Source organism: Oryx dammah, unplaced genomic scaffold (genome assembly GCF_014754425.2).
Source record: "Oryx dammah isolate SB20612 unplaced genomic scaffold, SCBI_Odam_1.1 HiC_scaffold_25, whole genome shotgun sequence".
Lineage (NCBI taxonomy): Eukaryota > Metazoa > Chordata > Mammalia > Artiodactyla > Bovidae > Oryx > Oryx dammah.
Window position 1 is genome coordinate 73317267 of NW_024070209.1, and position 144179 is coordinate 73461445.

The following is a 144179-nucleotide window of genomic DNA, read 5'->3' on the forward strand; positions in this document are numbered from 1 at the left end:
CCACATCTGCTCCAAGTCCTATTGATTCTGACCCCCCTCCCCCTCAGAGGCCATTGGTTGCTTGCTCTCTGGTTCTCGATCCCTAAAAGCTGTCTTTTCAAGAAATTGTACTGGACCCTGTCATTCTGTTGCTTAAAACCCAGCAATCGTTGCCCTCTGTGCTTGGCATAAAATCTAAGTTGTCATCTGACAACCTTCACAGCCTCCAAGGCCTGGCCCCTTGTGTCCCTCATTCCAAGGATTGCCTCCCTTCCCTGCTTCATCTCCAGCAGCACCAGGAACCCCTTCTCTTCTCTGCCCCAGGGCCTTTGCACACTCTTCCTTCTGCTAAGAAGCCTTTCCCCTCCCCTTCTTTCATAGTCTTTATCATTGTTGTTGTTTAGTTATTAAGTCATGTCCACTCTTTTGTGACCCCATGGACTGTAGCCTGCCAGGCTTCTTTGTCTAGGGGTTTCCAGACAAGAATATGTATTTATTACAACTTGAAATTATTTGTGGACTACTTCATTATTGACTTCCCTTTAGAACTGAAGTCCTCTTGGGAGCATAGACGGGATCTCTGCTGGTACCCGGAGAGGTCCATAAACATTCCTCAAATGAATGAGGCCCCCAGCTCGGCTCTCTGAGCCGCACTTTCCCCACCTCCCAGGAAGCCCTGTGTGAGCGCCCACTGGGGGCCTGGCACTGGGCAGATGGCATGTTGAACAGCAGCTGCTTCACAGTCATGGTGTCTTAGCCATTCCCCACCCGACCCCACCCCCTTTCTGGTCCTCCTGGTCCACTCCCCCAGCGCCATGCCTAAATCCTGCTGACTTCCTCCTCTCATCCTCTCTGCCCAGCATCCAGTCAGACCCAAGGCCCGGCCTTGGCCCTTTTCTGACCCTTCCTCCCTGGCGCCCTTCAGCTTGTCTCTTCCTCTCCGGGCTCTCTCCGCACTGTGCCCTCCCTTCCCTCCTCCACAGCTGGAGGGCAGAGAGCCCCTGCCCGAAGCCTGCTCACCTTCCCACCCTACTGTGTGCTTCCCATGGGCCCTCCTCTCTGCAGGGCCAGGGTGGGCCGGATCCTGTTTCCTGCCCCCATTCATCAGCCCTCCCACCCCCGTTTCCCTCACTGAGGATCCACCTCTGCTTTGCTCTCTCACCAGGAGGCCCCCCTCCCTGGCACCCATAACACACTTGTGTCCTCTCTTCTTAGCTCTGAAAGAGGAGTCATGGGGCGCCAGAGTTACTCCAAAGCGGTCCGTGCGCCCTGAGCTGCTTGCTATAGCCAGGGAGGGTTGAGCTTCTTTCTGCTGTCCCCACCAGACATGTTCATGAAGGGGCAGGTGCTGGGCTATTTCTAATCCAGTCACATTGTGAGGAGGGAGACCACCTCTCAGGTTCAGGTTTGCGTAGCCTACAGAAGAGGTCTGGAGAGTGTTTTAGAGGATTGTGAGCTTCTGCACTTAGGCTTCAGAGGGGCTCCCTTCCTCAGGCACTGCCTCCAGCCTTCTCTCTGCAAATAACTCTTGAGTACCAGTTCTGACCAGGCACACTTCTCATACACTGGTTTGGGAACTGTCCCCTTGCAGGCCAGGGGCACCAGCTGAGTGGGCCTGAGGCCTCCCTACCCACCCCGTGACCCAGACCATAGCAGGAATGAAGTGCTCCCTCTGGCAGAGACCCCACAAGGGCTCAAGGAGCCCTGAGAAGGCACGGTGGTTCTGACTCGAGATGGGACTGGCAGCCTCCTTGGCTTGCCCACTGTGACTTGGAGCATAGACTTGGAGTGAAAGTGAAGAAGGGTGGCCAGGATGGAGGTGGGAGTCACTCTGACCCTCCAGGCTTGAGTCGATGCTTGTCCCAGAGTTTTCAAAATGCAAGCCTTGTCCCAGAGTCTTCTTTTCCCCAGTGAAATGGTCCCTATTGCCTGGCCCCAGGGGCCTGGAGGCTGGGGGGCCAGGCCACCCTCCTTGTGCCCCCTCCCGTGACGGGCTCTTGTCCACCCTGTGCTTGCTGCCTTCCGCCCAGCCCTTCCTCTCCCCGCGGAGGCTGCCTCCACACCTGTCTCTGTTACGCACTCACACCCTGGTGACATTGCTTTTCCAATTAAACCCTCAGAGGTGAGAAGCTGGGGTGACGAGAGGAGCCCTGGCCCTATGCCCACAGCCAGGTGTAGACGCATCACCCTGCCCCAGGAATCCTCACCGCAAGCCCTCCGAACAACACATCTGCTCCCCGCCAAAGACTCATGTCGGCTCCAGTCTCCTTCCATCTTTCGCTCCTTCCCCTCTTCCTTCCCTCTTCCCCTCTCTCCCTCCCTCCCGCCTCCTCCCTCTTTCCTTCCACCCAGGCAGTTTCTCTTATCACCAGCACTTCCATGATAATAAGCATAAGGGCTAACTCATGCCAGGCCCTGCTCTACCATCTTTACTGTATCACTTCTTTTCAGCCACATGACAGCCACATGGGCAGGAGCAGTCATTTCTCTTTTTGCAGATAGGACACCTAATACAGAGAAGCTGGGAATTTGCTCCAAGTCACCCACAGCTAGGCAGTGGGTGAGCAGAATTAGGACCAGTTGTTCTGGCTTCAGAGCTGTGCTCTTTTTTTTTTTTTTTGGCACCACACACACACACACACACACAAATCTATATTTTTATATTGGATGGGGGAGTAGAAAAGAAAGTAGCCCCTATACTGGGCCCTATTCAGTGGCAGCTTCTTGTTCCATAGGGTTAAGGAAGACTTTCAGGAAATAAAAGTTGTTTGGAAAAATCCAAGTGGAGTTGCTCTGTATGTTGTGATGGGTTGAAGGGATGAAGTGAAGTGTGAAGGCCTCTCGCACCCTCCATCTTGCCTCAGACTATGTCCTGGAACCCTGGGGGCAGAGAAAGCACCACTCTCATTCCTGCTTCTGGGGATTGTTGACGGCCACGTGGTGATAGAGAGCGACAAGCAAGAAGAGCAACATGCCCAGCATGTTGGCGAAGATGGAGAGCTACTCGTCCGTGATCATGCTGATCATCTGGGCTTGGCTCCCCAGAGCTGTGTTCTCAACCCTGACACCACATTGTGTCATCCACGTGACCTCAGATGGGGAGAGTGTCCGTGACTTCTTCCCTGACGCTGATGCCACCTCTTAAGTATTTCATGAAGATGCCTCTGTCTGTTCTCCTGCCCCACTTCTCCCACCGCTAGCTGGACTGGTCCCCAGGCCCTGGAGCAGAGCACTGGACCCTGGATCACCCCTTGCTGGCTCCAGGCTCCCACGCCTCTGATCAGCCTCCTCACTGCCACAGAAAGCTGGTCCTGTGGCTCCTTTGACCCAATCGCTGAATGGTCCCCAGCTCCTTGCCTCTGGTCTCTGACTGTTTCCAGTCTTTTCCCTCTCTCCCTCTACCACCTGTACCAGCATTCTGTGAACACAAGGCTTTTCCTGCCTTGAGGCCTTTGCACATGCTATTCCTTCTGCCTGGAATGACTTTCCTCTCTTCATCCCGGTATCAAGACTCAACCCACCTCAGCATTCCTTTCTTGGGGAAGCCCTTGCTGACTCCCTCTAGCCAGCAGAGCAAGTCACTTCTGATGCATGTTTAGGAGGCTTGAGGCTCTGTGGAAACAGTCTAGCTTCCCTAAAGCATGCTGAAGAGGTCACATGGCCAGACTGCATGGAGACAGAAATGTCTGAGGATCCCCAGCTCTCCTTGCCCCCAGCTGAGTCTTCCCAGTCAGGAACCAGCTACGTGAGTGAGCGGCTTCAGATGACTTGTAGAAGCCAGGCTTTGAGCTGCCCAAGCTGATGCCAAGTCGAGCAGGGATGTGTTGGCCCTGCCAAACCTTGGCCATACTGCAGATTTGTGAGCGAAATAGATGTTGTTTAAAGCCATCACATTGGACTTCCTTGGAGGTTCAGTGATTAAGACTCTGCACTTCCAGTGCAGGGCATGTGGGTTCAATCCCTTGTTAGGGAAGGTCCCACATGCCATGTGGCCAAAATGTTAAAACCAAATAAATAAAATTGGGTCTTAGCAAAAAAAAAAAAAAAAACCATCAAGTTTTGGGGGTAGGTTGTGATCTAGTATTAAATAACCAGAACAACTATTATTAATACTCTGGTATCTTTTCACTTTTTCTCTATTTCTATTTCTCTGTATTTATAGTCATTCCCTCCATTTCTGTGGACAATTGGTTCTAGAACCCCCTCAGATACCAAAATCCACAGATGTTCACGTTCCACAGTCAGCTTCCCCTATCTGCAGTCCCACCGCCATTGTCTAACCATGATCACGTAGGACAGTCGCACATATTTACTTAAAAAAAATAGGAGTATAAGTGGACCCATGCAGCACAAGGGTCAACTGTACATTCATGTTTTATCATGTTTCCTCCCCTCAACATACAGTGGTTATTTTTTATGTCTAAACATCTACTTTATTTTGAGTAACTGCAAAATACTCCATTGCATAGCTTTACCATAATTTTTATAAGTATACTCTACTGTTTTTATAATTACACCCTAGATGTTTGGTGTATTTCATTGCTACTATGAACAATCTTGTGTGAATAGTCTTAGACAGCGTTTAGGATAACTGTCAGATATTTCCTCAGGAGATTTTGGGTTAAAAGGTAAAGGCTTTGGTACAGAATCACTCATCTTCCCATGTCTTTTCTTACAAGTCTCCTGTGTCTATATCTCCTTCTTTTTTGGAAGAGGAAAGCATTCCACTGTTGGGAAGCCAGGTTCTTTCTCTGAACCTCACTCTACTTAAGACTTGGATCAGCTGGTTTTTCTGACTCTCTGCAGCATCAGTTTCCCTTCTCTACTGTATTATTCCCATCAGCATGCAACCATGTTCTAGTAACTCTCTGCCATCTTTATCCTAGGTCCTATATTACCCTCCACCACTGCTCCATATTCACCATTAGATTTCTAGAAAGAGTTTTTTTTTAAGCCAGGATCAAAAGTAGAAGTAGTTAAATTCACAAGATTAATGGGGAGACTTAAGATGATAAATAATCAGAAAGAATATAGGTATAGAAAGGATATAGAATATTTGAGCAATCATATAATACATATTCTTTTGAAGTTTACATAAAGCATTGATCAAAATGGACCATATGTTCATCCATTAAGCAGCTCCTCAAATTTCAAGGGACTAGAAGCAAAGTACGTTCTTTGACCACAGAGGAATTATGCTAAAATGTAGTTTCAAAACAGATCTAAAAGACCCCCAGTGTTTGAAAGTTAAACAGAGCACTTCTCAATAACCTACAGGTCAATTAAGATATCTCAATGAAAACAAAATATTGTAAACCAAATGGTAATAAAAATATGATATATCAAAACTTGTGAGATGCAACTGGAGCTCTACTTAGAAATTTATAGCCATAAATACACAGGTCAAAAAGAATAAAAGTTGAATATCAATGATCTAAGTAAAAGCATTTATTTATAATATCCAACTCAAGAGAATAGAAAGAGTAATTAATTAGAAATTAGAAGATAAGAAATTACAATAAAAGTAGAAATTTTAAAAATAAAAAAGTAAATGTAACAGAATAGCATCACCATTGAAATTCATTCTTTAAAAATACTAATAAAATTGTAAGCCCCTAATAAAATAAATAAAAAAGAGAGAGGACATATTAATAAATTACCAGTATCAGAGATAAAAGAGGACCATAGAGATTCCATAGATACTAAGATGATAAGAAGATATAATAAAAATTTCAAGCCAAAATATTTTTAAAATTTAAGTGAAATGGACAAATACCTAGAAGTACTAAACTTACACAAAGAGAAATAGACAATTGGAATAGTGTTGTTTAAGTGATTGAATCTGTAGTTTAAAACCATTCAACAAACAAGCAACCTTAAAGACCTAGATGGGACCACTAACAAAACAAATGTTTCGGAAAACATTCAAGGACGAGATAAACACCATTATATACAAACTCTTCTATTAAATTAGAAAAAATGGGAGTCAGTGGAGGGATTTCCAACTTGTTTTAGAAAGACAGCATAATTTTGACACCAAAACCTAACAGGAATCTTACAAGAAAGGAAAATTATTGGTTGAGCTCATAAACATAGATGCAAAAATATTCGTAAACTGAACCCAGTGCTACATAATGGTAGCACATCATAATCAAATTGGGCTCATAGAACAGGAATGCATGGTAGGTGCAACACTAAAAATCAACAGTGTAATTTACCACATTATCGGGGAAGAGAGGGGTAAATCATATTATCATCTCAGACAATCAGAAGCACCTGCTCCAGGCTTTCAAAGAGGAGCTAGTGATACAGCGAAGCAAGGGCGGTGACATCCTTTCTGCGACATCAGTCAAAATGGGAATAGCAAGCTCCCAACCTGGACTTAGAAGTGTCATCTGGGTCCAATGCCTCACTTGTGGCCTCTTGTTCCCAGTAGTGGTCTGTTTTTCTTTCTCATTGGATCCGACCAGTGGCCATGATTCCAGACACTGTTTTTCTCTGCCCATTTTTGGATCCTGGTTGCTCAGCCTTCCCAGTGATTCTAAATGTGATTCAATAGTCTGTCAGTTTACATCCCCTAAAGTTGGTTCTGCTGCATGTAATTAAGAACCCAACTGACAGAGCAGGACAGAAGCTGGGTCAATCTGAACTTTTCCCGGTCTGGCTCTTTTGCTACCATCAGCTGCCTCTTAAAGTTATAAAAATAGTACAGAGAAAAATGAGAATCTCTGATTGAGAGGGCTCATAAGCCTGGCATTGGCAGGGGTGGGGCAGGAGTGGCTGGAAGAGGAAAGATGGAAAACAGAGTGAATTTGTTCCAGCTGTGCAAGCTACATATACAGATAAGATGAGTGTGGGCTTCTCTGGAAAAGAGATGATCATGTTTCATGCGTTGGAAGGACAACTGACCAAGGAGATTTTCAGGGAATTGGTGATGATGGATAAGCTAACTCTTAATGCAATAGTCTAATTTTCCCAGGTGGTTGGAAGGAGAAAGGGTGTTTTAGGAAGGAATAGCATAGACAAAGAGATGAGGCCTTGAGAAAATAGTGTTTATGGGAATGTGAATGCTGTGAATGGTCGAAGTGCCAGGAAACACGATGGAGAGGGAAGAGATGACCCTGGAAAGAGGCCAAGGCCAGGTAATAATACCTTATTTAACTATTAAGGAGCGTGAATCTCTCTTGTGACCCCAAAGGAAAGGATTGCTGAGTATAAAGCCAATGTTGCCAACCAGAAATTCTCAAGGGTGTCCTGAAGTCCAAAAGAGCCTCTGGGAATAAAGAAATTTCCTGCAAAAGACACATTAAGCAAGACCCTTTCTGAAGTCCAGTTTAGTTCCAGCACTCCTGTTCACCCCCACTGCTTCCCCCAATTTGCTTTTGCTTCTTTACTCCAGGTTAAGGTAGAGACTCCTCCATTGCAGGTTTGAGTGCCATTCTTTCCTCCTTGGCTTGACATTAGGGCCCTCCAATTTGTAAGAGAGGGATTGTAACGACTCCTGACATTTTCTCATCACAGTTTCCAAACGTTGGGGAAATCAGAGGCATCACAGACGCACTCCCTGGGTGGTGATATTTACCTCCAGATGAGAAAGAGGCAGATGCCAGCCCAAGCAGGCACACAGGTAACTTTGCCCTCTCGTTAATGATCTCAGCCGGCCGGCCAGGCCAGCCCCACACCGGGGTGCTAAGCCTCCCGCTCACCGTAACTGGAGACCCAAAACCATCCTTAATTAAGTTCTTTCCTGACGGCTGCCAGGTGTGCCCTTCAGCAAGAGAGTGTTAATTCCAGCCTCCGGGGGACAGAGATCCAGACCCCTTTCCAGGCACGTCTGCTCTCCAGCTCAGCCCCTACGTGGAAACCCCCTCCCGCGCCCCCACGCCCCCGCCCCTTCCTATGGACGGGGGAGTTGCCTGTTACGTTACAGCTGCCGGGAAGTCCACTCAACGTCTAGCGCCCATCCGGGCGGGCCCCGCAAGTATATAAAGACCGCGGAGAGAGAGTGGAACAAGACGGCGCGACGGAAGAGAACGAAGGGAAGAAAAGTGACCGAGAGGCCGCTGAACATCCTCGCCCCGGCGCAGCGGGAGCCACCCGAGGCAGCTTCCCCGTGACAGGTAAGGGCGCAGCGGCGGGGAACTTCAATCTTATCCCCGGATCCCCTGCTCCGGGGACCTCGGGATGCTGTCGCCCAGCTCCGATCTCAGAGGCATCTTTTGTCTCGGCGCCGTCCTGAATTCTTTGAAAACTTTCTGTGCTGAGCGCGGCGTGGGAACCGCTGGTAGCGGAGCGGCGAGGACCGGCCTCTCTGGACGGGCGGAGAGCCGCAGCGACGCTGAAAGTGGTGCCTTTCAGCAGCTGGCGGCCGCGTCTGTCCTGGGCAGAGGAACTCCTGAGGAGTCCTATCCGTATTCTGGGGAGATTCCAGGAGACCCAGTCTTTTGGGACTTCTGATTTGCCGGGTAGGTGTCACTTCTTAAAAGATACCATATACTCTAGCGTAAACTGATGTTGGAAACGGGGCAAAAGAGAAGAGGCTAAAAGTAACAACAAACTCCCTGCGTTCCAGACTTCTTTGAATTCAGACTTCTGAAACTTCGTTTCCCTGCCCACCGTAGCGCCCCCGACGTGGCTGCGCTTAGAGAATGACACCGGCTGCTCTACATGAGCTGCTGGTGTTAAAAAGAGGTGGCCCGGATGGGAACTGTCCACGGTCCTGAACCACCCCGTCTCTGCTCTCAATAGGACCGCAGAACGGACCTCCAATCCCGCAGACCTTAGAGCGCAGGGCAGCAGCAGCAGCCGTAGGAGGCGATGGAAGCTCAGGCAAGAGGCAGGCTCAGGCAAGGTGGGTTCCCAGTGAGGGAGGGAGAGTCTGCAGAGCATTTGGATCCCCCAAATTCTTCGTGTATAAATGGGGAGCTGGTGGTTCTCACAGAAGTGCTGGAAGAAGCACTTGTCTTGTTTGTGTTAAGATCTATAGATCATGGCTTATTTAATGATGTAATATTCCTTTGACATTGTTTTAGGACTTGATAGGTATGTATCATGGTATCAGGACAAAAGTGCATCTCTGTTCCTCTAATCTTTACAGACTGGCATGGCCAGTGTGCAATTTTAGAGGGCCAATTTTAGAGGGGGGTGGGGGACAGAAGGACTGGGAGTGTGGGATTAGCAGAGGCAAACTATTATATATAGGATGGATTAAACAACAAGGTCCTGCTGTATTCAATATCATGTGATAAACCATAATGAAAAAGAATACTAAAAATGAAATTAAATAAAACAAAATATGTTTTCTTTAGCTCATAGAGAATTCACCAACACATATGAATTCCTAATTAGTGTAGTTCTATTATAAAGTTAATGTCAAGATTAGCAAATTACAAGTTTATATTCATTTTTCCAAGCTTTCAATTATTCGACACTCCTTACTTACAAAAAGCACATTTGACATCTACCTATTATTTTATTGCTTTAAAAACATGCAATGTAATATTTGTTTATTGTAGAAAAATACAAAATATACATGAGCAGAAAGAAGATAAGTTGCTTTCAGGAAGCTACCTAGTTTTTTAGCAGGAGATTGCAGCTCTGAGAGGTAGTGAGTGGGGATGTTATCATGTTGTATTATATAGCCCATGGGGCAAGAGAGGAAACACTGTCTGAGACTTTTCAGGAAGGTCTGATAGCATGAGGTAGGTTTTTAGAAAACGGAAGTCATCTCAGAATGGCCATCTTTGAGAAGAATTGAAATATAGTTGAGGGGATTGTCATACCTGTATGACTTCACTTTCTTCTCTACTAAGATGCTATTTTACACTTGTCCATAGTATATAAGGCTTCCTAGGTGGCACTAGTGGTTAAACAAACAAACAAACAAAAAACCCCAATTGCCAGTGCGGGAGATGCAGGAGAGTTGGGTTGGACCCCTGGATTGGGAAGATTCCCTGGAGGAGGGCATAGCAACCCACTCCAGTTATTCTTTCCTGGAGAATTCTATAGACAGAGGAGCCTGAGGGGCTACAGTCCATGAATTTGCAAAAGAGTTGGACACAACTTAGTGACTAAACAATAACAATAACAACAACATAGTAACATAAAACTACCACTTTTCTGCTTCTCTTTTAAACTTGGGCATTTTTTTCTGACCAGAATGTGCTGTGTGGTCCCAGAGATTTAACATAAATTACCTTGTCCATCAAATTCAGGCTTTGTACTTGAACTGGAGCACCAAAGTCTACAACAGGAGCATCCTGTCCTCGGTCACAACTGGACACCAGGTTGACCAATGTTCTAGTTACCCTGTGATGCAGATAGGCCAGCTCACTGGCTACCAGCACCATCTAATGGCTGCTCTGAAAACACTCGGGCTGTGCTTGGCAACCATTCAGAAGGGAGCCCTTTCGGCTCAGCTTTTGGGAAAAGGAGTGGGGTGGGACAGAGAGAAGGAAGTGGCTTCCTGAAGCAGACAATGAGAGGCAGGGGAAATTTCACTTCCAAAGCTGTCTCTATAAAAAAGATCTGGCCCATGCCTTCACAGATAGGAGATTCCTTTGGGCAAATATTTTTAAATCAGAAGAGACAATTAGTCATCTACACCTTAATATAAATTTCTTTTCTTATCTAATTAGATTTCTTCCATAATGGCTGGGTTGAAAAGATCCAAAATCTAGAACGACTGTGGAGTGCATGGTAACAGAGCTTAGGGTCATTTTGGAGGGGAGGCCTCTGTGAAGGATGGCGGGGCAGTATGAAAGCTAGAGGGATGGGGAAAATGTTGGGCACAGTGGGCAAAAGGCAGCATTGATTCTCCCTTTTACTGCATCTGGATCTCTTTAATTAAGCATCTGCCCAGTGGTGCTTCCTGATTTCTCTGAGAAAGTGTCTTTGGCAGGAGTTCATGATGTGATGTAGTTCCCTTCTGCTCTGTGTGATCATGTCCTTCCTTTCCACACCAACAGCAGCTTCAGGTCCAGCTATTTCAGACTACATTTGAGAGACTCAGAGAACAAGAGGAAGTCTGATGTATATTGCACTCAGGAGATGAACTAGTTTTAAATGGGGATCTACTTTAAAAATAAATCTCCAAAGTCACAGGGGTCTGGGAAATAGTGATTCCCTGAGTGATTTATGTACAGGACATCAAACTGGGTTGGCTGAGGTTTTGGCTTGGTTGGACAGAGGTTTCATCTGCCATTATGCAAACCTACTATTCATAGGAAGTGGAGTTTCTGAGGAATGATAGAATCCTGGTGGAGAGGAGTAGACTACCTTGAGTAGGAGTTTCACAGTCCTTTGTCTTTCCCAAGTTACTCCTTGAATATGGAGTGTTAGAACTTTAGTTTCCTGAAGATGGGGAAATAGAAAAGCTCAGTGATGGAAACAAGAGAACTTGGCCATACCTCATTGTGAAAAACCCAAGTCATTTGTCTCACTCTGTCTCAGTTTCCTCATCTCTCAAATAAGGGGCCATGCCAAATGACCCCTAAAATAGCTTCCAGCCCTAACATCCTTTGGGGTCTGATTTTTAATAGGAGATAAAGGGAAAATTGTGCAGTTTACCCAGGTCCCACTGCCCTCCTCTCTATTACAACTCACACGACCACCCTGCACACCAACCTGCTCCTTGAGCTGCTCTTGTCCTCAAAAAGCCTTGAGCTCCACAAATGAGAGTATTGTTAATGTTGGCTCATGGTCCTTCCTGATGAGTGGCCAACATTGTTCTGCTCCTTGCAGGGGTCCCACTCATCTTGTTTGCCTCTGCAGAGCCTCAGCCTGCCTGGAAGATGCCGAGATTGTGCAGCAGTCGTTCGGGCGCCCTGCTGCTGGCCTTGCTGCTTCAGGCCTCCATGGAAGTGCGTGGTTGGTGCCTGGAGAGCAGCCAGTGTCAGGACCTCACCACGGAAAGCAACCTGCTGGTACGTGGGCCGTGGCCGCCATCTTGATTTGGGTATCAGATGGTACTGGGGTGGGGACAGCACAAAGAAAGGAGCATGCAAAAGGGGAGATTCACTTCCAGAGATATGGCTACCTCAGTCAAGGGCAGGAATAGACCTCTAGGGCGAAGTAAGAATTGGGCCAAGGAAGGGAGGAAGCAGCTTCAGGGAGATGGGTCTGGTCCATAATGTCTTCTTGATTTTCTTTACTTCCTGCCCTGTCTTCTTGTATAGAGATCCACTCCTTTTAAACTATTTAGAGATAGTGCTATTAAAATAAAAAATACTAATGATAGTAATAACCATAATTGCTCCCTCGACTGACCCTGCCTATTCTTTCCATCCTTTAGCCTTCGAATTATTCCTTTTTAGATAACCTCATATCACTTTCCATTTCCATTCCATTTTTCTTTCCTTATATCTGCTACCAGTTACAAAGTCAGGAAGATAATACCACAAACCAGCTCTAGAAGGAAAAACTCAGGTGCCATTTTCCACTAACTGGTGCCAAATGCCTCCTGCTTCTCGAGGACTGACCTTCTGCAGCCTTTCCATAGCATCTAAAAGCCCTTTGTGCCAGGCTGGAACTCCCTGTAGGTCACCATAGCTTGCATGTGTATCTGTTATTATTTATTTGTAATGAGGAACAATACCAGCTCAAGGCTACAAGAAACACTTCTGGTGGCCATGACTGAGTCCCAGCCCACTGCCTGTACCTGCCTAGTGAGGGTGGAATGCACATCATTACATTCTGTGTTTTGTCAGTAGAGAAGCTGAGTTAAGGTGACTTTCTCAAAAACAGAGCAGGTTGCACGTAGAATATAAAATAGAAGTAAAGAGTCCAGGAATCCCGTGAGCTCTGTTTCCGAGAGACCCAAAACACTGTTGATTAGAGACACCCACTGCACAGTCTTTCCTGTTGAGAGCTCACCAGGGAAGAAGCACTGGCGGTGGTCAGAGTCTGTGGGTTCTAGCCCCAGTCCCAGTTCTGTCAATGGGCTGTGGAACCTTACCAAGTTCCTTTCTCCTCTCTGAGAAATTGTGTATCATTATGTGTCCAGGGGAGAGAAGTATGAGATAATTTGTTTCCCACTGTTACTATTCTGCAATGTCATAATTCTAAATTCCTGGAGTATGAAGTTCCCAACTGAACAGAGTGGGTGGGATCCTTCTTTTTCCTCCTTTGTTGTCCCGAGTATCTGAAAACTCAAGGCTACAGCCTCAAGGTCGTTTTCCTAAGCAAATATGTGCCACAGTTGTCTAGTCACAGAAAGCAGACAGGGCTCCACGTACAGGACTCCATGACCCCTGCGATGGAAATAATCCTGACTTCCTATCCTTCCATCCGGTTAGAAAGGCACAAAAGTGAGTCGCCCCCTCCCTAAGCTCACTGATTGAGGAAAAGACAGGATCAGCTCGGAAGACCTGAAAGAACCAGAGAAAGTGCCAGATGGGTGTGGGCAAGTTTGGAGGGAGATGGCTAGGGGAGGGCATGAGGTATGTTTCCAGACCACTGGGGTATGGCTGATGCATTATCAAAACTACAGACCCTGGAAGCCAGACTTCTCCCAAATTTCAACCCAATGCCCTTCCCAGACTCGAACTGAACCATATTTATTTACTCACTATTCATTAAGTGCTGACAACTCCCACCCACCTGCCATTTATTGACGAATTCCTATATATCTGGCTTATAAAGTTTAGGACGTTTACCCTACCCACAAAGTGAAGTTGCTCAGTCGTGTCCGACTCTTTCGACCCCATGAACTGTGGCCTACCAGGCTCCTCCGTCCATGGGATTTTCCAGGCAAGAGTACTGGAGTGGGTTGCCATTTCCTTCTCCAGGGGATCTTCCCGACCCAGGGGTCGGGCCCGGGTCTCCCGCGTTGTAGGCAGACGCTTTACCGTCTGAGCCATGTCACTCCAAAGCAGAGATCGGGACTTCCCTGGTGGTCCAGTGGTTAAGAATCCGCCTGCCAATGCAGGGAAGAGGGGCTCCATCCCTGGTCTGGGAAGATCCCACATGCGGACAAGCGACTGAGCACATGAACCACGACTACTGATAGACTACCCACAAAGCTACAACGCAAGTACACCAGCAAGTGGGACGGGATTTTGTTGTAGCTGCCGGGCAGGGGTGCCAGGAGCCCAAGGGATACAAAAGGCGCTGTCCGAGCTGAGTCTCAGACGTCTGAGGATGCTCAGAGGTGGGAGTGGGTAGATATCCTCCGCAGTTAGCCCAGTGGGCGACCCCGCACGTGCGGAGGGAGCGGAGGGAGCGGAGGGAGCGGAGGGCCCAGGCGGCTGGCGTGAGGGGCGGGGGGACGCCGCGGCCTGGAGTGGGCGGGGCCTGACGCGCTCGCCGCTCTCCCGCAGGCGTGCATCCGGGCCTGCAAGCCCGACCTCTCGGCCGAGACGCCGGTGTTCCCCGGCAACGGCGATGAGCAGCCGCTGACTGAGAACCCCCGGAAGTACGTCATGGGCCATTTCCGCTGGGACCGCTTCGGCCGTCGGAATGGTAGCAGCAGCAGCGGAGCTGGGGGCGCGGCCCAGAAGCGCGAGGAGGAAGTGGCGGTGGGCGAAGGCCCCGGGCCCCGCGGCGATGGCGCCGAAACGGGTCCGCGCGAGGACAAGCGTTCTTACTCCATGGAACACTTCCGCTGGGGCAAGCCGGTGGGCAAGAAGCGGCGCCCGGTGAAGGTGTACCCCAACGGCGCCGAGGACGAGTCGGCCCAGGCCTTTCCCCTCGAATTCAAGAGGGAGCTGACCGGGGAGAGGCTCGAGCAGGCGCGCGGCCCCGAGGCCCAGGCTGAGAGCGCGGCTGCCCGGGCTGAGCTGGAGTATGGCCTGGTGGCGGAGGCTGAGGCGGACAAGAAGGACTCGGGGCTCTATAAGATGGAACACTTCCGCTGGGGCCGCCCGCCCAAGGACAAGCGCTACGGCGGGTTCATGACCTCCGAGAAGAGCCAGAAGCCCCTTGTCACGCTGTTCAAAAACGCCATCATCAAGAACGCCCACAAGAAGGGCCAGTGAGGGCGCAGCGGTCAGGGGCCTCTCTCCGCGGAAAGTTGACCCCAAAGGCCTCTCTTCTGTCCTCCTGCTGCCTCGCAGCCCGGGTGAGGACTCGCCCAGGCAGTGATGGCGCCAGGTATCCCGACTCTTAAAGCTGTCTGTAGTTAAGAAATAAAACCTTTCAAGTTTCACGAATATTGACTGGGTGAATTAAAAACGCATTATCATCAAGTAAAGTGCAGCACATATTGGAGGGGCGATAGTGGTTTCCATGTGACTACGTGTTAGTATGTTTAACAGGATATACTGAGAATCAAAGGAAAGTGTACTTCCTCCCCGCCCCTAGCAAATGGGTCTACTAGGGGTCAAATAAGGTGATGGCTCAGTGTGCTGCGTTTCCCACTCTCCATTGAGTGAGAAAAGACTGATCAGCCAGCTGATGATTCCTCCAAAAGACAGGATTTCTCCTATTACCCTGGTTCCCACCCAAGTCCAAGAGCCAGTGGGACACAGATGAGCCCCCAGTGGAACTAGGAGGTCTCTGGGCTCCCAGGTGGGACGCTGTGGTTAATGCCTATGTGGATCTAGCAGTCTGTGAGAACTTAAGGCAAGTCTTTGAACGTCTCCAAAGTTTAGTTCTCTCATTCCTTCCTATTATGAGTGCTATGTGATGGTTAATGAGAAACTGGAGAGGTCATCTTTTCCTCACTGAGAGGCTAAGTGTGAGACCTGAGGGTTGCTATGGTTCAGATTTGACTGCTCTCCCAGGCTACCCTCAGATACTCTCAAAAACAGGGTCTCACCTACATAGACAAATACAGGATGCACAGATGCTTCTTCCAGCCTCTGGGCCTCAAGATTGAAGTCTGTCTTGACCTGCTCTTGTCATGCCCAAGTTCTTTCCTCCCCACGTTGCCCAGCGTCAGCCTTCTCTTCATGCTCAGTGCTCTCGCTCAGGCCTCAACTAGCCTAATAGCTTCCTAACCAACTGGTATCCTGGCCTCCAGTTGCTTTTTCCCCAATCCATTGCACAAATTCTTCATATTAATGTATATATACAAAATCTTGCTTTTGCTACATTAGTTGGCTCAAGATACAATCACCCCACACCGACTCTTCCATCAGTTCCAAACAACTGGGCGTGACACATACAAGGGCCCTTCTCTGTCAGTTTCACTCTCCTTACCAAACTCCACTTCCCTGGTTTTATCACTTCTTCCATCCTCCTCCATCCTCTGCCTGGAATTCACCATTCCCCTCTATTTTGAATGTTATACTGTTTTCAACGTGAATCCAGGTTCAAGTCCACTTCTGCTGGGAAAGATGGGATGTTTTGCAGCCAAGCCTGCTCATTTTCAGGGTTTCTGCAGTCAGCTCCTCTGCACTGAAGAGCAAGCATGCTGTCCAGCTTGGATGACAAGTTTCTTACTGCACACACATATTGTGCTCTTTTCTTTCAAGGAAACTAAGCTCTACAAGGGCAGAGGCCAGGGGTTGTGTTTCTTATGTCCCCAAGATGTTTTCACAAAGTTGGGGCCACTGGTTTGTAGTCACACGTTCACAGAGTGCACACACACAGATGCATGTCGCCATGTCAACTGCATCAGTGGATGAGACAGATCAAAACCGGCTGGGGAATATTTCTGTATGGCACTTCCATATTTATATTTTGATATGGATGTTCACAATTAAAACTGGAATGCAGCTGGGAAGTCCTGATATAAAGGGAACAAGAAAGACAGACTCAAGATAAAGTCTCCCTCAATGTGGGTTCTATGAAATGGGGTTGTATCCTAGTCGCTGTAATGAAGCAATGTCCCAGGCCTTCCCATCTGAGAATGCTCCCACGCTGGGAATCCTGGGCCTCCTGTTTACATCTTGGTAGCATCCTTTCACTTACTCCCCTTCCGTTCAAGGCAAGTAAAGTAATGGTGGGTGGGGGTGGCTAAATGTCAGTGGTTAATGCTGGTGGTATTTTCAGATCCTGTTTGCATCTCAAAACACCATTTACTTTAAAGAAATCAAATACACAACTGTGCGGTGACAACATTAACATTTATTTGAAAAGGGCACTGGGAATTCACAACTAATAGTCCTAAAGAATAATCTTGCTGAGTCCTTCTTCCTACATACCGAACGTCACCCCTCCGCCCCCCGCCCCAATCCTTCTTCCTCTTCCTTCAAATTTGATTCAATGAGTTCAAAATACAGAAAACTTCCACAGGCACTAATTCTGCACTCACATATAAATACATCAGCAATTATATCCAAACATTGTCAACTATGAACTACATTATACACACATGCACACGCATGGGCACACACACACTCAACCAGGTCATGAAGGTCTTAAGTGGACACAGACATGTTATAATGTATGAGTAACGCTGCAGCATTTGTGGGTTTACAGCTCTGCACTCCATAGGCCAGAATCAACAGCCATGGAGGAAGAGCTCGAAAGGGGACGGTGATGGGCTGGGGCCCCAAGGTCCCCTGAAGGAGAAAAGACTTGGTCAACCTGGTTGGTGATAAAAGACAGAATGGAAAACAGACCACAGAGCCCTCTCACAGGTCTGTGTCCCCTCCCTGCTCCCCCAGCTGGCAGGCCGTGCCACCACCGTTCTTTTGCAGACTTCAGTCCTAGGCCAGATTTGGGATAAAGGGCATTTTAACTAGAAGATTTCTAGGGTCATGAGATGAAGAAATAACACGCTGCCCTAAGCCTTCTCCCCAGACATAAGGCAGATATCTTGTTTCACCACAAGCTGCCTTCCAGGGTCTGTGGGTCCAGAGAATTGGGTGTGGCCTGCCTTGAGGAGCCTCCCTCCTTCTCTACCATCAAACTTAATATTCAGCCTAACAGCTCAGGTCTAGTTTTTTCCCATAAGCCCCAACTGGCCAGCTGCCATTTCATGGTCATGAAAAGGAATTGGGAGAAATAGCCTCACTTCTCAATGAGACAGTTTCTACCCAGGGACAATGGAATAGTATCTGGAAGGTTTCCTGACCCAGGGGCCCCAAGTGAAGCCAAGAGGTCTGGCCTTTTAGGCATCAAAGCAACTGCAAGGCTGTTCTGATCCTTAAGCCAGTTGAAACATACCTTTGGGACTGAGAACACCAGGGCAAAGGGCAGCACCTCCATGACCCCTGCAGTTCAGGCTCTGTAGATGGTCCCAGCCCTGCCTTTTCACTGCTCATTCCTCTATACTGATGCTTGAGGTGGAGGGCTGGACAGAGGAGAATGTCTGAGGACTTGTCTATTCTTCTGATCCACCCAGGCTCCTTCTCTGGGGAGGAGGTGTTCAGAAGTCAAGAAATCACTTATTTCTACTTTTCAGAAAGAGGAAAATGGGAACAGGCACAGGCCATGGTGGATCCCTTTGCAAGGAAAACCAGAAGGAGCCTCCAGGGTCACACTGGGGCTCTCCTCTCAGCTGCTCCTGACACACTCACGTGACTCAGCCAAGTTCAGTGAACTTCCAAATCCCAGTACATCCGTGCTACTGGGTTCTGTCAGTATTCGAGCCAATGGGCCCTACTCCTTGCCCATGAAGTCTTTAGTGGTTTGGGGGAGCAACTGGTTTGGATGGCTTTGTTAACCCAAAATCATAACACAGAAGGGTAGCAAAGAGGGCTGGTCACTTGACACAGTGTCATTAGACCCCATAGGGTTTGCAAGGCAGGAAGAGTGATGCTAGGCTGAAGGCCTGGGTACCCACCATCCTCTGCTTGGCTTCTCTCCCAGGGCTTGGGAGGGCTGGGGTCGGGGTCGGGGGTGGTGAAGGAGACTGCTTAATTTATCATTGAATTGTTTGAATTAATGTTCATCTTAAACATTCTGATTCCAAGGCATCTTTGGCCAGAAACCAGATTCTACAGCATGTCAGCAGGCAAGACAGTATTTCACTGAGTATGACTTTAAATTGAAACTGAGAAGAGGGCCACTCAAGATGCAGTTAGGTCTCCAAAAGCAGCACATTTTGGCTAGGCAGCGATGGCATAAAGAGAAAGCTGTTTCAGACAGAGGAAACAGCAATGGAGTGTATGAAGACGGACATCCTGCACCTTTTCCTTCACTCTATTCCCAGGGTGGGGATGAGGGAGAGACAGTAGATGGACCTGGAGGTCTCTGGTTCTGGGGCTGGCACTAGAAGGAGGCTCTAGGGGATGACTCCCAAGTCCCAGAGCCAGGACCTCCAGGCAGAGCTCAGAGTACAGATGGCATGGGGTGGACCCCACAGTCAGAGAAGCATGAGAGAGAAACAGGGCCTCATGTCAAAGCTGAGCAGGGGAAGAGCCAGTGAAGACATGATTGTGGTTCAAGATTTAGATTTTCTCCAACATGTCTTCCAAAGGTTACTTGTCTTCAAGTTTGTTTCTAGTTATTTTAATCTTGGTTTCTTAATAAAGGGATATTAAAGTAAAGAGAGATCTCAGTCCATGCTTGTAAAGTTGGGTTGAGCATTAGCCAAAAGCCATAGTGCAGAGTCAAAGGCCATGGTGGGAGCAGGGGCCAGCCCCCCTTGGCCCCAGAGTCGTGTAGACCCTCTGGAAGTTGCAGGCTTGCAGCACAGAGGCAGCGATCAAGGCAGGAAACTATAGGAGTGAGGGTCAGACAGCCCCCCTATCCAACAAGTTTACTGCACATGCAGTAAGAAAGTACCTAGGTTCAGAGTCTCCTGGTTTGGGCAGATACACCTCTCTGTTCTGATAACCAGGCTCTCACAGTGCACCTGTGCTGGGCCACGCACAGGGGTGTGATCCGAGGGGGTCTCGAGAAGACTGCCCTCTCCTTAACAGAAATGACCTGCTTCTGACCCCACCCCATGCTGTCTAAAGCTGTACCCTCAAAAGGGGTTCCTTTGGGTCAAGAAATCTACTCACTCTCCCTCTTTTCAAAAGCAGTTTCTCCAGGGAGGAATCATTTGACCATTCTCCCCTTCCTGTGAGTCATATCAGCTCAAAAGTTATAGGAGGTTAGACTGGAAAAGAAGCAAAGGGCTCCCCTGGGCCAGAGGTTGCTTCCCCAGGAAGAGGCCCAGGGGAGGTTCTGCCAGAGGTGGCTCACATTGGGATCTTCAGGAAGAAAGGCATCAAAGAGAGAGAATCAACTCGGGAGAACATCCCTCTGGATAAAGGAGGGGAGACGCTACAAAGGGGGACAGACTTGCCCACTTCTGCCTGCTGCTCCCCTACAGGAGGCCAGCAGTGGGGAGCAGGAGCCCCCTCTATCAGCGGCTTCATCCTCTGCTGTCCCCCACTCCCACCATGGGGTGTCTACCCCAGCTCCTGTTATAAGGGCTCAATATTAACCAACATTAGAAAGAACCAAGGAGAGGAGCAGGGTGAGCCAGGGAGTGGAAGAGACATCAAAGAATTTGGAGGCCTTTGGTCCCTCAAATGGGGAGGAGGAGGGGATGCTCTGGAGGAGATCAGCGCCCTGTTTTCCAGCTCCCACACGCCACTGCTTTGCAGGAGGAGCCGGCCTCGCTTCCTCCTTATGTCTTCAGCTTCCTGTGTCTCCATCTAGTTCCCTCCTGGGGGAATGGGAACTGTGTCGCTCCCTGCCCAGGACCACCCCCCACCCCCCCAACAACCTCGTGAAAGCCATCACTCACTACATTAAGCACAGCTTCCTGGGACCTCAGCCTCTCTCTGGAGAACCTCCCCTCCACCTCCGCCCCCTCACTTTTGGCCCCAGGCTGACACAGAGGAGACAAAGGGCACAGGTGGTATGCTTATTGGCCCCAGGGGGGCAGGTGGCCGGATCTCCCTCAGGGAAGACAAGGAGGAAGCAGGGAAGGGAGGAGCCCATAGGAGGTGAGGGGTCCTGGGGCTCCACCTTGCTTCACTGGGGAGGTGCTGCTGTCCAAGGTGCTTATTCTCTGAGCTCCCAGTTAGATTTCCATATCATAGGGATGGGCTTGAAGGCCAGCTCCTCCCTTAGACCCTGCCCTTCTGAGAAGCTGTGTCTTGAATTCAGTATACGCAGAGATCAGGAAACTTCATCTCATAGACAGGGATCGAGTGGTTTTGAGGCTGGCCATAGGCTGCAGTGATGGTTCCTGATGGGCTTGGAGGGGGCCTGGGGCAGAAACACAAGGAAGAGAAAGACATGAGGGTCCAAGGGTCCCACCTTGTGCAACAGAGCACCTGATTGATTTCTCTTTGACTAGGGACCAGAGATTTTGTCACTCCGTGGGTTCCAAGGTTTCAAGCTGTTCTAGAATCTTCAGCTTGAAGTGAAGCTTCATTGCTGGTTCTATAGTGACTGTTGCTTTAGAAAGTAAAAGTACTAGCTTGGGACACTAAAGCCCCTGGCTCTTTTCCAGGGTTCACTGAGCTGTTTCTTTCTCCCTTCAGTCTCTGTTTCCTTACCTGAGGAGAGCTGGTGGCCGAGCCCTGGAGACAGGCTGGGGGCAGGGAGGGCTAAAGACAGATGTGAAAGGAGGACTTGGGGGGAAGGGTACCTACAACTGGGCCACAGAGGTGGGGATCCCCTGCCCAGGGCTGCCACTTACCGGATAGTGATTTCAAAGATCTGATTGAGTTTGCTCTGCAGCAGTGATGCCTAGAGACAAACAGAGGAGAAAGTGAACTGGGGGCTCCCCACACCTTGACTCCCAAGCATGCAATGGAGGTACAGGGCAGCTGCAATCTTAGGAAAGAAACTGCTGTGAGCTTGTTTCCAGTGCTTATCAGTGGACCCTAACAGTGAGTTCACATCAGACAGAGGGGCCCAGCAAAGGCCTGCCGGGGACAGCACAGAGGCCAGGCAACCCCAGAAAGGACTTCAGCAGCAGTTCTGGCAGGGCCCTTAGCTCCTCCAGGTGAGGCAACAGGGCTGTTGGGAAGAGTCTGGAGGTTTGGAGCTGGTTCCAGCTCTTTCCTTAACTCCCAAGGAGCAGCTATGCAAAGCTGGTGTGTTAGGGAAGACACTCTCTCTGGTCCCCTCTGGCTCCAACTAAGCCCATGGACACAAAGAGTGAGACTGCCCTCAACTCTGAACTCACAAAATAGGGACCTCTCAAGACAGGACAAGAACTTAGTATAATATAGACCCAGAAAAATCTGTATTATATTTACTTATATACCACAATGCATATTACTATAATTATTAAAACATATGAGAGGTTTGAATATATGTATATATATTAGAAATCCATATATTAGAAAGTTACATGTATTTTTATGGGGAGGAAAATGTACAATAAAGTGTGTTATCTGTAGACTTCAGATATTTACAATTATGTTTCATTGTTACTAAGATGGACCCTGGGTCTAACAAACCCTGGTCTATCATTTTCAAGAAATGTTTGCACTCCTCCCTTACCCAGAGACATCAGACTGTCTTTCTACTTTTCTGGTGCCCTCTCATTTAAATTTCTTTTCCAAGGCCAGGCTGTTCCACTCTACCCACCAGTGTCCCCCAGTTGGAAGCGGCCCAGTGGCTAATGCTGGCCATCTTTCCTGTGCCACAGCCCCTCCTGTCATCTCTCCACAATGTGACAGTCCTGACGGCAACCTCACAGAGTGATGAGGAGGAGATAAGCTGATAAATGGAAGATGCTCCGGTGAAGAGTGAGCGCTAGTTATGTTATTCCTCTGACGATTATTATTCTTATAATCTGTTCAGCACAAGAGGCGCTGAGGTCAGGATTTCTCCCGTATATGAAAATTGTGACGTCTGAAGGGGTGTATGACTAATAGGATTTTGGTTCGTGGGGAATCAATGCAGTGTTGGGCTCTAAGCCCTAGTGTCTGGTGACAATGGTACCAAGATCTCCTAGAAACGCAGTTCTGCCCTGGACACACATCCTGTGTCCAGTTGGTCCTGGGATGGGCCCCGTTCCACCTCACTTACCCGGGCCCCGCAGTGCGCTGCAATCTCCTCGAAGGGCGCCTTCTGGAACTTCTCCACCACCTGTCTCCGCCGTTCCCTCTCCTGCTCCTCAACGGCCACGCTGTCCACTGTGGTGGAGAGCTGGGTCAGCACGCGGGTCCTGCCCGCTGCTGCGGCCCCAGATGGCCACCAGATTTCCCCTCTGCCAACGAGGGGCAGGGTGGCATGGAGGGTGTGGTGCCTGCGTGCCTCCATCACTTGGCGCCGGGAGGGCTGGACCCTTTCCTGATTCTGCCTGAGGGCTCAGCCCCCTTCCCTAAGAGTCCGAAAACTAGTTAAGTAGACCCTTAATCGGGGCTAAAGCTCCATGTAGCTGCACTTGCTACTGGGACTTTCTCTGTCTCTCTCTCTTTTTTTTTTGGTTTGTCCTATTCAGAATTTTTCAAAATGATGATTCACTTCCCCACTCACATAAACGTATTGTACATTCCCACTCCTTTGAGACTTTAAATAAAATGCTTCCATCTTAATCAACAGTTAACTGACATATATAACATGGTATAATTTTCAAGCACCAGATGTTATGATTTGATACAGATATGTATTGTGAAATTATTACTACAATAACATTAACTAGCATATCTGCCACTGGGACTCTTAAACTAAGCTTCTGGAGCAGGAAGTACTGTGGGGGTAACATGAGAAGGGACATCAACAATGGAAAAGCCAGTGAAAAATCCCTGTGGCAGAGAAGTCTGAGGCCATTTAGTATAAGGCTTCTACATACTCCTCGTGGCCCCAAAAATGAAAAAAAAAAAAAAGAGAGAGAGAGAGAGAGAAAGGTATGAAATATGTTCATCATGCTTAAAAAGACAGAGCAGTGAAACATTCAGAAAGAGTACCATGAATGACGACAAAAGTAAACATTTGTTATCAGCAGAAAAATTCTCTAATTCAGGATACTTCGCAATCCAATAATTCAGATGAGGTAATAATACTGCATTTTAAAATCCACTGCCATTATTAAATATTAATAGGATTTGGTCTTAATAGCTTTCATTGATCAACTTGCTCTTTTGTATCATATGCCACAAAAAAAATTGTCAAAGAATTTATGCAAATTAAAATTCCTTTTTCACCTATCTGATTGGCCATAACCCTCAACCAGCTACTTTTAATGGCAACCGTCAGTAGAAAAAGGGTTCCTGGCATAGGACACTGACCCCTGTTAAGAGAGGGGGACTATTAATTGCAGCTTTGGTAGTTGTGAAGAATTTAGAGGAAAGTGCCAGCCTCTTCCCTGACATCTGTGTGAACCACGCTTGGGAGGGCAGCAGACAAGTCGCAAGCACACCCACACACACCCCAGGACCCAGCCCCACCTGCCTCTCCCCGGGGGCCTCCCACTCACCAATGGCCTTCTTCAGCGTCTCGTAGGTGATCTCCTCGGCAGGCACTCGCTGGGGGAGAAGGGACAGAAGTGCACAGAATGCTCAGGAAGGTGGAGAGGGGGAGGGAGGAGGCGGCAGCCTCGGCTTCCTCTGTTACCTGGTAGCCCCTTCACTTCTCAGAAGACTGTCCCAGTGGGCAGAAACTCCCTCAGGATACCTGCATTCTTACCAGGGTCTCTGGAAGCTCTGTGCCTCTGAGCAGGCACAGACCCGCCAGCTGAAGGGGAGCAGTGAGCGATGGAGGCTAGTTCCTCGAGAGCCACAAGTCTCACCTGAAAGAACTCACCTTGCCTTCCCTCTCCCCTCCCTCCTCCCAGAGGGTCCGCTTAAGTCCCCTGGGAGGAAAACACTGTAATTCAAACAAGTCTTCAGAAAAACGTCACAGAAAATATTCCAAACAAGAGAAGGCGGTTAGCAAATATAATCTCATATGAAAATTTCAAAAACTGACTAACATTTTTGTTCCCTTGTGGCTCAGCTGGTAAAGAATCATCTGCAATGCAGGAGACCTGGGTTCAATCCCTGGATTGGGAAGATGCCCTGGAGAAGGGAAAGGCGACCCACTCCAGTATTCTGGCCTGGAGAATCCCATGGACTGTATAGTCCATGGGGTTGCAAAGTCGGACACAACTGAGTGACTTTCACAACACCATATGTGTAGGATTCTTGGTGAGTCACTCAATTGCAACTGCAAAATATGTTATCATAGAGAGCAATTGTTTTACTCTGAAGACTCATTCACTGAAGGTTTATTCTTTGTATGTACATTCATCCATCCATTCACCCATCCATCCACTGTCAGTGCTGACCAACATCAGGTGGTAACAGGGATCCATGTGGTAGTGAGAGAGTTAAAGGAAGACAGATCACAGGGTAAGGGCAGGGAGAGCGAAGCTGATGGAGGAGGTGGGCCATAAGCTGGGCACAGAAGAAAGGGAGATTCATGAACGTGGAGGTGTAGAGGAAGGGTGATTGCAACATGGGATTCCACACTAGCAAAGACACGGAGATGAATGAGATAGCATGGGGGAGACTGAATACAGACCAGCCAGATGGGAGGGGAGACGAAATGGCCAGGCACTCCTGACTCCAAATGGCTCTGAATGCCAGGCACTGGGTTGGGAATTTGACCAAACCAGCATTTGTTGATCAGCTGCTATGAGCCTGATATTTGAGGGTTACAGGAAGTCACTGAGGGACTCTGGAGGTATGGGGGAAGGCGAATGGTGGGCTGGCTTGTAGACCTGGCTTGTGGCCCACCTCCTCCATCAGCTTCTCTCTACCTGTCCTTACCCAGTGATCTGTCTTCCTTTACTCTCTCACTACCGCGTGGTTCCCTATCACCTTACCTGTGAATATCTGATGTTCGTCAGTACTGACAGCGGATGGATGGGTGGATGGATGGATAAAGAATAAACCTTCAGAGTGAATGAGTCTTCAAAGTGGAAAGGAAGTGGAAAAGCATGGCAGAGGGTGGAGGCCCCCACACTCCTGCTCTAGCTACTCAGCCATCCCTGGGCTGAGCTGACTCTCAAAGAGGAGGAGGAACCCATGTTAGTGACAGGGAGGCCAGCAGGGAGCAGGTGGCTGTGTACCCAGAGGAGCATTTCTCTTCCTTCTGCTGATTTACTTTATTTATCCATTTCTAAGGGTCTCTCAACTCTCAGGAAGGAAGAATCATAACTACGGAGGGGACAGCAGCCAACTACACTGTGGTCCTAACATGTGTAAGGCTTCCAGCCCTGCAGAACCGGAAGGGCCTTGGAGGACACCTGGCTCAACCTCATTCCACTTCTTCAATTAGCCTGAGTCAGAGCTTGCTTCCTTCCGGGGGAAGCTTCCAGACAAGCCTTGAAAAGCCCAGCCCTGGAACTCTGCCCTGCTAACTGAGGAGTTGAAGGAATGGCCGAGGGCATGGTTGGGGGAGGCTTGATCTTGACCCTGTTGATTTGTCTTTGCCCCAAGCCCACTGGGGAGAGGCTAGGTGTCCAAGCTGCACTCCATGGCTATGCCAGGCTGTTCGTGCTGAAGGACCCTGCACATCTTCTTGTCCCAATTCCACCCAGATGTGTGTCCTCCTCACTTCTTGCTAAGTTCCCTCATCTCTATTAATTCCCTTAATTGGCAGTGAAGTGTGAGAGCCACTCAGTTCTGTCCATCTCTTTGCCACCCCATGACTATACAGTCCATGGAATTTTCCAGGCCAGAATACTGGAGTGGGTACCCTTTCCCTTCTCCAGGGGATCTTCCCAACCCAGAGATTGAACCCAGGTCTCCCACATTGCAGGCAGATTCTTTACCAGCTGAGCCACAAGGGAAGCCCTTAATGGACAGAGTTGCCATTAAAAGCATCTGTACTGTGGGGAGGGGATAAAGTGGGAGATTGGAACCGACATATACACACTGCTATATATGAAATAGAAAATAGTATAGCATGGGAACTATACTCAAGTCTCTGTAAAGGCCTGCATGGGAAAAGAATCTAAAAAAGAGTGAATATATGCATATGTACAACTGGTTAACTTTGCTGTACAGCAGGAAGAAATACAACATTGTAAATCAACTACACTCCAACAAAAAAAGCTGTAAGAAAAACAAGTGCACTGTGTCCTGAAGCCTCTGCTCCCTCGAGAGGCCTTTCTCCCTCCTCTCTGCCCTGCCCCCATTTCTTTCTCATTTGAGGCAATAAATTTGGTATTTCCACTATGACTCCTTATTCTCTCTTACTGTGGGTACATCTGCTTTATTTTATGAGGCAGAATCATGGAAGAAGAGATACCACGTGTTAACTTAAACAGAAATTAGATATTCACAGTCCTTAAGAGATGATAGAAGAAAGAGCAATCTTTAAGCTACATCTTTCTCTTTAAAAAGCACCTTTCTTGACATATCTGGAAGAGACACTCTGAAAGCCATTTTCACCTTCATCCTCTCCATGGGGCCTTCCAATTTCCAACACAGATCAGGTTCACCTCCACTGTGAATGGGGGATGACAACCAGCAAACCTTTCAAGACTGGTTTTTAGAACATCCTCATGGGAGGGTATGGAGGTTCAATTACTTTTTCCAGATCGATGGAAATGTCTAGGATATATATGACGAGAATCAGAAAGAAAACAGGGCTTACTTGAGAAATTTACCTTCCATGCATCCTTAAATGCATCGTGCAGTTAAGGGGGCCTGGATCCAGAAGTGTCTGACCACCTGCCAAAGAGGCAGAACCAGTCCCCTCCCCCAGGGATGCTGAGCTTCTCCAGGACAGCAGATCAAGAAGGGGACACTCACCTCCTCCTTCTCTGGGCTGTTCCTCGATTCCACCTCCACCTGCAGGGAAATGGTCTCTCCAATGCTCTTCCTCTTGGATAAGCGATCCTCATCTGGGAAAAGAGAAGCCCGGAAGCTAGAGTCCCCCAGCCCTGGAGAGGGAGCCAGAAGCATGCCTCTAGCACCATCTCCCATCTTCCCACCTTCCTCCAACCCCTCCAGGCTTGGCTGGGTCCTCAGAGGGCTCAAAGGGATTATTTATACCCTGGGGTCTAGAGCTGGAGTTTATAGAGGGCTTCGAGACTTCTCTGCCCCTCTTAGGCTGGTGAGTTTTGCTCTTTAGGGCTAAGATTTTGCAATCATTGATGAGCACAAAGAAGCTGCTTATGACTAGAAAGCATGGGCGTCGCCTGCTAATAGCTCCAGCAGCTGTCATTTGCATAGCATTTGCTCCTATGGACATTATCCTCTTCCTTCTAAGGCAGGTATTGTTAACATTCCTATTTTACAGCCAAGGCAACTGAGACTCAGAGATGCCAAGGGACTCAGCTAAGAATTTTCAGGAGGGAAGTTGCAGAGAAATGGGTCTCTGACTCCGTAGTCCATGGGTGCTCTTTACAGCACAATGGGGGCGTCTCCCACACACAAGCCAGGCTATCTCATGGGCCAGTTATTCCCAAGGACCTGCACTGAGGGGAAGAGGTGGGGAGGCTGAGGATCTCACCACAGATTTCCAGTGTGACATTCAAGTTGCCGTGGAAGGTGACAGAAGGGCTCACAGGTCCCTTCCATACTGGCCCTTACCTGGCCAAGAAAAGCCAGAGACAGGCTTGGAAGTGCTCGAGCAGAGCTCCTACCTGTCAGCTGAGGGATGTACGGCACACAGAGCCTGTCGGCATTGTAACCGCTGCCGCCCAGGACTTCACTGATCTTGCTCTGGCGGAAGAGCAGCTCAATCACCACTCCGTCAAGGTTGTGAGTCAGCCTGGGAGACAGAGAGCAGGGAGAGGCACGTGAGAGCCCTGGGTGACCAGGCTGACTTCCGGATGCCCTTCCTTATTATAAACGCAACGCTCAAGGGAGTGCCCTCGTGGCCCAGTGGCTGGGATTCCAGGCTTTCACTGCCGTGGCCTGGGTTCAATCCCTGGTCGGGGAACTGAGATCCTGCAAGCTGTAGCAAGGTAACACTTATTATACAAAATAACAGAGGAGAGAAAGGAAAAAAAAAAAAACACCTGCGGTCCCACTTCCCAGAGAGAACCATATGCACATTCTGTGTAGGTTCCCGCCGTCACACACATTTATGCACATATGCAAACATTCCCCAGCCCTCCACAGTCCTGTTCCAGGACCTATTTTATTCACCTATTATGCAGTGACTATTTCACACGAACTCCTCTTCCAAAACATTGTGGGTGGGCTACCAGTTGTCTAATGGTACGGACAGGCCATAATTTATAAACCATCCTCTATTATGGGATATTTTGTTTTTTCAGAATATCTTTTCCTTGAGTTCCCCTGATGTTGAAGTGACGCTGGCCGCTTGGATTGGTGGAGCGGCTTCTCCAGGATATGTTCCCCTGGGCTTGGCCAAAGTACCCAGAGGCTCTATCCCATACTCTATCATACAGCACGCTGAGATAGCACAAGGTGGGGATCACAGTCACATGAGGGGGATTAAACTTGACCCAGGACTTCTGCGTCACAGGCAGGGTCCACTTTCTGTCTGTGAGCTCACAGAAGCCCGAGTCCCTGGCCTCAGATCACCCACTTTCTTGCTCAGATGCCCTGAGTGTTTCCTTGACCATGTCCCCGCTGTGATGCTCACCTGGGCCTCTCCACAAACACGTCCTCCGGAAGCATGTATGGGGCCTCTTTCTTCCTGGTCTCTATCACCTGAGGTTTGGGAGGAATCAAGAGAAGAGCTAAGTTCAGCAGGGAGAGGGAGATGCAAATGGGCCAAGGAAAGAGCTCCCACCCCAACAGAGCACTTCCTTCCTCCCACCCAGTCCCTGGCAGAGCACCTAGAGCGGAGGGAGAAACTCAGACCAACCAGGACCTCGGGGCAGCTCAGGAAGCCCAGGAGGACTGCTCAAGCTGTCTCCAGTGACATACGCGCACTAAACGTCCACCATAGGCAGGGGACTTTGCTCCCAGGAGAGTCAGTGTCTTGCTCCCATTTCTGTTTTGTTTATACACGAGAGAGGAAGCACAGATCGCACTGTTCCCCAAACCCAGAGGCACCGCAAAGCATCCTGATGCAAAGTGACACAGTGAGTTTCCCTCATCATCCTTTGCAAATTTTTGACAAGAAAAGTGACAGCTATTAAGATGGTGAGAAGTGGGAGGACAGTTGGCATCAAAGTACGTGCAGGAGGTGAGGAAGCCTCGAGGCGATTATTTATAGTGAAGAGGATGTCAGCATTGCTTTTCCTGTCCTCCTGGACCAGCCCACAGCTGGCAAGGTCCTGCTTCGTTCAGGCTGGTCTTTGGCACAGCAAAGGTGCTGTAGCACCTTCCTCCATGCCCCCCAGCCGGTCAGGTTAGCCGAGACCTAGGCTTTCTTGTTTACTTTTGTTTTGCTGGTGTAAAGTTAATCCTACATATGATATCATTCTACCTATAGATAGTTCAGTATGTTTTAAAATGTCTTTTTGCAATAACTGAGACCATTGGATTGTAGACTGGCTGTAAGATAATACCAAGGCATAATCAGTCATTTAATTAATACTTTCATTATGTAAATAGCATAGCAATTGAGCAGGAAGTTGTCCATATCTTTTTAGATATGAATACTGATGTATTTAGAGGTGAAATGACGTGATAACCAAGGTTTGTTTAAGCATATTTCAGCAAAGGAAAAAGAGACAGATGAAGCAAATGTGGAAAAACCTTCATAAGTGTTTAATCTGTGTGATAGCTGTGTGGATGTTCACTACCCTACTCACACTGCTTTTGTGATGTAACAAAAACACTTATTAAACGTAGTTTCAGTCCCAGATGACCTGAGAGGTGTGTACATGTGTGCTTCTGGGAGTGAGGGGGGGATAGAGGGGCAGGAAGTACACGGGGGGCAGGTAGCAGGCTGGGAAGAGGTACAGGATACTGACTATGTCTGATCCCACCCTGCTATGTCATGTCCTGCAGCAGGAGATGCTCTGCTGGGAATTTCTCATCATTAGTTCTCATGCCTGGACTAAGCACGGAGCTCATACAATTCAGCAAAAGGTTTTTTGGGGAAACCCCAAGTCAAGGGCCTCCTGAGCTCTTGGGGTCATGAGGACACCAACCTCATGGATGTGCTGGCAGAAGGCAGGCACCGTCGTGAGTTGGCTGATAAGGTTCAGGTAGGCGGCACCCAGTGCGTAGAGGGCACAGCGGTTGTAAACAGGCAGGTTCTCTTCATTGACCTGGGCCACATCCTAGGACAAGACAGAGGGAACAACCCATATGGGTGCCCACTCTCCACCAACCTCTCCCAACCTCCCTTAGAGTCATCTATTCTAGACGAAGTTTCTAGATGAAGTTTCTCCCCGCATTTGTCCCATAACCTTCTGGGGGACAGAAGTCACTGAAGCAAACAGTCCCTAGAACAATCCATGAGCTGGATGCCCATAAATACTTGAGTGGAGATGCGATAACCTCAATGCCCACTTTGCAGTTCCAGCTGTAGCAACCTTGATTGTCCAAACCCTCATGAATCCCCACTTCAAGGATGATGTTCCCTTCACTACAGACCTCGGATAATTCTTGGAGGACTGGATTGGTTTGCTATGCTGGATTCACAGGTTAAATTGACAAAGCTATGAGAGTCACTAGGGGCTGGGACACAGAGGAATCTCATACTCTAGAATGAAGACTATCATAGCATCTGGGTTGGTCTTGCAGGATTTAGCACCATCAAGCAGGTAGCTAAAGAGTCTCCCTGACAGAATTCCCAGGTTCACCACCATTCAGAATATGATGCCCACTTAGCTTCAGGACTCTACAGACCCTGGCCTTTGAGGTCTTAAGAATCTGCTCCAATTCTTAGCATTCTGGGGAGTGTACTTTCACCCGGGCAGACCTTGGAAGTCTAAACCCTATTTAGTGCCACACTGGCTGCCTGGGAGTCATGATGGGGGCTTGTTGAATCTCTAGGTCCCCGAGCTTGGGTACAGTATGGGGATTATATATTTTTAATAAGTGTTTAAGGCAATTCTGAAAGCACAGCCAGTTTTGGGAACCAGGTGATGTTTAGATAAACAAGTTTGTTTGGGGATCACTGCTTCCCTGGGAGCTCAGCTGGTAAAGAATCCACCAGCAATGCAGGAGACCCCAGTTCAATTCCTGGGTTGGGGAGATCCCCTGGAAAAGGAATAGGCTACCCACTCCAGTATTCTTGGGCTTCCCTGGTGACTAAGATGGTAAAGAATCTGCCTGCAATGAGGGAGACCTGGGTTTGATCCTTGGGTTGGGAAGATCCCCTGGAGGAGAGCATGGCAACCCACTCCAGTATTCTTGCCTAGAGAATCTCCAGAGGAGCCTGGCGGGCTACTGTCCACAGGGTCACGAGAGTTGGGCTAAGAGTTGGACTGAGTGACTAAGCACAGCACCAGGCTATGAGCACTCTCTTGGTAATCCATGAAGTCTCATTCAGGCCTTGCAAGAGACCTGAAATACTAGGGGTGAGTGATGTTTTTGAAAGATCCTGTTCCCTGGGTCTCCTTTAGTCTGAGGATGGGTCAAAGCCATGAATTCAGCATTCTTTGGTGGTTACCCCAGCAGGACCACGGTGTGTGGTCTTCAGAGGAACGGCCAACCAAGGGCGCAACATACCTGGGCTCCAAAACACAGTAGTTAAAACAGTGGCCACTGGGCACTCTCATTAGTGCTTGGCCCAAACAGGGCCCCTCCCCTGACCCTAACCTCTGTGTCCTGCCCACACCAGGCCCCACCTGGACGGCCAGCACCAGGCGGATGAGGTCCACCACCACCTCCTCGTTGGCCAGCTCGATGCTGATGAGTGCCAGCAGGCCGTAGAGCGCCTCGTAGTGCTTCCGTATGTTCGTTTCCTCCTTACAGCTCAGGTAGATGTGTCTGTAGAGCTGCTGGGAGTGCTGGAGAGGTGCGTGAGGTGGGGAGCAAGGCCACGGTGGATGGGGACAGGAGGGGCCAGGGGCAGGGAAGAGCAGTCTGAAGGGGGTGATGTAGCTCCACCTCTTTCCTCCTGTACCCTCCCTCTCCGCCCTCAGGGACAGGATACCTTTAAAGCAGACCCCTGGGAATGGAGCACAGGCGGGAATATGGGCTTAGGGAAGGTGGGGCCAGTGAAACCAGCAACAAAAGCTGCTGCCCAAACACAGGGGAAGATGGTCAAGCAATGGTCCTCCTCTGGCTTGGGATGAGTATGACCTGGGGGCTTGACCTCCTAGAGGGGTCGGCTGGTCATCCTGACGAATCATAGAGAGGAGGAAGCGGGCTCTATAGGCATGGCCAGTGGTGACTTGGGGGCTGGAAGGCTGGGGTCCACAGGGCCTGACCCACCCAGGTTTCACTGTGTCTTGAGGTCACGCTTGCTAACCTTCTTCATGAAGATGGTGTCTTGCCGGGAGCACTTGTCCACTTTCAGCTTCAGGACAGAGATGTCACTGAGGGTGCTGCGAGGGGACGTGAGGGGTCACCTGAGCCCTGGTGTGCAGCCAGCAGGGCTCATGTGGTATCCCTGGGCCCTGCCCCAGTCCTTAGTTGTATCAATGTCTCCCTGTGTCCTCCCACCCTTCTTAGCCTGATCGCCACTTTCTCTCAAGTTCTCAAGCTCCTGTCTTGTTTTTTCTTAAATACTGATCCAGATTACCTTCTTCCTCACTTTCTTTCCTCCCTTTCTGCCCCGAGTCTACTGATAACCCGGCATCCTCTTCTTCCCTTCCTACCAAAGAGCTCCCGTGAGTACCTGCTTTTTATCTCCCAAATCTCCACTTCCTCCCTTGCTCCTTTAGACACAAGCACCCTTTCAGTCTCCTTCCCTTGCAAGAATCCTGGGTCCGTGTCCATGGTCAACGCCCTGGTGAGGGGTCCCCATTGAAGATCTGCACTGTCCTCCCACCTGAGGGTGAGACCCTAATGGGAGCCTTCTCCCCCATCACATACCAAACTAGGGGGGGAGACCCTAAGTTCACCTGATGGTAGAGAACTTGTGACGGTTGCCATGACGATCAATGAAACTGATGAGAATCTCTAGAACGAAGAGACGGATATCTGCATCCTCCATGAGGGCGGTGGAGAGAAGGCGGTCAAGGAAGTTGCTGGGCAAAGCTGACATCATGTTGTTGCTCTGGAAGCCAGTGGATACCTGCAAGGGAGTCCGGGATTGCATGCCTAGGAACACTGGTCCTCCTGGCAGCAGTGAGGAGATGGAGAAGCAGCCAGCAGGAGCTGGGTCCCAAGCATCCATCCTCTCTAAACATCTCCCAGTCCAGTTCCCCCGTCCTTCACCATAAGCAGCTTTGGGGACCCTCCAACATCTACTGAGGCGACCTGCTCAGCTCAGTTTAGCTGATCAGGTGGGGACAGTATCCAGGGACATTAAGCTGTTAAAAGCAAGCAGAGGATGAGCACTGGAGGGGAGCAAGAAGCCGGAGAGTATCTGAACCTAAAGTTCCAGCCCATTAAGGCACACACGGTGAATGTTCACCATAAACACACTTCATCAGGAGCATGGACAGCCACAAAGAAAAGGAGAGATAGTGGAAGAATTTACAGCTGGGCTGATGAATTAGAACCCACAGACATAGTCACAGTCAGAGAACACACACAGAGTTTGTTTACACCTCTTCTAGCTAGGCCATGATGGTGGTCTTTGGATTAAAGCCTGTTGGCATACTGAGACAAATCATCTTTGATGTTGTCAAAAAGCAGCCAAACAGATTTATTGTTAAGTCCATATTGCAAAACAATGCCTTTGATGATTCAGCAGGCCCTTGAGGCTCTGATAAAGCCTGGTGGCATCAGTGTTCATTGAAGTGGGGTATATTTAAGGTGTGTCCCCAACCATCACCTTGGTAAGATGCTGGGTACAAATCAACAAGGGTAAACTCAGCAAAGAAATGGCAGGAATACATAGACCAAGGAGGTAGCCAGATGTGGGTGTCAGTAGGAAAAGCCTTTATAATAAGGGGTGACATGAAAGGTGTGGGCTGGGAATGGGGGACAGAAGGCCTGGTCAGGAGCGAAGGGGCTGTGCCGACTAGCATGGTTAGCTGACATGGAGGTTCTAGGGAGGGAATGGGTACGGAGGGCCTTCCAATTTCAATCTGAGAAGTTCGACATCTGGATGTACATCAATTGGAAACTGAGATCGACTCTTTAACAAGGAGCAATCCATGAGGAACAACATTTCTAGAAAATTCTTGGTTGAATTTAAAATAGGTAAGGAGGGAAGGGGAGAAGGCAATGGCAACCCACTCCAGTACTCTTGCCTGGCAAATGCCATGGACGGAGGAGCCTGGTAGGCTGCAGTCCATGGGGTCACTAGGAGTTGGACATGACTGAGCAACTTCAGTTTCACTTTTCACTTTCATGCTTTGGAGAAGGAAATGGCAACCCACTCCAGTGTTCTTGCCTGGAGAATCTCAGGGACGGGGAAGCCTGGTGGGCTGCTGTCTATGGGGTCGCACAGAGTCGGACACGACTGAAGCAACTTAGCAGCAGCAGCAAGGAGGGAAGGAGAAACCAAGAGAGTAATCTAGTTGTGAAATGTCCAGAGTCTAGGCCAGGGCGGTTCACAAAAATACCTGAGGCACTTGTTACAAATACACATTCTAGGACCTCACTCAAACTGATGGTTCAAAGTCTTTAGGGACTCTATATATTAAACAAGTTGGTCACGGGAATGGCATTTGAGAACAATAAATCTAGGCTCCAGTGATGGCTGCAAAGATGGAAAGAAGACAAATGCAAAAATATTGCTAAGTGGAGGGTGGGGGTGGAGATTTCCTGGCGGTCCAGTGGTTAGTTAGAACTTGGCACTTTCACTTTTGGGTCCCGGGTTCAATTCCTGGTCAGGGAACTAAAATCTTGCAAGCCACGTTGCATGGCCAAAAAAATTTTTTTAATAATTTAAAAATTAAATTACCTAAAATAATTATAGTTATTATTTTTAAAAAAACTGATAAAGGGAAAGTGACTGGGAGTCTGAGGTGGGCATAAATGCCATGGGAGAAACAGGTGGAGGGGACCTGGTGAGGTACTTGGAAGGAGAAAGGGCAGGGACCAGGAGATTCCATCTCAATCCAGAGATAAGGTTTGAGTGACAAGACCATCAGTAGCTGAGAAGGTACCTTTGTGAAAATTAGAAACAGGTGTCCTGCCTGCTCCGGATAACCCAGCCTTGTGGGTGCCCAGCCTGCCTAGTGAGTGGAACACAGGTTAGAGTCAGTCCCCTACTCACCCCTTTGGCTGGGCATGTTTGTGCAGTGTGCAACCTGCACAACGGAAAATGATAGCCTTCTCTTGGCCCCTTGGAAGGAGCTGCCTCCTGCAGAGGCAGAGCAGGAATGGGGACAGGAGAGGCTTACCTGAAGGAGGGATTTCAGCAGCATAATCTGGGTCAGTCGGTTCCTGTTCTCCCTATAGATCAGAGATACAGATGATCACCAGGATGGTGGTACAGATACAGACAACCCCGCACTTGTGTGCCCAGTTCTCTCTTGTGATTATATTCTCCATGAGGCTAAACTTGTTGGGTTACCCAGGACAGTGACTTCCAGAGGAAGGATGCTGACCAGAGTGGTAAAGAACCAGCCTGTCAGTGCAGGAGACGTAAAGAGATGCAGGTTCAATCCCTAGGTCGGGAAGATCCCCTGGAAAAGGGCATGGCAACCCACTCCAGTATTCTTGCCTGGAGAATCTCCATGGACAGAGAAGCCTGGTGGGCTACAGTCCATGGGGTCACAAAGAGTAGCACACGACCGAAGCGACTAAGCACACACACCCCTCAAGGTGGGTGACGGTTACTGATGGGACAGTCAGTGGATTTACGTAGGATCCAAAGGCCCACGAAAGGCTGTGGAGGGATTTGAGAGCAGAATGAGAGAAGACGTGTGAGGGCAGAACCAGGAAAGTTGAGGTGGAAAAGGGAGAGAGCCAAGAAACGTGGGAAGGGGAGTTGGTGGAATCTAAGAAGGGAGACGAAGGCAGGGTAGACTTACCCAGTCCTCCCCGTCTCCATGGGGTGGTGCAGGGAAGGCAGCGGAACCTTGCTCATGATGAAGAGGATCACCTCGGAGCGCTGGTAAGTAGGCAATGTGCTGGCAAAGGAGCCTGCGGGGAAATGACAGAGCAGGGGGTGGGCTCTGGTAAGGCTGGCAGCTGCGGGGTGCAGTGGCGGGGGGGGGGGGGCCCCGCTCAGCCTTTCAGCCGAACAAACTACTGTGGGGAGTGCCAGCCGACGCTTCCAGGCTCCTATCCCTTGACCTGTTATTGCCGTGGCTGTGGTGAAGGTGTGGGGCCTAGAGGGGGCGCTCCAGCGGCACTGGAACAGTGGACTTCAGAGTTTCCATGTACATACCATAGCTTCCTCCCTGTCCTCTTTCCTTCCTTTTGTCTTTCTTTCTCTCCCCTCCCCTCCAATACTTTGGCCACCTGATGCGAAGAGCTGACTCATTTGAAAAGACCCTGATGCTGGGGAAGATTGAGGGCAGGAGGAGAAGGGGACAACAGAAGATGAGATGGTTGGATGGCATCACCGACTCAATGGACACGAGTTTGGGTGAACTCCGGGAGTTGGTGATGGACATCGAGGCCTGGCGCGCTGTGATTCATGGGGTTACAAACGGTCGGACAAGACTGAGCAACTGAACTGAACTGAGCTGAACCCCTCCAATCACTCAAACGTGGAAGGATCAGGCAGGCCTAATGGGGACTGGGGTGCAAGAAGAGTTCGCCTTTCTTAGCCTCTGATCTGAACTCCAGGCTGAGAAACCCAGGGAGATTGTTCTGTGATCTGACTCAGGCCTGGCCGCAGGGACGCTGTGAGCTGTGTGCACCGTGGGCTGACTCCACTTCTTCCAGTGTCCGTGCATTAACACGAAGTGCGAGCGTGCGTGCTTAGTCGCTCAGCCGTGTCCGACTCTTTTCGACCCCGTGGACGGCAGTCCGCCAGGCTCCTCTGTCCATGGGGATTCTCCAGGCAAGAATACAGGGCTGCCATGACCTTCTCCAGGGGATCTTCCCCAACCCAGGGATCGAACCCAGGTCTCCTGCATTGTAGTTGGATTCTTTACCAGCTGAGCTACCAGGGGAGCCCTAACGCGATGTTGAGTGGATGACAAACCTACAACGCCAGGGACTAACAGCCTTGGGGGAATGGGGACCGCCCATCTACCCCTCCTTCAGCAGGTCTGGCCCGGGCCCCGCCCCTCCCGGGGCCCACCTATGGTCTTGATGACTGCCTCCTGGAACATGCGCTCTTCGTGTTCCTTGATGATCTTGGTGCCGAGGCTGATGGCCCCGTCGTAGCTTCCGGTCAGAGCGTAGTCGATACTGAGCCGCAGCTGCCTCAGCAGAGTGTTGAACATCTCCAGTACCGTGGGCCCTGGGCACAGCGGGGTGGAAGACCTGACGTCTGGGGCTGGCACTCCTGGCTCATTGTCCCCTGCCCAGGCTTACCGGGCAAGCCCAGGCCCACTTCCAGCCAGGGGCTTCCTCTGCCCCCCTTCCTTCCCTGGCTGATTTCTCCTCCTGAGGATACCCGCTCCGACACCTCCCTACCGTTGCCCTTTTCTGGAAGGAGGGACAGCCCACCGCTAAGGGCAGTTCTTCGTCCTTGAGGGGGTTCCCACCCCCCCTGTTCCGCTCAAGATCCCCCCTTACCCACAGAGCCGGTGGCAGCGATGACGGCAGCTTCCGACAGGACCTCCACGATGCCCGCCCGCACCGTGGCCGCGCTGCGGCTGTTGGCATCCAGGTGGCTCAGGAGCTGCTGGATAACCAGGTGGGAGTGCTGCGGCTGGGGGGGAGGAAGACGTGCTGGTCCCCAAACAGCAACCCCCCACGTGGCCTCTGAGCCAGGGCAGCCCTCCAGGAGGACCCAAAGTTGTGTGGACAAAAAGTGAGGTCCCCAAGCTAGCGGGCACTAGAGGTGGCACCCAGATACCCTGGCTCCTCTTCCTGAGTTTCTCCCCAATCCTTGGTCCAAGGAGGAGTTGAGTCAAATCCCAATGAAGACTTGGATTTCCACGTATTTCCTGGGCCTTTTCACTTCAAGTGGGTCAAAAGTCAGTTTAAAAATACTGTCTTCCTTTTCATTTCCCCCAGGTGCCAGGCCTTAAAGTAAGGGCCACAAGCACTTTAGTCCAGTGCTGCTCAAAGCGTGGCCCATGGTCTGGTGCCAATTCAAGATCTGTCTGATGCCCATTTACATTGAGCTGAGGACAGACATTGAGAGCAAGTGTTGAGTGAGCAATCTGACAAAGCCATGGCAGCCAATTATGGTCTGTGGGCTTGTATTTTGCATGAGGCTTTCACTTACTTTTTCTGGGAATTCTTTTCATGTTTTATAAACTATAAGTCTGCGACAGATTAGAAATAAAATGGTTTAAACCAGTCCGTCTCCACGACTAGGTCAAGCAGCACCAGTTCTGACGACTAGGGGCTGGTTTTCTCCAGGTGTGCACCATCCCGCTCCCAGGGGTACCCCTGGCCAAGGGGACATGCTGAACCTGGAGAACCATCATACCTGAATTGAGTACATGATGATTTTAAAGCAACGGATGGCAAACACCTTGGGTTCCCAAAGAGAATGGTTATCCAGATGGCTGTGAGGGAAAAAACATGGAGAGTAACTATGAAATGCAGGTGATGTGAAGGAGGAGAAGCTTGGTGGGAATATAACCTGTCCTGAGAGACCCAGTCCCTCTCGAAGCTTCCAGGTAAGTAGCAAGGGCTTTCAGGTGCAGGTGAGAGAAGTGGAGAAGTCAAGGAACAGGGGCTGGGGCTGTGGACTCAGGAAGGAAGCCGAGCGCCTTCCTTTAGCCTTGGGACTCCTCCTGCCAACTCCTCTCCCCAAAACTGTGCTTGGCCACTACGTGGTAGCTTTTGATGCCACAATGCAGAAGAACGTGGGCACAGAGAAGGGACCAACTTGGCCGCAGCCCCTCAACTGTGACACCTGCTTCCCTCCTCCCGAGTGAGCAAGAAGGTGCTGGACCTAAAACAGTTCAAAGCTGGAGGCCGGGGGGCAGGGAAGGGGAACACTCACATGAGAACAGGCTTGATGGCGTTTTTGATGTTGCCAAAGGCAGCCCGGCCCAGCAGTTCCCGGAGGCACCTCTCGGCTAGCTCTGCCGGGTTCTCTTTCTCCTTCTCTGGTGCTTGGAGAGGGGAGGGGGACCGGCTGCAGAAACACACAGCCCGTGGGTGAAGAAGGATGGAATGCACAGTCTGAGAGTCAGCTTTGTGCAGGCTTTCTGTGCTTCCCTCATGCAAACAGACCCAGGAGGACAAGCAGGAACTTAATGTAGGCTGTGCGAGGTCACAGGGAGATGGCCCAGGCTCTCAGAAGTGAAATGGGGTAAAGAAGCCCAGAGTGGAGGAAGATGGCAGGAGGAGAGATAAACTTCTTTTTCTGGACACCCTAGGGACAGGCCTGATGGGTCTCTGTGGGAAGGAAGGTGCCCCGAGCACCGTGGACCTGGGGAGGTGCAGACCACAGGTATCTCCATGCCCCCAAGGCTTTGGAAGGGACAAGAGATGAGATAAGAAGAGAGGGATGCAAGCAGAGTTGGAGAAAGCAAAAGAAAAGGGGAGAGAGGAGCAAGGGCAAAAAGCAGGAGGGAAAAAAGAAAGGCTCAGGAGGGAAAAATGGGTGCTGGCTTGGGTGTCACTCAGTGGTACCCGAGTCACAGGGAGGGGGCTCAGATCTGGACAGGAGTCCCAGGATTCCTCATCCTTAGACCACCTGAGACCACCAAGGAGCTTGTCAGAGATAATGCTATTCCAGGAACAACCACCAGAGGGCAAACTAAATTTCCCAACCAGCTCTAGTTATGTAGTATCAATGGAAAGAAAGTGGGGAACTCAGAAGATCTTCACTTGGTGTCATGCACAGCAGAGGTGGACAGCACCAGCAACCTTGCTCTCCATCCCATTTCACAGAGGGGAAGAGAGCAAGTGGCATGAACAGGATGAATTCATGTATGGGAGTTCCCAGATTAAAATCTAATATCTGGAGCTCATGTCAAATGGCTGCTGGCTGGTGGGCATTTTTTTAAGGACCTGAAATACCATTAGGAAGTGAAGGAGAAGGGCCCTCCTCAGCAAACTGAATCATGTTGTTCAGTTGCTAAGCCAAGTTCGACTCTTTGCAACCCCATCAACTGCAGCACACCAGGCTCCTCTGTCCTTCACTATCTCCTGGAGTTTGCTCAAACTCACGTCCATTGAGTCAGTGATGCCATCCAACCATCTCATCCTCTGCCACCTGCTTCTCCTCTTGCCCTAACTCCCAGCATTGGGTTCTTTTGGCATTTAAAAATCTCCTTGTCCTGCTGCTTCTTGAAAGACCGAGGAAACCCAACTCTTGGTTCTTTGTGTTCAGCACACACTCACCCCAGGGAGCCCAGCACCATCACTGCTTTTCCTTCAGGAATGCAGACCTTAAGGGGTACGGAGGGCTGGCAAAAGGCCAAAGCCAACGTTCCCAAGGAACCAGCTTTGGATGTGCTGTGGAACAAGCCACAAACGCCAAGATCCCTGGCCTTGGAGCTGGGTTTTACCAACCAGCCCCAGCTGTATGGTTGCTGAGCACCCTGGGAGGGCTGCAGACTGGCCGTGCAAGCCGCTCCCTTGCCTGCTCACCTCTCTGCCTCCTCCACGTGTTGCAGATTGAAAAGCAGTGATGGCACGATCTTGTCCATGTGCTGTGGGTCCCAGATATTGGCCTGCAGTTCGTCATTCACCGTCTTCCTCACCACCCCTTGTAGACCTTTGATGCCTGACATTCGGATTCTGTAAAGAAAAGGGAGACAGGGCCATGATGTCTGCAAACCTTGGCAAGTCCAGCTTCTGTGACAAGGAGGGGAGCACAGCAAGGGGTTTACAGATGCCAATAAAGGCAGAGGGGAGCCCACCTTCTACTCTTTGTGTGACTGCCGCCTCCTGGCTGGCTGCCTGAAAGCCATGTCTTCCAGCTTGTCTGGGAGATTCCTAGACTGCCCTTGTCCTGTACCACCCAGGTTTCATCCCTAGGGTGCCAGTTTTCTCCAGGCTTCTTAGTACCCAGCTGGGTTTTCTCCAGCTTGAGACTAAGATAGAAGAGCCCAAAGGGCTGCCAAGAACTGACAAGGCAGAAACTAGGGCTGAGGGCAACTTACAGGGGGAAGGGATCTGGAGGGGGAGGCACAGAGCTGTCAGGCTCTTGGGCACAAGGGGGTCTTGGCTGGGACCAAGCTGGCTGAGAAATCAGAGGGCACATGAGTAACAGCATAGAGGGGACCCCTTTTGCACAGGTCTGATGAAAGTGAAAGTCGCTCAGTCAAGTCCCACTCTTTGTGACCCCATGGAATTCTCCAGGCCAGAATACTGAAATGAGTAGCCTTTCCCTTCTTCAGGGGATCTTCCCAACCCAGGGATCGAACCCAGGTCTCCATTGCAGGTGAATTCCTTACCAGCTGAGCCACAAGGGAAGCAGTGGAGTAGCCATCATAGTCAACAAAAGAGTCCAAAATTCAGTACTTGGATGCAATCTCAAAAACGACAGAATGATCTCTGTTCGTTTCCAAGGCAAACCATTCAATATCACAGTAATCCAAGTCTATGCCCCAACCAGTAATGCTGAAGAAGCTGGATGGTTCTATGAAGACCTACAAGACTAGAGCTAACACCAAAAAAAGATATCCTTTTCATTATAGGGGACTGGAATGCAAAAGTAGGAAATCAAGAGATACCTGGAGTCACAGGCAAATTTGGCCTTGGAGTACAAAATGAAGCAGGGCAATATTGAGAAGAGGTGGCAATAATACACAGAAAAACAATACAGAAAAGATCTTCATGACCCAGATAACCATGATGGTGTGATCACCCACCTAGAGCCAGACATCCTGGAATGTGAAGTCAAGTGGGCCTTAAGAAACATCACTACAAACAAAGCTAGTAGAGGTGATGGAATTCCAGTTGAGCTATTTCAAATCCTGAAAGATGATGCTGTGAAAGTGCAGCACTCAATATGCCAGCAAATTTGGAAAACTCAGCAGTGGCCACAGGACTGGAAAAGGTCAGTTTTCATTCCAATCCCAAAGAAAGGCAATGCCAAAGAATGCTCAAACTACCACACAATTGCACTCATCTCACACACTAGCAAAGTAATGCTCAAAATTCTCCAAGCCAGGCTTCAACAATACGTGAACTGTGAACTTCCAGATGTTCAAGCTGGATTTAGAAAAGGCAGAGGAATCAGAGATCAAATTGCCAACATCTGCTGGATCATGGAAAAAGCAAGAGAGGTCCAGGAAAACATCTACTTCTGCTTTATTGACTATGCCAAAGCCTTTGACTGTTTGGATAACAACAAACTGTGGAAAATTCTTCAAGAGATGGGAATACCAGACCACCTTACCTGCCTCCTGAGAAATCTGTGTGCAGGTCAGGAAGCAACAGTTAGAACCGGACATGGAACAACAGACTGGTTCCAAATAGGAAAAGGAGTACGTCAAGGCTGTATATTGTCACCCTGCTTATTTAACTTATATTCAGAGTACATCATGAGAAATACTGGGCTGGATGAAGCACAAGCTGGATCAAGATTGCTGGGAGAAATATCAATAACCTCAGATATGCAGATGACACCACCCTTATGGCAGAAAGCAAAAAAGAACTAAAGAGCCTCTTGATGAAAGTGAAAGAGGAGAGTGAAAAAGTTGGCTTAAAGCTCAACATTCAGAAAACTAAGATCATGGCATCCGGTCCCATCACTTCATGGCAAATAGATGAGGAAACAATGGAAACAGTGAGAGACTATTTTTTTGGGCTCCAAAATCACTGCAGATGGTGACTGAAGCCATGAAATTAAAAGATGCTTGCTCCTTGGGAGAAAAGCTGTGACCAACCTAGACAACATATTAAAAAGCAGAGACATTACTTTGCTGACAAAGGTCCATCTAGTCAAAGCTAGGGTTTTCCCAGTAGTCATGTGTGGATGTGAGAGTTGGACTATAAAGAAAGCCAAGAGCCAAAGAATTGATGCTTTTGAACTGTGATGTTGGAGAAGACTCTTGAGAGTCTCTTGGACTGCAAGGAGATCAAACTGATCAATCCTAAAGGATATCAGTTCTGAATATTCACTGGAAGGACTGATGCTAAAGCTGAAACTCCAATACTTTGGTCACCTGATTTGAAGAGCTGACTCACTGGAAGACTCTGATGCTGGGAAAGATTGAAGGCAGGAGGAGAAGGGGATGACAGAGGATCGGTGGTTGGATGGCATCACCGACTCAATGGACATGAGTTTGAGCAAGCTCCGGGAGGTGGTGATGAACAGGGAAGCCTGGCGTGCTGCAGTCCATGCGGTCGCAAAGAGTTGGACACGACTGAGCGACTGAACTGAACTGAACTGAGTAGCCACTGTGCTGATCCAGGTGACAGGACAGCGCTGCAAGGGTGGGCCCTCTTTCCTGGCTGTTTATTTCATCCTGAGGTTCCTCTTTTTAACCAAACATTTTTGTGATTATAACATAATACATGCTAATTATAGAAAAGTGCAAAGATGATTTATCCCCTGCCATCACCACTTAAAGAGAATTATCACTGGCATTTGGGTGTCCTGATTTCCTTCTGTGTATAATATGTAATAGAATAAAGAACCTGCTGCATATCTAATTTGTATTGGCTTTTTTCACCCATAGCATTCTATTACAAGCATTTTCCTACATCATAAACTCACAAACATGTTGAATGGTTACTTAATACACTGTTATGAGTTTCTAAACTAGTTTCCTATTGGTCATTGGTTGTTGGTAAACTTGCTTCTGTAATAATGCTACAGTGGACAGCCTTGTATAAAGTACTTTGTTGGTGGTGAGTTGCACAGTTGGAGTTGCTAAGCCAAGTCTGACTTTACTACATTCCAAATCATTGCCGTGGATAAAATTACTGAGTCGAAAGATAAGAAATAAAAGGCTCCCAATTTTGCCAGATTCCTCCCCCACCCCCATCGTACAAGCTGCAGGAGATGGCTGTCCTCACTGTTTCTGCCTCAGCACTGGGATCTCATTTTAAACAACTGCTCTAATTTTGTAGCTCAGAAAAAATCCTCACATCTTGTAGCCATTTCAACTCCTGTACCCCTTATTGGAGTTGAGCAGTTTTTCTAAACATTTAGTTGCCATTTGTAACTTCAACTTCAGTCTTAAGTGCTGTTGCCAAGGTTCAATCCCTGGGTCGGGATGATCCCCTGGAGAAGGGAATGGCAACCCATTCCAGTACTCTTGCCTGGAAAATCCCATGGATGGAGGAGCCTGGTGGGCTACAGTCCATGGGGTTGCAAAGAATCGGACACAACTGAGAGGCTGAGCACATGCGCACCAGGGTGCTATGCTGAGCTTTTAACCCAGAGAACATAAATGGGGAGTGGGGTTTGCCTAATGCATCAAGATACCCTGGCCCAGGACCAGTTAGGCTGCTGGCAATGGACACAGATTCCCTGGGCAAACACTCAGCTACTTCCATCCTGACCCCCAGTCGGCACCCTGAGCCGAGGCTTTCCAGATTGGAGAAAAAATTAACTGGAATACCGTTCTGTTAACTATTGTTGGCTTCAGGTTAAACGTTCTCCCTCGTGCAGTACAGAAATAAATCCCAGACATGCTGGACTCCTGTCCCACCCAAGAGAGTCTGGCTGGCAAGGAAACCAGGCCTGGGGGGTGGAAAATTTTCTACTCAGGGTTTCGCTCTTCATGACTATGAATTAATTTTTATTCACTCTTTCAGTTTCCCCAGAATCCCTTCCACATATGAACACATTTCATTCCATGACACCCGGCGCTGACTGACTGGGACTGAAGGAGAAGCAGCTTCTTACTGCTCCTTGTAATGGGCTTAGTGGAGGTCTGCCTGCATGCAGGGGACCTAGAGAGTGTGAACCCAAGGGGATTACACACACACACCCCCCACACCCCTATTTACGAGACCCAAGGATAGTTCTTAGAAGGGAGCTCTGGGCTCTGCAAAGGCTGCGAAGGACCAGGGGAGAGCTCCTGCAGAAGGGATGCAGGGAGGTTATGGATGGGAGACAAGAGGAAGGGAGAATCACTTCTCATCCCTCAGCCTCCCTTCCTTGGGTGGCAGGTCCCAGGCTGTGGGTGCTGAGAGCACTACCCAGCTGTCAGGAGCGAACCTCAGCACCCTTCTCCCAATGTTCATTCACTGTCCACGTCATCAGGACGGGGTGTGACTGTGCCTTCTCCTCTCCTACCGTGGACTGTGTATATGTGCATGGTTGTATGTGTATGGGTGTGTGATTGTGTGTGTTTCCCTGGTGGCTCAGACAGTAAAGAATCTGCCTGCCATGCAGGAGACCCAGGTTCAATTCCTGGGTTGGGAAGATCCCCTGGAGACAGGCATGGAAACCCACCTCAGTATTCTTGCCTGGAGAACTCCATGGACAGAGGAGCCTGGAGAGCTACAGTTCATGGGGTCGCAAAGCGTCCGACATGACTGAGTGACTAACACAACATGACACGTGGGTTTGTGTAGTGAGCGTGACTGTGTGTGTGGATGTCATTGTATGTATGTGTGCGGTTGTGTATGCAATTGTGTATTGTGTGATGGTTTGCATGTATGTGATTGTGTATGTGTGTGTGTGTAGAGCGGCATGAGAAGTGTCCCCTCCCCTCCCTTTCCCAAAGCAGGGCTCTGCCTGTGTGATCAGCATCCCTCACAGTCACACCTGGTTACCTCTCTGCCTCTTCCTCACCTGCTTCTGGACACACCCCACCTGCACCTGCTTCTGCTTCTTCATAGCCATCTGGAGTGAGCTGGCTGCTGCGGGAATCAGCAATGGGGAGACAGGGGGCTCCTCCTTCCCCTGACCCCCACCAGCCTCACAGAGGCACTGCAGCAGCTCAGCCCCAGGGACCCCCTGGCTGGTTCCAGAGAGAGGAGACTGGGGAGCCAGGATATTGCCGGCCAGTCACACAGGTCCTGCCCCAGAGCAGTCCTGAGGCTCAGAAGCTTTGGGAACTGGCAGCCTGGGGGATGGAGGGGTTTGTGTCCTGATGTTCCTCCAACCCAGAACATCAGCCATGGTTTGCAAGCTGTCATTAAGGGTACACAGGGCCCCCGACCCTGCCATCACACATCATGTGGCCCTCTGGGTCCCTTGGGGTGCTGGCGTGATGCAGGAAGGAGCCAGCAGCTGAGTTCCAGAAAAAAGCCGTGGAGAACTGGTCTCCTGTGGGCGTGTTGGCCACCCAGCCTCAGCCTCCCAGCCCCTGCCTCCTCGGCTCCTGAAGCTCTGTTAAGTGGACGGCTCAGCCCCTCTCCTCCCTCCCTCCTCCTCTTCCTTGGTTTCATATCACCTCCCAGAGGTGATAACGTACTCTTCATAGGCAGGGGTTTACTTTTCATCCTTTGCACCTCTCAGTTCCAAGGATGATGCTTGGCACAAAGCACCAACGTACTGCTTCATCGGCCTGATGCTGTGTCGTGATTTGTCTATCTGTGTCAGCCTATATTTGTGTGAATTTCTCTGTGATGTTATTTGAGGGGTTTAATTTCTATGTCAATGAGTCTATTTCTGAGAGTGAAGTATTTTTGTGTGAGTGTGTGTGCATGTGTGTGTGTAAAAGTGTGCTCTGTCACTTAAGATGTTCATCTGAGAACCACTTATTCCTTCATTCACTTACTCAACAAGTATTTCTTGAGTGCCTGCTGCTCTCCAGGCACTTAGCATGCTTCAGTGAATGAAACCGATTCCTGACCTCACAGAGCTGCCATTCTAGTGGGAAGAGATAGACAATGAATGAGAGACGTAGGCAAATGATGGAACATGTTTGAAGGGGAAATAAAACCAGAGCAGGGTGAGGGAGAAAGGGATGGGGTACGTGGGAATTTTCAGGGGACGGTGTTGTTGACAAGGGGATATTTGAGCAAAGCCTGGAAGAGGTGAAGGAGTGAGCTGTACAGATCCACCCAAGAAGCTTTTCAGGCAGAAGAACAGACATTGCAAAGGCCCTGTGGAATGTCCCTGGTGTGTTTCCAAGGCAGCAGGGAAGCCTGTGTGGCTGAAGGGGAATGTGCCGCGGGAGAAGGGATGAGATGAAGTCAGGAGGGCAGCAGGGATTGGCCAACGTGAGGGGTTTGCTTTTTATTTTTGGGTGTGTATTTGTGGGCTTCCCTGGTGGCTCAGACAGTAAAGAATCCGCCTGCATTGCAGGAGACCCAGGTTCAATCCCTGGGTCAGGAAGATCCCCTGAAGAAAGGAATGGCAACCCATTCCAGTATTCTTGCTTGGAGAATCCAATGGACAGAGGAGCCTGCCAGGTTACAATTCATAGGGTTGCAAAGAGTCAGACACTACTGAGCAACTAACACTAACACACTATTTTGATGGAGAGTGGTAAGTGGGAATATTTCTGGGGTGTGTAAGTGCATGCACTTCTCAAAAGAGAGCGTCGGTGTGTGTGTGTGTGTGTGTGTATGTGTGTGTGTGTGTATGTGTGTGTGTGTGAGTGGCTGGCTCTCAGATTGGGCTCAGAGGACCATGACCTTACACCTCACTCTGTATTCTGTCTACTGAAGCTATTCCTTTAGAAAACACGTACCGGGAGCACAGCTCTGCCCATGCACTCGCCTAAGTCCCGCTGGGAACCTTTTCTCTGCCAACAACACCAGAGCTGTGGTAAATGCAGTAAAATTAGACATGCAGTCTGGGCTGGGAGCTCTGGGGACCCTCTGATGCTCCTGCCTTATACTCACTTAGTCTTGATCTCCAAGTCCTCATGGCTGGAGTGGCACATCTCACTAAAGCGAGACACGAAGAAATCGTAGCTCCGATGGTAGGACGGGGTGTCCTCCTCAATGTTGGCAAACTTCACAAACTGTGTGTAGGAGGGGAAAGGGAGAAATGACAGGAAGATGACCCACCATGCTCCCCACCTTTGGGCGCTGGCACTTGGTGTCCCCAGACCCTTTGCCATAGGAAAGCCACAGGAAACACATCTCGGGAAACACACACACACCCGGATCCAGCTCTAGTCTGCTTCCCAGAGCACACTGTAAGATTTGAGAACCAGATTCTGGAGATCTGAGTACCAAATTCTGCTCCCCTTTCTTGTCTACATGAGACAGGAATCCCTGGCCCTTCCCTGCTAGGTGAGCAGAAAATGGAAGAGAAAAGGGGAGCTCCGTCACTTAAACTCCTGTTCCCATTAACATCCAGAGCTGCCCCAAAAACAGGCTGAGAGGCTTCGCAGAGCAATGCCGCAATTGAGCAAAAGCCAATCCTAAAGCATAGAGCACCTCCCTAGAAGACATTCTGGGAAACCAGGGCAAATCTGAACTTTGATTAGAAACCGTAACTACATTTTATTGTGAAAATTTTGAGTACGTGTTGAAGGTGTGCCATTTCAGTTCATTAAGTCTTGTTCAGCATTCTCAGCTGCTAGATCCCTTCTGCCATCGCTGTGCTGCGAATTTGCAGTTCTAAATGGGGACTTGATTTCTACTGAGCCCTGCGGAGAAGCGAGAGTCACAGACTGAGTGGAGTTAAATTACCCAAAATGAAATATAATTCAGCTTATTTTGCTTAGTACCACAAACAACTCTAAACATATTTGATTTAGACTATATTCTCCATTATTCTGCCCTGTACTATTACTCAATTTTTACAAACCTTTGTTGGTTCAAAAAGGACATACTGTTATTACTAAAATTATCTAGTTAGTACACTCTCACAATATTCAGTGTCGTCAACCTGTTTTCCCCATTTAAATACTTAAAAGTTGTTAATAACATTTTTGGGTATGAAAATTAGCAACCCATAAGCATTCTTAATTATTATAGTGTTTTGTTCTTGCAATAATAAATACACATTTATTTTCTGCTAACTCAAAGATCTCAACATGCAAAGCAAATAAGGAAATCTTTCCTTCAAATATACATCTAAAATGTATATATGTATTTGGAAGTGATTATTCTGCTATTAGCAACACATCCAAATGACATTGCTTGATTTATTGATGTGGTAATGCAGAAGAAGTGTAGTGTTAATCCATGTGATCACAAGATCATCGATTAGACATAAGTTTGGGAGTTCCAGAAACAACGATAAAGCTGTGGTTTGGCTATGTGATCTTCCTAAACCCTGCAGGCTAGAACACAAAGTCAGACCAATACAGAGTGAGGGAAAGTCACTCAGTTATGTCTGACTCTTTGTGACTGTATAGTCCATGGAATTCTCCAGGCCAGAATATTGGAGTGGGTAGCCATTTCCCTCTCCAGGGGATCTTCCCAACCCAGGAATAGAACCCAGGTCTCCGACATTGTGGGCAGATTCTTTACCAGCTGAGCTACCAGGGAAGCCCAAGAATACTGGAGTGGGTAGCCTATCCCTTCTCCAGTGGATCTTCCTGACCCAGGAATTGAACCAGTTCCTGGTGGCTCAGAGGGTAAAGCATCTGCTTGTAATTCGGGAGACCTGGGTTTGATCCCTGGATTGAGAAGATCCCCTGAGAAGGAAATGGCAACCTACTCCAGTATTCTTGCCTGGAGAATCCTATGGACGGAGAAGTCTGGTAGGCTACCGTCCATGGGGTTGCAAAGAGTCAGACACGACTGAGTGACTTCATTTTCTTTCTTTCTTTCTCCTGCATTGCAGGCAGATTCTTTGCCAGCTGAGCTACCAGAGTTGATACAGAGGTTGGAGCTAAATACGGGTGCATCACTGCTCTTAACCACCACGGAGATGATCCCAGGCTTCACTCCCCGAATCAGAAGCCTGGCTTGGTCCATCAAGTGAAAGGAGTCATGCAGCTCTGCAGTTCTAACTATAGATCTGCCTCTAACTGGCAGGAGGACCTCTGAGTGAGACATTTGTCTTCTCTTATGTTTTGGTCTTCCCATGTGAGGAATAAGCAGCCCTTCATTTATTATAGTTCTTTCTTTTACTGATACTCCATCTACTTCAGATATGATAAGGCAGTTTAAGATACGACTGTGTATGCAAGAGTGTGTGCCTTTCAAAATAATTGAAACAAGACTGGAGAAGAAAAGAGGCCAGTAATAAAGAAGGAGACATTGTTAAAGAAAGACTTGGTCCCTGAGACTTCCCTGGCGGTCCAGTGGTTAAGAATTTGGCTTCCAGTGCAGGGGGCACTGGTTTGCTCCCTGGTTGGGGAACTAAGACCCCACGTGCCCTGGAGCAACTACCCCACCTGCAGGCAGCTACTGAGCCTGTGCACTTCAGAGCCCGAGCTCCGCAACAGGAAAACCCTGAGCAGCGCAATGAAGACCCAGCACAGCCAAAATTTAAAAAAATAATAATAACTAAAAAAAAAAAGACCCGGTCCTAAATATATAGACTGTGTAGACCCAAATATGTATCAGGAGAATGAATAACCAGACTTCATGGTCACTGGTGTGGGAGTCGACAGGCTAATAGCAATGATGTTTAGAACATAAATATATCATACCCTAAGCATTTTATATATATCAGCTATTTCATTTCATAAAATGACTCTAATTTAGAGAGGGATTATTATTCTCACTTTGAAGACAAAGAGACCAAGACCCACAAATGTTACATAATTGCCCAAGGTCCTGCAGGAAAAACCCGGGTATCGACACAGAGGCCTCACTGCAGGTCTCTCCAGCAGAGCTCTGCCCAGAAAACCTCCTGCTTTGCTCTTGATCCTGGCTTCCTCTAGCGCCTCAGACCAAACGACCCAGGAGTGTTGCTTGGGGGATGGGGGCAGCTGTCAGGGGGAATGGGCAGAGGATGAAGACACCGCTGGAGAGGACCTTGTGTAAACCAAGTCACTTCAGTCGTGTACAACTCTGGGACCCCATAGACTGTAGCCCACCAGGCTCCTCTGTCCATGGGGATTCTCCAGGCAAGAATACTAGAGCGGGTTGTCATTACCTTCTCCAGGGGATCCTCCCGACCTAGGTATCAAACTCCCATTTCTTATGTCTCTCGGATTGGCAGGCGGGTTCTTTACCACTAGCACCACCTGGGAAGCCCAGATGGGGATCTTTGTTGTTGTTCAGTTGCTCAGTCATGTCTGACTCTTTGCGACCCTGTGGACTGCAGCACGCCAGGCTGCCCTGTCCTTCACTATCTCCTGGAGTTTGCTCAAACTCACGTCCACTGAGTCGGTGATGCCATCCAACCATCTCATCTTCTGTCGCCCCATTCTCCTCATTCTCTCATTCTTTCCCAGCATCACAGTCTTTTCTAATAAGTCGAGTCTTCGCATAAGGTGGCCAAAGTATTGGAGCTTCAGCTTCAGCATCAGTCCTTCCAATGAATATTCAGGGTTGATTTCCTTTAGGATGGACTGGTTGGATCTCCTTACAGTCCAAGGGACTCTCAAGAGTCTTCTCCAGCATCACACTTCAGAAGCATCAGCTCTTTGGTGCTCAGCTTTCCTTATGGTCCAGCTCTCACATCCGTACATGACTACTGGGAAAACTTCGACTGTATGGACATTTGTCGGCAAAGTGATGTCTCTGCTTTTTAATACACTGTCTAGGTTTGTCATAGCTTTTTCTTCCAATGAGCAAGTGTTTTTGTCTCTGAGGCCCAGAACTACCCAGGAGGCTACAGCCTCCCAGCTCAGGCTGATTATTCCATTGCCTTGCTCTCTAAGCTTCTTGCTCTGTTACAAGATCTGGGGACGAGACTGTACTTGATGCCATCGACAGGGTGTGAGCCCCATTTATTACATTATGAGTGGCATCAGGGCTAATAAAACAGCCACTTTTTGGTACCAGGATCTCTGAGCATCCTTGGGAACCTTTGGTTTGGTAGCTTGATAGGAGGAGCTTCCCTTCCCCGAGTCTGAAAGTTGGACAACAGAGATGATGTGGTCAGGGAATGCTGGCCTGAGTATCCCCATGGGTGCTGCTCCAAGAAAGCCCACCTTAAGCTGCTCCTGAGTCCTCCAGGCTGATGAGAGGAGGCCAAAATGGAAACTTTGGTAATCGTGGTTCAGAGGATCAAATCGGAGGGCCCTGGTATTGGGGCCACACTCACTGTAGAAGTCCACGTGGGAAACATGCCCAAAGCTGGCTGAGACGGGGGCTGAGACTCTGGGCTTTAAAGCAGAGCCTCCATTCCTCCTATGAGAGGCAGAACAGTGTCATGATTATGAGAAGAGGTTTGAAGCCAGACTACTAGGAGGCTGATCTGAGGCTCTCTGTGCCTCAGCCACCTCATCTGTACAATGGGGCTAGCAAGAGCAGCTGCCTCATAGAATTGTATGATCAGTCCATCACCGGTAAGAGTTGCCACCCCATTTTTCCCACAGTGGATTTCGGGCTTGCTGTCAGTACTTCATGAGTTTCCACTGGGCCCCTGTACTTGTGTGACCCACTAATGTTTTTAAATGCCTGAAACAGCAGGAACTTCCTGTCTACTTCATGCCGATCACTGCTAGTCCATACCTTAAGAATGGCTTTCATTAAAATGCTACTTGTCTAATGCATAAATAATAATAAAGTAGGGCTTTTTGTTTTATTTTTTAAAGACATTGTCACAGTGAGGAAGGTCTCCATAGCAACAAACTGGAGACTGTGAAGATGTGACACTTCAAAGGCCATGGGCACCGCTAGGGCCACCCTTTCATGATCAAAGTTTCAGCTCTTCATATGCAACAAAGGGTGCTACGCTTGCAGGAGTTGCTCACCCACCCTCTGGCACAGGCAGGAAAGAGCCACAGTTGAATGAAAACTGAGAGTTACTAAGCGGTTGGGTCAATAGAGAGAAAGCAAGCTCCAAATATTGACACTGCGAAACCAGCCCTCCCTGGGTCTGGAAAATGGAAGTTGAGCTGCTGGTCAGCCTTACTTCAGCGCTAGCCAAGTCTCTCCAAGCACAAGCCAGCCTCCTCTCTTCTGTAGCTGGACATTCTGAGCCACACAATTTCCTGCTGTCAACAACAGAACCATGGTCTAAAATACGGGGTATAGAGAAACCCTGACTCTTTGGTGGATCTAGGACTGCAGGCCTTTTTATTCTGTTCACCTTCATAAGAAGAAAGTTGTTTTGCTAAGATGAACCCTAGTTGGAAAAGATCTCATAAACCGCACTTACCTTTTTTTTAAATTAGAGGCTAATTACTTTACAATACTGTGATGGTTTCAGCCATACATCAATATGAATTGGCCATAGGTATATATACGTCCCGTCCCTCTTGAACCCCCTACCGACCTCCCCCCCATCCCACCCCTCTAGGTTGTCAGAGAGCACCAGCTTTGGGTTCCCTGCGTCATATAGCAAACTCCCACTGGCTATCTATTTTACACATGGTAATGTGTATGTCTCAGTGCTATTTTCTCAATCATCCCACACTCTTCTCCCACTGTGTCCAAAAGCTTGTTCTTTATGTCTGTGTTTCCTTTGCTGCCCTGTGAGTAGGATCATCAGTACTATCTTTCTAGATTCCATATATATATATATATATATATATATATATGTGTGTGTGTTAATATTTGCCTTTCTCTTTCTGACTTCCTTTACTCTGTATAATAGGCTCCAGGTTCATCCTCCTCATTAGAACTGACTCAAATGCATTCCTTTTTATAGCTGAGTAATATTCCACTGTGTATATTTACCACAACTTCCTTACCCATTCATCTGTCAATGGACATCTAGGTTGCTTCCATGTCCTGGCTATTGTAAATGGTGCTGCATTGAACATTCAGGTAGATGGGTCTTTTTCAATTATGGTTTCCTCAGGGTATATACCCAGTAGAACCACACAGTTTGACTTTAACATCCCCTATCCATTCTCCCATCTGCTTTTGTTTATAGCTAGTCCTGGGAGAAGTTTTCCTTAAAGCCGAAGGAACAGTCCTACTGTGACATGTTGCTGCTGCTGCTGCTAAGTCGCTTCAGTTGTGTCCGACTCTATGCGACCCCATAGACAGCAGCCCACCAGGCTCCCCCGTCCCTGGGATTCTCCAGGCAAGAACACTGGAGTGGGTTGCCATTTGGTGCCCTGCAAATTGCCTGACTGCCGGCCAAGGTAAGTCCCTCCACCTAGGGCACCCTCCTCTGTGTGCATGTGTGCTAAGCCACTTCAATCGTGTCTGACTCTTTGTGACCCTATGGACTGTCCCACCAGGCTCCTCTGTCCGTGGGATTCTCCAGGCAAGAATACTGGAGTGGGTAGCCATGCCCTTCTCCAGGGGATCTTCTCAAGCCAGGGACTGAACTCGTGTCTCTTACATCTCCTGAATTGGCAGGCAGGTTCTTTACCACTAGCACCACTTGGGAAGCCCTAGGACACCCTTCCCTGTCTACCCACAGTACAGCTTTCCTCCTTCAAGATTCTTTGCAAAACTGATGGTGGTTTTAAAAACTCCTGGGAAAGCCCAGTGTTGCTGCCCAAAAAGGTGACCTCTCTGGTCCCAAATAGCCCCATGTGCTAACCAGCCTCCAAGGCCTACACTTGGGAAGTACAGACCCAGGGAAGCCTGGGCTGCTTCTGCTCTGAAACTCTCATCATTTGCTGGGGCTGACCCCTGTGACCTGAGCTGTTCCCCCAGCATCACAGTTCTGCCCCCACCTCCCTTCATGGAACCCACTTTTAGCCTGCTGGTTTTTAGCAGTGCTGATTTCTACCCTGGTGTGGGAGACAAGAGAATTTCTAGTCTATAGGTGACAGTTAAAACCACAAGAATTGATGAAATTGTCCAGAGGGAGCACACAGAGAAGAGGATAGAGCAGTAACCTTGGAGACCACAGACATTTCAGGGGGATGTGGAGGAAAAGAATCACTCAAGGAAACTGTATTAGTTTCCTATTGCTGCTGTAATAATTTAGTGCTGTAATAAATAGCACAATTTAGTGGCCTAATGCAACACAAATTTATTACTTTACAGTTCTGGAGGTCAGAAGTCTAAAATGGGGGCTTGCCTAGTGGTCCAGTGTTTAAGAATCCACCTTAATCTAGGTTAGATCCCTGGTCCAGGAAGATCCCACATGCCACAGGGCAACTACGCCAGTGTGCAATGACTACTGAGCCAGTGCGCCTTAGAGTCTGTGCTCTGCAACCAGGGAAGCCGACAGTGAGAAGCCCAAGCACAGCAACTAGAGAGAGCCCGCATGCAGCACTGAAGACCCGGTACAGCCAAAAATAAAAATAAATTAAAAAAAAGTCTCAAATGGGTCTGCAGGGTTTCATTCCTTCTGGATGCTTCCAGGAGAGCATCTGTTTCCTTGACTTTTCTGGCTTCCAGAAGCCACCCACATTCTTTGGCTCATGGCCCCCTTCCACCATCTTCACGGCCAGCAGAGGAGCACCTTCAAACTTCTTTCTCTGTATTCCTGATCTGCTGTCTGACTCTGATCCTCCTGCCTCCCTCTTAGAAAGATGGGAGCACATGGAGAATCTCCTTATCACAAGATCCTTAACTTGATCAAACCTGCCAAGTCCCTTCTGTCATCTAAGGTACATTCATGGGGGTCAGTGATTAGGATGTGGATATAGGTAGGGGACCATTATTCAGCCAACCATAGAAACTAAGAAGGGTGGGCCAGGTGGGAAGAGCTGCGGTGACAGGGCCAGGAAGTCAAGGGAGTATGAAGAAGGTGCAGTCAACAGGGAGAAATGCCACCAGAGATAGAAACATCAGCTGGACGTTGAGTGAAGAATGGCTTGTTTGCATGGTTTCCACAGATTTCTAAGTGCAATAGATAGTAGATAGTGAAGTCGCTCAGTCGTGTACAACTATTTGCAACCCCATGGACAGTAGTCTACTAGGCTCCTCCATCCATGGGATTTTCCAGGCAAGAGTACTGGAGTGGATTGCCATTTCCTTCTCCAGGGGATCTTCCTGACCCAGGGATCAAACCCGGGTCTCCCGCATTGTAGGCAGACGCTTTACCGTCTGAGCCACCAGTGCAAAGACACACACACAAAAACTTTTACAATTGAGAGAGTTGGCTGTCACCACCCTAACTTGGGATGGCACTTAGCATCCATAGAAGTGGGCTGCCAGACACTCTTGCCCCTTTTAGATGTTCAGTGCCCAGCACTCTCCATGAAGCATTATGCCCCAAAGGTATTTAACTGCATCCAATCAAACATTCAGACCAAATTCTAATCTGTTGGAAGTATAGGAGACAAGAGAGCAAAACGAAGAACACCACAAGGAGATAATCAGACAAATCCAGAATGTGGGACGTTCTACAAAATGATGACCTGGCCAACACCATAAAAAAGGAAGAGGGACGGGAGCAGGGTTGGGACAGGTTAAGAGACATAAGAGACACCGAAAACAAAATAAACACGTGATCTATACTGAATCCTGATTTGAAAGACAGTAATACAAGACAATGTGGGGACTATGAGGGAAATTTTAATTTGAATCAAATAATTTTTTAAAATCAGGGAATGATGGCAAGTTTTGTCAGGTGAGCTAAAGGTACTCTGTGGTTATGCAGAATGTAAATTTTTTTTTAGTTTTCTTTCCCGTGTTTGCTTTGTTTCTTTCGTTTTATACTGGAAGAGACTTGAACTTATATTTAGACTAAGGGAAGGAATCAGAAAAAGGGGAAGAGTGGAGACACGGAGAGAAAAATCATGGATGTAGGGAGATTCCTGAGGAGAAGGGAACCTTCGGGGAAGAAACAGGTGGATACAAGTTGGGGGGCCCCCAGCAGATACTCCCCATTTTCTCAGTGAACAGAAGAAGGCAAGACCACCTCTGAGGCTGAGGAAGCAGGTTCAGGATGGAGCTTGAGGAGACAGGAGGTCTCTAGTGGCCACTGAGAAGATAAGCGAAGGTGATGGTCAAAGAATGGATAAGGAACTGCCGTGAAAGCCGAAGTCAAACTTTAAAGCATGCCTCTGTAGGTGCCCCAATCCTCACATCAGGCGGTTTTCTGAGGGTGGTTCTCTGAGTGGGGCATTTGGGTGCAGAAGGCAGAGCATGACTGCGGCAGGTGGACAGGAACCTGGTTCCTGCTGGGTCTGGCGGGGAGGCCAAGAAAGGGAGCCTCAGAGGGAGCTGACCCTGCTTAGAGGGAAGGGAAGGCGTCTGAGAGGTGAGGTCTTGAAGCGGGGAGGGTGTTTTCTGAGTGGCTCAGATGGTAAAGAATCTGCCTGCAATGCAGGAGACCCGGGTTCAGTCCCTGAATTGGAAAGATACGCTGGAGAAGGGAATGGCAACCCACTCTAGTCTTCTTGCCTGGAGAATTCCATGGACAGAGGAGCCTGGTGGGCTACAGTCGAAGGGGTTGCAGAGTCGGACATGACTAAGCGGCTTTCACATTCACAGAGCCTCCAGGCAAGTCACAGCCCCCCTGCTTTACTGGAAGGAGAGACCTCCCCTCACCGGGTCCCACATCACCCTGACATGCTTCAAGAGCTTCCCTCCCCTCCCAAGGGACTCGCTTCTGTGCTGCCTCTGAGTGTGCTTGCCTTCAGGCTGGGGTGCTGTGTAAACACAAAGGGCTATATGCCACAATCTGAGATGAAAGCACAATTGTTAAAAATTTGGGTAAAATTCACAAAACAAAAAGTGAACCCTTTTAAATTCAGTAGCGTTCAATACATTCACAATGTTTTGCAACTAAAGCAGAACCCCAAAAGGAAACCCACATCTTGGTCATCCATCAGTCACTTTCTATTCCTGTCCCCCCACCCACCCCAGCCCCTGGCAAACACTAATCTGCCTTCTGTCTCTATGGATTCGCCTATTCTGGTATCTCATTGAAATGGAAATACAATATGTGACCTTCTGGTTGTGTCCACCTTCTGGCTACTATGAATCGTGCTGCCAGAAACGTTGGTATACAAGTATTTGTTTGAGTATCTGTTTTCTGTTCTCTTTGGTACATATCCAGGGAGAATTGCTGAGTCATATGGTAATTCTATATGTTTAACTTTTGGAGGAACCAATAAACTGTTTTCCACAGTGTCTACACTGTTTTACAGCTCTGCTAGCAAGGTACAAGGGTTCCAATTTCTACACATCCTCACCAACATGTCATTTTATAGGATTAAAAAAATATACAAAGCAACCTAGTGGGTGTGAAGAAATATCTCTCTATGATTTCTGACTTGCATTTCTGTAATAATTAGTGATGCTGAGCATCAATTCATGTGCTTTCTGGACATTTGTATATCTTCTTTGGAGAAATGTCTATTCAAGTCCTTTGCCCATTTTTAACTGGGTTTTCTTTTTGCTGTTGAGTTGTAGGAGTTTTTCATATATTCTGGTTACTGAGCCCTTATTGTATATGAAAATCACAAACATTTTCTCTCATTCTGTAGTCCTCTCTTGTTTTGTAGTGTCCTTTGATGCACAAAAATTTTTAATTTTGAAGAAGTCAAATTTATTTATTTTTTCTTTTGTTCCTTTTGTTTTTACTATCATATCGAAGAATCCATTGCAAAATTCAAGACCATAAAGATACATCCATATATTTCTTCTAAGAGTTCGATAAGTTTAACTCTTATATTTAGATCTTTGATCTATTTTGAGTTAATTAAAAAAAAAATATTTATTTGTTTATTTGGCTGCATTGGGTCTTAGTTGTGACCTGAGGGCATTTGGAATCTTCCCGGACCCAGGATTGAACCTACATCTCCTGCATTGCAAGGCGGACTCCCCACCACTGGGCCACCAGGGAAGTCCTTGAGTTAATTTTTATATATGCTGTGAGGTAAGGATGAAAGTACAAACTTTAAATCCATGATCCTTCATAGTATTTTCTTATTTATACTAGGTTCATATATTAGATCGCTTATGTAAATAACCTCAGCATTTTCATATTTAATATTTTCAGTTTATCCTTAGAGTGACCTCAAAAGTCAGAGCACATGATCACTGCATTGTTCCCAGAACTTACATTTGGACCCACCAGGCAATAAGGCAGGTGTGCAGAAATAAATCTCTAAGCAAATAGTTGAGCTTAGTTGGCTCCATCATCTCCTGACTCCTGATCCCTCAACGTCACCTCAAGTTCAGATATTCTCATTAAAGACTTGAAGGCATCAAATAAATTTTAAAACCTATACTGCATATGATATGCAGCAATGGTATTAGAAAAATCAGATTTTTTTTTTGGTGATGAATTTCAGCACAGCTTCAAACCTTGGGGTGGTCAAGCACAGGCTGGATAAATATCCATTAAGAAAGAAGGAAGAAACAGAGAGAAGTCTCAGGCTAGGAGAGCTGGAAAGAGCATCTTTCTGCTAGCAAAGTTGCCTCTGAAGCTGAACTCTGAACCTCCTGCAATTATCTGACTCATTTATAATCACCTGTCCTTATATAATCTCCACTGTCTGCAGTACACTAATCATTAGTCAACTGCTCTCTTGCTAATGCAGTGATTCACTGTGATGAGGAATTGAGGAATTTGCAGGATCTGGAATTTTCAAGACTGTTGCTAACAAAATGCGTACCAGGGGCCAGGATGTCTGCAGGGAACTCTGGGGCTGGCAGCCACCTGCTCTTATATCTCCCCTTGGGAAGGTGCCGTGTGGACACATTGATGAGTGGTTTATCTTCCATTTAGATGTTCTTTTCCAGACTATAGTTATCTTAAACAAGACAAGTGAAATGGTAGCTGAAGCTGTTGCCAGGGCAACGTGACAAAAGACTTTACCCTTGCTACTGTATATGTAATTTATCAAAGGCAGCTGGTTCACAGAGAGAGAAAAGAGGGGAATAGGTGGTTAGTTCTGGTCTTTGAAAGATGAGTTGAAAGACTATCTTCTGGTTAAATCAAATTTAGAAGAGGAAAGCAGTTGTGACCTGTGCAATAAAGATTCAGAAAAGTCAGGTTGGGAAAGCTAAGAGCACAAACCTTAAACTTTCCTTTTTTTTGTGGTGATATCTGTAAAATAGTTGCATGTCAGGGCTTTCAACACCCAGCTGCTTGAAGGCCTAGAGCTGAAAGTATTTCCTGAAGGGAAAGGAACTGAGAGAGAGAGCAAGAAATTGAAGAAAGCAACTGGGATATTCAAGTAGGACAGATGCTTAGGAAGTTGGGAGCTCTTTTTTGGTGTTGTTTAAACTTTTTATTTTGTATCAGGGTATAGCTGATTAACAGTGTTGTGATAATTTCAGGTGAACAGCGAAGGAACTCAACCATATGTATACCTGCATCCATTCTCTCCCAAATTCCCCTCCCATCCAGGCTGCCACATAACATTGAGCAGAGTTCCATGTGCCATATAGTAGGTCCTTCTTGGTTACCTAGTTTAAACACAGCAGTGTGTACATGTCCATTCCAAACTCTCAAACTATCCCTTCAAACTTGGGAATTCTTGACACAACTGATATTTCTTCTCTCCACACACCAGAAGCAGATAGCAGCCACTTGTTCAGGGATAAGTTATGTTACAGAGCTTGGACTGAGTTCAACCCAGTCATGGTATCAGTGAAAAGCTAGGCTCATGAAAGATAACCTTCTCGAGGTTACCCAACTTGGAAAGGGCAGAACTAAGCCAGAAGCCCTGCTTCCTGCTTCCCCGTGATCTTTCCACTTATCTGATGCCTCTGTCTGGTGAACATCAGTGTATTCTATCTTTGAAAGAAGCACAACATGGACAGCTTTCAAAGTATGCCCCATGGAGGCAGGGGCCAAGCTTCGAGGGTGCTAGGCACCGCCTGCTCTCAAAGGAATACCCCCCTCTCTACTTTAATATCTATTGGGGCCCCACCTATAATTATTTAAGGGAAAAATTATTTTTAAACATCAGAGAACAAATAGGAATGGATCATAACAAAGCTGACCCAGAGGTTCTGCCCCGCTCTCCCCACCATGCCCACCCTCCAGGGCCCCTCGGACCTCCTTACCGAGTTGGTGCCAAGGATCTGCAGATTGGGTTTCTCCGACTCAAGCAGCTTGGCCACCATCTTGAGGAAACTCTCCACGAAGAGGTTGATGCTCTGGCAGTGACAGGCCATGAGCAGCTGGTCCAGCGCCTCCATGGCGATGCACACGTATCTGGGGAAAGCAGCGCCACCACCATCACTCAGCCTCACGCTGAGTACTCAGTCCTCATCACAAAGTACTCAGCCTCATCACCAATCACCTGCACCACATGTCTGGGACAACCTTGATGGCAGTGCAGTGACCACCTGGGCAGCATCCAGCTAATACAGCTCTCCCCAGGTTGCCATGTCTGGACAGCTGTTCCATCAAGTACCTACTCCAGCCCAGCACTGAGAAGCAGAATGAAGCAGAGCTGCAAGGGAGCCTAGAGGTGAATTCATCAAGCCCTTTATTTTACACATGAAGAATATGAGGACAGACAAGGTATACCATTTCACAAGGAAATTTGAGCAGAAAGAAAAGCAAGCAAACCCTAATAACCTGTATCCTTTATTCACAATTCTACTTTCAGAAGCAGCAAAAAAGAAGACTGAACCTTCTACCTGCCAGCCCTTTAACCACTTGATAACAATAATCTCTTTTACCATGTTCTTCTTTTCTCCGTGCTAAAAATGCCCAGCCCTGGGAATTCCCTGGCAGTCTAGCAGTTAGGACTCTGCACTTTTACTTCTGAGGGCCTAGGTTCAATCTCTGGTCAGGGAACTAAGATATCCACAAGCAGCATGGCATGACCAAAAAAAAAAAAAAGAAATTAAATTACATTGAAAAAGTAAAAATACCCAATCCTTTCCAGGCTAGCCTTTGTAGGACAACCCCTAACTGTGATCTTCTTCAATGCCTCTCTGAAATCCCAAGAAAAATGCCACAAATCAAATTCCTACTGAGAATTAGGGATGCATGCCTAAACTCAAACCCAACATTTATCCCACGATAGTGACGTAATGAGCATACGGTCAGGTAAGGCATGTCAGGAAAGATACATCCTCCACTTACAAAGCATTTGCATTCTAAAGAAAGCAAGGCAGACATACACAGGAAAAAGGTTATTTTTAACTTCTAATAAGGGAGCCTTAGCAAAACTAACCTGGTTAAAAATGTTATAGTTTTCATTAAGGAGTTAGATGTCTGGGGCAGAATGCTAGATGTCTCCCCTGGAAACTATTTTTGCCCTTCTCACTGGTTATTTAGAAGTTTATCTGAACTGTGACTGCTCACTGGGAACATTTCCCAGCCTCTCCTGCTGCTAGGTGAGGCCACATGACTTAAACATTGCTATTAAAATGAGGGGGAGTGATGCAAGCGTCATTTGCTTGAAAAACAGGCTTGCCCTGTCCTCTGAGTCTTCTCTTCTCTCTTCCTGCTGGTTGTGGAGTGGGAGCAACTGGATGGCAAGAGGTGAAAGCCCCAGATGACCCTGTGGAGCAGAGCCCATTGGCCCAGACTGGATTATTGCTTGAGAGAGAGAAAAGATACTTCTTTACTGCTGGTTGTTTTTCAGTCGCTCTGTTGTGTCCGATTCTTTGCAATCCCATGGCCTGCAGCACGCCAGGCATCCCTGTCCTTCACCATCTCCCGGAGCTTGCTCAAACTCATGTCCATTGAGTCGATGATGCCATCCAACCATCTCATCTTCTGTCACTCCCTCTCCTTCTGCCCTCAATCTTTCCCAGCATCAGGGTCTTTTCTGAGTCAGCCGTTCGCATCAGGTGGCCAAAGTATTGGAGCTTCAGCTTCAGCATCAGTCCTTCCAATGAATATTTGGGGTTGATTTCTTCTACTGCTGGAGCCAGTATATTTAAGTCTCTTTATACCTAAATAACACAAGTATCTGATAATCAGATTTAGGAGTGCTTTAGAAACCTGAGGGCACAAATAAAAGTAGAACCTGAGCAATCCAAAGCAACTCACAGGCAAGAGAAGTAAGGGCTGAACATGACTCCATTCTGAAGGAGGCGGGAGTCACTCGAGACTCCGTGGATGAGGAGTGTGGCTCACGTGCCTATTACAGGGCGGCGATCCCTCTAACCCGCAGAGTCAAACGACATGGAACAGAAAAGTACTTCCTGATATAAACAAAATGCAGGCCAGACAGAGAGAGTGGACAACTCCAAACCTACCAGAGTGCTGAGGAGTCAGGCTGATGCCTGTAAGTCAAAGCAAGTAGGAAAAGGCCTCTCTTCAAGAAGCTGCCCAGCGTCAGGTTTATAGACCATGTATATAATAGGGGATGAATTAAAAGATTCATTCTAAGGACCTCCCTGGCAGCCCAGTGGTTAAGACTCCAGAGTTCACTGCAGGGGGCACAGGTTCAATCCCTGGTGGGAGAACTAAGATCCTACCCATGACAAAATAAACAAATAAGTAAAAATTGAAAACAACTTAAGTTATTAAAATCTTAAAAACTTGCAGACCCCAAGCCTGGCACATTCTGGGTCCACCGTGTAGGTCATGAAGCAGGCTGACTCTTGCAGGGTTGAGGCCCTTCCAAAGGGCTGGCAGGGAAACATGCACACATTCTGGCAATGAAACAAGGCAGCTGAGAAATGGGAGCAGGCAGCAGCATGGAATTCTCTTCTTCTCTGAATCATCCCAGAGCATGCCAGGTGACACAGTGGCAAAGAATCCGCCTGCCAATGCAGGAGATGCAAGAGATGCAGGTTCAATTCCTGGGTTGGGAAGATCCCCTGGAGTAGGAAATAGCAACCCACTCCAGTATTCTTGCTTAAAAAATTCCATGGACAGAGAGCCTGGCGGGCTATGGTCCATGGGAGTCACAAAGAGTCAGGCATAACATGAATCATCCCAGCGTCCTTCAATATGAAGGGTTTCACCATTATTTTACAGAGTTTACATGAGGGAAAGGAAGGGACGGGGTGGGGTTTGGCAAGAGAAGAAACTAGAAGGCCTCCCAAACCCCAGAGCTTAGATTGCTGCTTTTCCTTTTCCTGTAAAAAAATTCCCAGAAAGTCCTGATAAGGAAAACTGTCCTTTGCTAGCCAGGGGGGAAAAAATGTTGTCTAATTACTAGGAGTGGAAATTTTGATGGAAAGTGAAAATTATGGTAGAAGTGAAACTGAAAAGTAAATGAAGTTTAAGTTCCCTTCTTTTTCTTGAAGATTTTTGTTTTCTTTTGATGTGGATCATTTGAAGTTTTTATTGAATTTGTTTCAATATTGCTTCTGTTTCATGTTTTGGCTTTTTGGCCAAGAGGCATGTGGGATCTTAGCTCCCTGACCAGGGGTCAAACTTGAACTCTTTGCATTGGAAGACAGAGCCTTAATCACTGGACCACTAGGGAAGTTCTAAAGCCTTGTTATTTGAATACATACATGCTGTGTGCTAAGTCACTTCAGTTGTGTCTGATTCTATGTGACCCCATGGACTGCAGCTCGCCAGGCTCCTCTGTCCATGGAATTCTCCAGGCAAGAATATTGGAGCAGGTTGCCATTTCCTTCTCCAGGGGATCTTTCCAACCCAGGGATCGAACCTGCATCTCTTAGGTCTCCTGCATTGGCAGGCAGGTTCTTCACCATTAGTGCCACCTGGGAAGCCCCTTTGAATACACTCTCTTTCAATCCTCATCTTTAATCCTAACACTAGGGATGGAAGGACTGTAATTGTATCTCAGAAGACTAGAAGTTAGTGGGATCTTGGAACCTCCTAGTTTAATGCGCACTGCTTTGGTCCTATCTTACAATAACCTTCCTGGGTACATCTTATGCTTTATATCCATAATCTCAAAGGGAGAGAGCACAGGCTTCTCAGGGTGATGTTCACTGAGTAGGACTGGGACCAGATCAGTCTCAGCGGAGATCTACTCTGAACTTGGGATCCTGAAAGGGATCCAGTGTAATAATAGGTCTGAGAAATGGACCTGACTGGGTTGTTGGAGCAGGGTGGGGAAGGTCGAAGGTGGTGAAGACTAACCTACTGCAGAGGCCTAGGGGAGAAGGCAAGAGTGGCACACAGACCACAGCAGCAGGGGATGACCAAGGGTCTTGGATCCACTAGTAGGGCTTCCCAGCAGAAATCAAGGAATCTGGGATGGACTGGAGTTCATGGGCAGTAACCGAGGTCAGGAGTGGCCAGTTAGTAGGTTACAACAACAGGAACTCAGGGTCATAGGCCAACCAAAGCAGAAGGTGAGTTATAACAACTGAGAAAAAGATGCAGGGGGCCTGGTGCTTGGGGAGAGGCAGGAAGTTCCTTGAACTGAATTCTAGAATAAGCAGCTGCTTCTGCTTCCCTGGTGGCTGGGATGGCAAAGAATCTGCCTGCAATGCAGGAGCCCCAGGTTCACTCCTCGGGGGAGGATCCCTGGGAGCAGGAAATGGCAACCCACTCCAGTATTCTTTCCTGGAGAATTCCATGGATAGGGGGAGTCTGGTGGGCTACAGTCCATGGGGTTGCAAAGAGTCAGACACAACTGAGGTACTAACACTGTCACACTTGCTGCTTGAACACCTCTTATTCAGCAAGGAGTGGCCTTAGGACCCTCTGGGAAAGGAAGAGCCAGCATGCAAGTTCTGGGAAGCAGACTTGGTTGGAAAGGAGTGCAGATGCAGGGTCAGAGATGGGGACCAGCCGGCAGAGAGAGGGGGCAGCTTTAGCTGGGCCAGTCATCGACTGAGAATCACTCAGAGAGTGGCAGCCTTGACAAAGAACCTCTCATTCTGGACAGTCTGAATGTATGCAGTCAAGTTCTCCCTACCGAATAGAAACTTCCTGGTTTTAGGAGCCCAGAAGCAGGGGTTGACATCAGCCAAGGCAGGGAAGGATGAACCTTCCTGTCTGGTAGGAATCTGCAAAATCTCTGTCTGCAGGGTCAGCTCCACTCTCTAACAGGGTTCAGAGTCCCTCTGGGGGACTGTATATCTCTTGGGAGCCCCACTAAGTCAGTACCAGGCCCAGGTTCCTGGGGAAGTAGCCCAACTCTTTTGGCATGGGTGTCTCCATCCTCCAGTCACTGGGGAACCTGATGATTCACTTTTTTAAATAATTTTTTTTAGTTGACTTATTTGGCTGCACCAGGTCTTCGCTGTAACACGCAGGATCTTGGATCTTCATTGCGACATTTGGGTTTTGTTTTTTTTTTTTAGTTATGGTGTTCAAACTCTTAGTTGCAGCATGTGGGATCTAGTTCCCTGACCAGGGATCAAACCCTGGGGCCCCTGAACTGGGAGCTTGGAGTCTTAGCCACTGGACCACCGGGGAAGTCCCGATCTGACAGGTTCCAATGCAGCCTTCTACACGTGGTCATTGCTCTGGCATCACTCAACCCCAAGTCTCACCCACAACTGCTGTTACCTCCCTTGCTCTTCAGTTTCTAGGGGTGTTCTAGCAATTGGGCTGAACTGAAAGGAGGAAAATAGGAGGAATTCTTGCTTTTTGTTGCTCTGCATCTCACTGTCCACTGTAGCCCACACCAAGGAGAAATACCTTGAAATTCTTATCTTATTCTCTCTCCACCCACATTGAGTTATCACCCCTGATGCTAAACACATGCCTGTCGAGGAGGGTGGTTCTACCACTTGGTCCAACAGCCAAAGTTCTCATGTATATGGTCAAATCATAAACACAAACACCTGAATGATGGCAGGGAGACAGCTCCTCACACCATCTCACCTGTCTGTAGGTGAATATTTTGCTACTCCAAAGCTGCCATCAGTGGTTAGGACAATGGTGATGAGTGTGGAGGTGGGTAAGGAAACTTGGGGAAGAAGCAGAAAGAGACCCAGAGACAGATCTAACAGATTTCTCTTCTCCCAATGTTTATGATTAAAGCCCCCAGTGAGGCCATCAAGGCTTTAAATACTTAGGCGCTGCAATGGCTATTTTTAACAGAATGATGCCAATTTTGAGTGATAGTTCTGAGGGCAGTGGAATGCTTCTAAGTGGCTCTGCTGGCTATAGGACATTTTTTACTGAGAGAACCATCACTGCAGAGAGGGCAGGCAAGATTAGTATTAAATGTTTAATGTCATTGCTTGCATATTAGTTTCAGGTTCAATCTAGGATAAAGATATTTTTACTGTACTTGCTTGAGCCTGCTTTATAATATGTCAAGGCGATTTATATAATTAGCATGTTCAGTATATTCATGCCCTTTTTATTGAGCATGTTAACCTAATTTTATTATATTAATAGAAAGGGATCATAGAAATGAATTGTTTTCAGTCTTGTTTTTCTATCAGGGATAGCTTGATGTAAGAGTGGCTGGTGGGTCCTATGGAGGGTGGACCTCTGTACACTGTCGGCACAGTGCAGACTTTCACCCTCTGCTTCTCACTCCACCTTCCTCATCAGGAGGAAAGGGCCTTGGAGGGTGGTGGGGGTGACAGGTGGTAGCTCGGGGGCAGGACAGAGAGGGTCCAGGGAGGTAATCACTGCAAAAGCACAGAGGCCAGAGAGCGAGGTGGGGGGATCATTAGCTAGTCCATCTGGAGGAGGAGTAGAGCAGCTATGGCAGTTGTGGTGGGTTTGGCTGGGGTTAAAGGCAGTTTGGGGCTTCCTTGGTGGCTCAGTGGTAAAAAATATCCGCCTGCAATTCAGGAAACATAGGAGATGCAGGTTCGATCCCTGGGTCAGGAAGATCCCCTGGAGGAGGGTGTGGCAATCCACTCTAGTATTCTTGCCTGGAGAATCCCATGGACAGAGGAGCCTGGTGTGCTGTCTCCCATAGGGTCGCAAACAGATGGACATGATTGAAGTGACTGAGCATGCATGCACAGGGAATTTGGGGGCAGGTAGTGGAAGACCTTGGAGAAGGCGATGGCACCCCACTCCAGCACGCTTGCCTGGAAAACCCCATGGATGGAGAAGCCTGGTAGGCTGCAGTCCATGGGGTCTCGAAGAGTCGGACATGACTGAGCGACTTCACTTTCACTTTTCACTTTCATGCATTGGAGAAGGAAATGGCAACCCACTCCAGTGTTCTTGCCTGGAGAATTCCAGGGATGGGGGAGCCTGCGGGCTGCCATCTATGGGGTCGCACAGAGTCGGACTCGACTGAAGTGACTTAGCAGCAGCAGCAGTGGAAGACCTTGGAAGTCAGGCTGAGGAGCTTGGATTGGAAGCTAAAGGAGCCAGGAAAGTATAGCTTTGGGTCTGTTTTAATGATCATAGCTAGCAGTATTGATCTGGAAGGGCCAGAACAGGAAAGATGGGAAGCAGGGAGACTATTTCCAAGGCCACTGCAGTAACCTGGAGTCTGCACCAGGAAAAAGGTAGGAGCAGAGGAAAGTAGGGGATGGATATAAAAGGCTTCGTGGAGAATAGAACCAACGGGGCTTACAAACAACTGCCCTGGGTCTGCTTTTCCCTCTGTCCCATCAACAGTGCCACTAGAAACATCCTAGTATTCCCTTTACATCCACCCCACTCCAGATCGTGACATTAGGTAACAGACATGTCTCTCCTGCAGTTGACTTTTTTCATCGAGGACCCCAAGTATTGCCCTAAAAATATAATATATAATTTCTGAAAATCTCTCTCCCGCTCCCATACTACTTACCCATATCGATGACGACCCACGTCACGGATCAGCCTCTCGGAGAGGTAGGCGCCAATGCGATCAAGCTTTTCAGGAGCTGAGAGGGCATAGAAGGTCAGCTTCTCCATGTTGGTCTTCACCAGGCCATCCTGTAAAAGACAGGTCATCCTCACTGTGGCCATGTGATGGCTAGAAGAGTTCAAGTCCAAAGGTAAGTGATCATTCAATTTAATCAATGTTTAACAGAGTGCCCATCATGTATGTGACAGGCAACATGTGGGTTTCGGGGATACAGAGATGATTAAAACATAGACCCCGCTCTCTAGGAGCTCACAACCTAGCCCAAAGTGTGCTAGCTATAAATAAAAATAGTAAGTGATAGAAATGTACATATAGGTGTGCATGTGTATATGATATGGGTTTACACACTTATATGTATATGTTCATGAATGTATATGTATGTGTGTGAATGCATGTGTATAGTAATGGATGACAAGACTTCAATGAAAGCAATCCAGAATTAAAACGTTTTGGATCTCCAAAATCAAGAAGTGAGCAGAAAGAAGGCAGCTCTATTCTACAGCTTTCAGGGAACTGTCCAGAGGATGCTGGAAATGTGACCTCCCCAACCCCTGCCCATCAAGAAAAGGCCACTGATTTCCAGAGAGCAAGTCAAGTACATCAAACCTTGACATTCCTGAAACCACATGACCCACATTGCAGTCTGACAGTTGAGTGGCGGCTTGGAAACCAAGAAACCAGGCGGCTGGTGTGCCCACCTGACACCTGGCAGATACCCGAGGGAGCACACAGAAGACCGTGAGCTCCAGAGCCAAAACCTAGGAAGGGAAATGCTCACCCCTGATGTCAGGGAAACAGTACCCTCCAGAGAGTTAGTGGCTCCAGGAACTATCACTCAGAGAGAGACGAGTGAGCAAGATGCTCAGCAGCGGCCGGAAGCACCAAGACAGACTTCAGAGCCCTCTGCAGATCTTGCCTTCAGAGGGGTCCGAAGATCCTCAGCTTTCAGGCTTCCAACTGCCTCTGGTCATTGACAGGGCTGTGGCTGTGGTTTCGGGGTGTCTGAGTGACCTTGGGGGGCTCGCCTCTCCTTGTGGCAGCCCCTAGGGCCCTGGATCGGGTGAGACAGTGAGAGGCACACTGGAGGCAGGAGATTCGACCCACCTCGGGATCCTCAGGGAAGATGTTGTCCACCAGCCTTTTGTACCTGGGGCGCAGGGCACCGCAGCAGCCACACACACCTGGAACAGCAACGAGAATGCCCTGTGAGCTAAGCCTCCCGGGGCCAGGCTGGGTGGCTTCTGAGAAACCAAATCCAGGCTGGAAACAGAAGGGTCCCTCCGTTAGAGCACCAGGGCCTCGGTCCTTCCTGCTGTTTCCCCACCCCGCCCCCACTCTAAGACATTGTCTTTCTTGTTTGGTGTCTTTCGCTTGGGGATCAGGCATAGGTGCCAGCAGATCAGAATTTGTTCAGGAAGCCAGACCATTGAGCACACGTGTGTGCACGCATGTGCATGTGCGTGCACACACACACACACACACACACACACACACACACTCTGGGCCAAGACTATATAAAACTGCCTCCTGCAGCCCAAGACTTCCCCAGGTCCTGGGAGATCGTCCAGCTGGGAAGAGCGGTTACTCCACCTACCCTACCCTCTCGCTTTCTGTCCACTTCTTCTCCACTCTGGTTCTCAATCTCCTTTACCATCCTCTCTCCTGGGGCCATTTCTATTATAGAATGCTATGTGAAACTATGATAAATTAACATTGCCATTAATTATTAACCTTTGAAAATGCATCTTTAATACAGCGAGACCACGGTGTTTGAAAGCTGTGGTCTTTGAGAGCTGGAGGGTTTCCAGGGGCCACCTGGTCGGTGGTTCCCAACACCAGCCCTCTTCCACCACAGGGGATTCTCACCAGTCTGGGGCAAAACAAAAACCTAAGATAACGTGGGCTTCCTTGGTGGCTCAGTGGTAAAGATTCCTACAATGCAGGAGCCATAGGAAACTCAGGTTTGATTCCTGGGTCGGGAAGATCCGCTGAAAAAGGAAATGGCAACCCACTCCAGTATTCTTGCTTAGGAAATCCCATAGACAGAGGAGCCTGGTGGGCTGCAGTTCACGGGGTCACAAAGAATTGGGCACGACCGAAGTGGCTGAGTGAAAGAATAATGTACGTTGTCAGAAAGCTGCAGACTGACGTGAGCTCCTTTGTGAGATAGTGTTAAGAAATTAGTGATAATAGAACAAACCTTGGGAAAATAAAAACTTGATTCTAGAGGTCCCACCGTAAAAAGTTTTCAATTAGAGCCACTGCTTTTTTCCTCCCTTTCATCCTCGGCAGACACTTCCCTTGGCATATCCCAGTTGCACCCTCCCAGAATTGGGAAGTGGGGCAGTGACCCCTGAGGGAGCGGAGAGGATGGCAGGGAAGGGCCTGGGAAAGTCCACCCCCTTCCAAAATAATTGCCTTCTCACTCTACCAATTAACGCTTAATTTTGTTTGTACAAATGCTCTACTTGAAACGCAAAGGTGCCCTGGAAGAATCAAGCCTACGGGTCATTCAGAGAAGAATGAATTACTTTAGTGGGAATTACTTTAATCACACAAAGAGCCACAAAGAGCTTTACAGTGGAGAGAAAAGCTGTTGGGGGGAGGAGTGGGGGGACCTGGATTGGGAGGGGGTCAGGGGTAGGCGGCACCACCAGGAGGAGGAAGGAACGGGGCAATCTGGGCTCCCAGAGAGACTCGGGTGTTAGGGGATGGGCGTGTCCCTGGGGAAATGGGACACTCCAAAGGCAGGATATCAGATTTCTGATACCAAAAGACCACCAGGGTCCCAGTGTGTCCCCCAGTCCCTCACCCACCCCAGGCACAAGGAGGATGGTAGGACCAGTCCACAGCTGCACACTGGCCTCTGGGTTCCATCTTTCTGGGCTGAACTGGCACTGACGTCGCCTCATCTACTCCCTGCCCACCTGGGAGAAGGTGTGAGGGCTCCAGCTGGCTGGCATCCAGGGCTATCTCTTGTGATGGGGCAGCTCCCTGTGGAGACCCTGAGCCCGAGGCTCAGGATTGAAACCTGCCCTTGGACCCTCTGCCCAGTGCGGCCATCAGTGCACTTCTTCTAGGAAGCCCCAGAGCACGGGCCCTGCGCGCCAAAACAGCAACATGGATCTGTTTTCATCTTCAAGGGAATCAGAACTAGAGACAAGGAGAAATTAGAGCCCCCAAGCCCTCCAATGTCAGTCCCATTTTCAAACCTTTCTGAAGGACCCGTGAGCTGGGACCTGCCCTGCACTGAGGCCAAGCTCACGGTTGTTAGAAACCCAGGCTTGTCTGAGAAAGCACAAGCCTATTTTGGGTACTTAGGGTATAAATCTCTGTGCAAGGGTCCCTCTTCCAGCACAGAGGCCCCCAGAAGCCATAAGGCAGGGGGAACCCATCACATGGAGGCCCGGGCATTTCCCTCCTGGGGGGAGAGGTGAGAAATCTGTAGAACAAGAGGCGAGCAAGTGCCCGGTCAGCAGAGCTGCCCTGCTTCTGGGTGCTTCCGGACCTACAGGCTTCCTTGGTGGCTCAGACGGTAAACAATCTCCCTGCAGTGCAGGAGACCGGGGTTCAATCCCTGGGTTAGGAAGATCACCTGGAGAAGGAAATGGCAACCCAATCTAGTATTCTTGCCTGGAGAATCCCACGGACAGAGGCTATAGTCCACGGGATTGCAAAGAGCTGGACACGACTGAGCAACTAACTTGACTTACATCTTAGTGATTCCTTCTTGTCCACTCTTTCATTCCAGCCTCCTCTTACTCCTGGAGGGCAGGGGCTAGTTGAGGCCAAGTGGGCAACAGCATAAGTTTCAAATCAAATCCTGGCACTGCCACTTCCCAGATGTGATTCTGTGCGAGGAGTGGCATTCTGTGGGTGCGGGTATCCTGGTTTAGCGCTTGGGGCTGCTGTGAGGCCAAATGAGTTTATGCTGCAAAGCACTCAGGGCAGATCACCACCAGCTGCCCTTCCTCCCACATTCCCCAGCCCAGGGCGGCAGAGCCCTTCCCAGACTGCCAGCTGGTCCATGCTGGCTGGAACATCTTAGTGCAGCTTCCCCACCATTCACTTACTCAGTAATGGTGACCAAGGCAAAGGGACAACTGGAGGCCTAAGAAGTGAGAGTCCCAGAACATTCCTTCAGAAGACCTAACCTCACTGGCCTATGGGTCTGCAATGATAAATTGACCTGAACCTCCAGTCACTGCTGGCCGGCTTCTCAAAGTCAGCATTTCCAAACTTTCCTGCCTCAGCATCAGGTCCACAAACCTCAATGCAAATATGACATATTTCCAGCGTACACAACAGACCAGAGTCAAATGCTGTTGAAAGATAAAGCAAGAGGCTCACTGGAGAGAGCCCACGGGACTAGATGGCTGTTGGAGGGTCACAGGAGAGCAGCTGTGGTGGGTAACTAACAAGCACTCTTCAGAAAAAGGGTCTGAGGACAAATAAATCTATGAAACCATGCACACCAAATCCCCCATTTTAGATTCGCAGGCAAATAAGCTTACTAAAGCCTCTGAAAAGTCATAAGGCAAAGAAATCTATTTAAAATTTCAAATCAGCATCTCCCCATTTTTCATTCTTATAAATAGCAACATGATAAATACTTTTAATATTCTTTTTTCAAGGCATATATATTGCCTACTATGTGGGAGGGCTTCCCAAGTGGTGCTAGTGGTAAAGAACCTGCCAATGGCACCCCACTCCAGTACTCTTGCCTGGAAGATCCCATGAACGAAGGAGCCTGGTGGGCTGAAGTCCATGGGGTCTCGAAGAGTCGGACACGACTGAGAGACTTCACTTTCACTTTTCACTTTCATGCATTGGAGAAGGAAATGGCAACCCACTCCAGTGTTCTTGCCTGGAGAATCCCAGGGATGGGGGTGCCTGGTGGGCTGCTGTCTATGGGGTCTCACAGAGTTGGACACGACTGAAGCGACTTAGCAGCAGCAGCCAATGCAGGAGATGCAAGGGACACGGGTTCGACCCCCTGCATCAGGAAGATCCCCCAGAGGAGGGCATGGCAACCCACTCCAGTATTCTTGCCTGGGAAATCCCATGGACATAGGAGCCTGGCGGGCTACAGCCCATAGGGTTGCAAAGAGTCGGACACAAGCAACTTAACATGTATGCACTAGATGGGAACAGAAAGCTATATACTGCTGTAAATAGAGTGCATGGGAAACAGTGCTATTTTTTTTTAAGGTCTTAAATAGGATTTTATTTTAGAATATAAGAAATAATTAAAATAAGTGGATTAAGTTTGAAACTTAACAAAATGAAAAGAGAAATGGAGTTAAAATATGAGAAGATGTTAAGGAAACAGAAAACAAATAGCAAAATAATCACAAAATACGACCTCATTATTTGAAAATACTCACAGGCAAACACCAAAAGATACACATTGCCAGTTATCAAAGAAAAAGAGATACACCAAATAATAAGTTTAGGAACAAAAATGGAACATACACAGGGAGAAAAGTGTTGAAAAAGGAACACCTTAATATCAGATGAAATGGACACTTTTTTAAAAGTGTAAAATTAGTGAAATTGGCCCAGTAGTATACTTGAATAGACTAAGACCAGAAAAGAAATCCAAATGGTATTACTGATCTGTCTCTACAGAAGGTGACTGTTATCAACTCTTCAAACAACAGGGGTTATTGGTGGCAACTATGCTTCACAGAGTCACTATTAACAGAAACAGTGCTAATTTTGGAGTTTAAAAGGTTTTGAGTTCAAGTCCCAGTTCTGCCATTTGATCTTTGAGACTCAGTTTTCTCATTAATATAATAAGAGAAGATTTTCCCCTAAGGTACAATCCTATGATTGAAGTCCCAGACCATCTGCAATAGAATCTAGAAAGGGAAAAAACACCTTGAGCTCTGCTGGTTGGGAGAAGGCTTCGCAGGAGAGGACAGACAAGACGATGAGGGGCGGGAGTCACAGGGCAGTGGCTGCTTTACTTCTTATGGTCAGTTCAGTTCAGTTGCTGAGTCGTGTCTGACTCTTTGTGACCCCAGGGACCGCAGCATGCCAGGCTTCCCCATCCATAACCAACTCCTAGAGCTTGCTCAAACTCATGTCCATTGAGTCGGTGAAGCCATCCAACCATCTCATCCTCTTCTCCTCCTGCCTTCAATCTTTCCCAGCATCAGGGTCTTTACCAATGAGTTAGTTCTTTGCATCAGGTGGCCAAAGTATTGGAGCTTCAGCTTCAGCATCAGTCTTTCCAATTAATATTTAGGACTGATTTCCTTCAGGATACTGGTTTGATCTCCTTGCAGTCCAAGGGACTCTCAAGAGTCTTCTCCAACATCACAGTTCAAAAGCATCAATTCTTCAGTGCTCAGCTTTCTTTATGGTCAAACTCTCACGTCCATACATGACTACTGGAAAAACCATAGCTTTGACTAGATGGACCTTTGTTGGCACACTAGATGGACCTATGTGTCAGACACAGTGCTGAAATACTTTACAAGCATCAACTCATTAAGCCTACAACCCCATGGGGTAGGTATTGTTTTTATTCCCATTTTTACAGATGTGGAAGTTGAGGCACCAAAAGGTTAAGTTACCTGCCTAGAGCCTCATAGTTATTCAGGATTTGAAACCCCAAAATCTACCTCTAGAGATACTGATGTTCTTAGGTACTATTCCAGGGAAGGGATGCATTAGCTAGGGAGCTAGACCAGGCTTATACAGAAAGGCAAGGACCACTAGGGCAGTGCATCTTGAAGGAAACCAGAGTATGTCATCCCAAATATGCCTCTTTGACATAAAAAACTGTCTTGAGCTGAAAGCAATTAAGCAGCAGCAAAAGGCAGAAAAAGCTCCCCCCTTTTTGCCTAAAGATAGGAAATAAACGTTTCTCTTACTTTAGCGACTAAACAACAACGACAAACTGGAGGCAGATTTTTAAGAAGTCACCAGAGAAATCTGCAAACAAACATTGTTAAACTAACCCTTATCCAACAAAGGTCCGTCTAGTCAAGGCTATGGTTTTTCCAGTGGTCATGTATGGATGTGAGAGTTGGACTGTGAAGAAGGCTGAGCGCCGAAGAATTGATGCTTTTGAACAGTGGTGTTGGAGAAGACTCTTGAGAGTCCCTTGGACTGCAAGGAGATCCAACCAGTCCATTCTGAAGGAGATCAGCCCTGGGATTTCTTTGGAGGGAATGATGCTGAAGCTGAAACTCTAGTACTTTGGCCACCTCATGCAAAGAGTTGACTCATTGGAAAAGACTCTGATGCTGGGAAGGATTGGGGGCAGGAGGAGAAGGGGACAACAGAGGATGAGATGGCTGGATGGCATCATGGACTCGATGGACATGAGTCTTCGTGAACTCCGGGAGTTGGTGATGGACAGGGAGGCCTGGCGTGCTGCAATTCATGGGGTCGCAAAGAGTTGGACACGACTGAGCGACTGAACTGAACTGAACTGAACCCTTATCCTCCCACTTATTTCTTCACCCTTCACTACCCACAGGTCAGTTCTTCACAAATGCATTGTTTCTTTGCCTAAAAGGTATAAAATCTCTTTGCTCTGGTCACTTCTTCGGGTTTTCGTTCTCTTGTGAATGCTTCCATGCACGTGTGAGAATTCAATCACATTTGTCTGCATCTCTCCTGTTAATCTCTCTCTCTGTCAGCTTCATTTTTAGACCCAGCCAGGGACTCTAAGAGGGTCAAAGAAAACTTTTTCCTCCTCTACAACTGCAAACTCTAAAGAGCACACTCATCATCTGGGGATCTTATTAAAATGCAGATTCTGCTTCAGCAGACCAGGGCTGGGGCCTGAGCCTCTGCATTCCCACCAGGCTCCAGGTGATGCTGACGGCCCTGGTCCAGGGACCACACTTTGAGATTGCAAGGCACCAGAGCACAGGGGCTAAGAATTTGGGCTCTGGAGTCAGGCAGGCTCAGGTTGAAACTTCAGCTCTCCTAACTTCTTACTTGTTTGATCTTGAGTAAGTTACTTAATCTAAATCCAAGTTTCCTCATAAGAAAAATGAAGATGATATGGTTCCTTCTTAGAGGAAAGTGAAAGAAAGTGAAAGTGAAGTCACTCAGTCATGTCCAACTCTTTGCAACCCCATGGACTGGAGCCTATGGGGCTCCTCCGTCCATGGGATTTTCCAGGCAAGAGTACTGGAGTGGGTTGCCATTTCCTTCTCCCACCTTCTTAGAGGGCTGGAGATTAAATGATAGCATCTTCCTGGATTCTCTCTTTTTCTTTTTTTCCTCTAAATTTCTAGAAGGAAAAATACAGAAGATCAGACTGGGGCCAGACTGAGCACAGCCTTGAACAACAGGCTGAAGCGGTTAGATTTTGCCTAAATGAACCGTGAATCGCCCCAGGTGAGGGGCAGATACCTGAACTGGGTGATATCAGAAGAATCAGCAAGACGTGAGAGGCTCTGCGGGAAAGAAGAGGAAGGTATGAAGCATGACTGCGGGCTTTCTGTTCCAGCGACTGGAGACCACAACACCCTTGACTGAAATGCAGGAGACGGAGGTGGCTGGGACTAGGGGGGCGACGTCACCTAGTTTGGATCATCCAGTTAGTTGTGGGGAGCGCTGAGACTCATGGGAGAGACCAGGCTGAAGATCTGAGGGTCACTGGCGCTTAGTGAGCACTGGTGCATTAGAGAACCTGATTGCTCAGGGGAGGAGGAGCCGATCCCCAAGGATGGCTGCCTTGTCCCCTTCCTTTGTCACTGTCTTCCTGTTTTCCCCACCCACTACTTTCCTATAAAGCCTTTCACTTTTCTTTTTCTCATTTCTCTGCCCATTCCCCAAGGTCCTCCAAGCTAAGACATTTGGGGACTTCAAGCTGCTCACACTGACCCCAGAAATACTCCCTTATTAGCACCCATTCCATCAAAATCCCTGTCTGATTATCTAATTCAAGAGATACTGGTAGCTGATCAATAGTCTTCCAGAAGGTTTATGCATTTTTCTTCATATGCATTTATAAAGGCTTGAAGCCAAGTAAAATAATGTCTAATAGTTGAACTTTGAAAAAAATTCAGGTAGTGGAGAGTATTTACATGAGGAAATCAGCATACAAGTGTCTGAAAACTGTTCTGCTATGTTGGGCTCTAAAGTTTGTTATTTAACCTTTTACATACCCAGTTTTAAGAAAAGGAAGAAGCAAAGTTAATAGCACTGTTTTGGCCAGGGGTTGGGGGTGGAGGAGTATAGAAAATGTTAACCACTTTTTGTTTGTTTTTAAGTAATCACAGTAACTTTCAAAAGAGGATGGGGTAGACAACTATGAAGCCATAGAGCTGACCATATCCTAATTCAAGGAAAGAAACACAAGAAAGGATCATTGAGGGAAATAAACCCAAAGCTATTTACCAATTTAAATCCGCTCTACTTAGAAAGCAGATGATCAGTCATATAAGTAAAGTGATTTGGAATTGCAGCCAGAAGGCAGAAAACCCTGAGTGGCACCGAAAGCTTCCTGGGTAGGTAATCAAAGCAGCAGATAAAGGTCTCCTCTCTGATAAGGCAAAGAGTCTGAGGGCTTGGTCAGGAACCCCTGGCCTCTGCATGTCACAGCAGCTCAGGAGGTGACCGGAACCCACAGGCACCCCTCGAAAGCTTCTCACCAGAAGAAAGTGAAGTCGCTCAGTCGTGTCCGACTCTTTGCGACCCCATGGACTGTAGCCCACCAAGCTCCTCCGTCCATGGGATTCTCCAGGCAAGAATACTGGAGTGGGTTGCCATTTCCTTCTCCAGGGAAAGCTTCCCGACCCAGGGAATGAACTGAGGTCTCCTGCATTGCAGGTAGACGCTTTACCCCCTCGAAAGCTTCCCACCAGAAGAAGGTCATTTCAAAGTAGCCACAACCAGGCCAAGGGAAAAGAAGCCCAAAGAATAGAAGATATTTAAAAGGAATTGAAAACAGTTCTTTGTTATGAGAGATTGTGATACATTTTAGCATATTTCTTTAGTCCGGCTTCTAATGGTACTTATTTCTTAATGTTCATACATAGAAGTATATGGAGTTCAACTCACAGCCAAGTCCCTATTAAAAGAACCTTTTAGATTCTGAGCCATTTTATTTCTAAGAGAGAAGCACTCTCTACTAGGGCCTTCTCCCCATCTCTGGGGATCAGGTCTGGCAGATTAAACCATGGATGCCAAAAGTAAATTTAATAAGGATGCTTTTCTGTCACTAGGACTTGTCTTACCTAACATTTTTATACCTATTTTTTAAGAAAGAGAGGGAAACGTGATATGGCCAGTTTCACTAGTAAATATACAGCTGCTCTGGTTTTACTGAAAAATCAAATCAGTGAGATTAACAGAGTGTCTAATGACACTCAGTGGCTTCATTTCAGTGGCTTCCTCCAATTTTGTAAACACTAAGAATCTTTAGACCTGCCCCAGTCATCTCCCTATAGTTCATCCTGCCCCAGCCTCAGGGGCCTCTTTGCACACCATCCTGCTTCAGGGCCCTTGACTTAATATTACCTACCGGGAAGGTTTCTCTGTGTTTCCTCCAGGCTCCCATGCTCATTTCCCTCAAGGGTTTGCCCCAGTGTCACCTAACTAGAGAATTTCCCCAACCACCATCCTCCTTTAATTTTCGATCCCTATTTCCCTTCGTAGCACTTTTTACCGATCAACATCTTTTGTTTGTGTCCACACTCTGTCTGCCCCCTTCGAAGGTAAGTTCCTGGAGAGCAGGAGGCGTGCCTATTTGACCTGTGCATCCCGGAGCCTGAACAGGATGTAACCTATGGCGGGGAGGTGGGGGGCAATGGTCACACACATCTGTTGAATAAAGGAAAGAGTGTGTGACTGGGAGAAAAGCAATCATGGATTTCAAAGTCAGTAAGGGAAAGGAATGGCGACCTACTCCAGTGTTCTTGCCTGGGAAATCCAATGGACAGAGGAGCCTGGTGGGCTACAGTCCAGGGGGTCGCAAAGTCAGACATGACTGAGCGACTAACACTTTCACTCACTTTAAGGGAACGACAGGGCATTTAGCAAAAGATCCCCGGGTGCTCACAAGACCTTGTCCTGGGAGGGCTAGGGGAATGTTTCTATTGAGAACCATTGGCTCCAGTTCCTGAATCCTGCCCAGCTTGTCTTCTGGGGTTGGTACCTGAGGCTCAGAGCCAGGCTCGCTGGGGCCAAACTCCCTCCAGGTGTGTGAGTTGGGGAAGGGGGTCTTTGGGTTCCATTGCTCTGCCCCTGCCTCCCACTGGCCCTCTGCCTGCCAGCCCCCACCCCCCCTACCCCCAGCCCCACTTGCTGGCTCCAGTCCAGCCTGCTATCAGAATCTCCTCCTGTCTCCGAGGAAGGGGCCCGAGGTGATCCTCTGTGACTGGCGCACGGCCAGAGTAAGAAGCCCTGGCCCAGCTCTCTGCCTGGCGGCATGCGACGGCAGATCTCACAGTTGCTGGCAGCGTCTGTGGACTCTGACATCTCACTGGCCGCAGCTGTGTGCTCACACCTCCCGCATGCCGTTGCCCTGGCCTCCTTTGCTCCACTTGCCTGATCCTGTTTTTTTGACTCAACTGACCCCTTGATCAGAGCTTACTCACTACCAAGGGTGATGGGAGGCTTGAAACAAGCAAATGCTCTCAAAACACCAAGCACATCATGCTTCTAAACATCCAGGCCACTTCCCCTCCAATTCCCTATTTCTAACCCAGCATAGTCTGCCAGGCCCCCTGAGATATAATATTAGATTCTTTAGATTGTCATCGCCGATCCAGCCTCTGTCATGCTGATCTTTAATACCTAAAAAATACCACAGTTTACCACCTCTGTGCAAAGCACTAGGCCAAACACTTTATAAATATTTCCGTATGTATAATACTCATAACAAAGCACTAAGGTATGTACTATTATTCTCATTTTATCAAAAAAGAAGCAGGATCAGAGAGGTCAGATGCCTGCTCAAAGCCACACAGCATGTGATCTTCTGCAATGTGTATGTGTGTGTGCACTCAATCATGTCTGACTCTTTGCAAACCCGTGGACTGTCCCATGGACCTCCACCAGGCTCCTCTGTCCATGGGATTTCCCAAGCAAGAATACTGCAGTGGGTTGCCATTTTCTTCTCCATTTCTGCAATAAGGGTCCCCTAATTTTTTTTTTCCCATCACGTTCCCTCAAAATTAATCCTGAACAGTTTCTCAGTTTCACCTTGCATTCTCCTTTGCCACAGCTGCCGTGCTAGGTCACCTTCTTGACACCTGATATCCAGTCCTTGTGAATGCCACTGGGCCCATTTCCTCACTTCCATTCATTCTCTGGGTAGTTTTGAGGTAAATCTTCGCTTGATTTAGTTTGCTGCACAGCCAAGCCGTGAACGTGGCTCACCATTCCATTACATGTCAACCCTGCCACTTAGCATTCAACAAGGGATGCCCTGGAAAGGTGGGGGTTGTTCTGCCTTCACGTCCTTCCTCTTGGCACAGCTCTTGTCCAGCAGCCAGAAGTCACGGCAGAGTCCAGCTGTGAGAAGGACAGGGTGGTCTGAAGAGCAGACTGAGGGGGGCCATGCAACCATGCTGAGGCCCACAGCTGCGGAGGAGAGGATGTTCAGGTGATAGGGACCGGGCAAAAACTGGAGACGGTAAAGGAGCAGGGGAGTCAGAGCCCCAAGAGTGTCCTGGGGGCCTAGAAGTCATCACACTGGGTGGGGTTGGGGGGCTGGCAGACCCCAGCTCCTGCTGAGTCATCCTTAGAAGACCTTCATTAATAACACCCCCAACTCTAGGCTTTATTTCCCCTCTGCCAGCTAACTTCTGTATACCCCTTGTACCATATTATCTTTCTTTAGAAATTAAGTAATTAATTATTTTTGGCTGCGCTGGATCTTCATTACTTGGCATGGCTTTCTCTAGATATGGAGAGTGGGAGCTACTCTTCGTTGTGGTGTGCCAGCTTCTCACTGCGGTGGCTTCTCTTGCTGCAGAGCATGGGCTTTAGAGCAGGGATCTGCAGTTGTGGCACATAGGATTTGTTGCTTCCCAGCATGCAGAATCTTCCCAGACCAGGAATCAAACCTGTGTCGCCTGCAGTGGCAGGAGGATTGATTCTTAATCGCAGTGCCACCAGGGAAGTCCAGTACCATGTTATACTACACAGTCTTCTACTTGCTTCCTGCTTGCTCAAGCTGTTTTTCAGTGAATCGTATTTTCTACCCCCCAGATAAACTGTAAATTCCTCAGGTCTCATTTCCTCCCAACCTCAGTACAGTATTTGGAGCCCAGCAGGACTTGAGGAAAGCTGGCATGACGCGTGATGCCTTTGATCAGCGTGAGATCCAGGGAAGTCACCTCCTCTCCTAGACCTTGGCTTCCTTTTTATAAACATCAATGCCATTATCCCCATTCACCAAGAAAAATGCCTTTTTGCTCAAAATAGTTCATATTTATTTTCTTAGCTTTACAATCCCCTTGTAAAGGCAAGGGCTGAACTTGCTCGTCCTTACCAAAGAAAACTGAATTCTTTTCAAACAATTTACAATAAAACTTAACCCACGGCTAATGGCACAGACACTCCTTTGAAATGAATTGGAGGAAACAGAACAAAGTTCAGACAGAAAGGGGCGTTAGATTCAAGAACCTCCCATGAGGACCAGGTCTTGTGTCCAGCTGATGTGAACTGAACTTTAGCACTTTGTACAGTATTCTTGCTGGGTAGGGTGGGGAAAAGGAAAAAGTTTGAAATAGATAGGTTCTGCCATCAAAGAACTTACTCTCTAGTTTGGGACATAAAACCCACCCACATTTAAAGTTGATGATATTTCACAATGAGACTAAGAAGCCCCAGAACTGAAGAAATCTCTGGGAGTGTGATGAGTCCAGGAAAACTTCCTGGAAGAGGCAAGACCTGAGGCGGAGAGAGCTGGTAAGTACTGGTAAACCCATGAAAGGAAAAGTCAACAGGTCTTCAAAGGGAAAAACTTTAAGAAAATCATAAAAGTTCTCTTTTCTCTTTTCCCCTTTTCCCTTATTTCAGATTTTCAAATGAATACATGCTCATGCATATAAAAGTGTAAAATAGGAAAAAAAATTAAAATGAATGCAAACATCACTTGTAATTGCACTGTAATTATTAACATTTTAATGTATTTGTTCTAGTTTCTGTGTTTATGCATATTTTGAAAATATGCACATAAAATTGTGCTCATACAGTATCACATTAAAACCTGTGTTCTTATACTGTACCTGTCATCTCACTAAATTTTTTCAGAACCTCATTTCAGAGGTTACTTATTATTCCATCTTTTGACCAGATCTTCATGGCTGTTTCCAATTTTTCATTATTCTGAATGATACAGTGATTTGCCTTTGATAATTAAAGCCAGAAATTGTACAGGGAGAGCCTGATCTGGTTTTTTTGGTGATAAGGAACTCAAGCGGCGCCAGGTGGCTGAGAGGCCAGCAGTGCTGTGGAGGGGGCATCTCTAGGCACCAGGACCTGGCTATCTTGTCCAAGGATGATTCAGGATCGAAAGACTAAGAGGAGGTGCTGACGCAAATGTGTTTGGGGAATGAGGCAGAGTCCGAGTTTCCAGACAGATTTTATTGGAAGTGGAATTAAACAGCAGCTAAATTCTCCCTGGGGAGACAGTTTGGACCAGGCTGTGTCTGAATTCACAGACAACCAGTAGCAGTCAGTAGCCTGACTTTTTCGAACTCCATCTCTTCCAATACACTCATTGCTTTCCGGCCAATCTTGGCTAATCTAATTGCCATCTTAATTGAGGATGGGCATTTAAAAACAGAGAAATGTGTCCAGTTGGGCTTCTATTCTTTACAATGTAAGCTTCCCTGGGCTTGGGTATCACACTTCAAGCAAATAATAGATAAAAATAAACAGAATGCTTTTCCATTCCTTGTCTCTTGGAAACACTAACAGCAGGAAAAATGTATCCCAACTATTTTCAGGAACCAGGCAGCCTAATTTCCAACCCTAGTTTCAGCTCTCACAAGATGTGCAAACTTAGGCAGGGTTTCAAGCTTTCTGTGCCTTGGGCTACTCATCTGCAAAATGGGAACAATAGAACCTACTTCATAGGTTTGTGGTGAAGCCTAGATAAGATGCTGGAGAAAGGATAGGCTACCTGCTCCAGTATTCTTGGGCTTTCCTGGTGGCTCAGCTGGTAAAGAATCTGCCTTCAATGCAGGAGACCTGAGTTCTGTCCCTGGGTTGGGAAGATCCCCTGGAGAAAGAAATGGCTACCCACTCCAGTATTCTGGCCTGGTGAATTCCATAGACTCTATGGTCCATGGGGTCACAAAGAGTTGGACATGACTGAGTGACTTGCACTCACTCAACTCATTAGATAAGGTGACACAAGTTATTAGAACTGTTCTGGCATATAATAAGCATTAAAAAAATAGTAGCTGTTATCATCATCGATACCAATATGGTAGTTATTATTAAAATCTCTTCCCTAACTTAGGAGAGAGAAGGTGTGCTAAATTGCTTCAGTCATGTCCGACTCTTTATGACGCTATGGACTGTAGCCCACCAGGGTCCTCTGTCCATGGAATTCTCCAGGAAATAATACTAGAGTGGGTTGCCATTTCCTCCTACAGGGGATCTTTCTGACCCAAGGATCGAACCCTGGTCTCCTGTGTCTCCTGCCTGGCAGGTGGCTTCTTTACCACTAGCACCACCTACTTAGGAGAGAGAAGGCAGGATAGAATAAAATGGAATTTTAGAGCAAGAATGGCCCTTAAAGCCTTTTGTTTTCGTTTTATACTTGGAGTGCACAAACAGCTATTAAGAAATCTAAATCCAAATCCACATAGACAAACATGACCTCTGGGATACCCAAGGACAAATCTCTGAGTAGAAGCACAACAGATTGGGGGTTATTCTGACCAACAGCAGCAGCTACCGTGTTTTCAGATGGTCTGTGCCAGGCACCACCCTACGTGTCTCACCTGCGTCCATGCATTTACTCTTTGCAAAAGTCTATGAGGTTGATACAAGTATCCTTGTTCTGTAGATGGCATCAAACCAAAGCTCTTTCAACCTGTTGGCTTGTAGAAAATAAAGCACCGAGGTCTCAGGCCTCAAATACCATATATTGTTGATAGGTAAAAACAGAAACGAAAATACAATCAACAGAGATGTGGATCAAATAATCAGGATCATTCTAATTAAGTGCTACACATCCACAGAGTAGGATTGCTAAGAAATGGAATTGGAACATGTCAGAGGAAGCTAATTTTGAACATTATTTATAAGACAAAAAGAGGGCTTTCAATTGTGACAAAAAGAGGGCTTTCCATGAAGCAAGAGGGTAGAAAGAAAACACTGACAGTTCCTGAGTGCTTATTATATTATGTGCCTAACTTAAACACTTTCCAGTTTTTTGTTTGTTTTTTTTTAAATCCCATGAAGTATTATCACTTTCTAGGGGAGAAAAAGCAGGGCTCAGAGAGGTTAATTAATTTGCCCAGGATCACTCAGGGAGCAATGAACAAGGCCAGGAACAGAACAAGGAAGGCCCTCTGACTTCAGAGCAATACAATTTGAAGTGAGAGTAAATACGTTAGGCAGGGATATGAAGATAAAGTACTTGAGTAGAAAATGATAAAATTTATGTACAACTGATGATGGGGGAAATCTGAGCCAGCTCTGTGGACTGTACCCACACCGATTTCCTGGAATTGATACTGAACTATCCTTGTGCAAGATGCTAACATTGGAGGAGGCTGCGTGGAAGGTACAGGGGCCCTTCCTGTACATTTCTTTGCAGTTACTTAGGAATCTATATTTCAAAATAATAAATCTTTTTAAATTTATTTATGGCTGAGCTGGGTCTTTGTTGGAGTCTTTGTTGCCATGCTCTGGCTTTCTCTAGTTGCAGGTCGTGGGATTCTTATTGCGATGGCTTCTCTTGTTGGGGAGCATGGGCTCTAGGGTGTGCGGGATTCAGTAGTTGTGGCCCAGGGGCTCAGTGGCCCTGCAGCATGTGGGATCTTAGTTCTTGGATCAGGGATTGAACCCGTGCAGGGCAGATTCTTAACCACTGGACCACCAGGGAAGCCCTCAAAATAAGTTTTTTTTTTAAAGCATGGCATATAGGACTTCCCTGGTAGTACAGTGGGTAAGAATCCACCTGCCAATGCAGGGCACACTAGTTTAATCCCGGGTCGGGAAAGATTACACTTGCTGCAGAGCAGCTAAGCCCATTGCCACAACTACTGAGCCCGCCCACCTAGATCCTGTGCGATAGCCCCCGGTCACTGCAACTACAGAAAGACCGTCAAAAAAAAAAAAGGCTGGCATACAGCGAAGGCAGAGTTCACTTCCTCTGAGTGGAGACAGTAACTAGTAGAGGAACTTGACACCAGACTGATCTGCTCGTGGGGTGGGGAGCACGGTGTCACACCAGAACCTCCCCCACAAGTCCTTTGGGTGGCCAGCCAGCCCCACACTCAGTTGCCTACAACTGGAGGGAGAAATAAGGTTTGCCAACACACATACTGAGCACCTATCATGGGCCCCTGTTGTGCCAAAGGCTTCCTGGAGATGTGAAGTGTTACCAAGACACAAGTCTGGTTTTTGGGGCTCTTACAGTCTAGTTGGAGAGAAAAGGCGCCGTCAATAAAATCTAAGCTGGCCTGGGTGTACTTTTCTTGAAGTTTCTCAAGGAAAGTTTCACGTGTTACGGCAGTGACTCAAAGGTAAGGGCACGCTCCCTAGGCTGGATTGGTTAAGGAAGACTTCTCAGGGACAGTAGAATTTCAAGAGCCTTAAAGAAAGTTCAGGGGAGGGGCAGCCCAGGCAAGAGAAACTGTTAAGTAAAGGATTACATGGGGCTTTTCAGGTGGTTCCAGTGGTAAAGTATCCATCTGCCAATGCAGGGGACATAGGAGACGTGGGTTTGATACCTGGGGCCCCCGGAGGAGGGCATGGCAACCCACTCCAGTATTCTCGCCTGGAGAACCCAGTTGACAGAGGAGCCCGCTGGGCTACAGCCCACGGGGTCACAGAGAGTCAGACATGACTGAAGTGACTTAGCACAGGACTATGAGCTGTGTGACCTCAGACAGGTCATCCAAGCTCTCCGCTGATTTCTTCATCTGTGGGAGATGAGAAAGGCACCTAGCATGAGCTGGTACACAGTGGAAAGTGGAAAATGAAGTCGCTCGGTCATGTCCCCATGGGCTGTAGCCTACCAGACTCCTCCGTCCATGGGATTTTTCAGGCAAGAGTACTGGAATGGGTTGCCACTTCCTTCTCCAGGGGATCTTCCAGACCTAGGGATTGAACCTGGGTCTCCCACATTGCAGGCAGACGCTTTACCTGCTAAGCCACCAGGGAAGCCTCCTGTAGGCACTCCATAAAGGTGAGCTCTCTGGTCCCTTCATCCTGTTTCATAAGCATTTTTCCTGTTGCTGAATTGTCATCAGAACTGTCATTGTTAGTGCGGCTTAAATTTCCAGGGAGAAGATCTATAACCATTTACTGAACTGTTTCCATATTATTTGACATTTACCTCATTTATATTTTCATGCTATTAAAAAATAAGGTTGACTATGACTGTTTCATGTTGATGTTTGGCAGAAACCAACATGATTCTGTAAAGCAATTATCTTTCAATTAAAAAATAAATAAACTTAAAATTAAAAAAATAAAAATATAAGGTTGAAATGAGGGTGTGTACCTTACAGATTGTTTCACTTTCTGGATTATCTCCTAGGATAGATGTTCAGAATTTGAGTCAAGAGATGTGGATATTTTTAAGACTTGAGACTTTGAACTGCCTCTTCAGGAACAGGAAATGGCCAAGACTAGGTCAAGAGGTGGTTCCAAGCAGAAGCCTCTCAAGTCCTTAGGATACAAGAAGCTCTGACTGCCCAGGTAAGGAATCCAGATTTGATCTTCTAGGTAAGGGGGAATTATTTGGAGGTTTATTGAAAAGGAGGTATAAGAGGATGAGACTAGTGTACTCTAGGAAGACCAATCAAGAGTAATATGATCACTGGAGTTTGAGTTTAGAGACAGCAGAAGAAGGAAGGCCATCAAGAGGAGCTGGAACCAAGACATAGGGAAATACAGGTGGTGAGGAAAAGAAAGAGAAGAAAGAGCCAGATGATGCCAAATCTGGGACTTCCCTGGTGGTCCAGTGGCTAAGACTGTGCTCCCAATGCAGGGGGCCCGGGTTTGATCCTTGGTCAGGGAACTAGATCCTGCATGCCACAACTAAGACCCTGCTGCTGCTGCTGCTAAGTCACTTCAGTCGTGTCCGACTCTGGGCTACCCCATAGACTGCAGCCCACCAGGCTCCCCCATGCATGGGATTCTCTAGGCAAGAATACAGGAGTGGGGTGCCATTTCCTTCTCCAATGCATGAAAGTGAAAAGTGAAAGTGAAGTCGTTCAGTCCTGTCTGACCCTCAGTGAGCCCATGGACTGCACCCTACCAGGCTCCTCCGTCCATGGGGTTTTCCAGGCAAGAATACTGGAGTGGGGTGCTATCGCCTTCTCTGAACTAAGACCCAGGGCAGCCAAATAAATAATTTTTCTTTTAAAGGAGCTGGAATGCAGACATAGGGAAATATGGGTAGCGGCAAAAGAGAAAGGAAGAGCCAGATGGGCCAAACCTGAGTGAGAACAACCCACACCATGACTGACAGCACAAAGGTGGGGGGAGGGGTCCGGAGCTTGGAATTAATGATAGAAATGGGGATGACTCACCCCCTAGCGGTGGCTTCCTGCCCACACTGGTCTTGGAAATGGGCTTAGAAACTCTTCCTGCCACTGTGGAATGACAATGTCAGTAATATCACATCACCACAGTGACATGCGAGGTTGGGGACCGGCCATGAGAAAAGGTAGATTAGGGCCAGAACACTACCCAGTAAAATCAATGCACCGAAAGCTGATTACGCCTGTAGCATTGCACTCTGTTTTCTGATGTCTATTAATCATAGGTGTGCACTACCACCATGATGTTTGCAAATGAAGGAACCCAGTGTAACTTAGCCAGCTGGCTGCAACGCATTTGAATAAATAATTTAAGTGCAAACCTTACTGGCATACTTTGGAAGACCAGGTGACAGCATGGAAAAATGCCTAGAGTGGAGTGATGGATGAGAAAGGTATATATGCACAAAACTATATCCACAGTATGGCCCAAGCTATGAAAATTAAGGGCTTCCCTGATAGCTCAGCTGGTAAAGAATCCACCCGCAATGCAGGAGACCTGGGTTCGATCCCTGGGTTGGGAAGATCCCCTGGAGAGGGGAAAGGCTACCCACTCCAGTATTCTGGCCTGGAGAATTCCATGGACTGTATGGTCCATGGGGTTGCAAAGAGTCAGACATGATTGAGAGACTCACTTTCATATACTTCATATACTTTCACATGAAAATTATGATTAAATTAGGACAGGGGATTTGGAGAAAAGAAAAACAGCTTGACCTGCTGGTGTATCAAACCACAGGGAATTTTCTCCTTGATTTTCATTTCCATGAACACTGTTTGGATATTTGCAATTCCCTCTTGCCTCAATTTTGCTTGTCTGCAAGCTTCGAGAAGGAAACGGCAACCCACTCCAGTATTGCTGGAGAGTCGGACACGACTGAGCGACTGACAACAACAGAGCCTGGTGAGCAGCGTTGCTCTCTCTGAGCCTCTGCTCCCTTTTCTGGGCTCACTTCACTCCTCTCTCCTTTCCCAGCTCTTTGCTGCACAGGGAACCACTCCCACTCCTGGCTGTGATGGGACATTTCTAATTTAAAGGATGCTATTTCAGCTTGAAATACTACTGGGAGAGGAAAAACTTGCTGTGGAATCTTTAATAACTTTTATTTCAGCACACTTTGAAAAGGGGGGTGGGGTGGGGGGAAGTATGGCGTGAGATAAACTGTGGCCTCCACAATGCGCAACGGCTTCTCGCCTCACTTTAATGTCACTGACTCCCAGCCATCCCTAGGCCTGGGCCTCCTTTCCCTCAATTAGAAAGTGACTCTGGTACAGGTCAGACAATGAGTCTTTGTTTTACTCATTGCTCAACACCCAGTATCAAATCCTAGCAAATACACAGATCTTTAAACCGAGTTATCTTATCAGTATATTTGTGTCCCGGGATGGTCTAGCAAACACGGTTCAGGAAATCTAACTGAATACGAGGCACTAAACATTCCAAATTGTCCAAGTCTGCACTGAACTCAGCTTGTAGATGGATGCTGTCTGTGCCTGTCATCCTCAAACTGTTATTAACGTCTCAGTATTTTCAGAGCTCATCACAGCCTGTTTGATAAAATCTAGGTTTCAGCTTCTCAGCATGGGGAGTAAAAACAAAGATCAGAGTAGAACACAGCTGCCAGCCTCCTACAAAAAAGTAATAATAATAACAAAGTCTCCCCAACACTGTCTCAGTTACGGGGGCTGGTAGGTCACATCAGCCCTGACCCTGTACGGCAGCCCAGGAGAACCAGTGCTGGGAGGTTCACAGATGGAATATCAGCACTTTTCCTCTCCTTGGCTCAGAAATTCCATTCTTAGTACTGGCACCTGCTCATATGTACAAGGAAGCAGATATGAATGAATTGGTGGCTTTGTTTGGAATAACCTAAATGTACCTCAATAGGGAAATGACTAAATAGACCAGGGAGCATTCATGCAACGGACACTGTGCAGCAGTTGAGATGAATAAAGCAGAGCTGAGAGCGCCACTATTATAGCTCTCCCTGATGTCATGTGTGCGAAACCCTCACTGGCCAAACCCTCACTGGTGCATGTGTAAATATGTGCGTGAAATACGCTGTGAATGCACAAAGAAAGACCTGTAAGGTCACACACAACAGGGTCATCAGTGTTACCTCCAGCGTGGAATGAGGAGATGAGGGAGACACCAGTCACTCGTGGTTATTTAAATCAAACAAAATTTAAAATTCAGTTCCTCAGACACACTAGCCACATTGTATGTGTCCAATAGCCACAGCTGGCTAGTGGCTACCTTATTGGACAGTGTAGATAAAGAACATTTGCATCATCTCACAAAGGTCCTTGAAAAGTTCTGATTTCAAGCTTTAGTTTTTATTTGAATTTGCTTCCCCAACAAAAAATATTTTATATTACTCCTCACTTAATTTAAAATAAATATAATTTTTAATATTTATCCCATTTTTTTCTTTGGGATGAAACTCCTCACAAAATCTGATGGGAATCATTTTCTGTTCAAAGATATGGAATCCAAACTTGCTCAGCTTGGTTCTCACTGGAGCTGATTAAAGACCTGGCATCATCTTATTTATTCATGCACACACCAGGCAAACAACACAAATGAATCGAGTCCATTGGACACAGATGGGGAAAAAAAACCAAAACCAGGATGCCCAAGTCCTCATCCCCTTGGGCATGCTCTCAAGCAGCCATAACAAGAGGACAAGAATCACTTGAGTCAGAGAGCCAGTGTGCTGGGACATCAGAGGGTGGAAGTGTCATTTCAGCTTAGGTGCTTCCCAACAGAAATGAGGAACAGATAAGATGGTGACAAAGAGAAGGGAGGGCCTTCCAGACAGGGGGAACAGCATCTGCAAAAGCTCGGAGGAGCCAAGTCCAAGTCCAAGAGAGCCTTTGAGAGAAGTCAGTAGACCAGTCTGTCCAGGGCTGTGTGACAGAGGCTGGGGTGTCAGGCAAGGGTCAGGTGGTGAGATGCCCCCGGATGCAGGGAAGCTGGGGTATCAGGGAAAGGCCAAGTGGTAAGATGCCCCCAGATGCCAGGCCGAGGGGGAGGACTGTCATTACACTAAATAACAACCAGGTCACCTTTTATTGTGCTTTACAATGCATAAGGAATCTACTTCCAGTGTCTAGATGATTGGGGCATGGCCAGGAAGTCACGAAGACTGTGACGGCCCTGGCAGAAGAGTAAGACAAGACTCTGAACAGGTGTGTGCAGCTGGAGGTGTGACACACGTGGGGGAGTCACACAGGGTGAGCCTGCAGTGCAGGCGGGCGGCACATATTCAGTCTCCGCCCAGTGGTGAAACAGAAATAAGTGGAAAGGGGAATCAGGAGGAAGCAGAGGCTTCTGATGGGGGTCTCACCAGCCCCAGAGCCGAGGGATGACATTTGGGAGCAGGACCAGAGATGGGGTGGGTGGAACGCAGGCTAACCTCAGCCTCTCTCCCTTCCTTTGCACAAGAGGGCCACCAAACAGAGCTGACAGCTGAAGGGGGAGTGGAGGGGCTTCCTAGGAGCCATGTTAGAGACAGAAATGGCCGGGCCTCTTGGCTTTGGCACAGCATCCACCATCACAGAGGGAGGCGAGGAACACAGAGGGCACCAGGCCACTGCAGTCTGGGGCAGAGAGTGAGTTTCGAAAAGTGAAAAAAGTCCAGAGAGGAAAGGAAAAAAAAAAAAACCAGTGGAAACTGAGAAGGCAAAGGCAAAGGGCCCAGCAATCAGGCCTCAACTGGTGATCTTCCAGACAGGTTTTCAGTAGAGTTGACCTCAGAATCTCAAATAAAATGAGCCAAGTGGGGAATTACTTTTTTTTTTTTTTTAATATTTATTTATTTGGCTGTTCTGGGTCTTAGTTGAGGCATGCAGGATCTAGTTTCCTGACTGAGGATCGAATCCAGGCTCTGTTGCATTGAGAGCCCGGAGTCTAAGCCATTGGACCACCAGGGAATTCCCGAAATGACTATTAAGGGAAGAGAACAGGTAATCTCAGCTTCCATCACTGCTGGTTTAGAAGCATCGGGAAATATTATATGAAACATTGATTTAAAAATACCACCACTGACAGTGCTTGGTCTGCCTCTATGTGGTTCATGGGAACACAGGGCTTTGGAGGCTCAGCCCTTATCAGGTGTGAATAATTGAGGAAATCCAGGCTGCCTCCAAGATCAGCAGCAGCACAGGCCCCAGGGCTGAGGGTAAACTTCTGAAGTGGCTTTGAGACCTTCTGCTTCCACTGTGGCCTTAGGACCCTGGAGCTATTTTTATAGCTTTGATGATAGAATTACTGCTAACAGAGCATTGTTGGCATTTTATAATTTAATTGGTACTTACTTTATAAACTTCATCAGTATAAGCAGTATATTGGTTACATATATGGAAGGACGTACTTTGTGGGCCTTTAAAACTGAGTGAATCCAAATAAATGAGATCAAGGCGGGTGGGGTGGGGTGGGGGTTAATAATGCTTTTGTACATAGCTGTCTGTAAGGTGTTCTGAGCTCATGATAAGAATTTGTTCATCTGAAATTTATCCATCTGGATATCTACAACTCAGCACATTGAAGCATTCACTTTTTTTTTTTTCTAAGAACATAGAAACTATGGGGTTAAGAAGCCTTCTGAAGGATAACTCATGCCCTCAAAGAGTCTGCAGCTCAGGGAGTAGAATCCATTACGTGAAAACAATACAGTGTTAGAAATTTCACTGCTGATTTGGTTTAAGTTTGGAGCTAAGAACCATACACCAGGACTCGGGATTTACTATTTATGCTTTCCCCATTCCCATGATATTTATATGTCCAGTTTCCTACTATGGTCACCAGGCAGCCTATAAAAAGTAAGGTTACTCACCTCTATCTTTCCAACTGAATGCACCGTATCAAATATAGAAACCGGAGGAAGCTTCATTGTTACGGAGCCAAAATGATTGAGAGCAAGAGTGAGTGCTTTAAATATACAGATGAACTAACAGATTTAAGACACAGACTCTTAAAGGCTAAGATTCCAAGATCAATCATTCAAAAGTCCAAATATATAATCAGAGAGTCTGTCACAGCATGAGCAGTGGTGCTGGAACACAAAACAGGCACTGTGCCCGGAGCTGCTAAAAGATAAAGCAGGACCATGGGGTGACTCTGGCGCCAGAGGGGAGTTTCAGAAGCAACACTTCTGAAATGCAAAACAGGGTTAGGAGCAAGCACCAGAATTCTGCAAAAAAAAACAAAAAACAAGTGCTAGGTTGAGCCACACTAAAACTGCCACGTAAGCAGCAGTCCAAGCACAGCCAAGACCCATTTTTAATGACGCAGTTCGAGTGCACATGGGCCTACTGGGTATATACCTGCATGAAGAAGAGTATCCCTCCAGCAGTGCCTGCCCACATTGCAAGAAGCAAAAAAGCAGACTGTGTGCAAAAGCAGCTGAGCAGGCTGGGTCCTGAAAGCCGAAACCCAGCTGGCCAGGGACAGCTTCTTAAAAAGTTCTGAATGAGGGGTGGCGATTACATTCTCTAAATCAGACCCTCAGCCTCTGGAGGGGTGGCTCTGTTACTGCTATGTTGTCATTAAAAAAGATCTGTTGATAGTAAAATATGTATTATGACCTCTCCTATTAACATCTACATTGGCTAACAATAAGCTCGCGCTTTGCATCTGGAACAGTTAAGAGGGTTGAATGAATTATTTTATTCAATCCTCCCAACAACACTGAGGTGGGATCTATGTCCCCATTTTACAGATGAGCAAAACAAGACTTAGCACAGTTGAAAAACTTATCCAAAATCACACAACTGTTACCTGGGATAGTGGGATTCAAATCCAGACCTATCTGACTATAGTGTTTTCACACTTCGCCCCAGGGCTGCAAAGGAGATACTGAGATTTATCCACTTTCATGTGCCATTAGAAAAAAGAAAAAATCCAATTTTAGCTAGGGAGATGTAGATCTTTGTGCAGAGGCGTCACAAGCCAGCACAATGTTAAGAAACAGGTGAATAATAAGGCTATTAAAAGGCTATGCATTTTTAGGAGAATGACATCCCTGGAAGGTCACAGAAGCTCCAAGGAAGAAATGGGAAAATCAGTCCTGCACAAACACCCAGCCCTGCTTAGCCATTGGCCGTGTCTGTGCTGATGCTGAGACAGGGCTGCAGGCCTGGTCAAGCCGGCCTATGTTCTGTCTTTAAGGTCCAGAGAGATTCAGCAATGCCATTGGCAATGCTCAAAAGGCCTTGCACCAGATGGCTCTTTTTACAGGCTCTCTGCCCACTGCCCAGCCGGCTCCATCAGCCTCCCAGCTGCCAACGCCAGGCTGGACTTCCTGGGTCAGCTTCTTCCACTGTCTGCTCAGTATGTAAGTTTTTCAGCAGTGTGAGCCCCAACCAGCAGCTCTCAATGAGCGCTTTCACTGGGGTGCTGGGGACCCTGCTGGGCTTCGGGTAAGAGCTCGGTGCTGGCTGACGCAGATCCCTGGCTGTCTTCTGGCACACCAACTGCCAGCGATGCGAAACAGACCCGTGATTGTTTGCATGCCTCTTTTCTTTCCCTGGCTTTCCTGCTGTCTTATTGCAACATAATTCACACGCAGTAGATGCACAGATCTTACCAGATCAGTGCTGAGAGTCTCAACAACTGTTTGTACGCTTGTGTAACCACCGCCCAAATAAGAGAGAAAACTTTGGGATGTCCTCAAAGAGTTCTCTTTTCCAGCCAACCCCTGCACCCAACCACTATCTGATTTCTAACTTCTATCAGCATTGATTTGTTTTTGCATGTATTCTTGCCTAATCAGAGATCCAACTGCCAACATCCACAGGATCATAGGAAAGGCAAGAGAACTCCAGAAAACATCTACTTCTGCTTCATTGACTACGCTAAATCCTTTAACTATGTAGATCACAACAAACTGTGGAAAATTCTGAAAGAGATGGGAATACCAGACCACCTTACCTGCCTCCTGAGAAATCTGTATGCATGTCAAGAAGAAACAGTTAGAACTGGACATGGAACAATGGACTGGTTCCAAATTGGGAAAGAAGTACATCAAGGCTGTATATTGCCCACCTTGCTTATTTAACTTAGATAAAGAGTACATCATGTGAAATGCTGGATTGGATGAAGCACAAGCTAGAATCAAGATTGTGGGGAGAAATATCAATAATCTCAGATATGCAGATGACACGACACTTACGGCAGAAAGCGAAGAACTGAAGAGCCTCTTGATGAAAGTGAAAGAGGAGAGTGAAAAAGCTGGTTTAAAACTCAACATTCAGAAACTAATATCATGGCATCTGGTCCCATCACTTCATGGCAAATAGATGGGGAAACAGTGGAAACAGTGACAAATTTTATTTTCTTGGGCTCCAAAATCACAGCAGATGGTGACTGTGGCCATGAAATAAAAGGATGCTTGCTCCTTGGAAGAAAAGCTATGATCAAACTAGACAGTGTATTAAAAAGCAGAGACATTACTTGCTGACAAAGGTCTGTCTAGTCATAGCTATGGTTTATCCAGTAGTCATGTATGGATGTGCAAGTTGGACTATAAAGGAAGCTGAGTGCCGAAGAATTGATGCTTTGAACTGTGGTGTTGGAGAAGACTCTTGAGAGTCACTTGGACAGTAAGGAGACCCAACCAGTCCATCCTGAAAGAAATCAGTCCTGAATATTCATCAGAAAGACTGATGTTGAAGCTGAAAGTCTAATAATTTGGCCACCTGATGCGAAGAACTGACTCATTGGAAAAGACCCTCATGCTGGGAAAGATTGCAGGCAGGAGGTGAAGGGGACAACAGAGGATGAGATGGTTGGATGGCATCACCGACTCGATGGACATGAGTTTGAGTGAGCTCTGAGAGTTGGTGATGGACAGGGAGGCCTGGCATGCTGCAGTCCATGGGGTTGCAAAGAGTCAGACATGACTGACTGACTGAACTGAACTTGCTTAATTATATCTAAAACATAATTAGAAGATGTTTGATAACGAGCCACAGGCCTTTGATGATGAAAAACACTTTGGATCATAACTATGATCTGCCATTAAAAGACATTCTCATTATATAACATGTGAAAAATATAAAATAAGGGGGTTTGTATGTGTGTGTTTTATTTTATTAAAAAAATTTTAATGGAGCATAGTTGACTTACAATTTTGTATTAGTTTCAGGTATACAGGAAAGTGAATCAGTTACACACACACATACACACACACACATATCCACTCTTTTTTTAGATTCTTTTCCCATATGGACCATTACAAAGTATTGAACAGAGTTCCCTGTGCTCTACAGTAGGTCCTTATTAGGTATCTATTTTAAATAGTTTGCATATGTCCATCCCAATCTCTCAATTTATTCCTCCCCCCATTTATCCCCTGCTAGCCTAAGTTTGCTTTCTATATCTGTGACTCTTTTAAAAACTCTTATAAACTCTTCTAAAAACTTTCAAAAATTAAAAACAGAGCTACCATATGATCCAGTAATTCCACCCCTAGATATATACCAAAAGGTTTTAAAAGAGTTTAAAAATCACCTGGGATCCTATCACCCAGAAATAACCACTATTAGTATTCTAGTGGGTTTCTTTCAGGGCTAGTACACATGCATTGATGACAGGTTCTCTAGCGTGGCATTAGCTTTTTTTGTAAATAAATAAAGCTTGTTGCTGCTGATCTCAGAGCAGGTCATTTGGAGTTGCCTGTGTAAGAGACAGCTCCACCAAAAATCAATCTGCAATTTCAAGCACCAACTCTTGTGGTTCACTTGGGGCCAATATCTGAATTCACTGCTTGTTTTCTTCGGTGGGATATGTCTGACACTCTTTTTCCCACTGGCAGTCATATGACCTCTCCTGGTACCTCAATTTTACTTCTCAGAAGGACAGTGGCTAGCTCCTTGAGATATACCTTGAGCTATATCTCTACAATGTGAATAATGCATTTGCCATTAAATCAGACCATCTATGGGCTTCCCAGGTGGCACTGTTGGTAAAGAACCCCCCTGCCAATGCAGGAGACAGAGGAGATGCAGGTTTGATCCCTAGGTTGGGAAGATCCCCTAGAGGAGGAAATGGCAGCCCACTCCAGTATTCTTGCCTGGAGAATCCCATGGATAGAGGAGCATAGTGGGCTACAGTCCATAGGGTCACACTGACTCAGACACGGCTGAAGCGACATAGCACACACACAGATCATCTCCAACAAAATCTCCAAACTGAACACTCATTTCTCTAGCTACTTTCATAAGAATGCAGCCATAGACATGCCCTTGATATTATATAGATTTCCTTTGAAAGATGGTACTTTAATAACATTCTTAATTTTAAGTTGGAGGAGTTTCCTAAGGATCCCAAGAATATGATGGTGTTAATTGCTGAGTCTTCTTTTATATACATCCCAAGCAACAAGGTAACCAATGCTAGGTCATCTTCCCAGCATGAATTATGCTCCAGAACTCTTTTCATCTTGCAAAACACTGTACCCATTAAACAACTCTCCACACCCCATACCCTCCACCCCTGGTGACCTCTGTTCTACCTCCTGTCCATGAAGCTGACTGCTCTAGGTATCTCACATGAATGAAATCACACACAGTGTGTCATTTTGTGACTGGTTTACTTCACTTAGCACAACGCCCTTGGGGTTTATCCCTTTCATTGCACGTGTCAGGATTCCCTTCCTTTTCAAGGCTAAATAATATTCCACTGAATGTGTATACCACATTTTGTTTATCCATTCATCTGTCTAGATATATTTAGCTAGCTTCCACTTTCGGCTGTTTCTCATGATGCTGCTGTGGGCATGGGGGGTACTGTATCTTTTTGAGGCCCTGCTTTTGCTTTTTTGGGTACATATCTAGGGATGGAGTTACTGGATCATATGGTAGTTCTGTTTTTAATTTTTTTCAAAAACTGCCATACCATTTTCCATTGTGGAAATTATTTCCATCTTACATTCCCACTGGAAGTGCACAGGATTCCAATTTCTGTACACATTCATCAACACTTGTTATTTCCAGCTTTTTAAAAAAATATATAATAGCCATCTTAATCAGTGTGGAGTGGCATCTCACTGTGGTTTTGATTTGCATTTCCCTAATAATTAGTGATATGGAGCATCTTTTCATGTATTTGTTGGCCATTTATATATTGTCTTTGAAGAAATGTCTGCTGCTGCTGCTGCTAAGTCGCTTCAGTCGTGTCTGACTCTGTGCAACCACATGATGGCAGCCCACCAGGCTCCTCTGTCCCTGGGATTCTCCAGGCAAGAATATTGGAGTGGGCTGCCATTTCCTTCTCCAATGTATGAAAGTGAAAGTGAAAGTGAAGTCACTCAGTCCTGTCCGACTTGTCTATTCAAGTCCTATTCCCATTTTTAACCAAGTTGTTTTTCTTTTGCTGAGTTGTAGGCAGTCTTTATATATTCTGGATAGAATTCCCTTATCAGATACAGGATTTGCAAATATTTTCTGGGTTGCCATTCCATGGGCTTCCTTGTCACTCTGTTGATGGTGTCCTTTGGTACATCAAAGTTTTAAATTTTTATGTAGTCCAATTAATAATGGTGTTTTAAATAAGAATACATTTGGACTAGAAGAAAAAAGTGTTGGAAAAAAATCTAGACCTGGGTTTTTTCTTAGTTATGCCGCTTAATGAGCTGGATGACCCTGGACAAGGCATTTAATTTCTCTGAACTTCATTATCCTTCTTTGAAGATTGTGTCTGTTAGTCACTCAATCATGTCCAACTCCTTGTGACCCCATGGACTGTAGCCTGCCAGGCTCCTCTGTCCATGGGATTTTCCAGGCAAGAATACTGGAGTGGATTGCCATTTCCTTCTCTAAGGGATCTTCCCAACCCAGAGACTGAACCTGGTCTCCTGCATTGCAGGCAAAGTCTTTACCATCTGAGCCACCAGGGAAGCCCTATATGAAGATGGGAGAGGGGAAAAGAATATCTACCACATAAGGCTTTTGTGAAATATGAATGCACACAGAGCAAGAATCAGAGTGCCCAGCACTTGGAAGACACATGCCTCTTCTCCACGCCTACCCCAGCATACTTGTCAGCAAGTATCAATTCATTCAACGGGACCCCACGACAGGCACTGTTTGAATTAACAAAGGGATCATTATCCTGGTCTTATCAATGAGGGAATGGGTGGATGGCCAGGTTACCTAAAGAACCCAAGACCACAGCGCCTATACAGTTACCACTTAGATCTTCTGCTATGGGTGTACCCCTCACTCCTGGTCCCTGCTGTCTCACTCACAGGACAGACCAGTTGCCCCAACCCCAGTGCAGACATAAGAACTGGGAAACCCTTAAAGACCATCCAGTCCAGCTCTCCCAACTTACAGATGAGAGAATATGAGGGAGGTTGAGAATCTTGCCCAGATTCACACAGCAACATTGCCTGAGTCACCCTGCCGGCCAACCCTCCCTGCCAGCGCGGCAATGAATGCCCTCGAGAGAGCAGAAGGGAGGCCTTGTTCCAGGTCCAGCACCACCCACTCCTCCCCGGAACGCTCAGCCCTGTTCTCCTCTGACAGTGTTGTCTGGGGGAGAATAGGACATTCTCAGCAGTGCTGGGGAATAAAATAGCTTTGGGGGTGAAATTTCTCAAGACAGACAGACAACTGGACATGTTTATTTAGCAGCCCCTGGGTCCAGGCCTGCTAGGAGGGCCAGGCCTCTCTCGGGGGTTGAGGAAAACAATAGGATGATGCTGGTATTTTTTCCCCTTCCTACCCTGCTGTATAAGCCCCCAGCCAAGGTCAGCACACCAATTATTGCAGGTGCCCTTGCATTCCAGCCTTGAGACGGAAGGAGCACAAGGGAGCAGAGTGCTTTATCTGGGAACATTCTGGCCAATGCTTCCAAGCAATGAGAAACAGACATTTCATTGCTTTTGCTTCAAAAGGCCTTTTCATCTTTCTTGTTTTGTGAAGGAATAATGCACAGATGATATGAATGGAAATCAAAATAAAGATTTGCCCATAATTATGCCACTAAGTAACTTTGCTTTTTGAAGAAAATGATTGTACCATTTATTCTGAGATCCACAAACCAAGAAAGAAATGTGTAGGAATGACTCTCTAACTGCCTTAACCATCTCATCAGTAGGCCAAGTGGCTATTTCTCATGACTAACGCCATTAAAATCTGGAGGAAAAGCCAAGTGGTTATATTCTGGCATATTCTTTATTCTATAAAGAATATTTTATTCTATACAAAATTATGATCTATGCAGGAAGGCATAGTAAGATGATAACATATTATTGTCTCTGACCTTGGAGAGATTCCTCAGCCCTGGTTTCTTGGAAACCTGGATTGCCACATGTGTATGTATAGTTGGATGAATGACACATATAACTATTTTATAGTTCAATGCAAATATCTGAGCTCTTACTACATACCAGAGATTTCCCCTAGGTGCCAGGAAAAACAAAGATTAAGATAGAGGTTGTGTCCTCAAGAGGTTCACAGATCTACTGTGTAAAGAAATAAATGACATTTAGTGTGACAAATACATGATAAAAATAACAGCAAAGTATAAGATACAGTTGGGGACACAAAGAGGGCTTGGCAGAGGCTGCAGAGCTCTGAATTTTTTCAGCATCCATCCTGTATGATTCAGCTCCAGGAGCACCTCCCGCACAAGTAGTGAGAGGCTAGGAGTGATGCTAGGAATGCATCGCTTTATTACAAGCAGGGCCTTTCTACAGATCTTCACTGAAGATCTTTATAGATGTGCTTGTACCTTAGAGGTTCTGATTTATAAATGCTATTTCACATACCATTCACCTAAAAACAAAGTTGGGACATGGAGAGAAGTCTTTCTGAATAGTTATGATGAAGCTTGGAGCCCTACCAAGCTACCAATCTCCTGGTTCCCAGGTGCTTGAATTTACCTGAGTAATTCTGTAGGGTAAGAAAAAAGTTGGCATTTGAGCCCAGAAATCCTAATTCTCAGATTTATAGGCAGACTTCAGGATGTGCATTAGGGCACTGAGCTTCCAAGTCCTCACCAGGCGCCCATATTCCTAGATGTAAAGCCACAGCTAAACTACGTACAGGCTACTGAAATATTCTGTTTAGAATTCTCTTGTGGGGAACTGTACTGTTTGGCATAAGACACTTGTCAACGCCATCAGGTACAAAAGCAGTGTTTTAATTTCACATGCAGTTCTGTGAACACTTGCTTAGGAGACAGTGGAGAGAATGAACTTCACCCAGCTGCGTGACCTTGGCCAGATGATTGGTCTTCCGAATCTCTAGGTCCCCAGCTCAGCCACTGACTTAATGAAGTCCATCACCATGACGGTTGTTCTGAGTGCTTATACTGCACAAAATGACTAAACATCGCTACAGTTTAGTAACGCATAAGGATTTAGCATGTTCTGAGGACTTAGATGAAGATGTCATTCCTGTCCTCTTTGTGGTCTAAGAGATTTTCTCATCTTTCTGGTACAGAGATGAGAGGGACACAGTCTTGGCCCACCAATCTGCAGATGGTCCTCCAGGAGACAAATAAGTGCTCAACAGAATAGGTGTTATATCCCCTCTCAGGGCTCCCCTCTGGCAGGCTGACTTCCCAGAGTCAGGGGCTCAGCTTGCCAATTCTGCAGCAGCTCTTGGGTTTGCATTTTTATTACCCAAAACTTCTGTCTAAGGATTTTAACAAATACAGCCGAAGTATGACATATGTATCCTCGTAAGCAGGGATTGTCACTGTTTCTAGAGAGGGCATGGCCATGCCCCAGAAGAATCCACAAGAATTGCTCAGATGGTGATAATATTCCCCTTCATAGGTACCATGTTTTGTAAAGTAAGTACCTGTACAGGGACATTTTCTCATTTGACCCCTCTCTCAGGTGTTGCTACCGGTAAAGAACCTGCCTGTCAATGCAGGAGATGTAAGAGATGAGGGTTCCATTCCTGGGTCAGGAAGATCCCCTGGAGGAGGGCATGGCAACCCACTCCAGAATTCTTGCCTGGAGAATCCCATGGACAAAGGCACCTGGTGGGCTACAGTCAATGGGGCCGCAAAGGGTTGGACACGTACATGACTGAAGTGACTTAGCATGCAGCATGCCCATACAAAGCAAATTAATTATCCCCATTGTTATTGGGGAGGAAATATGCTCAGAGAGAAGAACTAGGCACCTATGGCTTGCAGGTCGCCAATGGGGACTTGGACCACCATCCCTCTCTCACACACACAGCCAAGTCCCAACCCTGCCTCTCAGAGGCAGAAATCACTGCTTCTAGACTGGATGGGCCTGAAGATGTAGGGAAGGAGTTCTAAATTCATGGACAAACTATCAGAAAAGCAGAAGCTCCTCCCATGAACGAACGTCTCAATCTCTAGAGTCTTTCTCGGTTCTCCAAGCCCTGACCATGGACCATGTTGTTAAGAACACTGCAAAGCAGGCATATGTGTGACTCAGTGCTGGCTGACAGCCCCACCCTGTCTGCCCATCTCTCTCTCTCTTTTTTTTTTCGGATCATTAATTTTATTTTATTTTTTAATTGAAGGATAATTGCTTTACAGAATTTTGTTGTTTGCTGTCCAACCTCAACGTGAATAAGCCATAGGTATACATATACCCCCTTCTCTCTCTCTTTCGAGAGGCAGTCCATGCTCCCGTTTTTCATGACATCCCTGGCATTTGCCTTCTGTCTTCCACTCTCACCAAATTACTCTCCTGACTCCTCTCTTCCTTGCCCTTTCCTCATCTAGGTCCCAAGACTCTTCCTGGGGCCCTTTCTCTCTCCAACAAAGTAAACAGTCATAAAGCAGGTGGGCAGGCTGCCAAGAAGCAGAGGCTCCAACCAGAAGTGACAGCTCCCAGCTTCTCTGCTGACTGGCCTGTAACCAACCAGAAGGCATGTCCCCCCAGGAGTTCATGTCTGTTGTGTGCACTCTCCTCTCTCCCCAGATTAACATGTGCCACTCTCTGTGGTGCAGGAATCTGCAAAGGGAAGACCCATATTCTCTGAAACATTTGGAATATTCTAGGGACAGCAGTGTAGGAGTAGGGGTGGGGTGAGCCCACAGTCTGGAGTTGGAATGCGGAGGTTCAAATCCCAGTGCAAACACATAAGTGTGCAGCCACAGGTGGGTAACTAAAACTCTCAGCATCTCAATTTTCTCATTTCTAAAATGAGGATAATAATTCCCAATCCCCAGAATTTGGGGAGGATTACTCTGATGCTCAGAGGGACTGGGGGTAGGAGGAGAAGGGGACGACCGAGGATGAGATGGCTGGATGGCATCAGCGCCTCGATGGACATGAGTTTGAGTGAACTCCGGGAGTAGGTGATGGACAGGGAGGCCTGGCGTGCTGCAATTCATGGGGTCACAAAGAGTCAGACACGACTGAGCGACTGAACTGAACTGAAAATCAAAAAGTGCTTTCAAATTCTGATGCTAGAGAAGACTGCTGGAAGTCTTTCAGACTGCAAGGAGATCAAACCAGTCAATCCTAAAGGAAGTCAACCCTGAATATCTGGAAATCAACCCTGGAAGGACTTATGCTGAGGCTGAAGCTCCAATACTTTGGCCACCTGGTGAGAAGAGCTGACTCATTGGAAAAGACCCTGATTCTGGGAAAGACTGAAGGAAAAGGAGAAGGGTGCAGTAGAGGATGAGGTGGTTAGATAACATCACCAACTCAATGGACACGTATTTGAGCAAACTCTGGGAGATAGTGGAGGACAGAGGAGCCTGGCGTGCTGCAATCCATGGGGTCACAAAGAGTCAGAAATGACTTATCCACTGAACAACAAAAAAAATCAGTAAATACTTAGAAAGTGCTTAGACTACTGCTTGGCACATAGTGGTGCCCAATGAATGGAAACGAAGTTATAAAGAGATAAATTTTAGAAAAGACCTCTAGCTCAGGGTTCATTCATTCAACAAGGATGAAAGAGCAGGTTTTTGAGCATCTGCTCTTTACCAGGCAGTGATCTGTGCCCTAAAGATGTAGTAGGGAACAAGAGAAGTGAACTGTGGGAAACACAGACAAGAGGAATATTAGACTGTGGTCAATGGCTGTGCAGTGAATTAAAATATAGTAAGTCCCCTACATACAAGTGAGTTTGGTTCAAAGAGCAAGTTCATAAGTCCAACAAAGTTAGCCTAGGCACCTAACTAACACAACTGGCTATGTAGTACTGTATTGTAATAGGTTTCTAATAATTCTCACATAAATAATACATAAAACACAAACATAAAAAATAAACATTTTAAATCTTAGAGTACAGAACCTTGAAAAGTACAGTAGTATAGTACAACAGCTGGCATCCAGGAGCTGGCTTCGAGTGAACAGGCAAGAAGAGTTACTGAATGGAGGAGGTGGGAAATGGTTGAGCTGAAGGATCGTCAGCAAAAGGAGGTGGAGGGAAAGTGGCAATTTAACTCATGACATGATGACACGGGTTCAGGTTCCTTGCTGGAACCAGATACACGTTTGCATCTTTGAAAGTTTGCAACTTGAAGGTTCATAGGTAGGGGACTTACTGTAAGGCAAGAGAATGAGAGGGATAGACAGCTTCCATGGATTGTAGAGGCAAGAATAGCTTCTCCAGGGAGCAAATTCTCAAAAGACATGCGGAGTGACATTCATCCATGGAGGGAGAAAATAACATCCACAGCTTCAAAGGTGGGCAAGAGCCTTGGCAAGTCCTGGCTTATCTGAACTAGGAAGGAAGCCACGAGCAGAGTCTGCGGCAATTTCTGAGGTAGGAGTCAGAACCCACAAACTCCAATTTGGACCAGTCTTCATACTCTACCAGGGGCTTCCCTTGTGGCTCAGCAGGTAAAGAATCTGCCTGCAATGTGGGACACCTGGGTTCAATCCTTGGATTGGGAAGAGCCCTTGGAGAAGGAAAAGGCTACCTACTCCAGTATTGTGGCCTGGAGAATTCCATGGACTATAGAGTCTATGGAGTTGCAAAGAGTCGGACACGACTGAGCGACTTTCTCTTTCTTTCTTTTCTTTCATACTCTACAAACTGGGATACAGCCAATGAGGGGAACTATATTTTCAAAGGAAAAATAGAATTTAGGTCAATACTTTTGAAATATCTCCTCCTTAAGGAGGAACTCGGGGAGGAATTTATCTTAGCACCTCAAAAAGCTGTATTTGTCCTAGACAATTGCATTTTTAAAAGTTTTATAGATGCCATGAGTTTTGCAAATGACTTTTCTCTTGTGAGCTACAGGAAGCTCAAAACTAAATTTGCAACAGGGCTAGGTGGTAGGTACTTTTTCCCTGATATGACTTTATTTCTGGCTTTTTTCCCTCTGTTTTACTCTTAGGTTTTCTTTGAGTTGATCTCTTTATTTATTGTAGCACAGGTGTGTGTGTGTGTGCATGTGTAAAATATATGCTCCAAATCCTCTTTAGTACTAGCTGCTGCTGCTGCTGCTAAGTCGCTTCAGTCGTGTCCGACTCTGTGCGACCTCATAGATGGCAGCCCACCAGGCTCCCCCGTCCTTGGGATTCTCCAGGCAAGAACACTGGAGTGGGTTGCCATTTCCTTCTCCAATGTATGAAAGTGGAAAGTGAAAGTGAAGTCGCTCAGTCCTGTCCGACTCTTAGCGACCCCATGGACTGCAGCCTACCAGGCACCTCCATCTATGGGATTTTCCAGGCAAGAGTACTGGAGTGGGTTGCCATTGCCTTCTCCATAGTACTAGCTAGGTTACAATAAATGTACTGTTTGAAGTAATTTAGCACCTATTTCAAAATAAACAAACTATTTTTTATATCTTCTTATAGAACCCACATTTTATGTGCCATGGGAATTTTTAAAGTTTCAGTTCACCTTATCCCCACCTGCGCCCACTCCCACCCACCCACTCCCATCACTATTTTTTTTAAGGGGCAAACATCTTCTACTACATATGCACAGTTGTAACTGGTCCAAAACTTTCTCACTCCTGCAGCTGTAACATCTCTCTCCCTCTTTTCTTCATCTTCCCGTCATCCCCCACTCCCCGCCCACATATATTCTGCACAGTGCCCCCTAGTTTTCATTTCTTTAAAGCATCAGTTGAGCAAAAGCAGCCATTTGACAGTTTCAAACTCTTCCCTGGCTCCTTCTGCTCATAGGGATACGTGAAAACTCCTTATCCTGACAAAATCTCCTTCTCATCACACACTTCGTCACCTAAACTCTGCCCAATCCCAGGTAGCTCCCCTAACTGCCCCTGGATATGTCTTTTCTTTCCCTGCCTCTGTGCAATGACACGGCTCTGTCTACCTGGCACGCCTACCCCCACCCCTGGGGACCCATCCTCACAGCCCTCAAAACCGCACACAAATGCTTGCTGTCCTCTGAAGCTCTCCTAATGGCTCCACCTCCCAGGGGTCTCTTCCAAATCAAAATATTGCTGGCTGACTATTGAAGAGTAACTCCATTCCACCTTGCAAAACTATGTAATTTTACTGACCCTGTCTCTGTATTGTTTAATTTTTTGCAGGTCTTTACAACTCGTTTGCCCACTGGAATTGGCATCTTTTTGATGCTCTGTGTAGTATCATATAAAATTGATACTCCACAAATAATTGACAGTTCGTGTCTCTTTCCCTTCAAAATACAAAGCACAAAGCAAATGACAGACAAAAGGTTAAATCCTCAATAAACCAGTCATATTCATATGATAATTCACTAAAATGCAAAAGGTTAGAAAACATAGGAAGTGTTTAACTTCACTAGTAATAAAGAATACAAGTTAAAATGTTGTTTGCTATCAAATTAACAAAGATAAGGAAAAAAATCTCAATCTTTAAAGATTTTGAGAGTGAAAGGAGTTAGGTACTGTCATAACTGAGGGTGTAATCAATACAAATTGAAAACAATTTGACAATATGTAAAAGCTTTAAGTGTCTATACACATTGGTGTGTGCATTCATGCACGCAAGCTAAGTCGCTTCAGTCGTGTCTGACTCTTTGCAACCCCACGGACTATAGCCTGCCAGACTCCTCTGTCCATGGGATTCTCCAGGCAAGGATACTGGAATGGGTTGCCATGCCCTCCTCCAGGGGATCTTCTCAACCCAGGGATCTAACTCACATCTCCTGCAGTTTTTGCATTGCAGGCAGATTCTTTACTGCTGAGCCACGGGGGAAGCCCCAACTCACTGGAGTGTTAGGGACATATTCCAAAGTCCAGAGAAAGCCCTGGGCACCAGGGACTCCTCCCAGGGTTATAATACTGAATCTTTATGAATAACTTAAATGTACAATAAGGAAATTATATGTCCATTAAGTGGACTGTTACAGGGCATTAAAAATGGCAGCCAATGATTCTGTGTTAACTTGGGGCTGGGGGAATGCTTATATATAAAATTAAGTAGAAAAAAATAAAATACCAGATTATAAGAAATGAATAATTCTAACCACATAAACAAATGCATGAAAGAAAAGATATCAAAACAGTAAAAGCAGTTATACTTGCTTATAGTTTATTGTGCTTTCCAGGTTTTCCAGAAATATTGGATGACTACCGGAGCGGGGTGTGGAAAAGATGCTTTTCTTTCTTTTTTGGCAGTGTGCCGTGGCTTGCAGGATCTTAGTTTTCTGACCAGGGATCAAATCCGTTCCCACCCCCACCCCCACATCCCGCAGTGAAGTGCAGAGTCCAAACCACTGGATTACCAGGGAATTCCCAAAAGATGCTTTTCAAGTAGATTTTTCTTTTCTTTATACCAGGAACAGCATCACAAGCACTGTTATTGAGCTTTGAGACATAAGTTTTCATTTATTTTATTTTTGCACCTGTTTTAAAACTAAGAAACAGAGAGACGAGAGAAAGTTGAAGAAAGGGAAGGAGAGAGAGTGTGAGAGCAGCTCTCTGACCCTGATTAATCCTTGCCATGAAACAAGCATTGTCATCTTGGAGAGGCAGGAGACAGGCTCAGAAAGTCAAGTTCAAGGTTACCTGAGGGGCAGAGGCGCCATCACAACCAGGCTACTATGCCAGGATCAGGCAAGAGAAAGAGAAAAGAAAGGGCAAGGCAGGTGAGCACAAAATCTCAGGGGTAATTTATAGAACAGTATAAAAGGGTGGTTCTAGTGGGTAAGATTGCAGGTGGTTTTTTTCCCCTCCTCATTTTTCTAGGTTTTCCATAAAGTGATATGAACTTTTTGTTTTTATTTACGTGCAAGAAGAAAACTGCAACCATTTGAAATCACTGAACTGTGAGCAACAAGAGGGAAAATAGGCTCCACTCATCCCGAATCCCCTCCTAAGGGGAACACAAGGGTCGGAGGGAAAGGGGGCAGTAGTCTCACAACCCTGACTTGAACCATATGCTGCACCATGGGGCCGCCTCAGGATTCAGGGGACGAGGGTGGAGCGTGTGTGCCTATGTGCATGTTGTGGGAGTCTCCTGTGATGAGGAGCAGCAGGATCCATGGAGCTGTCTGCAAAGGCGAGCTGCTGTGTCACAGGTGGAGTCAGCCGCCCCCCCTTGCAGGTCTCCTCACCATCCACAAGTCACACACAAGCACTCTATAAGGCACATTTACAGGAAGCTGTGTGCCATGGCTGTTTTCCCCATGGTCAGCTTTCTGGATCACAAAGCATGAAGAAAGGCATGTGCTGGGGATGGGGCAGCACCTAGAGGTGAGGAGGGGTTCGTTAGGGCAGCTTTAGTTTTAGGGGGATGGGGCCACCCAGACAGGGGTTCTGGGAAAAGCCATCCCAATTGTCTCCATGTCCAGCTGCCCTGATTCTGAGGGCAGCATTTCTTAGAGAGCTTGGCCTCACCTCGGGGGTCAGTAGGGGGCTTCTAGGTAAGACCACTGTGGCTTCATCCCCAGGGAAAGGGTTAGGGAAACTTTTAATTATGTAATTCTAACATATACCCACACACAGAAAAACCTAATGGGAATCCATTTTTTGCAGAGTATTTGCCCACAGTCTTCCCACCCAAGTATAAAGTACTTTTTATTTTCCCAGGTCCCTTGTCAATCTATGTTCATAGGTATAAACTAGATTGTGGGGAGTCACCTGTGACCTTTTGGAGAGCCATTTCCAAAAAGTGACTGGGGTTTAGGAATGAGTGATGGTTCAGAGCGGCATGGGTAAGTCTGGTGAAGGGAAGCAGAAGTGGTTCAATGGCTTGAGTGGTTAGCTAGGTCAAGGTGACTCGTGTGTTAAAGTGGGAGGTGGGGGAGATGCTGCAAACACGCATCTTCAGGAGCCTCAGAGAGGAAGAGAGAAGGGCAAAGGCCCAGGAGGACCTGAAGGGCACAGGCTCTTGAGTGATTTGTCTTGTGAGTGCAGAACCTCCTATACTGCACTGTCACATCCAGGGGCCAGCCCTGAGGCTCGCACAGAACCGGGGGACACATGGGTATCTTGTCATTTAATACAGAGATGTGATTCCAAGAGACAAACTCCCCTGTCTAAGGTGAAATAGCCATGATCTGACTGGGTTGAGATGGGCTGATGCCAGGTCTAGGATTCTTTCTGTCCCAGATGATACTGTGTCCTCTAACAAAGACAAGGGACCCTTATTCACCCATAGATGGGAGGAAGAAGATGGGGGAAACTGAGGACCCAGAGAGACTGAGATGTTGAGGACAGAGGGAAGTGAGGAGGAGACAAGAGGGGAGATGAAGATCTGTCCAGCATCACCATGCAGCTGAGAGGCGGCAATGGGAGTGAGGTTATGCACGTTGATAATGGATCCCGTAACCAGGTGCATGGTCAAGGGACACCTTTACCTAAAGCTCTTAAGTGACTGTTGGCTCCACACGAGGGCCTCACTGTCCATTAGTTAATGAAATCCCTGGTGGCATTTTCCTTAATGAGCACTTACCTAGGACATTAGGGGAGGGGAGGGGCACTGGGCTTGGAAATCCCCATTTTCATTTTGCCATTTTCTATATAACTGTGTCACCCTGGATAAATCACTAGAAAAATAAGAACCAAATATAAGAAGTCTATTATTCTACACCTTCCCAATCTCCCTATTCACTTCTTATTTCATCATTTGACCGCCTCTGAGGACAGAATGATTGAGAGTATGACATGGACCTTTTCTTTTCATAAGCATCAAGAAAATACTAAAATCCAGGCCAACGAGCCCTCCCCTTGGAGACTGGGTACCTCTCACAACTCCTGAGACAAGGCTTTGCACTAAAACTCAGTAGTCATCTCCCAACCAGCACTGGCAAGACTCTGCTGCAGGCAACTGCCCAGAGGATTCCTTCATTATAATCCTTCTATGAATGATTCAGAGGTGAGCACCATCAATGTTTGTGTCTGGAGGAATAAGAACATATTATAAAAGAGACCTGAAAATCTGTGATGTATCCAAAAATAGCACCCAGATACGCCAGCTTCCCGGCTCACCTTTCTGTACCATCCAACTCTTCCTTGACTTGCTTCACACAACAGGGGTAGGTTGGGACCCCCATCGCTCAGGTGTCCTGGGATCAGTCATCAAACAGTCCTGGACTGAATGCTGCCAGGTGACCCAGCAGAACTAGCACTCCTAATTCCTACCCACTCTGATGGGCCTTGTCCTAACGCCCTCCCCACTGCAGCTGCCCCTGCAGTCACATGCTTTTGTCAAGATCTGCAGCCTTAGGCTGCTCACTCTGCAGAAAAGAATGGGGGGGGGGGACAGAGAGTAAGAAAATATAGCTCTCTCCTGGGAACCTCACAAGCTTCTAGCTTATAAAACATAACTGCCTTGCTACCATTTCTGCAGAGTCCCCACTGGCCAGCAGCACACGCTCTGAAGTCAATCCCCTCCCACTCTACTCCCCGACCTCAGCCCATTGGGAGAGAAAGGATACTTGCTGAAGGGACCTGCTGATGTTCCCCATGGTTCAGAAATGCACATGTGTGACCAAAGAGGGCAGGAGAGGAGGCTGATCATAAGGTGGAGCATCTCTAAATAAAGAGGCCCACCAACTGCTGAGCATCTCTGCACTCCATTCTCAGCTTCCTGTGCCTCCAACAAACTTTGTGACTCAGTGTTTGCAGAGTGAGGCAGCCAAGCAGACTCGGTGATGGATTAAATCCAGAATGTGCTTTTCTTCCAACACTCACCCCTCGGGTGCCACCTGAGCCCCTACCTGGCTGCGGGGGTGGGAGCTGAGCATAGCTCCCGCTCTTCTGCTGGCCCTAAATAGCTACCAGAGCCTGAGTTCTGACGACTTTGGTCCATGGGTATCCTCTCTCTCGTCTCTGTCTCTGTCTGTCTCTGACACACACACAGCAGCTGGAGGCTCTATAATGCAGTTGATTTCTAAACTGGTCTGGGTCTCCCGTGCTCCATTCCTCCAGGCTGCAATCTGGACCCCGAGTGTTCTTTTCTTCACCCACACTGCCGCCAAACCCAGAGGAATTTCTGGAAAATTTTAAGGCAGAGCAGGGCATCATGAGGGTCTAGCTAACTGTTGCACATCAGTTGAGGGGATGGCCGTGGAAAGGGGCAAGAGATATCGGGTGACAGACAGAGGTGGCCACCCAGAGCTGCCTGGCACCCTCGGCAGCGTCTCTCCCCTTCAGCACGGCCGAGGGCATATCCGGAAGTTTGGGAGCTTGGGTCCCACGGGCGGCAGGGGCGGGCAGAGGCCAGGTCCATCCAGGGGCGGCGAGACCTGTCTCCCTCTCTCTGGCCAGCCCTCTGCACCGCGGACGCCGCCTCCCACATCCTCGAAGCAGGCACAAGGCAGCCAGTGAGCGTCTCCCCGCAATTCCGGACCGGCTTCCCGCATAAAACTCCCCAGTACAACCTGCTTTTGTTAATTCTGCAAATGCTGTCACACGACCACCTCCACCAACACCCCCTGTCTCCTTGGCACCAAGGGAGACTCGCTTTCCCCAAAACCCAGCTGCTTCGGATCCCCCGAGACCCGCCGCACCCCAAAGGACCACCGCCCACTCGCCCCAGAGCCATCAAACAAGCGGCCCGAAGGACCACAAGGACCCCTGGATCTCTGGTCCTGAGCATCTTTGTCCTCCCAACGCAGGCGCGCGCACACCAAGCCACAGAGAGAGCCCAGCCGGGCACCGAGTCCGCACCCTCTGGCCTCGCCGGGGCCCCGCAGGGGGACAATGGTCCGCGTCCTGCAAGTTTGCCAGCCCGGAGGCAGAGAGCCCTCCTTACCGTACATCTTGGCGGGGCGAGCGCCTCCCGGGAGGCCGCGTCGCCTGCAGCCAGCCCCCGGTGGCGCCGGCCTTTCATTCACAGCCGGGTTGGCGGATGGCGGCGGGCGGCGGAGGCCCGGGCGGGGCGGGAGCCGGAGCGGGTTTGGGAGCGAGAGCGGGGGCCCGACGCGCGAGGGCAGGGGACGGGAGCCGCGCGCCCATTCAGCAGCCCGGGCTGAGCGCTGCCGGCCTGCACTCGGGTTTCTGGGCTGGGCTGCGCCGAGAGGGGCGGAGGCTATGCTAATATTGTCCCTCCCCCCGGGCTCAGTCACTGCCTGGCCGCCCCGCCCACACCCCACCCCGCCCCGCCCCCTGCAATTCCCACCCTCCTAGAAACCCAGATCCCTAGAAGCACCTTTCCCAGGCTGTCGCCCCCAGGTGCTGGGTGGAGCGTTTTCCAGCGGCAGCGTCCCCTGCGGGAAGTGACCCGCCCTGCTCCGGTTGGAATAGGAATAGGCCGACAGCTAAGATCTCTCGTAACGTGCGGGGTCCGAGGGTCAGCAGGGGTGCTGGAAACTGCAGATGTAGCCCCTCGCCCAAATTTATCCAGAATACGTTGGCTAAGCCTAGGGGCGCCAGGAAGAGGAATTGGGGGGGGAGTGTCACCCCCTCCCTTGGCCCCCTTAATAACCTCGTTCCCTAATCAAGCCCTTAGCTATTACCCTCCCAGCCACTCTCTGGTCAAGTGCTCACTACCAAATCGCGTCCTTCCTGGGCCAGGAATGCAAGAAATGCACCCCGTCCTACCCCTCAAGCGCTGCAGGAAGTCACTTGCTCTTCCTCTCCCGGATTCACACGTGTAATTCACATGCTCCGTGTCCAGGATACTCTCTACCTGTGCCCCAGGGATCACTCTCTGGACTCAGACACAGACGGGCAGAAGGCTCATGCCGATAACCTGAAGACAAATTCTAGCCCAGCTCAGGGCTTCCCTAAGGCTTCTCACCCAGCCTCCATTTCACATCTACCGCATGGTTAAAGGGGTTTGTCCTCAAAATTCTGCTAGTAGAAGTTCCCCTGATGCTGGGAAAGATTGAAGGCAGGAGGAGAAGGGGATGACGGAGATGGTTGGATGGCATCACTGATTCAATGGACATGAATTTGGGAAAGCTCGGGCAGTTGGTGAAGGACAGGGAAGTCTGGTGTGCTGCTGCTGTTCATGGGGTCCCAAAGAATCAGACACTGAGCCACTGAACAGTAACAACAGAAGTTAAGGAGGAGAGACCCTTAAAGATCCGTTGGATCACTGAAAAAGCAAGAGAGTTCCAGAAAAACATCTACTTCTGCTTTATTGACTATGCCAAAGCCTTTGACTGTGTGGATCACAACAAATGGTGGAAAATTCTTACCAGACCACCTGATCTGCCTCCTGAAAAATCTGTATGCAGATCAAGAACCAATAGTTAGAACTGGACATGAAACAACAGACTGATTCCAAATCAGGAAAGGAGTATGTCAAGGCTGTATATTGTCACCGGCTTATTTAACTTATATGCAGAGTATATCATGCAAAATGCCAGGCTGGATGAAGCATAAGCTGGAATTAAGATTTCCAGGAGAAATATCAATAACCTCAGTTACACAGATGACACCACCCTCATAACAGAAAGCAAAGAAGAACTAAAGAGCCTCTTGATGAAATTGAAAGAGAAGAGTGAAAAAGTTGGCTTAAAACTCAATATTCGGAAAACTAAGATCATGGCATCCAGTTCCATCTCTTCATGGCAAATAGACGGGGAAACAATGGAAACAGTGACAGACTTTCTTTTCTTGGGCTCCAAAATCACTGCAGATGGTGACCGCAGCCATGAAATTAAAAGACACTTACTCCTTGGAAGAAAAGTTATGACCAACCTAGACAGCATATTAAAAAGCAGAGATATTACTTTGTCAGCAAATGTCCATCTAGTCAAGGCTATGGTTGTTCCAGTAGTCATGTATGGATGTGAGAGTTGAACTACAAAGAAAGCTGAGTGCTGAAGAATTGATGCTTTTGAACTGTGGTGTTGGAAAAGATTCCTGAGAGTCACTTGGACTGCAAGGAGATCCAACCAGTCCATCCTAAAGGAAATCAGTCCTGAATATTCATCAGAAGGACTGATGTTGAAGCTGAAAGTCCAATACTTTGGCCACCTGGTGTGAAGAACTGACTCATTTGAAAAGCCCCTGATGCTAGGAAAGATTGAAGGCAGGAGAAGAAGGGGACAACAGAGGATGAGATGGCTGGATGGCATCACTGACTCAATGGACATGAGTTTGATTACACTTTGGGAGTTGGTGATGGACAGGGAGGCCCGGCATGCTGCGGCCCATGGGGTTGCAAAGAGTCAGACATGACTGAGTGACTGAACTGAACTGAACTGAACTGAGACAGCATATTGAAAAGCAGAGACATTACTTTGTCGACAAATGTCTGTCTAGTCAAAGCTATGGTTTTTCCAGTAGTCATGTATGGATGTGAGAGTTGGACTCTAAAGAAAGCTGAGCACTGAAGAATTGATGCTTTTGAATTATGATGGAGAAGACTCTTGAGAGCCCCTTGGACTGCAAGGAGATCAAACCACTCCATCCTAAAGGAAATCAGTCCAGAGTATTCATTGGAAGGACTGACGCTGAAGCTGAAACTCCAATATTTCGGCCATCTGATGCGAAGAACTGACTCATTGGAAAAGACCCTGCTGCTGGGGAAGATTGAAGACAGGAGGTGAAGGGGATGACAGAGGATGAGATGGTTGGATGGCGTCACCAACTTGATGGACATGAGTTTGAGTAGGCTCTCGGAGCTGGTGATGGACAGGGAAGCCTGGCATGCTGCCATCCATGGGGTCGCAAAGAATTGGACATGAATGAGCGACTGAACTGAAATGAACTGAACCGACCCTTAAAGATGATATCATGTCTCTAATTTTAGTGAAGAGGAACCTAAGGCTGTGAGAGGTTAATTTGTGTTCTTTTCCTCACTACACTGAGCTGTGTGTCCATAGGCCAGTCATCTCCCTCTCTGAGCCTCAGCTTCCTAAAGGGCTGTTAGAAAATTTATATAAAACCTATGTAAGAACACACTGGCACTCATGTATACCTTTTCTTTCCTTTTTCACCCAAGGCAGAGACAGAGCCAGGGAGAGAATCCAGGTCATTGGACTCTTGGAACAGTGCTCTCTGTTGTATCCCAAACCCATGCTTCCCATTTCTCTATGGCCTCACCACCCTCTCCCACTCCCTTGATGTTTCCAAGTTTTGTACCGGTCCCTTTGTCTCTTTACCTCTCTTAGCAGCACATGCAAGTTTTAGGGGCCCCATGGGAAATTCTGAGAAGGTTTCTGGAGCTCCCATTTAACGGAGACCCTCAGGTGGCTCAAAGAAGCTCATCTTTTGTTGTTCAGTTCTAGGATCAGGTCAGGTGACTTTGAGATTTACTGAGAGTCACTTATGCCCTTGAACCAGGGCAAAAGCAAGAGAATGGAGTCTAGCTTGGTCTGGATACACAGAGACATTCCTACCCCTGCAATCTGTGCAACACAAAATATATTCATTAAACAGTGGTGTCTGCATCACAGTGGGAAATGCAGTGTCTGCCTTTAGAGTGAAATCTCTAGTAGAGATGACAAGACAAATACTGATACAATATTACATGACAAGGAAGAATATGGTAAATTGTGCATAAGAAGCACAGATCTCATTTAGACATACAATATAGCACAGACCTTATTTAGGCTTTACAATATAGACCCTATTTAGGCCTTCAGAGGGCTGATAGGCTAATTCATTCTTTTTATCAAATATTTACTGATAACTCTGTTTTATCTGTTTTATACAGTGGAAGGTAATTAGGAGAGGGGAGACACGCAAAAATAATAATAAAATGTAATAATTACTATGGCGAAGATCCATAGAGGAAGCAGAGTAGAGCTTCAGGAAGGAAAACACATTCACGATGGGCTTTGAGGAATGGGTAGGATATTAAATGTGGAGATAATGTAACCAGTAATAATTTCAGCCAGAGGGACAACAGTTTGCAAAGGTCAGGATGGTAGAGGGGAGAGAGAGTGTGAGACACAGCCTGGAGTTTCATCTGGTTGGAACAGAGTTAAGGATGGGGAACAGAAGTGGGAAAGGAGGGGAATTCCCTGGTTGTCTAGTGGTTAGGGCTCTGCACTCTCACTGCTCTCACTGTTCGAGTTCAACCCCTGGTCTGAGAACTGAATACCAACAAGCTGCTAAGTAGGAAGGGAGGCAAGAAAGGTGGTCTGGGGCCATATCGGGAGGGCCTTAAGCACCCAATCCAAAGGTTTCCCTGTTTGATTGAAGGCTGGCCGATTTAGCAATTAAATTTGAATTTTGAATAAATAAGGAATAATTTTTAGTGTATGTCTCATGAAATATGGGAAACATGTTCTACTAAAAAAATTTTTTATCTGAAATTTAGATTCAACCTATGTTTTATCTGGCAACTTTAGTTGGTACCATCCTTTGGGAAAGTGATTCTGGATCCTCATAACTGAACCAGGCCTGGAGTGGTCCTCAGCCTCCCCCCAACCTGTATTCCCAATTAGATCCCCTAAGAGCCCAGGGATGGAGTCACTGTGGCCAGCCTGCACCCTTTGCCGGGGTGCTTTGGCCTGAGCACTCAGGTCCCTCTGGGTCAATACATTCAGTGGTGAAGGAATCTGGCCCATACCCAGCTTCTCTGAAGTATAATCAACATGGGACACAATCTTCCAGCTCACAGGTCAAAACAAAAGAGCAAGGACTTCCTTGGGGGTCCAGTGGTTAAGAATCCACCTTCCATTGCAGGGGATGCAGGTTCAATCCCGTGCCCCCTTTCCTCAATTTAACCAGCGTTTGCTCCTCCTCTTCACCTGTATTTCCCTCCCTCATTACTTGGGTTTGGACTGGAGAAGGTCTTAGGCTGAACAGACCAAAGCAGTTGCTCTACTTTCCACCCCATTCCTGGGCCAACAGCAGTGTACCTGGGGGGCCTCCTGGGACTGGTTGGGTCAGGCCAGAGAAACTTGCCTTAGAAAAGCTTATTATTCTTTGGCCAAACTTGCCCTGATTAGCACAGTCACTCTGAACAATGTCCTTTGTTGCGCAGCTCAAAGGATCCCCTCTGCCGTGAGCAAGCACCACAATTCCCAGTTTCCTTTTGAACCAAAGACTAAATTGCCCTGCGTAACAAAGAAAGGCAGGCTTAGAAGCAGGAAGCAGTCTTCCACCATCACACAAAACACAGGTCCCTCACTTGTACCCAAGATTCCATGCCAACAGGCCGGTTCTTTAGTCCAAGGCTTCGGCTTCCTGAATCTCCAGTCTCCCACGGCCCTCCCTCCCCGCCACCCCCTGCCCCAACTCATCCAAGTCTGCGCAGAAGCTTCTCATCTCCCCATCAGTCACACAACTGCAGCAGCTCTTGCTTGGGTACCAGCCTTGAGCGGCCAACAACTTTAAAGGGCCTTCCAGAGGGATGCAAGAGGGAAGAAAGTGACAGCTCCAGGGAATTCAGCTTCAGAGAAAATATGTCAGGAGACCCACTGAAGGGCTGAAGGAGAACCGGAGGGGAGAATGGGTCCCTGAGACATCAGGTAGCTGGTTTGCTGTGAAGCTTGAAATAGTCAGGATTCCTGACTCCAGGCCTGGTGACTTGAACCCCTGGCACCTCTCCCTTAAAGCGGGTACCTTAACCTACTTCTCAGAAGCCGCAGGGAAAGAGCAGCCTATAAAAACTATAGCCAAATACAGTAGCAGATAAGTATCCAAGGGCCGAAGATGGCATCTCCACAACACAGGACACCTCAGGAGCTGGGTCAGGGGAACATACTCTTGGCCAGATCCCTGAGATCTGCTTTGGCTTGAAAGGGGGTCTAGAGGGGGCACAGAGCTGCCTGCTGCTGGGAGAGCAAGATCTGAGTGTCCAGGGTGGAGAAGGCTACTACAGACAGATTTTTACCTCCTCTAAACCAGAGTTCACCAGAGAGTTTGTGAAGTTTGAGATATTGATTATTGACAAGCTGAGGTTTAAAAGTACCAAGTCAGATCTCTGGCGGCCATCCTCCTCTCTGCCTTTTGTTTACCCTGTGTTTACTCTCCAGACAGGTCAGGCTCCCTTCATTGGCTGCGGCTCCCTATGGTCCCTGGAGAAGAGTTTCCTCTTCTACTTGAAGCTCAAATCCATGTCCATGTTGCTTCCAGTTAAGAAGCTCAAGCTTTATCATGCCCTTAGCCTGACTCTTCCATCCTTGCACTCTCTCCTTGCTCCCAGCTGTCAGAAGGCACCTACTCCCCACTATTTACCTCCCATCTCCAAGTGTGATCCTTGCCCTCACAGGGAGACCCAAGCCCACCCACACTCTGAATGACTCGAAAGCCCATTTTGTGTCATTTTCATTTATTGATAGATGTGACTTAGAAAAGAAAACACAGGAAAATGCACAGCTGGGGAAAGAAAAAAACTATAGTTCGTCAGATAGATAATCTCAGAAGGTCAAATCTGGCTTTCCAGGCCATGGCTAAGGAGATCTGCATCAAACAAACCACAGCCAGAAGGGACAGTCTTGACCAGAGGCTGGCCAACCTGGCTAAAGAGTGGTTTAGATGAAATTGAGTGAGAGGAAGAAAAACACCTCCAGTAAGTTGCAAACCTGGCTACTGGGGAAGAAAATAGAAGATGATGCTGAACTCTAAGACCTGAAAGTGGCACTGAGGGAGGAAGAGCCCTAGGACCTCAATGGGGCCAGATGCCGACACTCCGAGGAAGTTACCCTGGCCAGTCTGAGCCAAACCCTGGCTCCTTGGCCGTGTCTACTCACTGCCTTGCAGTGGCTGTGGACCTTGAAATCACCCCTCATTCTCCCCCAATGATGCTGGTTTACTTGCTCAGCTTTTGGCAGCCCTGAAGTTAGAAATCCCTGGCTCCTTTTCCATTCCCTGGACTCTGGAGGCCACAAGACTCCTCTTTGATAATCAGCCCAATTATCAGCTTCTAAATCTCTAGCCCAGTTTTCTCTTTGCTGGCTCAGGGATGACAGCTCATTTTAGTCTCATGCCAGGATGCTTAGCAATTCTCAGGTGAAAATAATGGAGAAGCTCAGACATCTATTAATATATACCAACAGGCATGTAACCAAAAAAGTCAATTTGATTTTGAACCTGTTAATATCTGATGCCTGTTAGGTCAGGATGACTTGTGTTCTAATTTACAGAACATGCATTTATCAAGAGCCTATTACATGCAAGAGATTCTGTAATATGCAGTGAGGAGAGAGAACTAAGAACATCCTTGCCATCCAGAAAAGTGACAGTCAAGGAGAGTAGGTAAGTGAAGACAGAAAAATGACATGTCAGAGGAGAGATAAAAATAGTCCCAGGATGTAGATTCTGAAAGCTACAGAATGCAGCTTTAAAAAATTAAAGAAAACACAAATAAATAGAAAGACATCCATGTTCGTGGATTGGAAGATTTAATATTGTTAATATGTCCAGGGACTTCCTTGGTGGTGCAGTGGCTAAGACTCTGCACTCCCAATGCAGGGGGCCTGGGTTCAATCCATGATCAGGGAACTGGATCTCAGGCTACAACTAATAGTTTGCATGCTGCAACCCAAGATCTCACATGCTACAACGAAGATAGAAGAACCAGTGTACCACAATTAAGACCCAGTACAGTTAAATAAGTTAAAAAAAAGAAAAAACGTCCATAGTATCTAAAATGACCTTCAGATGCAATGCAATCCCTATTAAAATTCCAATGGCATTTTTCTCAGAGGGGGAAAAAAAAACCCTAAAATTCTTGAGATGTGTGTGCTAAGTCCCATTCAGTCATGTCTAACTCTTTGTGACCTCATGGACTGTAGCCCGCCAAGCTCCTCTGTCCATGGGACTCTCCAGGCAAAAAATACTGGAGTGTGTAGCCATGCTTCTCCAGGGGATCTTCCCGACCTAAGGATCAAACTCAAATCTACCTGAATTGCAGGCAGATTCTTTATTGTCTGAGCCCCCTGGAAGGCTCAAATAAATATGACAATAGTGAAAAGCTGGATCCACCACCTGAAGGCTGTGGAGGCTACAAAACCCAGGAGCTATTCCTCCTGCTGAGGTTGATGCCCTTGAAGGTAGTGGTAGAGGTCATGGCACTAAGAAGCAATGTAGGCTGGCATGGGAGCCAGGCACTGGAAGGGTCTTATCGAAGGGTAGAGAACAAAGAGTTCCATACCCCAGAGCCAGTGACCACTGCAGGAGCCTCTGCCTGAACCAAATGTTTTCGACTGGAGTCTGGTTTTTAAATTTTTGAATTTTATTTTTTAAAATATATTTTAAGTCAAATGAGATCCCACTAGATAATCATTTATTTTGGTACTGAGGACCCATGGTTAAAAACAAAGCAAAACTATGAAGGTGTGAAACTTCTGATTATCATGCTGACCTTGCTGCCCTAGATGGAAATTATGTCCCCATATCACTAGCAATTAAGCATCCACCTACAGCCTCTGATGAGCCAGGATCTGTCCATTGTAATTGAAATAAGGGGGGAGGGAGCTTTGCCATAGTAGACATCACAGGCATTCCTGGCCTACTTAGAATAGCCACTAAAGCACTCTCTAAGGCTTCCTTCATGAGCATTCTCTGGGCTACCTTAGAGACACAGTAAGAGGACATGATAAATGCACTCTGATATTTCTGTCTTCTAAGGTCTTTGAATTTCATCCTCAACTTTATACCCTACTGTACCTCCGCTTTGTTTAGTGTTTTCTCCTGTGACTAGGTTTTAGGCAACCCACCGAGAAAATATTTAGAAACACTTCCAGCTACGCAAGCCAACAAGTTAAATTCAAATTTCTAGCAAATACACCCTTGTCGATAAATTCAGCCTGAATCTAAAATGTTGGGTTTTTTCCTCTTTAGAAAATCCATCCCCATGTGTGTTTCCCCTGTTTTCTTGTAAATTAGCAAGTCTCGGTGTGTGGATGCTTGTGTGATGTGCACCTCGTCTACAGAATGTGTGATCAGTAATCCCAGGTTATCCTTTATAATTGGCCTCCCTGAGCGTGCTGGTACCTAATTTTAGTCAAATGTTTGGAGTTAATGAGGAGGGAAGGGAGTAGAGAATAAGGATAATCGGCTTCCTTCTGCTCGATAACTCCCTTTGGTGACGCTTCACATAAAGCAATAATAGCCTCATTAAACAAGGGGCAGATTGTGCTTGGACTGGTGATGTGCCCAGTGAGGTTTAGGGGCACAAGGGTCCACGAGTTCTGCAAACATTTACATGGATCCCCACTGTAGTTCTTGAGGGGCAGCACTTTCTTGATCAGTGCCCGTTCACATGAGTGACCTGGTGAGGCTGTGGACTCAGTGGACTTGGTCATTTGACGACTCATGCAGTTTGGCTTTCAGTTACCTCTGTTCTGTGAGAAATGAGTTTCTTTTTTGGCACAGTCTTAGAAAATGTTACAATTTCTATTATGATCTGAAAATCTAAGAATTTGAGCTTGTCATTTATTTTTGTTTAAGTAAACTAGGTCCAACAGAAGAAGTGACACCATCCACAGTCCTTTAATTCTTTCTGACTTTCCTGTAGTTTGGCAGGAGCAAATAGTTGCTTCTAATGAGCAACAATCAAAGACTTTATTTATCTTTTAATTTTTCTACCACGGTATGTCGTGGACATATCATGTCTATACTGTATACTAACATAATGTTTATTGTTCTCAGTCTTAAGCTGGCATAGTCCCTTTCCCGTCCATTTCCCCAAGGTCCTGTTACCTACAGCTGTCTCCCAGCACCAGTTTTTTTGTATTAGTCAAGGCTCTTGGTCCAAATAGCATAAACTAACTCTGGCTAACTTAGGCAGAAAAGAAATTCATTGGAATGGTATAGGATCACAGAGTCAATGGGAAGCTCAAGATAAAAATCCAGCCAGGAACCAAGAGAGATGGAGCGTCCAAATACAGTCAAGATTATGCCACCAGAATAAGGCCACTGTCACTGGCACCACCACCGTTGGCTGCTGTCACTCTTGGTGTCACAAAGGATGCCCCCTCCCCATATTAATACTCAATACTTCTCTACTATTGCAACAATAGAAGTCTCTCCTTTCCTGTCTTCACATCCCTCCCTCAATGTTAAAAATCCTGTGCAGTAGCATCTGACTCACCAAGCTGAAATCACATGCTAATACCTTTGGTAGAGAACAAGAGCTGTCCCCTTTGGTTTCTTCAGTGGGAGGTGGAGTTCTGTTTCCCACATCTTTTTTTTTTTTTTTTTTTCGGCTGTATCGTGCAGCATGTAGAATTTTATTCCCTAACTAGGGATTGAACTTATGCCCCCTGCACTGCGAGCATTGCGTCCTAACCACTGGACCACCAGGGAAGTCCCTCCCATATCTTTTGGATTCCTTTAAGTGAGAAGGGTATTTGAATGCTAGTGGTCCCATTGCATTCATCCCAGAAAAAGTCTACTGTAATCCTTAAACAGAAAGGATTTAGAACAAACATTGCAAAGAAAGAATTAAAGCAACATAATTGATTAAAGCTACTTATTTTAATACATTTAATTTTAAAAAATTTATTCAAAACTGATAATTAAAACCTCCCATATCTAGACAAATTTCTTTCTAAGATGTTAAGAAGACAGACTTGGAAAATGGATTGCAGAGTATCTATTGATAAACCTTAAAAATTCATGAGAAACTAGAGAGGATTTGAAACAGGGTTGACCTTGTATGAAAGGAAAGAGTAAGTTCTGCTAATTACCAGCTTGGTGGTGAATATTGACAATTAATAGAATCCCCTGGTTAAACAGAGTTGCTTGCTGTGAACACCTAGAAAGTAATTAAATGAACAGTTGGAGCCAGTATGAGTTTGTTAAGGACAAATCAGTGTAAATGTTTTTCTTTCCTTTTTGAATCAATTAATAGATTTGTAAACCATTGGTAGAAACAGGAGGCTGTTATAAAGATTGTTAACTTTAGAGGTAAAAATACCTTCAATTTGCTTTTAGTATAAAAGTAAAATATGAAAATTATAGAAAAGGTAGATAGAGTTTTCTAGTTTAATAACCCCAACTATTATGTGCTTGCTTCCCACTGAAAAACACTAAAATTACAATAAAGGAACAAGAAAGATAAAAATTCATAAAGATAAAGCGATTAGGAGAGGAGATAAAAAGAGCAGTAACGACAACAAATGTTTGGAAGGTGAAAAATAAATGGATGAGTGGTAACTGATTTGGCAGAGGAAAAACAAATAAGCTGAAAGCAGGTGCGTACAGAAGATGCCAAAGAAAGAAAGACAATTTGGGCAGCAGAACCCCAGAAAGGCTCAGGAAAAGGCAATATGAACCTCAAATGTAAGTAGCAGAGTTAAAAACAGAAGAACCAGGTATAAGCCCTGCCTGTTTACATTTCTAATAATCATTTTAGTGAGTTGCTTTTTAATATAAACTAACACGACTGAGTGACTTCACTTTCTCTTTTCACTTTCATGCATTGGAGAAGGAAATGGCAACCCACTCCAGTGTTCTTGCCTGGAGAATCCCAGGGATGGGGGAGCCTGGTGGGCTGCCATCTGTGGGGTCGCACAGAGTCGGACACGACTGAAGTGACTTAGCAGCAGCAGCAGCAGCAGCAGCAGCAGCAACAGTCAATCAGACCTTTAAGAAAAGCATCTAACATGAAGGACAAAGAACAAAATATAAAACAAATAACAGTAAAAAGGACTTGTAGGATATAGAGACAGAAGAAAACTTGACATTTTATATCACCAAAGAGAGAAGATTTTATATCCATGAAAGATGACTTATTTTACATGGCATTTGTAGAACCATATGAATTTATTATACAGGCAAGAAGCAACCAACTGGGAAAACCTCCCACATGTAAGAGCACTCTTGTTTTGTTTTATGTATTAGCATTTTAAAAGTGCCTTTAACTTTTTTAAGGGTTTTAGAATTAGATTTTTTTTAATTACAAGCAACAGAAACTAACCCTGGATAACAAAAGCAAAAACACAGTTCATTAGAAGGTAACAGGTAGTTCACTACATGAAAAGCATAGGTGACAAGTCAGAATCAGGCAGCAGAAATTAAGAGCCATTTGGATCAGGGCATGCCTGCTATGATGCATCTGTTCCAACTTTTCTTTAGTGCTAGAAGACAGAGCCAGCCCCACTGTCCTAGGTTAGGCCAGGTATACACCCTCCGGCTAGGGAAGCAAAAGATACTGTATTAGATAGTTTCACAAAAGGTACCCCAGTGAGAAAGGGACATTTCCCCTTAAGAAAATCAGTGATATAATCAGAAGAGGGAATAAAAATCAGAGTGAAAACCACACCAGATTTCTACAATCTCTATGGCTAAAGATAAGTTTGGAAACTATGAATCTGCAGAATTCTATTTTTTTGCTTTGCAATAGTAAAGAGTAGTCCATCGAAAGTATGTAAAAAAAAATGTATTAATCAGTGACCTCTTATTGGACTTTAAGGTTGTTTTCTATTTTTTGCTTTTATAAACAGTGCCTCAGCAAACTTGCTTAGAGCCCAGTTTTTGCAGACATCTTTATTAAGGAGTGGTCATTTTGGTCATCTTTATAGAACATTTATAGACAAGTTGGGAACTTGTAGGCTGAGTGGATTACATATGAAAAATGCTGCTGTTCATTGATACTGATTCACAGAGACTTTTCTAAAGTTCTGTTGATTTTGCTTTGGCCTTTTTCTATTCAATAACTTATAAAAATAATTTTAAAGAGGAGAAGTATTAATATTTATTTATCTGATTGCATTGGGTCTGAGTTGCAGCACATGGGAACTTTGCTGTGTCATGCCAGATCTTTCATTGTAGTGCTTGGGGTCAGTGGTTGTGACACTCAGCAGTTGTGGCACATCGGCTTAGTTGCTCTGTGGCATAGTGGGGATCTTAGTTCCCTTACCAGGGATCAAACTCACATCCCCTGCATTGCAAGGTGGATTCTTAACCACTGGACCACCAGGAAAGTCTCTCCTGTTCAACAGCTTTATGGATGATTTAAATATAACATTGAAAGACATACTTAACTTACAGATGAGGTAGATCTAGGAATAATAACAAATATAGTAGAATGTTATCAAACTTTAAAATGATCTGTATGAGCTAAAACACTTGGTCCAAACCAACAAAATTAAAACTTATAGGAACAATTTAAAAGTTCTGTATTTGCTTTTAAAAAAAATCAACTGTCCAAAGACAGAAAGGGTAAGTGCTATTTGGACAGAAATTCACACAGAAAGGTCTGAAGGTTTTGTTAAATGCAAGGTCAAATGCAAGGTCAATATAACTCAACAGTATGATATAGCTGCTAAAAAACAAAAACTATCCAAGTGTAATCTTAGATTATATTGAAATTAGTAAAAATCTAGATCTTGTATGGTGTTAGCCCCTTATAACTTTTGCCATGTCAGACTAAATAGAGTTTGGGGTTTAATTTTGACTGGTTACATCTCAGAAAACTGCATTGACTGGTTTGATGCAAGATCAAACCAGCCAATCCTAAAGGAAATCAATCCTGAATATTCACTGGAGGGACTGAGGCTGAAGCTGAAGCTCTAATACTTTGGCCACCTGATGCAAAGAGCTGACTCACTGGAAAAAAAAAAACAACCCTGATGCTAGAAAAGATTGAAGGCAAGAGGAGACGGGGATGACAGAGAACAAAATGGTTGGATGACATTGCCGACTCAATGGATGTGAGTTTGAGCAAGCTCCAGGAGGTGGTGAAGGACAGAGAAGCTTGGTGTGCTGCAGTCCATGGGGTCACAAAGAGTCTGACATGACTGAGCAACTGAAAACAACACACAATATCAGAAGAGATATTAACAAAATGGAGTGCATCCAGAGAAAGGCATCTGAAAACTATAACTTGCTGGGTGTTTACTATGTACTAGGTGCCACGCTGAAAACATTTAAAAACTTATGAAATAGGCATAAATTTATACCTATTTTACAGATGGGAAAACTGAGTCATAGGAAGTTAAATATCTTCCTCAAGTTTACACAACTGAAAACTGGGACTGAAACCCAGTAGTACAACCCTAGAGACAGCTGTCAACCACCCCACTTACTGCTTCTCTATTTTGTAAAGCAAAACACACACCCCCACCATGTAAGTGTGATTTGAGAGACTGATCCTCTGCAGAGAAACATTTCACTGGTTAGTTGGACAGTACAAACAGACTGATGCACTTGACTTTTATAGTTCTTTTATGTCTAAATCTAAATATCTAAATATTTCACAAATTGAAAGTCAGCTGAGAAAAGATTTTGATAAAAGGGAGAATTGCTAGACAGAATTGATGCATTCAACAACTATTTACTGAGTACTGCAATGTACTTGACAACGTGATAGGCCCTGGTAACAGAATGTTGAAAAAGGCTATTATTTCTTTGCCCTGAAAGCGGTAACCTCCAATAAAGGACTGAAAAATAGAATAAGTGATATTAACAAGTGTAGTTGATGAATAAGGAACGAAGAACTATGGGATCATATAGTAGGGAAACCTTCCCTAGTCCAGTGGGGTCAAAGTTTGGGGGTGGGTGTGTATTTCCTTGCGAAGTGAAGGCCAAGTTGAAACTTGAAGAATTAATCAAGACTTTTCCCAGAGAAAGGGATAGAAAAGGAAAGAATTTTCCAGCAAGCAGAGATATTCAGATAATTCCAGTAAGAGACAGTGATGGCTGCAGGGTGAAAAGAGAGTGGATTTTCTGAAGAATGTCATGCATACCATTGATCAATACTTGAGATTATTTCAAGTACTTCACAGATATATACATCCTTTTACTAATTGTGTGTTTATTTTAATATATATTATAAAAATATATACGGGCTTCCCAGGTGGGGCTAGTGGTAAAGAACCCGCCTGCCAATGCCTGGAGAATACGCATGGACAGAGGAGCCTGGAGGGCTACAGTTTACGGGGTCTCAAAGAGTTGAACACCACTGAAACAACTTAGCACACACGCACAGAAAAATATATAGGTAGCATATCAAGCCTGTGATTTCCCAGATAGGATTGTTTAAAATGAAATTTAGGATGGTTAAGACACGTGAGTTTTAAAAAGAAAGTCAATTAAAATTATTAAACAAAGAATGATACTTGTGGCATTGTATTTAGAGAGCACTTGTTGAGGAGCTAGGCAGCAGAGTTAGCTGGGTGACCACATGGCCCAGGGTCAGCCCCGCCAGTAACAGTCTTGTCCTGCCTCCCCTTCCCCCACCTTCCTGGACTCTTTCTCTACGCAGTGTTTGCCCCAGGTCTTGTCCTCCTTTGTCTTGTTCTTGATATTTCTTTCTCTGCTCATGTGTGAAGAGCTTTCTCTCACCATCTCCTTATCATTGGGTTTTACAGCCCTCTAATTCAGACTGTTAATATGAGTTTCAGCTCTCTTAATAGCATTTCCTTTTTTATATAAAAAATTGTACCCCTTTATTTTAAAGTTTTATAGATGTGTTTATATAAACACAGTGGTAAACAATTATCTGGTAGTTCCCACACTCCTCCCACCACCCCCAACTCCTGTTCTCAAGCCCAGCTGTACCTCTCAGTCCTTCCAGCATCATTGTGAATTCTCATTCCAGGACGTGCTATCGACACCTTAGCAGAATTAGAGCTCAGTTCCAGCAGTGATAACCTACTGCATTCAGATGGAGTACAGCTGAGCAGGATGACTGGGTCTGTGAATGAGGTTCGGTGTTTGAACACGCTCCTTGCGCACTGCTCCTGGAACAAAGCATTCATCCAAATGCCACAACTCCATATTCCAACAAGGACGTAGAAGAGGGGCTGAGACGCAAGCATGACGTGCAACAGGGAATACTTAACATGAAAGAGACAGGCAACACACACAGAATCACACTCCAGTGACCACAAAGATAACCTTCTGTGTGGAACCAGGATCTATCTCACACCTCTAGCCTCAGGCCCGGGGAAATGTGCGATGCCTGGTTCAGGTTCAACATCAGGGAAGGGAGACGAGTGCGTCATTGCCATGATCTGGAGCAAGCAGGTCTGAGTCCTGGAAACATGCTTCCCTTTCTCCTTTCTCCCTGTGACCCACAGGCAGCTCTGGGAATAACCAGTTGTGGCCCCTAGCCAAATGGTTTAAGGGACAGCCAGAGATTTAGTTCTGAGATATCACGGTGACTATTTTGGAACAAAGAGGGAAATGAAAAAGCAGAGGGCTGGTAGCATATCCCTGGACACTTACCACCCACTCTCAGCCACACTCCCTATGGTGGAGGCCACGTTCCTGGGATGTCCCAGGTTCCACTTCAACCTTGAGCCAACACTTTTTTGCTAATATCAGAGGATTCAGGGGTAGGACTTTCAGGGGTCATATGGAGGTTTCCAAGAGCAATAGAAATCATTGAGAAAGAGTCCATGAGTAAATTCTGTTACAATCCCTTTTTTAAAAAATTTATTCAGTTTTTAATTGAAGGATAATTGCTTTACAGAATTTTGTTGTTTTTTGTTGCACCTCGACATGAATCAGCCATAGGTATTCACATATCCCCTGCCTCTTGAGTCTCCCTCCTATCTCCCTCGCCATCTCACCCCTCTAGGTTGATACAGAGCCCCTGTTTGAGTTTCCTGAGACATACAGCAAGTTCCCATTGGCTATCTATTTTACATATAGCAATTAATATCTAAAAATATATCAGATAGGGAATTCCCTGACTGTCCAGCGGTTAGGACTCTGTGCTTTGACTGCTGAGGGCCTGGTTCAATCCCTCATTGGAGAACTAAAATTCTACAAGCTGAGAAGAGCAGCAAAAAAAAAAAAAAAAATCATATAAAATATTGTACCTGAACAAAGTTTAAAAAAGGAAGAAAACAGAATGTGAAAATGATTCATGGAAAATACAATTCATTGAAGTTTACATTTCTAAAAAATCTAGATCTATGAAAATTTATATGGCTAATCCTTAGCTTCTACTTGGCAATTGGTCAGAGTAGAAAAGAAAAAGGATAGACTTTTATACACAGAAAAATAGAGACCAATGATAGAAATTAGATAAACTATCTAACTCTAAACTATTGATAGAAATTAGGTAAATACCAAACAGCTCAGAGAATCTATTATATATTTATAGTAGAGCAAAAGTGAAATAATAAAAGCCAGCATCAGTGAGATTCAAGTAAAGAATACAAAGGGAAAAAGCATTTGCACAATGATGTATTGATAGTATTACTTATGATACTTTAAATAATTTAGAAACAACTCCTAAAGCTCTCACAATAAAGATATGGTTGAATAAGTGATGACATGTTAATAAAATGGAATATTATGTAGCCATTAAAATAGTAAGGGTGATGGTCATTAAAATGTGTATATTTGGAAAAAACACAGGAAAACAAGGAATATGTAGGTAACAATTTCAAGTGAATGTGTACATTCTAATGTGGGTTAGAAGTGATTTTAGAGAGGTGTACTTGGTTTATGGGTTTCCTTTTCTGTAAAGATAAGTGCATAATAGAAAGTGTATATAGGCATGCATCATGCAAAAGATGAGGTGGGAATAATTTCTTTTCTCTCCTTGCTTCCCGGGGAAGCCATAAGGATGAATTAAGTGGTTTGAACTTCTTGGATGAAAATATTAAATGCTTGAATTGGTGAATGATTCAGGTACTTCCTTGGAGACATCAGAGACTATCCATCTGTCAACTGTTATGATGTTTTAATTTAATTTAATGACTTTAAAAAACACATGATTAATTCTGTTGTTGTTTTTTAAAGATTCTAGAATGTATCCCCTCACATGACTCCCCCATCCCCTCCATCATATGCACGCATCCACAGTACATTAAAATTAGAACTTATTATTTGGCATTAGTAAGAAAGGAAGAGACGGCATCTCCAAAGTAGTTACCGTATGTGCCTCCACACCTATCATATTTAATTTATTTCCTTACTCCTCCCACTTGGATCATCCCTGCTGCACACGCGTCACACACACACACACACACCCTACAAATTCCACTAACACCACCACCCAGAAGTGGGTTCTGTGGATCTGTTACCAACCAGGGTTCTGGAACTCCTTAATCAATAGAAACTGGTAAGAGGCCAGATGAGAAATTCAGGCAAGTCTTTACCGGGACTCGTGCTAGAGCACAAGGAAGCAAAAACAGGTAACAGGTGCCCTTGCTTGCTCCCTGAGTTGAGCAGGGTGAGGGCAAGCTCCTCCCTTGAATGGGCTGCAGGTAGGAGAAGAACCATGGGTTGGGCCAGAGCGCTGGCTTCGATGGTCTGCCCACCCCTCCTGTAGGTCTGTATGCAGTATGGTGCACAGTACCCTGTTCTGGCTCACCATACTTCAGAGTTGGCAGTTGGGTTTTTCGTCTTTTTGTATCTTGCTCATAATTTGCCCCAACTGTGTATGGACACAGTTATTTTTACTCCCTTACAGTTTTTTTTGTAGTCTATTGCTTGAGGAGACATTTGTCCAAGTATAAGAACTGCAGCAAAGGGTCCCAGGTTCCAGTTTCCAGCCTATCTCAGCTCTGCCATTAATGATATGGTACCGAAAACTGAGAAATTCCAAGTCTCTTTCTTTCTTTTGTCCTTTACCTATCCGCGTTTTCCCAGTACCAATGGTAATATAACAGGCCAGCCTTGCCTCAGAACCAGAAAATAATGGGCAGAGTTGCAAAATCATTTGGAAAACACTTTATATGAAAACAGTGAATCTTTAATTATAGAAGGAGATAATTATATCATTATCATATAATGATAAAACCATATTTAAACATTGAATTTTAACATTACATTTCTCAAAAAAATAATGTATTTCATTATATTGAAAACTATGAAAAATAAGGCTCCAAAATGACATCTGACGGTTGTAAAATTCTGCAAAAGAAACTATAGAATGGTGATCTGATACATTCCCCCATGAGAGAGTACTCAAGATACGTTATTAAGAAATCAGAATACAAAATAATGTATATGATAAGAGATCAGTTTTGCAACGTACATAGATATTAGTTCATTCAGAAAATTTAATAGTGACTGTCAGTGAAATGGTGGAATTGTAATTTAGATTTTCTTCTATATACTTTCCCAGATTATAGAAGGAGATTTTTACTTTTCTCTCATAAGTGTGTGCTAGCTTTATCACAAGAAGAAAATCAGAAGTTATTAATAGAAAGCAATACCAAGAGTCTGGGAAGAAGCCTTGCCATTAGGTCAAGGGGCAGCTGGGTCAGTAGCCGGCAGCTATCACAGCTCCTCTTAATGGAGCAGAGGTCAAAGAGGACTTCATCTGGGGAGGGACAGACTCTCAAGAGAGGGTGGCCAGAAAGGGCTAGAGAAATCAATCAGGACTGGGAAGGTAAAATGGTAGATGAGACAAAAGCTCTTTAAGGCTTAGCTCAGATGGCTTTGCGGAGCATCAGTAAGGAAGCTTAACTGTGACTATGCATTTGGAGGACTTCTGCTGCTATCTTCTCATTGTCAGAAAAGAGCCTCAGAAAAGCTCACCTCATTCCCTCAAAGCTACTCCACAGCTCCCTGCCTCCCAGGGTGGTGACTTAAGTGCTCTGGTTATTGTGATTGCTGCCACTGTTCTCATGATGAAAGGATATCACATAATCTTTAACCAGGACTGGAAATCCTGACCGGGGCTGCTTCCCTGACTTCACTGCAGGTGGACCCCCAATGTTATTCCAGATTGGGATGGATTCACGGTATTTCTATAGTTCTCTTGGCTCTAAACTTGTTCCCCCAAACCTACTGCTTGGGTCTTGGGACAAGCTCTCATTAGCTTGTCTCCTTTTTCTGCTTTTTCTACTCCTTTTTGTAAACAAAAATTAATTTGCCTTTGTTTTTATCAAAGATAAATTCTCCTTTTCATTCCCATAGTGTTTAAATCTACCAATAAAGCTGAAAAAATAGTGTAAGAACTCTCATGTATCCCTCTTCTAAACAGAAAAATTGTTAATATTCTTAGAACCTAATCCTCCACTTGGCTTTCTGCAAATTCTCAAAATGTGTTAGTTGAATGACTTTCCAGAGATGAGCAAAGGTTTTTTGGGAAGAAGGTGTTTATGCCAGACATTGATGGATGGGTTGGAGTTTGGTCAATATTTTTTTTTATTTTGTACATGCCTTTCATATATATGTAAGAGCATCCATGTTTAACACACACACACATATTATATATTTTCTGTCACCATTTGAAATTAGGTTGGAGACTGCAAGACACATCACTCCTCAGTTCTTCAGCATCACCTAAGAAGAAGGCATTCTCTCGTATAGCTATGATATAATTACAAATCAAATATTATTGCTCAGTTGTGTCCAACTCTGCAAGCCCATGAACAGTAGTCTGCCAGGATCCTTTGTCCATGGGACTGTCCAGGCAAGAATACTGGAGTGGGTTGTCATTTCCTCCTCCAGGGGATCTTCCTGACCCAGGGATCAAACTCATGTCCCTATGTCTCCTGCACTGAAGGAAGTTCCTTTACCCGCTGAGCCATAGAGGAAGTCCTATCACACCTTAAAAAACTACTATCTAACATTTAGTTCCTATTCAGATTCCCCCAGTTGTCCCCAGAAATTTCTTTTATAGCCATTTCAAGTTTTTGATTAAAGATTTCATCAAGGGTCACATATACATGTGGCTGTTGAGTCTCCTTAACCTCTTTTGATTTAGACCAGAACTTTCACATTTTGTTTTTATTTATGTTTTTCATGATGCTGAAGTTTTGAAGAATTCCAGCCAGTTTTCTTAGCTAATCTCCCATATTCTGGATTTGTCTGATTATTTCCTTATGATTAGATTCAGATTAAACACCTTTAGAAAGGATACTTTTGATACATAGGGGATGTTCTGTGTTTCTTAACACATCACATCAGAAGGCACAAAACATCAAGTTGTCCCACTTTGCTGAATTTGACCTCTAGGTTAAGGTGATGGCCACCAGATCTTTCTATTGCAAGGGTACGGTTTCCTCTTGGCAATTAATAATGCGTGGAGAGATTCTTTGAGACCATGTGAATATCTTAGCATCTGTTGATAATAATAATCCTTGCCTGAACTGGGGTTGCAAAATGGTGCTTTTGCTAACTGTCTTCTCTTATTAGCTGGCATTCTCTGTCAAACAGAAGTCTTCAACGAGTCTCATGTGCTCTCCCACAGCCGTCTTCTGACAACTCCTCCTGCCTCCAGTCTGGCTCACTTCATTCCATCTGCTGCCAGAAGCAGCATGCTTAATTGCAGATCTGGACACATTCATGCCCTGTTTAAAATCTTTCAGGGATAAGCTCAAATCTGTGATCTGGCCTCTCTTACCTCTTTGGATTCATCTCCCTCTACAGCCCCTCATGTTCTCCACTCAAACTATCTACACTTCTCAACCACAGCACCTCACTTAACACCTGGGTCTCTGCACTCCCCTAGTCCCTCGACCTGCGAGACCCTTCCCTACCCTCCAACTTCATCGGACCCCTCTCTTGTGTTTCTAGCTCTTGCTCATGCACCAGCCCCTCTGAGCCTAAAGTCGAACAGGTGCTTTTTGTGGGGAGCTCTCGTGACACCTGTGCACACATCTATCATTGCACGGGTGACCTCAAGTTGGAAATGCTTGCTTGTCTTTCCCACCTGATTGATGCTTTTTGTGGGAAGAGGTTTGTCTTTCATTTCTGGAAGATGAGAATCCAGCATGATGTCTAGCATTAAGTAAGGACTCAGAAAATATTTTCCAATGAAGAAACTCACATTGCCTCAAATTCTTAAGTAAAGAATGTGATCGGCTTCCAGAATAACTAGAATATATGCTCTTTTAAGGGCCAAATTCTAGTCTTACAAATCTTATTTTTGTGCACCCCTTTCACCCGATTGTTTGCTCATTAGAATTAGCTTTGAAATGACTAGGCTGATACTTATTTTTAAAAAAATATGGCTGTATTATTTTTTATCTGCCCAGTATATTTTCCTTTTGAGAATTGCTCCTCTTCTGACTAACAGGAGGGCCAGTCCCTTGCCTGGTTTTCCCACACTATTGGGCTTGTTCAGTTCAGTTCAGTTGCTCAGTCGTGTCCGACTCTTTGCGACCCCATGAATCGCAGCACGCCAGGCCTCCCTGTCCATCACCAACTCCCGGAGTTCACTCAGACTCACGTCCATCGAGTCTGTGATGCCATCCAGCCATCTCATCCTCTGTTGTCCCCTTCTCCTCCTGCCCCCAATCCCTCCCAGCCTCAGAGTCTTTTCCAATGAGTCAACTCTTCACATGAGGTGGCCAAAGTACTGGAGTTTCAGCTTTAGCATCATTCCTTCCAAAGAAATCCCAGGGCTGATCGATCTCCTTCAGAATGGACTGGTTGGATGTCCTTGCAGTCCAAGGGACTCTCAAGAGTCTTCTCCAACACCACAGTTCAAAAGCATCAATTCTTCGGCGCTCAGCCTTCTTTCTTCACAAGCCAACTCTCACATCCATACATGACTACTGGAACAACCATAGCCTTGACTAGATGGACCTTAGTTGGCAAAGGAATGTCTCTGCTTTTGAATATACTATCTAGGTTGGTCATAACTTTCCTTCCAAGGAATAAGCGTCTTTTAATTTCATGGCAGCAGTCACCATCTGCAATGATTTTGGAGCACCCAAAAATAAAGTCTGACACTGTTTCCACTGTTTCCCCATCTATCTGCCATGAAGTAATGGGACCGGATGCCATGATCTTCGTTTTCTGAGTGTTGAGATTTAAGCCAACTTTTTCACTCTCCTTTTTCACTTTCACCAAGAGGCTTTTTAGTTCCTCTTCACTTTCTGCCATAAGGGTGGTGTCATCTGCATATCTGAGGTTATTTATATTTCTCCCAACAGTCTTGATTCCAGCTTGTGTTTCTTCCAGTCCAGCATTTCTCATGATGTACTCTGAATATAAGTTAAATAAGCAGGGTGATAATATACAGCCTTGACATACTCCTTTTCCTATTTGGAACCAGTCTGTTGTTCCATGTCCAGTTCTGACTATTGCTTCCTGACCTGCATACAGATTTCTCAAGAGGCAGGTCAGCTTGTAACATGAACTAAATGTTTAAGGACTTATTTCATCCTCCTGGCCACAATGGTTGATTCAAGTAAGGACAGTTGGTCTAAGCCAGGCCCATTAGAGCCATCCTGGGACTTTTGAAGGAGCTAGTGAGAAAGACAAGCAAGGAAAACAATATAGGAGTCATTGCTGGTAGAGTCCCCTTTGTCACAAGTTTGAGAAGAGGCTACATGAGAATGAAGCCACCGCAAGGGCAAACAAGTCAACAAAAGGGAGATAGAACAGGTGACATTCTTTAAACCCCTAAACCCAATCACATCTGAGGAGTCATGTTTTGTGGTTTTTTAAACCATACTATTGCACATATTAATTTTCCATATAATTGGTATATAAAATTCCATTGGACACTATTTCTATCACTATTTTTACCCAACATACATTAAAAAAAATTCAGATTTGGCAAATTTCAACTCTGCCCTAGCTGTTACTTTTTAAAATTTATTTTTATTGAAATATATTTGATTTACAATGATGTGTTAGTTTCAGATGTACAGCAAAGTGATTCACTTATATGTGTGTGTGTGTGTATATATATATATATATATATATAGTTTCAGATTATTTTCCCTTATATGTTATTACAAAATATTGAGTGTAGCTATCTGTGCTATATGGTAGGTCCTTGTTGGTTATCTCTTTTATATATAGTAGTGTGTATATGTTAATCCCAAACTCCTAATTTATCATTCTCTCTCCTTTTCCCCTTTGGTACCCATAAGTTTGTTTTCTATGTTCATGGGTCTGTTTCTGTTTTGTATATAATTTCATTTGCATCATTTTTTTAGGTTCCACATATAAGTGATATCATATATATTTGTCATTCTCTTTGTGGCTTTCTTCACTTAGTATGATAATCTCTAGGTCCATCCTTGTTACTGCAAATGACATGATTGCATTCTTTTTTATGGTTGTGTAATGTTCCATTGTATAAATATACCACATCTTCTTTCTTCTGTTGCTGGACATTTAGGTTGCTTCCATGTCTTGGCTATTGTAAACAGTGCTGCAGTGAACATTGTGGGTATGTGTATCTTTTCCAAGAATGGTTTCCTCTAGATATATTACCAAGCGTGGGATTGCTGCATCTTATGGTAGTAAAGAGTCGTGTTTTAGACTTCCTGATACATGAGTAAACACTTCCCTTCCCTCTTACTCTGTAAGTTGACAAAATTCTGACAAACATATAAGATCTGATTCCATGACATTTTGTATTTAGTTAGCAAGTAAACTGAGATGAAGAATTGCACCTTTGTTTAGTTCTTTATTGATATTTGAGAAATTATGTAGAGATGGAATCTTAAGTAAGTTGAAAACCCGGACTATGATTTTTTTGACCCTTGTTGCCAAATTCCTTCCATAGGGAAGAGGCAGAAACCTGGCTCAGAACAGTGAAGTGAGACAGGAGAGCAGCATTTCTCCCTTCCAGCCTGCGTCCATGGTTCCTTCACTGCCCCAGCAGGTATATCTCTGTCAGGCAGGAAGCCACAACCTTCCAGCCATTCTCAGCTTTTGTGTCCCCCTTCAGGTAACAAAGCACGGATCCCAGTTCTGCCCTGAACTCGAAATCTAAGTTAAAGAAGACACACAAGAGCAATGACCGTAAGTTTCAAAAGAACAGCTTGGTGAGCTTAGGGAAAGGAAGGAAAAGAGACTTAGCTTCTTTGTTGCCCGTAGGATGGGATGGTGAGAGCAATTTACTTCCTCTGAGTCCCCTGGTTTATGTAATTAAGTACCTGGGGATTCCAGAGCATTACCTCATAGCAAAGATTAACAAGTACCAGGAGCACTGATCCCCAGAGGGCCTGGGGGAGGGGTGTGAAAGAGGCATCAGCAGAGAGAGGGAGGGTTAAGGGCCAGGCACAGCTAGGGGTGGCCTCTCTCTCCTTCTCTTGGCTGTCATGGGGACCAGCAACACCACAGGCTTAATAATTAGCTTAGTGTCTGCACTGTGGGTCGTGTTCAGAGGTTTCTTCCGGCAGGCAGATTCCTGCTCCGTTTTGTTCCACCTATGCACCTGCCTGGCCTCCACGCAGCCCAGCCCCTCCTGCCTGTCTGGCAGAGCCACTGTCTGCGTCCAGCATTAATTCTCTTGTTGTCACTAGTGCCACCATCATCACCACAACTCCAGAGGAGCCAGGCTGTGCGGAGCGGGCTCTGCAGTCTCCCCAGGTGCCCACAGAGAGCCAGAGCCGCCTGCACACAGCTCTCCGCAGCCAGGGAAAACCAGAGGAGGGCTGGCCCTGTATCCCTGACTAATGATCACGCCTTCAAGACGGATGCAGCCTGTGACTCAAACTGTGGAGGCACTGCAAATGGAAAAGAGTGGGAGGGAGTAGAGGGACACGGAAGAAAACACAGATGGGGGAGGGAAGAAGGAGAGAAGAAAGCAGAGGAACCAAGGTCTCTGAACTTTGAATCTAGAAAGGGCTCTCACGCCCATGGCCTCTGCAGTCATTAAAGTACAGCATGATGGCACGAAAGACCTTCATACAGCAGTCTAGCAGTCCAGTTTGATGTCTGGACTTTGGAAGAAAAAGGGAACTGAAGTTATTAGAAGATGCTACTATAATTGCAACTACTGTAACACAGCACAATGTAACATATACTGTTTTATGTAAATTCAGTGTTATATAGACTATGAGATCTTCAAGACAAGAGCCATGATTCCTTTTCAGTTAGGAAACTAATAATATATATCAAAACAGTTTTAGTTTGGTCCCATTCCAAGAATTTAAGTCTGGCCAGGAAGAATATTTATAGACAACTTTGGTTCAATTTTTCCACAGGAAGTTGTTATGTCTTGGGGTATATCATTTGATGTATATTATACCTGATTGCTTGTAATAACAAGCTATGTTATAAGAGGGGATTTGCTTTATATGTGCAGTGTGTATGGACACATAAATATCTATGTGTATGTGTGTGCATGTGTGTGTAGACTATAATTCTACAGTTGTATTTAAAAGTTCATTTAATATTTTAAGACAGTTGTTTCAATCCTGTAAGACTAACATTAACTTTTTATTAAAAATATTTGTAACATACTGAAATGAAATTCATAAACAATGTAACCTACATAATCACATGATTTCCTAAAATTGATGTATATTCGTGACTTAAAAAGGGCTTCCCTGGTGGCACAGATGGTAAAGTGTCTGCCTGCAATGCGGGAGGCCTGGGTTAGATCCCTGGTTTGGGAAGATTCCCTGGAGAAAGAAATGGCAACCCAGGCTAGTACTCTTGCCTGGAAAATCCAATGGAAGAGGAGCCCTGTTGGCTACAGTCCATAGGGTCGCAGAGAGTTGGACACGACTGAGTGACTTCAGTAACAATAGTGTGTGACTTAAAAAAGCAATAAATAAAAGTAATTTATAATAAAACATATTGTATTTTAATACATAAATACTCAGCCACAGCTTAACTAAAGATATAGTAAAACAGGCAAATGTTTGTGCCTACGCGTAATGAATAAGTTTGCATTTAAGAAAAGGAAGATAATACTCATCTGAATACTGTTGATCTTTCATCTTTGTAGTTACCATTTAGAAAGAAAGGTTAAACAAATACGCTTCTGCATATGATTCTACATATGAATCACACAGACACAAACACAGGCTGATACGGGTGTATTGACTCAAATACCACAAGCAACATTGCCATCAGTGACGTGATATTCTGAAACTCTGAACAGCTCTTGGTAAAACTCCCAACAAAACAATATGCAGTCTTCTCTCAATCTAACTAGCAGTTGTATTTGAGGAAAATTCAGTATATGGTAAACCATGTAAATGTCTTGTGCCTGTTTACGAGATGGTTGGATGGCATCACTGACTCAATGGACATGAGTTTGAGCAAGCTCCAAGAGATGGTGAAGGACAAGGAAGCCTGGCGTGCTGCAGTCCATGAGGTCTCAAACAGTCAGACACGACTGAGCGACTGAACAACAACAATATGTAAAATAGAGTTCACAGCTAGGCTTAGATAAGCACAGAAGGGTTTATGCCTATGTGAATTTCTGACAGGCTTGGAAAATTGTGCGGGAAGTGGGACAACTCTCCATGTTCAGGCTGTCCACACACTGCGGGGTGTCCAGCATCTCTGGCCATCCAAGCCAGTGGGGCTCCTCAATCATTGTGGCAACCAAAACACACCCACAGGTCCAAATACCTCCCAGGGAGACTGTTCTTCTTTTTCAAAAGTGTTTTGGCTATTCAGGGTTCCTTGAGATTCCATATGAATTTTGGGATGGATGTATCTATTTCTGAAAAAAAAAAAAAAGTGTCACAGGGATTGCATTGACTCTGTAGATTGCTTTGGGTAGTACTGACATCTTAACAGCATTAAGTCTCCCAATCCATGAACATGCATTCTTTACACTTATTTTTCCTGAGCCCTTTTTGAATTTTTAACTATTGGAACAAATCTTCTTTTCTTTGTATCTGATTTTCTAAAATCTAGGACACTGGTCTGTGCCCCCAGATACACCCCCTTTCCCTCTAGTCTCTCGCCACATCTACATTAGGAATCTGTTTGCTCTATTTCCCGATAAACTGTTGGCTGGCAGGTCAAGAGTCTATCAGATGTCCTTTCAGCAAACTAAGACTTCCAGCAGGGATGCTAGTAAAGAGATTCCAGAATTAAATGAGATGTTAACTAACTTGCTGATATAAACTTCTCCAACTCTAAGATCCTAAGATGTATTTTATTTTTCCTTTAGACCATGAGTCACAGACTTTTTTGATAGCATTTAATAAATATTAGTAAATATTTTGGGCTGCCCAGGGGGTCCTAGTGATAAAGAGTCAGCCTGCCAATGCAGCAGACTTGAGACCCGGGTTCAATCCCTGGGTTGGGAAGATCCCCTGGAGAAGGGCATGGCAACCCACTCCAGTATTCTTGCCCGGAAAAATTCCATACACAGAGGAGGCTGGTGGGCTGCAGTCCATGGAGTTGCCAAGAGTCAGACAGGACTGAGCACTTGGCACCAGCAGTAAATATTTTAGACTTTGCTGGCCATATAGTCTCTGTTGCAACTATGTAACTTGGCCAATGTAGCATAAAAGCTGCCATCAGTTCAGTTCAGTTCAGTCACTCAGTCATGTCCGACTCTTTGCAACCCCATGAATCACAGCATGCCAGGCCTCCCTGTCCAACACCAACTCCTGGAGTTCACCCAAACTCATGTGTATTGAGTCGGTGATGCCATCCAACCAACTCATCCTCTGTCGTCCCCTTCTCCTCCTGCCCCCAATCCCTCCCAGCATCAGTCTTTTCCAATGAGTCAACTCTTCACATGAGGCGGTCAAAGTATTGGAGTTTCAGCTTCAACATCAGTCCTTCCAGTGAACACGCAGGACTGATCTTTAGGATGGACTGGTTGGATCTCCTTGCAGTCCAAGGGACTCTCAAGAGTCTTCTCCAACACCACAGTTCAAAAGCATCAATTCTTCGGCGCTCAGCTTTCTTCACAATCCAACTCTCACATCCATACATGACTACTGGAAAACCATAGCCTTGACTAGACGGACCTTAGTTGGCAAAGGAATGTCTCTGCTTTTGAATATGCTATCTAGGTTGGTCATAACTTTCCTTCCAAGGAGTAAGCGTCTTTCAATTTCATGGCTGCAATCACCATCTGCAGTGATTTTGGAGCCCCAAAAAATAAAGTCTGACACTGTTTCCACTGTTTCCTCATCTATTTCCCATGAAGTGATGGGACCAGATGCCACGATCTTCGTTTTCTGAATGTTGAGCTTTAAGCCAACTTTTTCACTCTCCTCTTTCACTTTCACCAAGAGGCTTTTTAGTTCCTCTTCACTTTCTGCCATAAGGGTGGTGTCATCTGCATATCTGAGGTTATTGATATTTCTCTATAGAGCCATGTAAAGAAGTATGAATATATGCTAAGTGAAAAAAAAAAAGCCAGGCACAAAAGGCTGTACATTGTATGATTTCATTTGAAATGTGAAGAATGGGCAAAGCAAATAGAGACAGAGGGTAGATTAGTGGTTTCTAGACTCTGCATGAGAGGGGAGAATGGGAAGTGATGATGAGTATCTTTTGAGTGTAATGGAAATGTTTTCAAATTAGATAAAGGTGCCGCGTGCACAACTCTGAATATTTTAAAAAATACTGAATTATAAATCTTATTTTTAAATAAATTTTTATTGGAATATAGTTGATTTACAATGTTGTGTTAGTTTCTGCTATACAGCAAAGTGAATCAGCTGTACGTATACATACATCCTCTCTTTTTTGGATTGCCTTCCCATTCAGGCCACCACAGAGCACTGAGTAGAATTCCCTGTGCTGCCCAGTAGGTTCTCATTAGTTATCTATTTTATACATAATAATGTATATATGTCAATCCCAATCTCCCAGTTCATCCTACCACCACTCCCATTCCCCATGTCTGTGTCTTTATTTCTGCTTTGCAAATAAGTTCATCAATTTCATTTTTCTAGATTCCACATAAAGGCAATATTATATGATATTTGTTTTTCTCTTTCTAACTTATTTCACTCTATATGATAGTTTCTAGGTCCATCCATGTCTCTGCATGTGGCACAATTTCATTCCTTTTTATGGTTGATTTCAAAGAGTCAGACACTACCGAGCAACTGAGAACACACACAAACACACGTAAAAAACTCCATTGTATATATGTACCACATCTTCTTTATCCATTCCTGTGCTGATGGACATTTAGATTGCTTCCATATCATGGCTATTGTAAATAGTGCTGCAATGAATATTGGGGTGCATGTATCTTTTTGAATTATAGTTGTATTCAGGTATATGCCCAGGAATGGGATTGCTGGCTTATCTGGCAGTTCTATTTTTAGTTTTTAAGGAACCTCCATACTGTTTTCCATAATGGCTGTATTAATTTACATTCCCACCACCAGTGTAAGAGAGTTCCCTTTTCTCCACACCATCTCCATCATTTATTGTTCATAAATTTTTTGATGATGGTCATTCTGACTGGTGTGAGATCATATAACTTATTGTAGCTTTAATTTGCATTTCTCTAATAATTAGTGATGTTGAGCATCTTTTCATGTGCCTCTTGGCCATCTGTATATCTTCTTTGGAGAAATGTCTATTTAGTTCTTCTGCCCATTTTTTTATTTGATTGTTTGTTTTTTTGATATTGAGCTGCATGTGCTGCTTATATATTTTAGAGATTAATCTCGTGTCTGTTGCTTCATTTGCAAGAATTTTCTCCCATTCTGAGGGTTGTCTTTTTATTTTGTTTACGGTTACCTTCACTGTGCAAAAGTTTTAAGTTTAATTAGGTCCCATTTGTTTATTTCTGTTCTTATTTTCATTACTCTAAGAGGTGGGTCAAAAAGAATCTTGCTGTGATTTATGTCAATGCATGTTCTGCCTATATTTTCCTCAAGAGTTCATCCATTTTGTTACTGATGGAACCTGGGCTGTTTCTAAGTTTTGACTATTTGTTGTTGTTATACATATTTATTTTTTACTTTTTTTAATTAAAAAAATTTTCCATCAATCCCAGTCTCCCAATTTGTCCCATTCCCTTCCACCCTTGGTAACCTAAGTTTGTTTTCTACATCTGTACTTTTTTTTTTTTTTTTTTACTATTCTTAATGATGCTGCTAAGAACATTCTTATACAAACCTTTTTGTGAACACATATTCTCTATTTCCTTGGATAATTACCTGGGAGTAGTATTGCTGAGTCCCAGGCTATATACGTGTTTAGATTTATCAAAAACTGTCAGATTTTCCCAGACTCCCACCAACAGTGTATGAGAATTCCAGTTGCTTCAAGGTGAATTTGACATTTTAATCCCTCAAATTATCTATCTATTCTGCTGTACTTTCTTTATAGAGTAAAGAAACTTCACACCAAATTAACAGTGTTTCTTTCTCTTTTTTTGGAGATAATTGTTTTTTTTAATTTATTTTTTATTTTACTTTACAATTCTGTATTGGTTTTGCCATACATTGACATGAATCCACCACAGGTGTATATGCGCTCCCAAACCTGAACCCCTCTCCCACCCCCCTCCCCACAACATCTCCCTGGGTCATCCCCACGCACCAGCCCCAAGCGTGCC

The 144179-nt window shown here is 46.2% G+C and overlaps 2 protein-coding genes and 1 pseudogene across 2 annotated transcripts; 1 reads left to right on the forward strand and 2 right to left on the reverse strand.

Annotated features, from left to right (window-relative positions):
* Positions 1–2883: 2883 nt before the first annotated feature.
* LOC120851607 lies at positions 2884–2997 on the reverse strand (annotated as a pseudogene).
* An 8774-nt stretch (positions 2998–11771) lies between these two features.
* Positions 11772–15128, forward strand: POMC (proopiomelanocortin). Its single transcript, XM_040224513.1, has 2 exons — positions 11772–11903; positions 14298–15128. Exons 1-2 carry the CDS (start codon positions 11772–11774, stop codon positions 14952–14954), a joined length of 789 nt encoding a protein of 262 aa, XP_040080447.1. The 3' UTR covers positions 14955–15128.
* A 1841-nt stretch (positions 15129–16969) lies between these two features.
* On the reverse strand, positions 16970–113093 carry EFR3B (EFR3 homolog B). Its single transcript, XM_040224494.1, has 23 exons — positions 112962–113093; positions 70220–70296; positions 69056–69183; positions 61503–61653; positions 48441–48562; positions 41328–41477; positions 39730–39864; positions 39208–39286; positions 38343–38478; positions 37903–38064; positions 36680–36791; positions 36047–36098; positions 33650–33822; positions 33055–33130; positions 32429–32590; positions 30782–30913; positions 29320–29387; positions 28349–28476; positions 27513–27604; positions 24188–24236; positions 22798–22904; positions 21455–21504; positions 16970–21018 (listed from the first exon to the last, which is right to left on the reverse strand). The coding sequence occupies exons 1-23, from the start codon at positions 112966–112968 to the stop codon at positions 20913–20915; spliced, it is 2454 nt and encodes an 817-aa protein (XP_040080428.1). The 5' UTR covers positions 112969–113093; the 3' UTR covers positions 16970–20912.
* Positions 113094–144179: the final 31086 nt, after the last annotated feature.

Excerpts from the sequence above, each read along its gene's own strand:
- POMC (XM_040224513.1), top strand. The coding sequence starts at position 11,772 with ATGCCGAGATTGTGCAGCAGTCGTTCGGGCGCCCTGCTGCTGGCCTTG. Across the intron at positions 11,904-14,297 it reads CCACGGAAAGCAACCTGCTG|GCGTGCATCCGGGCCTGCAA; the intron begins GTACGTGGGCCG and ends GCTCTCCCGCAG.
- EFR3B (XM_040224494.1), bottom strand. Across the intron at positions 41,478-48,440 it reads GACTTGGAGATCAAGACTAA|AATCCGAATGTCAGGCATCA; the intron begins GTGAGTATAAGG and ends TTTTCTTTACAG. Across the intron at positions 21,505-22,797 it reads CAGCGCACTGCGGGGCCCGG|GCATCACTGCTGCAGAGCAA; the intron begins GTAAGTGAGGTG and ends GTTTGTCTCTAG.